Raw genomic sequence first — 144179 nt, 5'->3', positions numbered from 1 at the left:
TATTTATGTATATCACAGTTATTTACTGTATTCAAAATGAAATTGAGGATTTAAAAATATGTATTTAGCAATTCATTGTAAGAAAAAATAAGCCCATTAGGTAGTCATATAAATATGTATTTTTATTTAAACATAACTATATTTTCCAAAGTTAAAATATCAAGTGAAAAGAGTGGTAGGTACTGTTTTACATTTTTACAACTCTCTTTAATGTCTGGCTTATAACATTCAATCTGTTAGGATATGTTGTTTCGGTTGAAGTATATGAAGAAAATCTGGCCTCCATACATGTACAGTAGGAGAAGAGAAAGTATTTTAACAGCCTTCTCGGATAAGTATGAATGTTCTTTGTTATCATACCTACCCCACAAGAAGTAGTTACTCTAAGATCAGTTGCAACGTAAAATCTAAAATCACATCAATGAACTTTTCATTCTCTAGTATATTAAAATTCATTAGCCTATCTTACATGTTTGCAATGTCTTTTATCCATGCATTATTTTGTAACATGATTCATTGGTCATCTGGGAAATATTGCTTGAATGAGTTCTATAGGTCATCCAAATATTGATGTTTTTCTGTATACAACATAAATTCTATTCATTAATTTCACCACCAATCTCATCAGAAAAGTCTTTAAGTACTGGGAAACAGTCAAACTTACAGTAGTGGATACAAAGTTTTCCAAAAAAAAAAAAATGTTAATTTTTGCTTGAAAGCTCAAATTCTATCATTGGCAACAAATACTGTCGGTTGATTTCTTTGACATGACAGGCTCGCTTTGTTCATTTCAAAGAAAAATTCTGCCAAATACGTAAGTCTGAGTAACCACATTTTGTCTATCAGTGATGCCTTTAAGTAAAAACGGTATTCTATTTAAAAAACAAAACAAAACAAAACATAACAAACGGGCTTCTTCAGCTCACAGCTCAAACCCTTCCCACAGAGCTTTTCTTCAAGACACAAGACAACCACCATAGCTGGGCATGCAGCAGAACTGCCTCATGCTCACTTTCCAATTGTCACAGAGAATAATGTGGACTCCAGGGTCACGATTAATAACATCAATAATTCTTGCTGCTTCATCAAGAACATTCTCAAGTGAAACTGGCCACTGTTTTATTATATGAGGTGGACACAGTGATGGTGAATGCAGGGTGGTGCCTGAGTCGTGGTGGGAGACCTCAGTTTCCCTCACCCCTGCTTTCCACATCTGTGCAAATGGCAACACAGTGAGAAGGGTAAACAACATCTTGGTATTATTATGAAATTAGTTTTGACCTCTAGGGCCTTCTGAAAGGGCCCTGAGGACCCTTGTAGATCCATAACTTAAACTTTAAGAACCACTGTTCTAGGGCGTTTAGGTTGAAAGAAATGACACATTTCATTGTTTTCTAAACAAAACTGATTGTGGCTTGAGGAAATCAACTGTGCTTAGTTTTCTGGGATTCTCTCCTCCTCGCTTGGATCAGGCAAGTTTGGCATAGGAAACAGGTGAGGGCCTTGGTCCCTGATGGTGGTTGGTGTGGACTCTGCTCTTTGCCCAGGCCCTTGTGGTCCGTTCAAGGGCAGGCAGCTCTGCTGGGAGCTCCACCACCCCGGTGCCACGCTCAGCTGTGGGGCCTTCCCCAGATCCCCCAGGCTCTGATGCTTGGTGCCCTGTCTGCACAGACCCTTGTTCCTAGATGCCACCTCCATGGGTGCTGCCCTTGTGTTGGTTCAGATCTTCATCACTCTGAAACCTGCAACTCCTCCTCTCTTCCTAGTTTCTATGTCTGCAACCTCCCTAGATCAGGCCTTCCCCTTTTCAACACTGAAGTCCTAAGCCTTTAAAACCCTTCTCTTCCCTAGCATCCTGGTTTATTCACCCAGTGGACCTAAACTAGAAGTCCATGGTTCACATACTGTGCACGAGTGACTACACATGTTTTTGTTTTCTAAAAATTTGAATTAATTGCGGAGACTTAGAAGTCCGGATATTCACAGACAAATGTGACATCTGTCTTCTCTGGAAGCATTGGAAGGTCTGGCATCCTTAAGCCTGCATTTTCACATGGTGGCAATTGGCTGCAGGTGAGGATGCACACTCTGTTTTGTCAAAGACCCTAGCACATGCTATCATCTTGGAGCAGCCCAGTTTGCTCTCTGACTTACCTGTATGGCCTCATTAAGATTTGAATTTGTTATCCCTGTCCAGTCCTTTGAAGAACAAATCGTTTTTCAGGTTTATATTCTCCTACAGGGCAACCGTACACAAATTAGTATTTTAATTACTCTGTGATAGCCAAGAAGATAGGGATAAGCCTACCTGACAAAGCTTTATGACAGGATTGCTGTGTTGTCTCAAGGCCAGTTTAGAAGTGGAGCTTCTGTCGTTGAAGTGTGTAGGGGCTCAGAGTGCTGGCTCCTCAGTGGCTCTTGAGACACCTATATGGAACCCCTGGGGATCCACAGAGCAACGGGTAACAATCGCAGATCTAATTGACGCACAGCTCAGAAGAGGAAATCAGGAGTCCTTAATTAGCCAGGTGTGGTGGTACACACCTGTAGTCCCAGCTACTTGGAAGGCTGAGGCAGGAGGATCACTTGAGCCCAGGAGTTCGAGGATTCAGTGAGCCGTGATTGCACCACTGCACTCCAGCCGGGGCGACACAGCAAGGCCCTGTCTCTTAAAATAAATAAATAAATAAAAATTAAATTTAAAAAGGAGTTCTTGAATGACCATAGCTAAAGATAAGGGTGTTAGCTAGCTGACAAATTACTGTTGAGGAAGACCACAGCTTGATGCTTACAGGACAAGATGGGTTGAAAATAATTGCTGACTGCAGAGCTTTGCCTCACCAGCCGAGTGCCCAAGATAGATCCCCCCAATTCTCCCAAAGCATGTCCTGTTTTAAGCCTCCTCAACACCAACAGTCATTCCCAGTCTATGTTGTTCTTATTCAGGTGGGGCTGGGGAGCCACTTCGGGCCATCTCCTCTTAGAGTGGAAGCAGGCCCTGTCTAGGGGATTGTGTACTGTGTTCAAGGTCTTGAGAAAACCCTGGCTCCAACCATGGTCTGTGCCTGGGTCAGGGCAGAGCTCAGGTCTCACCAACACCATCAAGTCAAGGCAGCTTAGGGAAATGCAGGGCGGTGTGTGTGTGTGTGTGTGGGGTGTCAGGGAGTTCAAACAGCATCACTGTTCCTTTTCACCCTCCTTTTGTATAAAAAGATCAATCTCATGTCTAATTCATTTGAAAATTCTCCACTTCTCTGTGTGTGTTTTTGGTAAAAATAGAAGTCTCTGAGGATTGCAGGCTCCTGCTGAATTTTATGAGCAACTTTTCAAAGCTTGGTAACCAGGTTCTTCTAATCTTTCCTTGAGTGAATTAAGCACCAGTGGGAGGCTTGCTTTCCAGATGACTGGTTTGAATAAAAGACTTTCAGGCTTGGGGGTAGGAGGCTTTTAAGGTCATTTAATTAATCTGCAGACCACAGTAAAGCACCACTAAGAGAGTGGGCAAGTTGGCAGAAAGTTGACCTTATGACCCCCTGCTCCCATCCTGTTCCTCCCTTCCCCTCCCCTCCCCTCTCTTCCCCTCCCCTCCCCTCTTTTCCCCTCCTCTCCCCTCCCCTCCCTCCTTCCTTTCTTCCGCTTTCACTGCCTCTTTTCTGGTCCCAGCAATGACAGTCTTTGCAACAGACTCCCAGTTCGCCTCCCAGCCTCTTGTTCTCTTCCTAGACAGGAAGTGTTTTCCAAAGGACAAATATGATGATATTTCCTCCCTGCTTAAAACCTTTAGTGCTTATCTGGTTCAAACACTTCTATGATGTTAGAAGTTGGCTTTGATGGGCAGAGTGTGGTTGACAATAGGAAAGGGCACGAGGAGGGCTCCTCCACAGCTGGCAAAGTTCTGTTCCTTACATTGGGCAGTGGTTACATGGGTATTCATATTGTGATAATTTGTTGAGCTATGCCATTATGATGCATGCATTTTTTTTCTGTATGCATGCTATACTAAAATAAAAAATTTCTAAGTTGGTTCAGTGCTTAATGTCACCCTGCTGTGCTTTCCAAGGTGAGGGTGAGGAATGGCTTTGAATGCTGGGGAAGCGGACTGTTGGGACTCCTGAAGAGGGCCACTGAATCTTGTGGCAGCTTCGATGCAGAAGTATCAGAATCATGAGCCAATTTCAACGACTGCTGGTGTGGCAGATTTGTAGACTGATATATGGTGCCATGGAACTGCAGAGTGCTGAGATGATGATGATTCCAAGAAGCCTCTAGAATCCTTTCCAGAGGTTATGCTTTGGTCCTGAGCAGAAGAATTAATCTTGGCCTTGTTTCCATCCAAGAATGGCTGTGTTTCAGATGCAGGTTGGTTAGGCATGGGCTTGGAGAACCTCTTAGCAGGGTGTGATTGCTCTATAGGAAAGCTAGCCTGAAATTTGTGTTCAGGGCTACAGAGGACAGGAGGCCATAGGACCTGGGAAAGATGCCAGGCCTTCCCCAGTGGCAGGCTGGAAAAGCGTCCCTCAGAAGTGACCCTAATGGGTGGGTCAATACAGGGACCTTGCAGGAAACAGTGGAATGGGGTGGGAGGAGGGTGCTGGCTTCCCACAGCTGGTCCCACGGAAGAGCTGAGGAAGTCTCAAGCTAAAGAAAGAATTGGTGTTCAGTGAGTTGTGGGAACAGGCAGAGAGGGAATGGCTCCCCTTGCCAACTGAGTCAGCAACTTACTGAACCTTTGCCATCATTGGACTTTTTGTTCTTTACATTTTAGGGGAAAAAACCTCTCTTGACAACCTGGGTCTATCTCTACCTAGCGCTTTGCGCATCACGTTGACGTTTACCTTCTCGTGAGTTGTCCTTCCTGGAGGCCTTGCCCGCCTTGATGGCAGAAATGGCCCTTTATGACGTTGCACCCAGCCCCAGCACAGCGTCTGGCACCTTGCAGTGTCAGTGAGTGTTTACACAACAATCAGAGGGTGCAGGCCATCAGAGGCAGCGCTCACAGGCTCTACAACCACCCTGAAGAACAGGACTTGTCTTCCATAAAATTGAGGGAAGTGTACTCGAGGCACACGGCTCATCAGTGGTAGAACTGTGGGTTAAACCTTGGTCTCTCACCAAAGCCCTTTTCCTGAATCTCTATGCTCTGCAGAGCCTCAGTTACACTATCCTAGTTATTTCCTGCTCAGCAATCCTATGGGTTGCTGACTTTTTATTCAGGGCAACTTAATCCTCTCATCAATGGATCCCAAATATTCCCAAGGCCAGGTTCCCCACAAAGTATACAAATCTCTCTGAGACCTGGCCTCTGCCTGCACCTCTGGTTCCATCTCTAGCCACGTGACATCCTGAACTTCATGCATTAATCATGCTGAAACATCTGTCACTACTTGCATGGATCATGTGTCTTTGATGGGTTCCTCTGTCTAGAATTATAACTTTCCCATTATTATTGGCCTGGATAATTAAAAATAGATATTATGATGTTCTTGACTGCAAGCAGAAGAAAACCTACCCTCAAATGGCATAAAGAGTATTTATCATCTCATGTAATAAGAAATTCTGGCCGGGCATAGTGGCTCATGCCTGTAATCCCAGCACTTTGGGAGGCCGGGGCAGGTGGATCACCTGAGATCAAGAGTTCGAGACCAGCCTGGCCAACAAGGTGAAACCCCGTCTCTACTAAAAAGACAAAAATTAGCTGGGCGTGGTGGCTTGTGCCTGTAATCCCAGCTACTCTGGAGGCTGAAGCAGGAGAATTGCTTCAACCTGGGAGGCGGAAGTTGCAGTGAGCTGAGATCGAGCCATTGCACTTCAGCCTGGGCAACACAGCAAGACCCTGTCTCTTAAAAAAAAAAAAAAAAAAAAAGAAATCCCAAAGGAGGGGGAGGCTGCCAGTGCAGGGTGCCAGCTCCTGTCCGCTGTGATTCTCTCTGCTCTGCCCCTCTCTAAATTGGTTTTCTCCTCAGGCTGGATCACTGCAGTGTTTCAGGTCTCACATCCAGACACATCAACATCCTGCCCAGAAGAAAGATGGACTATTTCTTCCCAGAACCTTTAAACATATCACCTGTATGGCTCACTCGCTGGGACCTGATTACAGAGCCACACTCAACCAAAGGCAGTGGTATAACTGAGCTTAATTTAAACCAGTTGGGATGTACCCCAGGAGCGGGGAATCGGCGTATGCTGGGAAAAGGTGGGCATCTGAAACAGTGGGACTGTCTGCTGGAAGGTCACAGGGTTGGAGTGGATCTTAAATGGTCCCCAGCCCAGCCTTCCTAAGAAGGCTCCTCCAGCTACTATTTTAGCCTCCTCACTGCCGTAATTCTCATTTCTCCAGCACTTTTCCCCATTGCCCTTCCACACAGTGTCCCTGTCACCTGACTGCACCTGCTTGCTGTCCTTCCCACACACCTCGCCTATTCACTTGCTCTGGTGCACTGCTTGCCCAGAAACATTGTCTTCTCTCTGACCAGTCCCCAAGCATTTTCTCGAGGAGGCCATGCCCCGATTAACCCCATCCCATGGGAGTCCCTCCCCTCATTCCACAATCCTCTATCCTGTGGAAGTCTCTCCATGTGATGCAGCTGCTGGTGCTTTGCTTGAAAACTTTCCAAGTTCCTAAGTCACTTCTCATGCATTTCACAGGTAACTTTTTCTCCCAAACTTGTATGAGTTCCTAGACAAGGGTGATATTTTCTGGTATCTTCTCCCACATCACACACACACACACACACACACACACACACACACACACACACTCTTTATCTCTTCTGATTTCCACAATCACCCTGGGAGGGTAGGTAGCCAGTCAATGCCACTCATTAACTAATGAGCCAGGGTGTCCTCAGCCTCCCCTCCTGCTCTTGTCCTTGCTCCTCTGAATGTTCTGACGGTTGCCGAAAGGCAGAGTTCCAGCACTGAGGGCCAGAAAATCTTAGGAACAATTGCTCTTTGCGGCTAGGGTGTTACATCTCTAGGAATAATTTAAGCTCTGTCATGAACAAACCAGGCACTGTCACTCGGCCAGGATACAACAGAAGGAAACCAGAACCCACGGAGCACCTACTCTGTGCCAAGGGCTGGTTCCCTGCTTTAGTGGCTTGTCCCTTCCAAGGGTGCATTTGCCAGGGCTACCTCCTCTACTCGTCCTTTTGCACCTCTGCCTGGAGGGGTTCTGCATACCCTGCACGACTAAGCTCAAATAGCGCCCTTGGTGAAGCTTCACCTAAATCCCCCAGGAAAAGTTCATTTCCCACCTCCTCTGTTGTTACTCTTCATGCAAACCCTTTGTGCAGCCCTAGCCCAGAATAAGAGAGTTTCTTAGTTAACTGCCTGCCTCTACTGGTGTGCGGCATCCTTAAGCCCAGGCACCATTTTTTTTCCCTGAATCTTTGGGTTCCCTGAGGACAGTTCACGTCTGTCAGGTAACAGGAGCTCAATAATTTCACCCCTGTGGCATTAAATTCAATTAATTATTGCCTAGCACAGCAGAAAGCAAGATTATAAAAAAGTGAAGATGCTACTTAACAAATACAATGATTCCTAAATATGTATTTCTCCCCTTTATTATGACTTAGGGATAAAAGAATGATAAAAAGGGAAGGAGATAGAATAAGTGGGGATTGATAAGGCCTTTCTCCCTCTTGAAATGACCTGCTTGTTTAGAGCAGAAACTTTTATATCCCATGGCCTGGCCTAGTACCTAGAGAAGAGGAAGAGATCCATGAACACTTGTTGAATGAATAAATGGTACATGGGTCAAGTTGTACTTTGGGATTGAATTCTGAGCCTTGACTGGGGTAGGGCATGAGGAACCTGGAATCTAAGGTGGGCTAGGGAAGCCCCCAGTAAGGGAATAATCGCCTTTACCTATTTAACCATTTTGCTCAGGGCCTGCCTGCAACTCAGGCCTGTGGTTGATCAACCAGCCCCATCCTCCCTTTATCCCCCGCCCCCAACCCATGCTGGGCTCAGTGCCTGCACAGTCCCATTTTAGGCCCTGGGCTGAGGCCTCAGGTCAAGTGGATGAGACCTGGTCCTCATGCATGCCAGCCTCCTGGCAAAAGATAAGCAAAGGCCCAAGGACCATATATCATAAACGAAGAGAATAAATGATTTAATAAAATATATTCTAGCTTCCTACTTTGATAAACATGCCTCAGCAAAATACACAATATGTCCAAAAACTACAGTTTCTATGTGACTGAAATTCAGCCAAATATCAAAGATGACTGGATTAAATTATTCTTACACATGTCTTGGTGTTTGGTTGATGGACCAGTGATGTTGGGGTGTGTAATGAAATAAATACATACATCATTCAGAAACTATTACATATTCATCCATGGACTTTAGTTTTCATGTTTTTATTTTAGCAAAATCATAAATTATGTTGTTATATAATCAAGATATTCATGTCATATGCGTTCTATTGATGGTACTGATCTGGAGTTTAGAAAAATGTGATTGTACTCAGAATGTCCAAAGTTTTAACATATTTTTATCATAAAGTGTAAATTAAACTAAAGGTAAACCATTTGAATGTACATTTTTCATGTTTTCAAAAAATGAATTTTCTTTGATTGTATGAAAATGTACCTATTAAAATTGAGTGAAATACTTTTATAATTAATGGATGTGAAAATTTTTAATCAAAATTACTTAAATAAAACTAAGCAAAATTCTAGTGTGTGAGATCCTTGTCATTGCCAGTGTGAAGAAGCAGCATCACTTTTCATGCACTTATGTCTATGAATATGTCTATGTCTAGTGGTTCTCAGTGGGTGGTTTTGCTTCCCAAGAGCATCGTCTGGGTACGTCTTTGGTTGACATAACTTGCTACTGGTATCTAGTGGATGGGGACCAGCGATGCTGCTAAACATTCTAGGTCAGCCCCACAGCAAAGAAGGAACCGGTCTAAAATGTCAATAGTGCTAAGGTTGAGAAACCCCGGCTACACACACACACACACACACACACACACGGATTTTATAAACTGTTTAATGTTGCAAAAGGTTCCTTAACTGCTATAGAAATTGTTGTGAATTCTACACTAGTTTATGGGTAACTCCAGAATCACAAATGGGAACATGAAGAAAAGCAAGAAAATGGACATGCAATGTATACTGAATTTTGCAAGAATTGATTGCATTCTTGGCTATGGCAGAGGAAGAATTTGACATGTTAACATATTTGTCTTTTCTTTCACCCAAGTGTTTCTGCTGAGCAGTCACCTCCCCTTCCCCAGCTGACACACATTCTGAAATAATGTCCATCTCCAACACTGGAAACTCCACAACCCACAACTCTTGATGTTCAGACGCAGTCATCTTTTGTTTCAAGGACCTAAGAGATGTGGAGAAGCATTGTCCTGAGGCCGGAATGGTGTCATTTCCAAGAGGGGGTGTTTAAGGTTCTGCATCATGCTCAACCAGAGTTGAGCAGCAGATCCTGAGAGACAGAGGCGCCCAGGTTTCCCCCCATACATGGAGTTGGTGTTATGGGGGTGGGGCTGTAATGCGTGAGGCCCAGGGGCTTCTCTGGTTGGAGTAAAAGGCAGCATGCTAAGAGGCCCCATGTCCCACCGTCAACCTTGGGCTCTGAGCAGGAGCCCGGGAGAGCTGGGAGGCTGTTCATATCAGATCATTAACAGTTTCCCAGCTCCTTTGCAGAACAGCATGCTGTTTGGCTGCCAAAATATTAGGATTGAAAGCAGCTGGCAAAAGTGTTCAGTAAGGAAGTGAGCCTGCTTGGAGAAGCAAAAGGAAAAATTCCTCTTAGTCTGTGACCTGAAGGGAAACCTTGCTCTCAGACCCTCTTTGGGATGCTCTCAGTCAGACAGGTGGGCGCTCCCTTTGACCCCAAGCCGCTGGGGCTCCTTTGAAGCAGGTGGGCTCTGGGCCCAGCGCTGATTGCACATCCTTTCTGGAGCAGCAGAACCGAGGAGACTCTGTCACTGCCCTGCAGAAATTCACAGCCTAATAGTAAATTTGTTCTCAGCATATGTTTAATGAGCTTGCAAAATAAAGAGAATTAGATGGAGAAAACCCCTGCAACCTAACCTCGGTTGATATTTCTAAAGAGGTAGGCCAAAAGGGTAATTCAATGGCAGTAACTGTGCAGGTGAGCACTCAGAGGAGAGACTGAAGACAACGGGTTCACTAATGCTTCTTCCTTGCATGTGTTTATGAGCTCCTTCACACGAGTCTCAGTTGATCCTCACAGCAACCTTAGCACAGGTGGGTTTCATATTTCCATTTTACAGACAGGAAAATTACCTTTGAAGATGGAGTAACTTGCCTTAGGAGGCACAGACAGTAGGTGGTGGAACCAAGAGTGCAATTGGGTCTTTGAACTCTAAGAACAATGCACTTTCCAGTGACATCAGCGTTTCCGGGCCTGTGGACACTGACATTTTCAGTTATTGTAAGGAGTCTGTGATTCCAAATGCGCAGTAAGCACCATCTGTAGCCTCCATCACTAGATAAGTGACCATTATCATGCAAGGAGGGCCTAGAATGTTTTGACACCGATACAGAGTTCTGCAGAAGAGCTTGGGAAACTCTATATTGCCCCATGTGGCATCAAAGATCTTCTGGCAGAGATGGGGCCTGCTTTAGCATTGGGGACACTGGCCCCAAAAATTCCTCCGAGTGAGATAACTGGGACTGTGTCACCAACGCTTGGTTTATGTTTCATGGTGCGCAATAGACTTAACGATTCAAAGAGAGAACCCTACACACAGTACACAGTAGGTGCTCAAAGATTTTATCAACTGACTCTGTGCTGGCTGAATCTGAGCAGGGGAGAAGCCAAGTGCCATAGGGAAAACCAGCCTCCCGATGGTGATTAGAGTGGGGAAATCAGCCATCGAATCCCCTTACCCGTTAGGGAAAAAGGAATGGAAACAAACAGCAAAAGCATTTAGCACATTGTTAAACACTGGAAAGCTGTTGCTTTTGAAATAATAACAACCGTGCAATCTCATTAGAGGTTCTAATGGGAACAGAAAAGAAATGCTTACGGCTAATTTTCTTTCTGTGCCTATAATTAGTGGCATATTTTTAAAGCCCTGAGTAGGCTGTTGAATCTTGTTCAATCACTGCTAGTTCATTCATTCATTCATTTATTCATTCATTCATTCAGCAAATGTTCACTGAGTTCCTCTTTTAGGCGAGGCACTGATCCAGGTTTTAGGGGTATAACAGTGAACAAAGCAGACAAAAGACCCTGCCTCATGGAGTTTACACTCTAGACAGCAAATGAAAGGTACACTAAGTAGTGTATCAGATGGTGGCAAGTGTTATAGAGACAATGAGGCAAGGAAAGGGGACATGGGGCAAAAAGCAACTTTAAACAGGACGATCAGGGAAAGCCTCATTGAGGATGTGACATTTGTGCAAAAATCTGGGGATATGAGAGAGCAGCCAGACACATATCTGAGGTAGAACATACCTGGTGTGTTCTAGGTCAGCCAGGAAGTCACTATGGAAAGAGCAGAGTGAGAAGGCAGAGAGAAGTAGGATGAGGGTGGAGAAAGAAACAGAGACCCAGATTATACAGATTCTTATGGGCTTTTGGAAAGACATGGGCCTTTATTCTGAGTAAGATGGGAAGGAGTGACATTATCTGATTTGCATTTTAGCAGGTTGCCCTGGTTACTGTGTTGAGAGTAAATGTAGAGAGTCAAGGGTGGGATTAAAGAGACTAGTTTGGAGGAAAAAATCCAGGAGTGAGATGATGGTGGCCTGGACCAGGATGGTAGCAGTGGAGGTGGTGAGATGTGACTGGATTTTGGATGTATTATGAAGGTGGAAGAGACAACATTTGCTAATAGATTAGATGCAGAGTGAAAGGGACAGATTCCTCAAGGGTGATACCACGGTTTTGAACCTTAGCAATGGTAAGAATGCCATTGCCACTAACTGATATGAGGAAGGCAGTGGTGGGAACATGGGTCTGGGAAAGAGGAAGTTTAATTTTGATTCAGTTTGATTCATATGATATGTCTATCAATTTATAATTTATCTATCTATATATCTGAAATTCAAGGAAGAGATTCATATTTACAGAGGAAAAGAGAGCAGAGAATGGAACCCTGGGGATCAGAGCAGGTTTTAATCAGCAAAAGGAGGCAGCAACTGTGCGGCCTACGATGTAGCAGGAAACCAGGATTGTGTAGACTACTGAGAGTCAAGTGAAGGAAACATTTTAAGAAGTGTCAGCTATTTCAGTTGCATTGAAGGCTGCTGAGAGGTTGAGCAAGATGAGGACTGAGAATTGATCATTGGACTAGTAACATGGAGGTCAGCGATGAGCTGGATAAGAACAATTTCAATGGACCAGGGTAGGGTGACAGCTGACTACTGAGGTTTAAAGAAAACAGGAGCAAATGTAATCAATGAATATAGACAATTCTTTCGCGTTTTGTTGCAAAAGCGGGTGTAGAAAGGGGGAAGTATAGTTGGAGGGGGCTGTCACTCAAGAGAGAATTTTTTTTTTCGAGACAGAGTCTCACACTGTCGCCCAGGCTGGAGTGCATGGCATGATCTCGGCTCACTGCAACCTCGGCCTCCCAGGTTCAAGCAATTCTCCTGTCTCAGCCTCCCAAATAGCTGGGGGCACCCGCCACCAGCCCCGGCTAATTATCTTTTTGGATTTTTAGTAGACACAGCATTTCACTATGTTGGCCAGGCTGGTCTCAAACTCCTGATCTCATGATCTGCCCGCCTCAGCTTCCCAAAGTGCTGGGATTACAGGCATGAGTCACCGTGCCCTGCCGATAATTTTTCTTAATGTGGGCAATATTATAGCATTTTTATATGCTGATGGGATGATCCAATAGCAAGGGAAATTGATGACGTGAGACACAGAGGGAAGACTTGCGGAGAAACGTTGAGTAGCAAAAGGACATTGGACTTGCAGCACGAGTGCGGAGGCTGGCCTTAGAGAGGAGCACAGGTGAGTCATCTGTAATAATAGCAGGGGAAGCCAAATTTACAGACACGGACGCAGGTAGGAGGTAGAAGCAATAGTGGGAGAGTATGGAAGATGTCTTCTTATTGCTTTCATTTTCTCAATGAAATAGGAAGCAAGACCATGGGCTGAAAGTGAGGGCAGGGGAAAGGCATTGGAGCTACGAGAAGAGACATCCCTCCCAAGGCTATTGTGAGCATGAAATAATATGACACAAGTCCAAGGCCTGGCACATAGGAGGAGGTACTTAGAAATGTGAGTGCCTTGCCCTCTAACTGAAAGGAATTTTTCTGCTGTCTTTGTCATTGTTGTTCATAGGAATGTTTTATTTATTTATTTGTTTATTTTTTGAGACAGGGTCTCACTCTGTTTCCCAGGCTGAAGTGCAGTGGCACGATCACAGCTCACTGCCTCCTCAAACTCCTAGACTCAAGTGATTCTCCTGCCTCAGCTTCCTGGATAGCTAGGACTACAGGCATGCGCCACCATGCCCAGCTAATTTTAAATTTGTTTTGTAATAATGGGGTCTCAGCTGTATTGCCCAGGCTGATCTTGAATTCCTGGCCTCAAAGCAATCCGTCTGTGTTAGCCTCCCAAAGTGCTTGGATTACAGACATGAGGCACCATATGCAGCCTCAGCCTTATTTCTTAAATTATATGTGTTGTTTTTATTATCATTATAATATTTATTTCCCAGTATATGAAATTATGGAAAATGCAGAAAAGCATAAAGAAAAAAACCACTGATGTCATTTCCACAAAGGAAACAGCTATTAAGTTTGATATATATCCTTTCAACCCCTTTTTCTATAAACATACATCATATATATACTTTTAAAAATATTTCCTGTTTAATTTTACATTGTATTTGACTATTTTCCCACATCACTAGGTAGTGTCCAAAAATACGATTTTTAATGTCAACACAATATTTCATTATGTAGATGGTACATTTATTTTAGACTTTTCTACTTTGAACATCAAAGTTAATACCAATTTTTCACATTTATAACTAACACTACAATGGACATCCTTACAGAAATCTTTATACCGTGATGAGTTTTTGAAAATAAACTTGTAGAAATGGAATTACTGAGCCAAAGGGTAGAGACACTTTTAAGGCTTTAAGGCTCTTGATAAATGTTACCAAACTGCCTCTCTTCCAATGTGTGCTTCTCCCGCAGCATGAGAGTGCCCTGACATGATCATTTGAAAGAACTTCACCAAGTCAGTGTCAGTTCTTGTTTTAATTTGTATTTCCTTGATGACATGAATGTAAACTTTTTTCCGTATGTTTACTTCATTTGCATTTCTCTGGAATGCCTCCCTGCCAGGGAGCTTGGCTTGAAGAAAAGCCTCTCAGTGGAAATGTTTTTGAACCTGCTGGAGTTGTCTGGGCTGAGCCCTTCTGGGACACTCCCCTGCACAAGGACCCCAGCTCCAGAAAGCATGTGTGAAGGACTGTGACAAAATCCTCTGGCTAGATGACTCCTTTCCTTGTTCTTCAGGAGCCTCCTCCAGCCCCTGCTTGCCCCTAGATGGCACCTCCATATCAGGGTGACTTCGATTACTTCTGTTTGGAATGCCAAACCCTGGAGACCAAAACTCCTTTTCAGTATTCCACAAAGAGGATTTCATCCCATCCGCGACCTGGAAACAGGAGCTGTCAGGGGAGCAGGGACGAATCTAAAAACGGGCCGTGGGCTGTTGCCTCCTCTACCTTGCTGCATAGGGCCTGAGCCTCCACTGGTTTCAAAATAAAATATTCCTTCTCACTCAATGGAAGGGAACTGAAACCACCGCATCGTTAGCACTGGGTATGTAAAAATGCTTCTCCCCAAAGTATCTTTAACACTCATTTTATTTGGTTGAAACCCAGCTTGTCCTTTTTTATCCAGAGCATCAGAGACCTTCTGAGCAGAGGCTTTAGCCAAAAAAGGAAGATATTCTGGCAAATTTCTAGGGATAGAAAAATTCCCTTTTCAAGCAGCTTATTTTGTTAGAGATGCTTTCATTCTTGCTCTGCCTCTTTTCACACACGCACATGCACACATATACACACACACCACCATCACCACCATCACTACCACCACATTCATTCCTCCACACTCACCACACCACACTACACAACACACACTATACACACACAACACACACTACACAACATGCATATGCACACACACACTACACAACAGACACATGCTCCTCCATAGAACCCAGACCCCAATGTACATGCACACACCATACACACACAACACACTTGACCTGCACAACACATAGCACATTTGTACATCACACACCGTACCACACATACACACACCCCTCACACTCACACCACATCACACTGCACATGCACACACACACACCATACTCACACACAAAACACACTTGACCCACACAGCAACTCATACCACATCTCACATACAACCCATGTCCACACACACAGACACCATCACATACTTGACCTGCATAGCACACCCACATGACATCACACACACACCGTATTACACATAGACACACTCCCCACATCACTACCACCACATCCATAGCCCCCACCACATACACACATCCCTTTTCCCCCAGCCTCTCCCGCATCCCAGCCCTCCACCCTTGCACTTTAAAAAACCGATGTGGTTCTGTGATTTCCCTGAAAACAAGAGGGATGTACACTGCCTTGGTTATTTTTCCCGTCCCAACAGGCACCGAAGCAGCCCAGACGTCTTTCTTCCTGCTTGTGAAGGGTGAGGGGAAGAGGCAGAATATGCACAAGCCAGGGTTCTGGGATATATCAGAGCATTAATTAAAAATTAGTGAGTCGTTCGTGAGTCAATCACTTTAGGCCAGAGCAAGCCTTGGACTGAGACCTTCTCCCTGATTGCTCATTAAGATGGCTCATGGAACTGGCAATCTGGAATAAATTGAGTCCAGGGCAGATGGTCAGAGCTAGACAATAAGAAACTCGAAGCATCCACCCTTCTAATTTTCCTCCACATTCCTCATTGAAAGACAAAGAAATTTTAAAAATAAAGTCTCGGAGGGATGAAGGAGCTCCAACCATCCAGCTCTGCTAATTAGAAAGAGCAAATCTAATAAAGGTTGATCATCAACTTTACGAATTATCTGTAGTCAAATTTTTATGCCGCAGTAGTTTCTCCATTCCCACCGCTCCTTCAGAGTCACTCTCCTCTCCCACCTAGCCAGAGTAGTCTCGGAGATCATGGCTATTTTTAATACTTGCCTGGAAAAACATAACTCAGAAAGCGATTCTGCTGCAAACTTTCCTGGTTAGGCCATCCACAGCCAAGTCCAAGTGACTCCCTGAGCACCTGTACATTGGTGCTATCCATCCCACTCTGTCCTTCCATCAGCTCGGATGCTTGAAAACTATTCCCTCTTGCCTAGAGGTGTCAAGTTTGAGTTATTAGTACTCAGTTATTTCAACCATTGAAACATTTCCAAGTGGCAGTAAAGGTGGTAGATCACAGTGGTTAAGATCTTGGGCTCCGGATTCAGTCTATGTTTGGATCCTGGCTAGAACACTGGGCCATCGACCCTGAGCCTAAGGTCTCTCATGTATAAAATGGATAATAGGATTCCCTTCATAGAGAAGGTGGAGAGGAGTAAATGAGGTGATGCACAGTGCCTGGCGCATAGCAAGGCTGCAATAAATGGCAGCTACTATTATTATGAAGGCCCCCAAAATACTGATAGATGAGCTCATTGTTCTAGAATGTTTTGTTGCTCTGATAGTGCCCTGCAACCGGAAACACAGAGGGGAGATTTCAGCAGCATATTTTCAAAAAGACGAACTGCTGTTTCTTAATTGTAGTGAGAAAACAGAGGGCTAGTCGAGAGTTTTACTCCACGTGTTCTCAGCATCAGTGATGGGGTCATCATAATGAGTGACCACATTGTAATCATGTCCTTGCCCTTCCCATAGTCACCCTCATGAAACCCTCTTGTCTATTTCGCTTGTTCACCCATTTGGAAAGAGGTCTCCTTCTCCTTTGTATGAAATTGGCAAGTTATTCTTAGAGTAATAATACCTATTATTACCAGCCAATCTCTCTTTCAATAGTAAATTATTATTATATACTTGGCTAAAAAACCCTTTGCTCTTGTAATTTGTAAAGGCCAGATTAAGCAGAAAATAAAATTCGAAGTAATAATAATGACATCTTGCATTTCCACGGTACATTTATTTTTCAAGTACATAGTATGTCAGCAGGCTGCTCTCTGACCTCCCCTGGCCAAGAAATCCTGGCGTTGTGCCTTTTATTCTGTTGGGAACCCTAAGTTTTCAGGTCACATGTCCCTTTGGAAATCTCTGTGCATTGCATCCTCAGGCTCCGGTGACAGCTGTGCCAGGCAGAGCCAGACCTGGTGGGAGGAGGTGTAGGGGGAACTGTTTTTCTGCAAACAGGCACCCCTGACCCCAAAGAAGCAGCTTCTTTATTGTGGCCATTTATTATTTACAACGCACTGAAGGTGTACACTCACTTTATGAGACACAAAGACAAGGTCCCTGCCCCGTGGACTGAGAGGTTTTATCCTGCATTTCATCTGTCTGAGCTAAAGGGTGGGAATGCAAGGCAAGCAGGGCGGAAGATCCGAGAGCGATGTCTGGGACGTCAGAGTGGAAGGAAGGATTTCTGACGAGGAATTTTAAATGGGGAAAGTCAGAGCAGGTGCGTGCAACTTGCAGCATCACTCCAGGATCCAGAGGAATCTTAGTGATATCCTGTGTTCCAGCCCCGGGAAGACAAATTCTGCCCCAGTGTCTTTGCCTTTGGAATAAGGCCAAAGACAACAAATGCTCTCCCAAGAGCCTCTTAAACAGCAAAACAGCATGTACCTCCCCTTCCCCAACTTTCCTGGAAGTCATCTTGTTTTCTTTTGTGTGGGGGAGTGATGGAGGTAGGGAGGAGCATTAGTCAGTCTTTTAAAAAAGAAAAAATTATTATTAATGTACTGTGTAACTTTAAGTAGATTTGTTTTCCTTCTCAAGTAGGGTAAATTTCAGGCTTTTTCCACCACCCCCTACCACTGGGCAATTACTCTTCTTCTATCTGTATCTGTCTCAGCCAGGCCAGCCCTAATGGTGCTTCCCAACCCCTGTACATTACAATCACCTACCTGCCTCATTCTTCCACACACTGAGAGGCAGGGAACAGGCCCTGGCCTGAAAAGATGAACAAGATCCTTGTCCCTAGAAGCAATAGAGAAATGGAAATGAGGATGTGAAGGACCTCACAGGGAGGCTGGGGCCAACTCTGCCATCTCCTGCAGGAGGAGATAGATGGTTTGGTGAGATGAGCACAGATTCCTTCAGGACTTTCAATCATTCACTTGGAATGTTCCTGGTTCCCACCCTCTAGAACAAGAGCTGAAATTCTACGAAGGCTTAGAAATCCAGCCTTGCCCCCAGGATCGGCAAAAACTGATCACGTCCTTGGCATGGGATTCTTCCTGCTCAGAGCTCAGGGCTTAGTCTAATACCAGGCAACTTCTGCAGCCAGAAACAGATATAAATTTGGCTGAGCAGCACGAGTGAAAATAAAATAGATTCTGTAATGTACCAAATATGCACCAGATGGCTCTACTTCCTACCAGCCCTATAAAGCTGGTTAACAAAGCCTACTGCCCTCCTTCATCGCCATCATCATCTTCATCATCTCTTATTAAAGTCGTCTGATACATGGTGTTCTGCAGAGCCCTCCAAGTCTGGATATCAAGCTGAGAATATCTCCTGCCTCCCTCCTATTTGCTTCCCAGTTGTGTCTATGGTCTGGGTCATCGTTTCCTCCATAATCCTCTCTCCCCTTGCTTCACTCCATTTCCCACCACCACTCTCACCCCATTTTCTCTTCATCCCTTCCACTTTCCAAGCCAGTGACTCTCAAAGTCTGGCCCTCACAACCCCTGCATCAGAATCAGCTGGGGAGTGTGTTAATAGTGCAAATTTTGGGGAACATTTCCACTCCTAGGCTAATTCAGAGTGCCCCGTACCAGTCTGTGGGCATCTGCATTTTAACAAGTTCCCTGCCACAGAGTTTGAGAAATACCACCCTATATGCTTTCTTTCCAACAAGAGTCAAAGACTTAGCCTTCCAGCTTCCCAGTGTAGAGAGGTACAGACCAGAAGCCAGCCCTAGAAGGGACACCAACAGTGATGTACCAAAGCTGGCTTGTACCTCATTGCAAAAGTAAAAATTTCAGGAAATTAGAAAGCTGGTTGTTAAACCATTGGTAGCTTGAAAGTTAGCCACGGGAGGAATTTTATACCACAGAAATGATCAAACACTATTAATCAAGGCTTTCACTTTTTTTTTTCCACTGCAAACATTTTAATGATTATTGTTGAGCACACATTTTGGAAATTGTTTACTTCAAATGGCAACAAGTTAAATAAATGTTTGTACTATACAAAGAAAATAAAACCAAATTAAAACTTGCTTTAAGTGTGCTTTGCGCTTAGACCAGTGTTTTCCCCCTAATATATCTTTATTTTTGAGCTGCACAAACACACTTAAGACTTTGATCTTCACAGTATGGCATTTAGGAAATAAAAATATACTCTCACCTTAAAGAAATAAAAATGTTGTGCATGATTATATGCCAAACAAAAGAGAGAACACTAGAAAACTCTGATAGTGCAGGCATCATTAAAAAGGAAAAGTAAAGCTTGAGATGCTCATTAATTCTCTATGCTTTAAGGAAGCATATTTTTGACCAAGTAGCTTAAAAGCCAGCAAAACTTTTTTTTTTTTTTTAAATTTTTGAAGAAACAGTTTACCAGCACACCACTGGACACCAAGTATCATCCAACCCCATGCTGTGATTTGCAGATGAGAACACTGAGGCCTGGAGAGGTGAAGGGACCCATTCAAGGTCTTGTGACAAGTGAGGATAAAGTCACAGCTAGAATGATCCCTGTTCCAGGGCGCATGACAGCCCCATTCCTTTCTCATAAATGCTTTGCACCTGTTGGGAGGTTGATTTGGAGGAATTATTATACAGAGTTGACTTAAGTGCCTGTCACTCTGTGAGTTGGGGTTGCTTGATTGCAAACCGCAGATTCTGACTCCCCTAAGCAGAAAAAAATTCAATTTAAGAATCTCACTGAGTTCACAGAGTAGAAAGGAAAGCTAGAAACCAGACTGAAAGGATAATTGAGCTAGGACAGCTCAGGATTCCATGGGGCAGGAATTAAGGAGTGATCTCCTTAGGGAGATGCTGCTGGGTTGAACCAACTCCAAACTCTTCTTTCCAGCCTGGCTTCACTGAGCTCTAAGAAGTCCTTGAAGAGAATCGGAATGCTCTTGGGTCCCATGCTCACCTCTCAGCCAGGGCCAGACAGGTCACATTGATTAACACCCCCAAGACTGCCCAGAACAGGTGAGAGGGGATTCCTCAAAAAGAAATCATGCTCCGTTACAATGAGAAGAGGAAATTGAAGCAGGTAGCCAAAACACTATAATGCCGTCTACGTGCTTCAGCACAACAGTGAGCTCCAGGGAGTTTGGATCAGGATCTTCACCCTCTCACCCCTAATACCCAGTGTTACACTTTATGGCCTGGGCACATCCTGCCTTTGGTTGCTGCTGGGATTGGGAAACCTGACTTGGGCTTTCTAATGCTTAACTGTAAGGGTTCCGGTCATCTTCTGTTCACCCTCTGTGATCTCTCTTAGTGTACTGACTACCATCTAAAAGCTAATGATCCTCAACTCTGTTCCAGACCCATACTTTGGGTTTCCCAGTGGGCAGAGCCATTTCTCAGGTTCAACTTACCCTTCCCTCCTGCTGCCACTGCCTTAATTCAGGTTTGCATCATTCTCACTTGGTCTTTCACACTAGCCTCTGGACTCTGTCTCCAGCTTCATTTTCTTTCCTATCCAATCCACCCTCTACATAGCACCAGGTAATCTCTTAAAAACAAAAAGATCACATTACTCCCATCCTTCAATGACATCCAATGACCATAAAAGGCTTTTGTGATCTGATCTTGACCTGTCACTCTCAGCCTATCTGCCCCTCGCTGCTGACACTCAGCTTTTGCCTTTACCACAAGGAGCCTCTCTGCAGACCTACCAAGCCTTCCCCACTCTCATCCCTTTTCACATGCTTTTCCTCTGTGTGCAGGGCCCTTCCTCAGAAACTTTCCCCAGAAAGTTCTTAAGCATCCTTTATGACCCAGAGGATAAGACAGTAAATGTGGGCTGAATGATAACACATTAGGTGGGTGGGACAGGTGGAGACTGCCTTGGTGAAGTCTTCTCTGACCTGCTCAGTCAGGTTTTATTTCTCTGTTCTCTGTGTTTCCACAACTCTGTTCATGAAGTTCCTAAAGCCCGTATTCCATTCTAATATATGTATTTGCATGTATTTTTCACCTCATCATGGACACTTACCAATGTTTTGGCCACCCAGAACCTTTTCACGTCTTCCCTATGTTTGGGGAATTCTGTTTTACAAATCCCCACATCCTAACTTAGAAGGCAGGTACTCACTCTCCCCACCTTCCTTGCAGCTAGGGCACAGCTGCATCAGAAGGACACTGAATCAGAAGCTAGCACTGCAAAGCAGCAAGAACTGGGAGGAGTATGTTCTGGCTAAGGTGGCTTGTATCTGTCTCAGTCTCAGGAGATTCTGATGAAAGCATCTGAGGTCCCACATTGGCAGGGTCACCAGTTCAAGCTGTGTGTCTCTGCTGACAAGGGGGCCAGTATGGTCTCTTCTAGACTATTCTGCAAAGCGTTTTCAGGCATTATTCGTAGCTTCATAGCTTCCTAGAGTTTTTGTGACCTAATATTCTTTAGTAAATACACTTCCTGCTTAGAGTAGCCAGACATGGTTTCTGATATTTGCAACTAGGAATCTTTGAGTCTGAAAGACCTTCAAGAGTAGGGCCCACAGTTTGTTCATTTCTTTATTCCCCACACAGTGCATGGCACTGAGAAGCTTCTCTCTACATGTTTGTTGAATGAATAAATGAGGTTGCTTATCAGCAGTGCTCGACTTGACTTTAAGAGCTGCAGGCTGGAGTTTAAGGGCTGACCATAATGTCTATGTTACTTGGTCAGAAATCTGAGTCCTACATCTTATTTCAAGGAGCTCAGGAATGTTCAAAGAGAAATATTAAGCAATCTTTAAGATTATTTTAATTTTTTATGTAAAACTCCTTTTCTGTTTGACTTTTCCATAAAGCTCTTATACTTGGAATTTCATTTCATTTCATTTTTAAACACCACTATGTTTCTGCCTTCTTTTTGTTTCTTCCCAGCACAGATTAATGGAAGGTTTAAATGAATTTCACTGCCCCAAATGTAAAACCATTTCTCAGACAGAGTGTGGGCTGCTTGTGTGCCATCTCCTCATGATGCCCTGGAAATTATTTCCTTTCTTTGCTAGTAGCAGAGCAGAATGGTGGAGGCCTTTGATTTCGTAACGTATTTGGTAGTCACCTTACTTCCTCGAGGACAAGATAGAAAATGTGGCCTGAATGATAATGCATTAGGTGAATGGGAGAGGTGGTAATTCCTAGCTGTCCACCGAACTCTCCTCCCCTTCTTCTGTAGGAACAGCAGTGGAGCTGGTTCCTGGCAGCTAAGCTGCCCTGACTTTCCCACCTTCCCTATGGTGTGGCGCGCCTTTGTGTCTAAGTTCTCCCCCACGCGCTTGTAAGAAGTGATCCATGCCCCTGGCAGGCCAGCACATATATCTCCTCCACTTGCTCCTCCACACTCTTCTCCCACTTCCCACTGGTGGGAATGGTGAGCAGCAGAACCACTCAGAAAGCCACATGCTGAAGACAGAAGAGCTGCCATCAGCCTGGGTCCCTGGCTAATGGTGGGAGGATGGGCTACTGCCAAAGTGGGGCCTCTCCAGACTTTCATGTGAGAGAAACATAAACCTGTATACCAGTTAAGCCCCTGAGTTGTTACTGAACTTACTTACTAAACATACTTTCCTTTAATGTACGGGGTTAACTGGTGTAACAGCCAGATCCAAAGAATAGTGGCCAATGCTTAAACATCAGCCTGGAAGGGGGACACACGGGGCTCTGTCTTTGATGCTGACACAGGTTATTTAAGCAATAACTCAGACAAGGCTGTGGAAGATGTACTTCTCAGATTTAAAAATGACACAATGCTAAGAGAGATAGCTGGTCAAAATTTAAAAGATCTCAACAAGCTAAAAATAACAAGTGATATTTTCTAAGCATTTAATGTAAGCCAGGCATTAAATGCTTAGAAATGTATGGGTTAAATGCTTTCCATACATGATCTTGTTTAATACTTATGATGATCCTATGATGTAAAAATGTTATCTCCCTTTCCATGATGGGAAAACAGAAATGTCAAGAGATTAAGTAACAAACTGGTAAATGATAGCACTGGGATTTGACCCCAGACTCTGTGGTCCTAACCATTTTTTTTAGGGTGGTCCCGGGTCTGGGTTTGTTTGGACAGCCCTGGTTGTGTCTGTTGTCTCTAAGTGATTGTTAATAGTAATAATAGAACCTGTTTTCAATCTTAAAACTGTCACAATTTGTATGATAAGTTATATGATCACTTTAGTGATTCTGCCCAGTCTAAACCCTGTAAGATAATATTCAAGAGAAATCACTATGGAGCTCCATATATCAAAGATTAAAATATGGAAAACCCAATGGAAGGGGTTTATTTTCTCTAAGATTACATTGAGCTAATAGTATGATGAGGCTGTTAAAATGGCACTGGGCATTTACATATCATCATTAACAGGTGTGGTGAGCCCAGAACCAGGGATGGGATGGTTCTATTGTGCTTGGTGCTAGACAGGCTACATCTTTGAGATCCTTTCAAGGAACCATATTTTCAGAGAGGTGAACAATCACAAACAAAGCACATTCAGGGGATGACGTGCTGGTGCAATATCAGGAAACCAAATCATATGAGGACTGGGTAAGGGCACAAGGGATTCTTCTCCTGGAGCCAAGCAGACGTTAGGGACATGTGAGCTGTCCTCATATATCCCAATGGCTGCCATGTGGGGGAGGGATCAGGCTGATGCCAGGGACTCCAGATGGCAGATCCAGGACTAGGTGGAATGACAAGGAAGCAGATTCCAGCTCAATTTCAGGAAGAACTTTCTAACAATCTGAGCTGTCTGACAATGTGCCCGACTTGCAAAGGATGGAGCAGCCGGTCCCTGGTTGTATTCAAGCCAAAGCAGACTAGACCTCAGTCAGAGATGTAGTAGTGGTGGCACCTGCCCTAGGAATGGAGTTGAACTAAATGACCTCTATGTTTCTTTCTCAAATTCTGTTATTTCAATAACAGTGATAAAATAAGGTTGTGGACACAAGAGAGGGCACAGAATTTATTCAGTGTGTGAGTGGAAGAACCAATCACAGCCTAGATTTTTTAAGAAACAAGTAGACAGTGCCCTAAATCCGTGTTTTGAGTGGCCCCATAGTCCGTAACAGGCTCCGAGTTACCACGGCCTGCTGAGGCAGGTTGGGGACTTGAGGGAAGCTGGTTAGGGATGATTCTGTAAATGGGACCAGGAGGTAGGGATTGCATCTCAGCAGCCAGACAGAAGAGCTCCTGGGTCTTCAGGGCCCAGGGGAGCTGGGAGAGGGATCCCTGATGCACTGTTGTATAGGAACTGGGAGAAAGAAGTAGAACCAGCATTGTAGCACCTGCCTAGAAAGAGCCACGTGCTTATAATGCCTTCCCTGCTGGAGTTGCCAGTCCCCTGATTTCTTACCTAGAGCAAAGAAACTTACATTCACTCACAGCTAGGTGCCAGCCACTGTGCTGAGGGCTGAGGATTCAGTGGTGAATAAGGCAGAATTTAAGGTGTTTTCTTGATTGCAAGTAACAACAACAAGCAAACCCAATCTCATTTAAGTATGAAGGTAATTGATTGATCTGTGTACTTGACAAATCTAGAGGTAGCTCTAGTTTCAGGCAATGTTTGATCGAGTGCCTCAAATAATGCAACCAAGACTCCGTTTCTTTCTCTCCATTTCTTAGCTCTGCATGGCTCCATTGCAGGCCAGACTCCACCACCCCAACCTTCACCTCCATTGGTGAAGATGTTAAGCCCCTGAGTTGTTACTGAACTTACTTACTGAATACACTCTCCTTTAATGCATGGGGTTAACTGGTGTAACAGCCAGATCCAAAGAATAATGGCCACTACCTCAACATCAACCTGAAAGGAGAACACTAGCAGCATGCCACAGGGCTCTGTCTTTGATGCTGGCACAGGTTATTTAAGCATAACTGGAAGAAACCTTGGCTTGCTTCCAGTATCGCAAGAGGCTACATGTGTGGCAAGGGAGAAGAGTCCAGGGCTCATCTTTCCAGGCAGAGCCCTAAGGTGCAGCCTGATTGGCCTGGCCTGAGTCACATGTCAATCCTGAGCTGCTGTGACAGGGAGAATGGAGGTAGGGTATGCCCATTAACTTAAACTCTGCAGATGGACTTGGACATTAGCATCAGTCGCACACAAACCACGTGGCTGAAATAAAAAGGAAAGAAAATTTAGTAAACTCTTTCCAGAGGAGAGGAGGTAAATGCTGGGCTACAGATATCCAACAGGCGTGGTTCCTGATCTCAGGGAGCCTCTATGAAAGTACAGGTAATTATGAAGGCAAGCCGATGTTCTCCTGTTATACAGGAAGTCGTGGGTGCCAGTGGAGCAGGGAAGTACCTAACCCATGCAGGGGCTAGTTAGGGAAGTCTTCCCTAGGTCAGGAAGTGACATTTACAGAGACCTGAGCGTTAATAGGATTTAACTAGCTGATCAGAGGGAAAGAATGTTCTTGGTAGCGGCACAAGCATGAGCTAAGCCTGTAGGTGAGAGAGTATGACAGGTTCAGGGACTGAAGGGAATTCAGTGTGGCAGGAGCGAGGAACCCTGGGAGGCAGGTGCTCCAGACGGGTGACGTTGCTGTCAACTGCGCTGAGAAGGGAGGGGAGGCCGATTGGGAGCTGGAGCCTCATTTGTCCATCAGCCTGCAGCCAGTGGCAGCAATGGGGCTGAAAGCTCTGACTGGGGGAGAGCAGCCCTGCCTTGTCCTCTCACTGTCCCTGAGGGACAGCACAGAACTCTGAGGGAGGAGGACACAGTGTGGGTGAGCTTGGGTGAGAAGGGCAGAAACCTGGGCTGCTCAAGTCTCAGCAGGGTCTCTGGGTAGCCCTGAGCTAAATGTCACAGTTTTGCCTAAAGGTGGCTTGAGATTAAAGGTTCTGGATGGCTTTAATCTCAAGCGAGGTGGCTCACGCCTGTAATCCCAGCACTTTGGGAGGCCGAGGCGGGCAGATCACAAAGTCAGGAAATCGAGACCATCCTGGCTAACACGGTGATACCTTGTCTCTACTAAAAATACAAAAAATTAGCCAGGTGTGGTGGCAGGCACCTGTAGTCCCAGCTACTTGGGAGGCTGAGGCAGGAGAATGGCCTGAACCCTGGAGGCGGAGCTTGCAGTGAGCCAAGATCGTGCCACTGCACTCCAGCCTGGGCGACAGAGTGAGACTCCGTCTCAAAAAAAAAAAAGGGTTCTATTAAATTGTAGACTACTGTAGAGGTAGGCACTGCATTAATACTTGTCACTAGATCCTGAAGTGTGAGACAGGATCGCTATTCTAGCCTGTACCTTAGGGTTTCCTAGGGAACAGCTTTAGAAATAGTCTTATGGTGACTATGACACTATGGTGGTGAGGCCCATGCCCCGTGGGTGCTCCTGTGCACATCCTGCACAGAGAGCCACTGTCTTGGTTGCTTTATTGCTGGGGAACCAGTGTGGGCTGCAGGGTCAGACAACTGTGGGCTTAAATCTCAACTCTTCTATTTGTTGTGTGATCTCATGTGGGTTTCCTGGTCTTGCCAAGCCTTGTTTTCCTCCCCTGTAAGATGAGGATAATGAGAGTACCCACCTCATGGGATCTTTGTAAGGATTAAATGAAATTATGTTTGTAAGCTGCCTAGGATACAATAAGCCCCCCAAGTAGAAAATATTATTATTACTGTGTTAGAGATGACTTCATCTTTACATACATTCAAAGGCTGTCCAGTCACTCGCTTATTCTGGTGACATCCACTGAGACTCTTTTAAGTCCCAGGCACTGGGAATAGAGCAGTGAACAAAATAGACAAAAGTCCCTGCCCTCGTCAACCTTACCCTCTAGTCAGGGAGGAGGACAAGAAACAAACAAATGATAGACCATTTCAGATAGGGATAAGTGGTATGAGGAAAATAAAGTAGAATAAGCGGAGAGGGCTGAAGTACAGAGGAACAGAAAAAGCCCCGTGGAGGAGGTGAGAGCTGAGCAGACCTGAGTGATGGGGGAAGGAGGGCCAAGTGGGAAAAGTGCACAGGGCAGAAAGGGCTTCAGCACATTTGTGCAAGAGCAAGAAGGTTCCTGCGGCCAGAGTGGCGTGAGTCAAGTAGATGGTGGGATAAGCAGCAAGAGAGTGAGGCCGCAGCCAGCCAGGGAGCTGCAGGTGCCACTCTAAGGTGTGATAGAGGATTTGCAGAGGGAAGTGATATGCTCTAGCTTATATTTTGTGAGGACCACTCTGGTTGCTATGGGGAAAATTGACAAGGGGATGTCATCCAGGTGCATATTAAGGATGTACATGCCTTTGTTCTACTCTTGGGGAGACAGTCAACCTCCAAGTGGCCTCAATCATCCTCACCTCCTGGAAGTCACACCCTTCTGTAACCCCCTCCCCTTGAATGTGGGCTGGACCTAATGAGTTGCTTCCATCAAATTTATGGCATCATTTTTGTATGGCAAAAATGATGGATGTCGTTTCTAAGATTAGATTATTGAAAGTCTGACTTCTGCCTTGCTGGGTTTCTCTGTTGTCAGCTGCTCCATGGAGAGGTCCAAGTTGTAAGAAACTGATATCTTCAGCTAACAGCCAGTGAGAACCCGAGGTCTGTCAACAGCCACATGCATGATCTCGGAGGCAGATCCTCTTCCAGCTGAGTCTGGGGATGACTGCAGTCCTGGCCAGCGCCTTCATGACAGCCTTGTGTGAGAGACCCTGAGCCAAAGGGAAGCAGATGAGCCACACTTGGATTCCTGACTCACCGTGAGACAACATTTTGTTGTTTTAAGCCACTAAGTTTTGGGGTCATTTGTTCCATAGCAGCTGATAACTAATACACTTGATAAGAGTTAGTAAAAATATAAACCCTGTGTAGCCAGTCAGAAGCTTGAGAAGTACACAAAGATCACTGCATTTTCTCCTTAGACATGTAAAGCTCACTCACCTCCTTCAGATCTTTAACCAAAATTCATCTTTTTATCAAGGGCTTTCTTGGCCACCCGTTATGAAATGGCAAACCATTTGACAGTTTCTTTCTCAGTTTAACGTTTGTTAAGCATACACTTATGATTAGACCCAAGAATCTCAATTCCAGATATTTACTGAAGACAAATATAAACATACTTTGTATGTTTATACTTTGTAGGTTTGGACACTCCTCAGCCTCCCAAGTAGCTAGGACCACAGGGTGTTCATCACCACACCCTCCACACTCTCCTGCTTTATTTTCCTCTTTAATACTTGTCACCATCTAGTATACCATATATCTTATTTACTTTTTTTCTTTTTGAGTCAAGGTCTTGCTCTGTCGCCCAGGCTGGAGTGCAGTGGCGTGATCACAGTTCACTGCAGCCTCTACCTCCCGGGTTCAAAGCTCCAACCCCAGCATCTGGAGTAGGTGGGACTACAGGCACATGCCACCATGCTATTTTTTTTTTTTTTAGCATTTTAATTTTTTAATTTTAATTTTTATTATTTTTATTTATTTTAATAGGTCTTTGGGGAACAGGTGGTGTTTGGTTACATAATTAAGCTCTTTAGCTGTGATTTGTGAGATTTTGGTGCACCCATTATCCAAGCAGTATACACTGTACCCAATTTGTAGTCTTTTATCCCTCACCTCCTTCTCACCCTTTCCCCCAAGTCCCTAAAGTCTATTGTATCATTCTTATACCTCTGCATCCTCATAGCTTAGCTCCCACTTATGAGTGAGAACATGGGACGTTTGGTTTTCCATTCCTGAGTTACTTTACTTAGAATATTGCTCTCCAATTCCATCGCAGATTACTGCGAATTTCATTCCTTTTTATGAGTGAATAGTATTCCATGGTGTGTATGTATGTGTGTATAAATATATACACACACACACGCACACACACACCCCGCGATTTTTTTTTTTTTTTTTTTTGAGACAAAGTCTTGCCCTGTTGCCCAGGCTGGAGTGCAATGACACGATCTCGGCTCACTGCAAACTCCATCTCCCCGGTTCAAACGATTTTCCTGCCTCAGCCTCCTGAGTAGCTGAGATTACAGGCGTCTGCCACCACACCCAGGTAATTTTTGTATTTTTAGTAGAGGCGGGGTTTTGCCATGTTGGCCAGGCTGGTCTCCAACTCCTGACCTCATGATCCACCCGCCTTGGCCTCCCAAAGTGCTAGGATTACAGGTGTGAACCACCACTCTGGGCCATACCACAGTTTCTTATCCACTCATTGATTGAAGGGCATTTGGGCTGGTTTCATATTTTTGCAATTGCAAATTGTGCTGCTATAAACATGCGTGTGCAAGTATCTTTTTTGTATAATGACTTCTTTTCCACTGGATAGATACCCAGTAGTGGAATTGCTGGATCAAATAGTAGATCTACTTCTTTAAGGAATCTTCACACTGTTTTCCATAGTGGTTGTACTAGCTGACATTCCCACCAGCAGTGTAAAAGTGTTCCCTTTTCACCACATCCCCACCAACATCTATTATTTTTTGAATATGGCTATTCTCGCAGATGTAAGATGATATCTCATTGTGGTTTTGACTTGCATTTCCCTGATCATTAGTGATGATGGGCATTTTTTCATGTTTGTTGGCCATTTGTGTATCTTCTTTTGAGAATTGTCTATTCATGTCCTTAGCACATTTTTTGAAGGGATTTTTTTCTTGTTAATTTGTTTGAGCCAGCTGATTTTTATATTTTTTGTAGAGATGAAGTTTCCTCTTGTTGCCTAGGTTGGCCTCAAACCCCTGGGCTCAAGCAATCTGCCTGCCTCACCTCCCAAAGTGCTGGGATTATAGGTGTGAATCATTGCACCGGCCAATTTACTTATTTTGTTTATTGTCCATCCCTCCCTCACCTCATCCCCTCCAGCAGAGATTTTTGACTGTTTTGATCACCACTGTGTTCCCAGTGCCTAGAATCATGCATCACATAGTAGGTGCTCAAAAACATTTGTTCCCACATCGACTGCTGTGCCTGAGCAGGCAAGGTAGGAACAAAAGGAATGACAGAGTTGGCTGAAGGCTATATTATTCTGTTCAGCAGTTCTCCACTTACACAGAGAACAAAGAGCATCAATCAAAGTGAACCACAGTGTCTGGGAGGCAGTGAGAATTCCAGAACATAGAATACAAGCAGCAAGAGAGAAAGTGCAAGAGATGAGAGAATGAAAGGGAAGCCGGAAGAAGCAATATCTGAGGGCAGGTGCTGCCACAGTGAACAAAGCTGCCCTTTTGATGCCTGTTGGGCTAGTGCATTTAGCCCCCCGGCTACCCTCCCTGTGGCTGAATGTGATCAGTCCTTGGAGTTACTCCATAGGATAAGTGGGTGTTTTTGGTATTAGGGCAGCTCATGCCACTTTGAACTGGCGCCTGTGCTCTGTGCTATGCGCTGTATCATCTAAGTCCTCTTCCTCCCAATTTCACATGGAAAAATCAGCTCTTACTCTTTGAGAAATAATTCAGGGGGAGAGAAGAAAAACAAAGCATCTTCCACTGGAGTTAGGGAGTAAAGCTTTAGATTCTTAATCTTTGGTCTTTGGGGTTTATTGTTGTTTGAGACAGAGTTTCACTCTGTCACCCAGGCTGGAGTGCAGTGGCCTGATCTCAACTCACTGCAACCTCTGCCTCCTGGGTTCAAGTGATCCTCACACCTTAGCTTCCCAAGTAGCTGGGACCAGAGGCACTCAGCACCACACCTGGCTAGTTTTTTATTTTTTGTAAAGATAGGGTCTCACCATGTTGCCCAGGCTGGTCTTGAATTCCTGGACTCAAGCAATCCTTCCACCTCAGCCTCCCAAAGTGCTGGGATTACAGGCGTGAGCCACTGCGCCTAGCCTCTCTTTTTTTTTTTTTTTTTTTAAAGAGGAAGCCTCGCTCTGTCACCCAGGCTGGAGTGCTATGGTACGATCTCGGCTCCACCACCTGGGTTCAAGCGATTCTCTTGCCTCAGCCTCCCAAGTAGTTGAGATTACAGGTGCCCGTCACCATGCCTGGCAATTTTTTGTATTTTAGTAGAGACAAGGTTTCACCATGTTGGTCAGGCTAGTCTTGAACTCCTGACCTCAGATGATCCGTCTGCCTCTGCCTCCCGAAGTGCTGGGATTACAGGCGTGAGCCATCACGCCTGGCCCTCTTTGTTCTTTTGACTGATCACTGTTGGCTTCCACTTTGGGGATGATCATGCTGACTTTTCCTCCATGAAATGATCCTGGTAAATTTTTCTTTGAGGTCTTTAAAAACCCAGTTTCCCTATCCCACAGCATCTGTTTCAGGGAAGACTGCTGCCAGCCTATGGAGTGTGTAAATTCAAAAGGATACTTCTGTGTGGACACAGCTTCACCAGCACTTGGCTTGGTGGGAGCTGTTGCCTTCTTGCAAAGAAAAGGCATTCCTTCCTGCAGGACTGGAGTTCAGCCCCACTTGCCTTCTTGGCTGGGCACCTTTGCACAGCGTATAAACTCATGTCCTTACAGAGTGGCCTTCTATTCAAGTTCTTTCTTGTCACCATCTGTAAACATGAAATACCTACAGAGTAAAACCCTAAAACCAGCTGGGGCCAAAGGTGGATGTTGAATTGGGTTGTGCCAGAAGTTCTAGGATGTATTTCTAGATTTCCAAAGCGAGAAGATGAGATTCACTCCTGAAGTAATTCTTGCTACAAAAAGGAGCCAGTTCCCAGCCCAGCCCACCAGCAGAGGCAACTGAGCAGAGGCAAGCAGATGCTGATGATGGAGCAGATCAGCACATTCCAAGTAGAGAAAGGAGCCATTTTTGGGTTATAAGTAATGGACAGCAGGCATTTTGCAGAACACCTTGGACGAGGCAGCCTCCCTAGACAGCAACTGATGTGGCCTTTGTTATTTAAAAATCTGAACTTTGAGAAATTACAGATGTAGAGATTGAGAATTCTCTGCAATTAGTAACAAGATCCTTGATACAAAAAAAATCCATATGAACCCAGACCAATATGAGTCAAGAATTAGGAAGAATGGAAAATACAGGTCAGCTAGACTTGGGTAAAATCAACAGACCCATCAATTCCTTAGTTTGGAAGGTGTGGAGGTCAATATCAGAATTCAGCAGCAATTTTCCAAGTTAACAGTACAGTGGATTTTAGCCAGTCCTCATTACATAATGTGAGACTCAGTCATTCTCAATTAACCTTTGCCTTATCTTTATTAAATTCTAAATTAAAGAACAATTCTCAGTATTTTCATAAATGGAATCTGACTGGGAAAGGGGCCCCACCTAACTACTGCTGACAGGATCCCAGTGTCCAGAGTGGGCAGGGCAAATCTCACAGCCTCCCTTAGGGAATGCCACCTCTGGCAGCCTTCTCCCAGGCCAGAGGGCTGCACGTGAACGTGACACTATGCGTGGCTGCTGGCCCAGCTGGCTTTCTTGGAGCAATCTGTGTGACAGAGTTTCCACCAAGTTGTCTTTGTGTGTACCTCATGGCATCGATAATCCAGCACATCCCTTCTTGTATCTTGCAGCTTGCCTTGGGCAATCCCTGGGAGCCCCATTGCTGCTACTGAACCAGCTCCCCATGCAGGTTCATCTTTACTTTGTCTCACCCCTCTAGTGCCCATGGCAGTTGGGGTGGGAGGAAGGCAAGGACTAATAACATTTGAGTAAAAGCTATTTTAATTCTAAGAAGGGAGAAGGCAGAACAAATTGCAGCATGTTTTTTTTTTCTAGTGGTAAAATTTGTCTTTGACTGTTTTCTCACCTCTTTTCACTGCCTTACCCATACTTCCTCTAGTCCACCAGTAACAGTCTCTTTTACTTCCATCTCCGTGAACTTCCCTTTGACTACCCAAGATCCCTGGCTTTAGCCCATTTATCTTCATAAGATTCCATGCCTCCAAATTATATCTCATCTTCCTTCCATTTTCTTACGGTAGGTGTGGGGAAAGCAATCTGATTAAATCCAAAACCCTCACCATTGAGACTGGGGAGATTTTGTTTGAATAAGCCATAAGTTCTCTCTCTGTCTCTACCAGCAACATGAAGAGCTTTTGTGACTACTGTGGCACCATTTTTATACTCAGTACAATGTTGGCTATGGAATCTCTGCATTATTTTCTTTTTTGTGTATTATTGAAAATAATCATTTTTTAAGACTGTAATTTCAGCTTGCTGCTCACTCCCTCTCCTCTTCCTCTCCCCTCTTCCTACTTCTGCTCTTCCTTTTTTGAAAGAAATTACTCCAAGGAGACTTTTCTTTTGCCATTTATTCTATGAGAGAGAGGTTTTGAGTCGGGGAGAGAGACAGGTGAAAGAAAGCAGCCATTTGTCATTACACTGGGTATAACCATGGGAGATTTTTTTTCTTGCGTGTCCAACCTGGAAAAAGGCTTGATCATTACTGATTTAAAGGAGGACTTCTGCCCACAAATACCTCCTCAATTCCACTTGCAATTTCACCAAGTAACTTTTGACTTCCGGACATTCCCAGAATTAGGTTCTGGGACTAGTTACTGCCTCTCTGTTTTCTCCTTTTTTTTTTTTTTTCTTTCATCTTAAATGACAATAATTCAGCTCTAGTTTTCTGGCCCTTTCTTTTTTTTCTTTCTTTTTCTTTTACATTTTAAAAATTTGTGGTAAAAAATGCATAACATAAAATTTCCAATCTTAACCATTTTAAGTGTACTATTGCGCAGTGAATCTCTAGAGATTTTTCATCTTGCAAAACTGAAACTCTACAATCATGGAATGATGCTAATAATTCCTCTTTCCTCACCACCCTCGGTCCCACCCTCTAGCAACCACCATTCTACTGGCTGTTCCTAAGAGTTTAATTATTTGAGATACCTCATATAAGTTGAATCATATCATATTTTTCTTTCTATAGCTGGATTATTTCACTTGATATAATGTCCTCAAGGTTCATTCACATTGGAGCATGTGTCAGAATTTCCTTCCTTTTCCAGGTTGAGTAGTATTTCATTGTATACATGCACCACATTTCTTTATTCTCCCATCGATGGACATGTGGGTTGCTTCTACCTCTTGGCTATTGTAAATATGCTGCAATGAATTTGGGTGTCCAGTTAAAATATCCAGAAGGTAAAAAGAACTGAGGATAAAGCTCCACTTTGCCACACTGGAAGTAAAAAATCAGCTGCCTACTCTGTCACTCACTTAGGAAGCTACTTGCTAGTATGAAAGTTATTTTGCATAAAATTATCTATTAACTCAAAAAGCTTTCAGCTCTATTTAAAGCTTCACTTTAAAGTTTGACTTTGTTTTTAGTCCTTCAGAAGTTTTTATTGTCTGAAAGTATTTTGAAATGTCTCCATTCATCTGAGGTTTCTAGAATACCTTATTCTTGAACAAGGGTATCCTATAATTCACACTAATATGTGAGTGACTGTTGAACACGCTGCCTACCCTGCATTAGCTTTTAAAAACCAATTTATTTTTTACTTGGTGGAATTGGAAGTAGGTACTGAGGAGGTATTTGTGAGCAGAAGTCCTCCCTTAAATCAATAATACCCAGCCCTTTTTCCAGGTGGGAACATAAAAAAGAAAATCTTCCATGGCTATGCCCAGGGCAATGACAAATGCCTGCTTGCTTTAACTTTACCTCCCTCTCCCACTCAAAAAAGTACACAAAAGAATATAAGTGAACACAGTGTGTGTTGTTATAGGGATAACCTTGAATTTTCTCTTGCTTATTTTTATAACAAGATAAATCATTTGCAAACTCCAGTATTTTAACTATTAACAAAACAAATTACTTGCAACACACCTCACAGATGATTCACCATGCCACTGTGAGCACGCTGTGGTTGAGAACATTTGTCTTAAATGGTGGCATTCAGCCTATTCCACATACTGGTGTATCTAGCCTTGGAAGAGGCAATGAGAGGCGTGATTATGGTTCCCCAACTCCTTCCTTCCAACTGGGGAAGGCAGAAGAAGAGGAACAGAGCAGATCAGCAAGCTCCTTTGAGGATCCAAGGGTCTCGAATGCGTTGTCAGGCTCCCTGCAACTTCAGTTATTTTGAGAACCCTAAATGACAAGCCCAAGTATTCAGAGTTGGAGTCATGGGGCTCTTGGGGATGCTGAGACAGTGGAGCTAGCAGAGTGCTGTGGTGAAAACATGCACTTTTGTGTTGGACAAATGTGGCTTCAAGCCCAAGCTCTGTGACTTCCTAGTTTTGGAAGCCTTGGTGAGTTATTTAACCCATCTGATCCTCCATTTTCTCATCTGTATCATAGGCTTAAAGACATTCTATTTGAGGAAATCTGATGCTTCATCTTGTGGCATCCCTTCTCTACAACTTTTCCTGTAGGTAACCCATTCCTTGGGGTTCAAATGGAGCTGACCCCCACTTCATTCTCCCAGTAACGGGGGAAGCATGTGACCCAGGTACATCCAATCAGAGTATTTCATCCCACGACCACCAAGGCTGATTCAGGAAGGAGCATATGACCCCAATGGGTCAGTCAGTTCTTACTGGTGGGGTTATTGAGAAAGACAGATTCTTTTCTGATAGAGCTGCTAAAATAGGAGCATAGGAGTCAGGGGGTGCAGTTAGCTATCTACTATATGAAACAGGCTGTCCAAAGAAGGGAGCCAAGCAGAAATAAGCAGAGGTTAATACAGAAAGAAAGAGCCCTAATAAAGTCATTTGATGTCCTGGTTCTTGCCATGTCTGAAAGCAGATACATTTCTGGATTTCCCAGCTTTCTGAGCCAATAAATCCCCCCTCCCTTTTTAAAAAGAGTTTCAGTTCCTGACATTTGTCACCTAAAGTCTTGACTAGCATACTCCCTCAAGGTTGTTGGGAGAATAATGCCAGTAAAGGGATTTAAGGTTGAGTCATAGTGTTACATCTCCCTTCCCTAAGACAAGGTTGGGGCAGGCTGGGCGTCAGGCCTCCACGCTAAAGTCGGTAGAAGCCAGAAAGCTTCTCCTTCTGGGTGCTGGGCTGGGAGAGACGGAAAGGCAGAGCCACAGACTCTTTCCCCATCTCCCCTTGCTCCATCAATGTGCATTTCACCCCAGAAACACTTGTTCTGGAGGGCAAAGTACCACTAAGTATAGCTGTTTGAATATACAGGGTTAATTTACTTGCAAGTGTTACTTGATTTTTACATTAAACTCTGCTTGTGGAACTATAGAATATTAGAGCTGGGGGTACCCTACAAGAGGAAACGTCTAGATTGAATCCTTCAGTTTCACCCCCTTATGGACAAAAGGAGCATTGGGTGAATAACCTACTCCAGGTCCTACAGCCAACTCGCCAAGGTAGGTCTGTATCTAGTCTCCTGATTTCCAGTTCACTTCACCATTCAGCTTCATGGTCAGACTTTGCATTTTTAGCTTAGTCATCTGTCTCACCCTAAGAAAAACCAGAGAAAATCTGGCCAAAATACTTAATCCCCTTCCTTCCTTCCTTCCTTCCTTCTTTCTTTCCTTCCTTCCTTTCTTCCTTCCTTCCTTCCTTCCTTCCTAAGCATCTCTCCCATTGTCTAGGCACAGCCTATGAAAATCTCACAATTAGAGATTGTTTCCTTGCTCTTTTCCCACCTTCTTATACTTTGGGGGAAGGGATAAAAGATTAAGACACTTAGTAAGAATAGGTTTATTAGACATCTTCCCTGAAGATGCCTGAAAGGGAGGTGAGAGGAATGATTCCAAAGAAGGAGAAGGGCAGAGGCAGAGAGGGCTCACAGAAGGCACCCGTTGTCAACTTTGCCCCTTGGACAGGCAGAAATCCAGGCACCACCTGTCCGACATGCTCTGGGACTCAAGCACTGGTTGAACCTCTAGCTGTGGCTACTCTACTCTAGCTGGGGAGCTCCTCTGTTCTGCAGTGGAATGCCAGTCATCACACCGGAGTGCCTCTCTGAAAGGACTGCACCCTCAAAACAAGCTGGGACTCTTCTAAGCCTTGCATCCAGCCTTCTCCTCCCTCTCACAGAACACCTATATGGCACTGCAACCCCTAGATGTGCTTTACTCACAGGCCAGGCAGAGTGCTGCCCTGTCCATCTCCTGGGTGTTCTGAGCACATGGCCAAGTCCCCACCTGCTGCATGGTGGAGTCTCCCTCCCCTCCCTCTCCTCCAATCTCTCCCTCTCCTCTCTTCTCTGTCCCTTTCTCCCATGGTTCTCTGGCTCAATCTCTTTCTGCTCCTCTTACCTCCCTGGCTTTTTCCCTCTTCTTCTTGGTTTCTCCCTCACTCCTTTTCTTTCCCCTTTTCATTCTTTCTCCCTCTCCTACTCTCCCCTCCTGCTCTCTACCCCTCTTGCCTCTTGTCCTGCTTACCTGGTCTAGTTGGCCCCATTATTCCTGAGAGGTTAAGTCACAGACATGGAGGCCAATGTTCTAAAGTTAGAATTCCCAAAAGGTGATCTAATGACCAAAATTCCAATAATTGCTAATATAGGTTTCATGTGTTTAAAAAGTTAACAAATCATGAATTATCAAATGTAATGGGTAAGAATTGAAACTCAAACTTGGATGTACAAGAACTGTCATATTGCCTTATTTTCTTAAAGTCAAATTGACTGAACCTGAACCTCCAGCCTACTGGACTAATAAAAAATCCACCCTCAGCTGTCACTGAGAGTTCCTCTGATCCTGCCCTCCCCCTCCAGGGATATGACAATGTACTGAGGTATGATACAGAGTGGGACCCTCTGGGCTCAGGATAGAGTGGCGTCAACAATGGTCTCTTGGTCTAGGCCTGTGTGGCTGTGTGAAGGGGAATGGTTCTGCCGAGCTTGTGCCAGGCTTGGGTTTGGGGAACTCTGCTGAAGCCAGAGTCTCAGTACTTGGAGCCCAGCTTCTTCACGTGCCCCATCAGGTCCTGACAGCTCCACAGGGGCCCTCTCTGGTGCCAGCTTCTCCCAGAACCCCCCAACCTCTTCTCCCTTTTCATCTTGGAGAATTTCTAACTCCTCTGTCTGCTTTTGCCTTCCAACCCCACTCTCTACCAGGCAAAAGGACTTGCCTATTTACTACTCTGGGAGGTAGTAAATACAGGAACCAATTAAAGACAGGAAGAGTGTGTCAAAAAGTGACTACATAGATCTACAAAACAAATCTCTCAATCAAGAGGGTACCAAAAAAAGGCTGGAAACTTTCTCAGAGAGAAAATATTGGGGAACAAAACCTACAGTGGGAATAAAATGCAAAATATAATCTCAATAAATTGCCCAGTCATTATCAGAGCTGCTGTGCATTGTAAACCTCCAGGAGGAAGACAGAAAATAAAGTCTCTCTTGTGTGTATATGACCTGGGAAACACCTCTCTGACAAGCATCTCAAGGATTTGTTCTATAGAACATACCTTGGGAAATTCTGCATTAGAAGATGGCTGTTAATGGTTCCTAGCTCTGGCCTTTGCCTCTCAGTGTGGACCAGTGTGTGACATTATCTAGATGACACGTGAAAGGAGAGAGAGATGCTGGAGTGTAGTGATGAGGACATGGGCTGAGGGTTCAAATCTGGCTGTGCCACTTCTACACTGTGATCTCAGGCAACTTAGCTTCTCTGAAGTTGAGTTTTCCCATCTACAAAATGGGGTTAGTAATAATACCTACTTAATAGGATTGTGTGAAAGTTATACAAGATTATGTATAGGAAGCATCCAGAACAGTTTTGGAATGTAGTAGATAGTCAAAAGTTGTAGTTACCGGTGCCCTTGCAATCACTGTTATCAGTCAGCCTGAATCTGAGGGGTCTGTGAACATTGGTGTGGCCCATCAAAGTGGGCCTCAGAGACGTTTATTTGGCAGGGTCGAGGAGTGTGAATGGGGCACAGAACCTGGAAGCTGGGAGACAAGTTATTTAGAGGAAGGATGAGAGAGGAGGGGAGTGACATCTTTTCCCTGCAGAGCTCCTCAGTGTGGTGCTTTTCCACAATTTAAAGTACTCTGTTAAAATAAATAAAAAAAGTAATCCCATTTACAATAGCCACAAATAAAATTAAATAACTAGGAATTAACCAAGGAAGTGAAAGATCTCTATAATAAAAGCTATAAAACACTCATGAAAGAAATTGAAGAGAACACACAAAAAAACGAAAATATAGTGCATGTTCATGGATTGGAAGAATCAATATTGTTAAAATGTCCACAACACTCAGAGCAATCTACAAATTCAATGCAATTTCTATTAAAATCCCAATGACATTCTTCACAGAAATAGAAAAAACAATCCTAAAATTCATATTGGACCACAAAAGACCCAAATAGCTGAAGCTAGCCTGAGCAAAAAGAACAAAACTGGAGGAATCACATTACCTGACTTCAAATTATGCTACAGAGCTATAGTAACCAAAACAGCATGGTACTGGCATAAAAACAGACACATAGACCAATAGAACAGAAAAGAGAACCCAGAAACAAATCCATACACCTACAGTAAACTTATTTTCAACAAAGTTACCAGGAACATACATTGGGAGAAAAGACAGTCTCTTCAATAAATAGTGTTGGGAAAACTGGATATCCACATGCAGAAGAATGAAATTAGTTTACTATCTCTCACCATATACAAAAATAAAATCAAAATGGGCTAAAGACTTAAATCTAACACCTCAAACTCTGAAACTACTACAAGAAAACACTGGTGAAACTCTTAAGGACATTGATATGGGCAAAAATTTCTTGAGTACTACCCAACAAGGACAGGCAACCAAAGCAAAAATGGACAACTGGGATCACATCAAGTTAAAAAGCTTCTGCACAGCAAAAGAAGCACTCAACAAAGTGAAGAGACAAAAACCCACAGAATGAGAGAAAATATGTGCAAACTACCCATCTGATACGGTTTAGCTCTGTGTCCCCACACAAATCTCATCTTGAATTGTAATTCCTATGTGGTGAGGGAGGGAGGTGATTTGATCATGGGGCAGGTGTTCCCCCATGCTGTTCTCGTGATAGTGAGTGAGTTCTCACGAGATCTGATGGTTTTATAATGTGGTTTTCCCTGCTCTTGCTTGCTATCTCTCACCTGCCACCATGTAAGAGGTGCCTGCTTCCCCTTCTGCCATGATTGTAAGTTTCCTGCAGCCTCCTCAGCCATCCAGAACTGTGAGTCAATTAAACCTCTTTCCTTTACAAAATTACCCAGTCTCAGGGAAGTCCTTTATAGCAGTGTGAAAATGGGCTAATACACCATCTAATAAGGGATTAATAACCAGAATATATATGGAGCTCAAACAACTCTATAGGGAAAACTTCTAATTATCCAATTAAAAATGGGCAAAAGACTGGAATAGACATTTCTCAAAAGAAGACATACACATGGCAAACAGGCATATGAAAAGGTGCTCAACATCACTGATCATCAGAGAAATGCAAATCAAAACTACAATGGATATCATCTCATTCCGTTTACATGACTTTTATCCAAAAATCAGGCAATTACAAATGTTGGCAAGGATGTAGAGAAAAGGAAACCTTCGTACACGGTTAGTGGAAATGTAAATTAGTACAACCACCATGGAGAACAGTTTGGAGGTTACTCAGAAAAATGAAAATTGAGCTATTAGATGATTCAGCAATCCCATTCCTGAAAGCAAATCAGTATATCGAAGAGACGTCTGCACCCCTACGTTTGTTGCAGCATTGTTCACAATAGCCAAGACTTGGAAGGAACCTAAGTGTCCATCGACAGATGAATGAAGAAAATGTGATACTTATACACAATGGAGTACTAGTCAGCCATAAAAAAAAATAGAACCTGTCATTTGCAACAACATGGATGGAACTGGAGGTCATTATGTTAAGTGAAATAATCCAGGCACAGAAAAAAAAATCACATTTTCTCACTTAGTTGTGGGATCTAAAAATCAAAACAATTGAAGTCATGGAGTAGGTGGGTGGTTCTCAGAGGGTGGGAAGGGTAGTGGGGGCTGGCAAGGAGGTGAGGATGGTTAATGGGTATAAAAAATGTTAAAAATAATGAATAAGACCTAGTATTTGATAGCACAACAGGGTGACTATAGTTGATAATAATTTAATTGAAAATAACTAAAAGGATACAATTGGATTGTTTGTAACACCAAGAATAAATGCTTGGGGGGATGGATACCCAATTTCCATGACGTGATGATTATACATTGCATGCCTGTACCAAAATGCCTCATGTATCCCATAAATATATATACCTACTATGTATCCACACAAATTAAAAAAATAATAATAGTGTGTTAACAAGGCTGCTCATAAGACTGATTAAACAGAATAAAAATAGGTCTTGGAGTGAATGCAAGACCCTGAGACACCGACCCATGAACTTTTACCTTGTGTTAAAACATGGTTTCACTGCTGTGGAAGGCCACTGAGAGGTTTAGGTGACGGTTTTTAAGGATCTGAACCAGAAAAATTGGGGGAGCAGAGAGAGGTATCTCCAACATCATGGAATTAGAGCCTCGCCATCACCTTGCCCTGCCCACTGGCCTGTACTGCTCCTCTTCATCCAAGGAGGATTCAACCCAGCTTGGTTTCCTCCAGCTGGGCCATGCCGGCTGCTCCTGGTGGCAGGAATTGGACTGAGACATGGTTCAAGGCTGGCAATGGGTAGGAATGGGGATCTTATTTATTTCAGTATCCCTTACACTTATCATGGACCTTTTTCCTCCCTATGAGGACTTGGTAGGTCCATGCTGAATGGACAGGCATGAACCCCTGCTTCGTCATGTCTCTCGCTCCCCTGGCTGCAAGGCTGACAGACAAGGCTGGGGCAGATGTGGGCAGCTCTCACAGCACAGCTCCCACTGTCTCCTCCAACCCCTCCACAGTTGGCTAGGGAGCCTGAGAAAGGCAAGAACGCCGAACCAAAGTGAAATGGCTGCTCTTGTCCTCTTCCCACTCTCCCTCCACCCACACTGTCTCTGTCCTCTTGGTTTCTTTGCAGCTCAGATGAGTGGCAGTAGAAAGAGGATCTTGCTTCCTACATGAAACCATTTTCACAGACACAGCTGGTGCTGTGCTTTGCCCCCTCCTAATGTTGCACCAGGAGCAAAGTGATTTCAGCTGTGGTATTAGAAACACGCTGTTGAGTAGTAACAGCACATTATTCTTGAGCAAGTGCAGAGGTACAAGTGGCACTTGTGAGCTGAGACGTCTTATTTGTATAGAATTGAGGTTTGTGACAGCTTCCTCCCTCCATCACTCTTCATTCACCTTTGATGTGTAGAGCTATGTGGGGCTGTCTTCAACAGCTTGGCCACTGTGACAGGCTCTATAAGACATAGGGTACTGCAGGGTGGGAATGGTGTCTTGGAATCATCAAATCATGGACCCACAAGTCTATGATTTGATGAGGCTTTGGATATGGGTCTATCCTGGAGATGCCTTTTATGGCGTGGCCCTGAAACCCAAAAGCAGAGAAACTCAGGAAAGGCATGGCATGCACAGCACCAGGGCAAGGAGAATCCAGGGTTTCTGACTCCCACCTGAGTGCTTCCCTCCACCACCACCACTAGAATTTCTTCCCAGCACCTGTTGTAGTCTAGAATCTTTTCACCTGAAATCTGTCTGCGGGAGGGATAGAGCCCAGTGAGTCAGCTCTTCCTGGGGCTGGGCTGCAATGCGTTTCCAGGAATCCAGGTCCAGAGGACTGGCCTGCTCTGAAGCATCTCGTGTGCAGCTTGTCCATGGGGCCTCACTTACTGGCTGGCAGGTCCCCTTCTGTCTATTAACCCTACTCCCTCCTCACCTTTCCTCCAGCTCCCTCCCCTCCTCTCTGCCTTCAAGAAAGCACAGGGCTCCACTCCTAATGGGCAGGACCGGGGCCTTGCCTCAAAAAGCAACCACTCTTAGAGCTGGGGGAGCGAGCCCTAGAGATGATCCAGTCCAGTGATCTGGGAGGACACTGAGGCCCAGGGAGACCAGTCTCAAAGCCACACAGCTAGGGAGCATCCAGGCTGAAATCAGAACCCAGGACTACTGGCTCAAGTCTTAGAGACCTTCCCTCGCTACCCCACAGCTTCATGGAGAAGACACAGCATACTCTAGGCAGGGTTCCTCAGAGCAGGGCCTATGGACCAGTTAGCTTCAGAATCCTCTGGGAAACTGTTTAGAATTCAGGTTTCTAAGGTCAATTTCAGACCAACTCAATAGGAATTGGTGAGGTGGGGGGCCCAGGAAACCGCTTCTTATCCACCACTTTCTTAGAGAACCATTGGGGCATATGTCACAAGTAGTGGTGTGTGGTGTTGCAAATAATTGGTTACTAATAATACTTAAAGCATCCAATTTGGGGAGTGATTTACTTTTTGAATAGAACAGATATAATAGCCTGGCTGTCCTGCACTTGAATAATGATTAGCTTGTTTGACCAGCAAAGAAAGTGAAGGAGCTACAGCTAACTCTCAGAGAACAGCACATGCCCCAAAGTCTGACTTTTCAGTGCACCTGCAAATGTGTCTTACAAGTGCCCTGATGCTTTATTTGTGTTTAGGCCTCCCTTAAGCGAATGTTTAGTGAGAGAGACTTGAGTACACCAGCTTTGGAGACGGGCAAATCTGGGTTTGGATCCAAGCTCTACCATTCGCAAGCTGTTGATCAAATCTCTTAACTTCTGTCAGTTTCAGTTTCCTTACGTAAACTGGAAAGAATAGATCTTACCCCTTAGGTTTCTATGAAGGTTAAATTAAAACATCCTGTTGTATGTGTTTTGGAAAAAATTAACATGTAGACGTCCACAGCTCTCCTGTGGCCTGCAACAGGGCATTTGGGCCTTGTTTTCCCCCTTTCCTCTCTGAGGAGAAAGAACCCACATGGCCGGATTCTGGAAAGGAAGAACTGCATTCCCAGGGGTCTGTGTTAACACAGTGCTTACTCCTCAGTAAGAGCTCAATAAACGGAAGTGACAACGTTATTCCCAGCCACTGCAATCTTGACCACCTCTCACCTTCCCGCAGCAGCCTTCAGTGACATGGCTGAAGCTGGGGTCCTCTCTGCCCACCCCCGACCTTCCATCACAGAAGATTCCCCCCAGTCCTGAATCCACTTTAGTGAGAACACAGGTAGGGCAGGGTGTCAGGTGGAGGCCGGCTTCGGAATAGATGAGACACACCCCTGGCCCTTGAGAAGCTTATTCGCCAGGGGAGAAAGGCTGCTAGGCCCAAACACTCATGCATCATTACTTTAATGCAGTTCCACTTCACTCACTGGCACGTTGCCTGCTCTTCTCTGGTATGGATGGCAAAGAGATAGCAATTCCAGCAGCATGTTTGTGGATTCCAGTGGGTTGGCAAATTTGATTCCCACAAATACTTCTCTTCACATTTCTGCCCCTCCAACCTCGTCTTACTCCAGAAGTGTGGCTACCCCCCGATCTAAGCCACTTAATGGACAGCTCTTTGGCAGTTCCAAGGTATCGATATAGGCGAGTGTTCACTGATAATGACTCACAGGGAGAAACAAATTTTCCTAATCACTGCACGTGGGCCTGGTTAAGGCCTGTAGCGTCTGTGATATATCTAGAGAACACAAGCCGGGCTGGGGGCCTTTCTCAGTGTGTCAACTCCTCATAAATAATGGTGGAGGCCTAGTGGGGGCCACTGCCTTTATTAACCTGCTCCCTGATGTCACTCCTGGCACAATAAAGAAACATATTCCAAACTAAGAAATTGAAATAATGAGAGATCTAAATATGAGATCAATATTCCTCAAAGCACTTGGGAAGAGAGAGGCAATAATGGCCCCACGATTGGACCAAGAGATTGGGGAGTGCCTTAGTCATATGTGAGCCCCCAGGTTTGGTTTCTGATTGCAGACCTCAGAGAGAAGCCTTTTAAATAACAGATGCCCCTTCTACTCCCCGTATCTTGCAGACAGTGCCTTTGACTCCTATCTGCAGCCCTCCCTCCACCTGTCAGCAAAGGATCTCATTAGCACTTGCTTTCAAGACCCACATCAAAGATGACTCTAGCTGCAATTTGTAGGAATCAGGTTGCCTTTAATTATCCATGCCCTCAGGGTGGGTCCTTGGGACGTGGACAATTTTTTAAACTGCAGTTTATCTAGAAATGGCTGGATGACTACAGAAGACCTGTGAAAATATTAAAAACAGTTTTGGTGATGGAAGTAGTGTTGGGATGAGGTTAAAGAAGGGTTGGATTTCTAATCAGTCTTAGCTTATTTTTTTTAATCCCTTGGATGTACAGAGACTCATAAGTAGGGGCAACTCAGATATGCATCTGGTAACGGCAGGTAGTTGGATTTGGATTCACATCTTGCAGAACTGACTTGTGCATTTAACAGGAGAGAAGGCCACCCTACTTCCAAGCAGTAAAAAACCTTCACGCAGGGCTTAGATTAAGTTGTACTCCTTTTTTTTTTTTTTTTTTTATTGAGATGGAGTCTCATTCTATTGCCCAGGCTGGAGTGCAGTGGCGTGATCTCGGCTCACTGCAACCTCCACCTCCCGGGTTCAAGCAATGCGGTGGCTCAAGCCTGTAAGTTGTACATTTTTGTTGACATTTCCTCCTCCAAGAACTGACTACATGGCTAACCTGGCCCAGCCTGCCCCTGCTGTGTCTGGAGGAAGAGTTGGGGACACATTCCAGAGGAGCCAAAGCCCCCATCGCCTTACCCCCACACCTTTTCTAATAACATGTCACAAATGCCCCCTGGAGAACTCACCCTTCTGTCCTCACAGCCTCCACCAGATTAAAACTTCACAGACTCCAGGGAGCTTCCCTTCTGGTCCCCTAAGCCTTTGAAGTCTGGGTTAGGTACCTTTCCTTGGTGTTTCCTTAGCACACTGAGTTCACTTTTAATGGTTTTATTTAACAAACACTTGCACTGCATAACACTTGCTAAGCACTTTTAGAAATGTTTACTCATTGAATCTTCATAACAAACAATGAGGTAATTGCTATTATTATGCCTTTTATAGATGAGAAAACAAAGGCACAGAGAAGCTAGGCAACTTGTCCAAGGTCACACAGCTTGTAAGTAGCAGGGCCAGAATTCCAACCCACCAATCTTGTCATAGATTCTGAGCTCTTAACCACTATGCCATACCATATCTACCATAGCACCTAATGTTTTATGAAATACTGCATTTATAAATTTTTCTCCCTCACAACCCTATGAGTTCTGTGAGGGCTGGATTCAGTACCAAGTGCACAGTAGATGCTCCAAAGCTTCTGGGAATAACATGCCCCATGTGAAGTCCTACCCTGAGTCAGGAAGGAGCACACACCAGCCAGTCATTTTCCCTTGGCACCAAAAAGAGAGCTGTTGTGGATTGAACTGTACCTCCCCAAAATTCATGTGTTGGAATTCCAAGCCCTAATACCTTAGAATGTGTCCTTACTTGCAGACAAGGCTTTTATAAAACTAATAAAGTTAACTGAGATCATGATTGTGAGCCCTAATCAAATATGATCTGTCTTTATAAAAAGGGAAAATTTGGACACAGACAGACAAACATAGAGGAAAGTTGGTGTGAAGGCACACAGGGAGAAGATGGCCATCTACAAGCCAAACAGAGAGGTCTAAAACAGATCATTCCTCACAGGCCCCAGAAGGAATCTCCCAACACCTCAGTGTTGGACATCTAGCCTTCAGAACTATGAAACAATACATTTCAGTTGTTTAAGCCACCAAATTAGTGTAGTACTTTGTTACTGCAGCCTTAGCAAACTAATACAAGGACTTAAAATGAGGAGGGGGCGGTAGCCCCAGGTCAGGATCAGCAAGGTTACCTGGTGGTGAGGACTGTCCTCCTTGTCTCGTGCTGACTTGCCTGGCTCCTGCCTGCTGCCTCCTCCCCGCCCCCATCTGTAGACTCAGCCCCATTCCTGTCCTGGGAAGAGGGAGCACAGGGACTCCTGAGCTGGCCTCTCAACGGTGCTGCTGCTGGGCTTTCTCTATCCATGTGCCTCCGTCACAGGCACTGGACTCTTACCAGATGATGTGTTGTCCTTCAAAGAGTACCAGCTTCTGACCACCCTGGGTTCAAACCCCAGGGCCGGCACTTACTATCTATGCAAACACGGGGCAAGTTTTCAGGTCAACCCGAGCCTCAGTTTCTTTTCTGATAAATGAGCATAGCCCTACCTGCTCATAATGTTCAGGTGCTGTTTCTCAACTGCCCATTCCCATCAGCACTTTGAATTCCTCTGGGGACACCACCTCTTTCCTATTGGAAACATTTTTGACAGGGTTATAAATGAAGGTGACCTGTCCTCCCCTAGTCAAGGGGGCCATGAACCCTAAGTCAACTGGACTCCTTTTTCTTGGACTTTGAATCTGGACTAGAGTCGCACATGGATGGAGATGACCAATGGATGGTGGCCGGTGGGTGCATGCCTGCCCCTTTCGCCTGGTCTGAGCCCTGCCTGGATGTGCAGGCTCTGTAAACGCCTTTTTCTCCCTGCCCAGTCGTCACCTCTGGACTTTGACCCAAGCCTACTTGGCACTGGGCCTCTTTGGTCTGGTTAGATCTGACACCTTGACTCCCGTGAACTTGTACCACTTTTCATCCATACAACCAACCCCAAGGAGTAACCCTTACTGTGGGCCCCTCTGCTCCCTGACCTGCTCTTGCTCCAGACCTCCAACAGCTGGCATCCTGTTTTCTAGGCCTTCTCTATCCTCTCTTCCAGGAAGAGTGTCCTACTGTGTTCTCTGAGTCCGAGGACATATGCACCGAGGGGCCCAGGGATCAGGCGAGAGGCTGAACAGAGGAAAACTATTGGTGCTACTATTATCTGTCTTATACATTCAAAGAAAATATAACTTAAAAGGAAAAAAGCTCCCCTACATTAAAAAAAAGTTTGAAACTGTCATCTTGGACCTTTTTGAAGCCATCATATTGTTCCTGTAGCCCTCTAGCATTCAAGAGTTCCGGTTTGTTCAGAAATCAGTTTAATTAATATTTCCTTAGTGCCTACTCTGGAAACTCTAAGCCCTAGTACCTTGCAATGTGGCGTTACTTGAAGATAAGTCTTCTGTGCCAGGCTGTGTGGGGTGCTGGGGATTCCAGATAAGGAAACCGAGCCTCTGTCCTCAAAGTGCTCAGGAGCTAGCATATTGCTCCCCAAATTTAGTGTGCATACAAATCACCGGGGAACTTTTTAAAATGCAGATTTGTGTTGTGCAGATCTGAGTTATGGCCTGAAATTCTGCATTTCTAACAAGCTCTTAGATGATGCTATTGCAAGGTTTTATAGCATTGTTCTCAAATGGAATCAGGAGCCCCAGGCTATTTCTGCCCATGCTTTAAACAATCTCAGTGCCTAGGTCGTGATGAAATCAGAGTCTCTCCTGGAAGGATCCAAGAATCTGTAATTTTAAAATCATCCTAATGATTCCAATTAAGAACAGATTCTCAATCTGTAGCCAAGATTAAGAACCACTGACCTATAGGAAGAGACAGACTATATTAGTTTTCCAGGGATGAAGTGACAAATTGCCACATAGTGACTTAAAACACCACAAATGTATTATGTTATAGTTCTGGAGCTCAGAATGGGTCTCGCTAATTCACCCTCATTAAAATCAAGGTGTGAGCAGGCCTGCATTCCCTTCTGAAGTCTCTATGGGAGAATCCATTTCCTTGCCTTTTTCAGCTTCTAGAGGCTACTGCATTCTTGGTTCACGGCCCCTTCCATCTACTCCAAGGGAGCCTTTATCACATTGCATCACTGACTCTCCCACGTTTCTTTTTGATTTATAAGGACCCTGGTGATCACATTCGAGCCACCCACATAATACAGGATAATCTCCAATCTGAAGCTCAGCTGGCCGGTAATGTAGCATAGCATGTTTACACATTCTGGGGATCAGGACTGGGACATCTTTGGTGAGGGTGGGGGCTATTCTGCCTACCACACAGATATTGATTAAGTAGCACAATGTGGTTCTGCCTTGAAGAAGATATACACAGGTGCTGTGGCTCTTCCCCAACATTGGAAAAGGGAGAGAAGAGCGATGAGGAAGGTCTTTCTGGAGGGCACGTAGTGATGGACATACTGGCTCTAGAGAACTGGTTGTCAAATTTCCAGGAAAGCTACCTAAAATAACCATTTGTGGTTTGAAATCAGCCATGGGAGGAAGATTTATGGCATGGAAATTGACAAATGTGACAAATCAGGGGTTTGGGGTTTTTTTCTTTTCCCAGAGAGCCAGTTGTTAAAAATTTATCAGCACACCACTGATGAGGTGGCCCCGGAGCTGAGTCCTAAAAGAGTAGACATTAGCCAGGTGGATTCACCTCTGAAATATGTCTGCCAGCACCAAATATAATGTAAGCTGCCACTGGACAAATTCCAAATTTCGATATCTCTAACGCAGGGCTTTTCAGACCATAGTGGGCACATGAATTACCTGAAGATCTTGTTAAAATGCAGATCTGATTCAGGAAGTCTGGGGCAGGGCCTGGTAATCACAAACTCCAAGGTGATGCCCATGAGGCTGGTCCAAATACCACACTTGCTTGGAGCAGCAAGGCTCTAGAGCACTGGTCTCTAAAAGTGATCATAAAACAATCCATTTGGATCAAGAGGAGAAGATTCTAAAATTTTTATTTACTATATTTTATCTACCAAAAATGCCACTAATTACCATTTTTTAATGTACATTAGGAAAAATGTTTAAAAGCTCCCAATTAAACGATGGCATGCTATGGTTGTAAAATGCGTTCTAATTTCAGAGGTACGAAAACATGAAAAGAAGAATGTCTTTGAATCAATAAAATTCAATGTTTATATTTTTATAATTACAAAAAATCAGAAAGAAATTACATTTACCAATATTTAATATGTGGCCTGACACCTGAGTCCCTGCTTGCTCTGTGTGTCAGATGGTTCCAAACCATGTGTGATCTAGAGAGACACGGAGGCAAAAGTGGGAGGCCCACACCCAGAAGGGTTAACACGGTGCTCTTGTCTGTCAATGCATTTTTTCATATTCCCATAATTTTTAATTTTTATTGAGTTAGAGATTATGTAAGTTAACTCTAACTAAACTATTCTTCATAAAATGGAAAAATAACTTAAAAGGATCCCTGTGGTTTGAGCTTAACACCAATAATAATAAGCCTGAGTGAACAATAGGAAAGAGATAGAACTGACATTTCTACCCCAATACGAGCTCAGCATCTGTCACATTATGCAGTAAAAAAACGACGATCCAATCAAATCTGACAAGACACTGGCCAAAAAAAATTAGAAATTATCTGAAACACCTTTTGAAATGTGAGTTTGTTTATTTTTTTAGAGATGAATGTCACCCAAAGGACCTTGAAGAACGAGTGAATGATGGCAGTGCAGGTATGTAGTTGATAAATAAATAAACACACTTGGGGGAGCGAGTCTGCTCATCGTAGTCACCCTGGGACCCATGGTAAGATGCTCATAGAGCTGCCACCTGCTTAGTGCTCTGGAGGCTCTCACACCAGCAACTAAATGCTCCAGTCTGAAAGTGTCCCATGTTTTGTGTGTTTGTTTGTTTGTTTACAAGTTATTGGTCTAAACTAAATATATGGTCCCAAACACAAGAACAGGAGTTGCCATCTCGGCAAACAGTATTAATAACCATGACTCCTGATTCTCACCAGGTCCCCTTTCTCCACCAATCGTGCTGTCTTCTGCCCCTTTGGGGTCATGATTGTTGCAAAGCACAGACAGCCCTTGATTCTCCATGCCAGAGGAAGCTACCTGGGTAAGCCTGTTTGGCCCAGAAAAATCTTGTCCAGGCTTTGAAATGCATTAAAATATGAAGATGTCAAATATTAAGAGAAATTGCTGAGCTCTAACCAGATAATAAAGCCAAACTATGGAGAAATAATCTACAAGGGTTTAAAAAATTGCCTAACTCTCCCAGGTCAGCCCTATTCTGTGCTAGGAAATGTCAACATCCCCGCTAACCTTATGCCAAGAACCAAACTAAAGAGGTCTTTTCTCATCCTTGCCATTCTAGCTGTAGTGAGCAGGAAGAGTAAACAAAGCTGGTCATTATCGCATTGAAGGATTATGCCAAGGAGAACCTGGAAAACAAGAACCTGAAAGCAAGGCTCATTCAGAAAAAATTCCCAGTGCTGATCATGCATCTGAAGAGAATCCAGAGTTACAGAGAACATTTTCCACCTACCAAGGTTATATATACATTTTGATTTTTTAAAGGAACACCAAGTGGTATAATAAGCACAATGAGAGACATGATTTCTCCGTGACTCCATAGGAATGTGTCAGAGCTGACTTTTGCCTGATGCAAACCTCATTCACATCTAATACTGAATAAATGAGCGGAAAACAAAAGGCAGTGTTTAATTAGGGTGTAATTATTCATCCTTAGTGGGCTCCCAGCACCATGTCCTGTTTTCATTAGAGGAACATCATCTCTTCATTAGCAGCAGGAGCTGTGTCCCAATTTTACCTGCCTAGGGGCCAGTACAGTTTGGAAGGATCAGCAGCTGTGGGAAATCACCGCCATGTGTCCCAGGGAGGAGACAGCAGGATAGGCAAGGAGAGGTGAGTTCTTGGAGTATTTACAGCGAGGCTACAGGGTAGCAGCCTCTGCAGCAGACAAACAAGGAAGTCTTTGCTGTGAGGAGTTGTGCTGTGCTGAGAATGCACCCAATTTGGCCTGTTGAATTAGTACAACATCTGGTATTTTTAGATATTTTTAAAATCTAATATGAAACTTTTTCAGGGCTTAGCAGCCTCCTCTGAAAAGTCCTCCCAGAAACCCCCAAGGCTGAGTTAGGTGTCTCATTCCCGCACATGCCGTGTCCTTAACCCTATTATAGCACTGTCATGGTAAGAGTGTTTGTGTAAGCATAGTTGCTCCTGCTGTCTGCCCTAGGCCACGAGCTCCCTGAGAATGGAGGCTGTGTCTTGTTCAGTGCCATACCCTTGGTGTGTAAGCTGTATAACACATACCTTGTATATTTGATTGAAAGGATGGGTGAATTGAGTGAGTCATTTTAAGCCCTCAATTGAAAAACCCTTTGAAATACCATGGAGGACATAGTGCTGGGCTGTGTAGGCTTTGTTTATAGCAGGGATTCTTAATTTGGATCCCTTGCACTCTGTGGAAGGGGAGTGCAGCTCGTGAATGGGATTCAGAGTGGGATGTCTAAATTTGATGAAATCGAATACAATATTTTATGTGCATGTTCGTATTTCTGACGAGGGCACCCATAGCTTTTATCAGCTTTTCAAAATGATTCATGATCCCCAAAGCATAAGAAATTCATATGCGTGTGTAATGTTTGGCCTTGGCCCTGGTGAAAGAAAAGGGATGGGAGTAAATTCTCGTTTTGCAGGGCAGCATCAACCATCTGCTGGAGAGACTGGGTGGTAGACAGTCACTCCCAATCCCTTAGCCTCTGCAGATTATGTGTCACCCTGCTCAATGTTTCCTAAACACAATGAGATAAAAGTATGTCTGAATTTGAGTAACAGCCTTGAAGTACGAACATTTTGGATTTTAGAAGGCGATTTGGCTGGAAAAGAGACATTTGAATGCAACAATCCCAAAGAAGCAATCAGGGATGTTGAACCCAAGGCAGACAGGAATATTGTCTTGTGATACATTAAGAATTGTGTGCAGGAGTCTCTGGAGGGTAGAACTGGGATCAATAGATGAATGTTTCCAGGAGTTAATTTCTACTCTTACAGAGAAAGAAATTTCTTCCAGCTAGACTGCTTTAAAATGGAATTGTGTATCTTAGGAAGTAGTGAGTTCCTTGTCACTAGGGAAATTCAAGCAAAGGCTGAATGAATAGATATCAGGGATACAGTGTGGGTAACAATTCTAAGGTTTTGAGTTTTCATTTCGGTTTCTGCTTTTCAAGTAATTCAGTTCATTTTGAAAGGCAGTTCGCATTTATTAATTTGGTCCTGTAAGAGATCCCCTTTCACCAACCTCACCCATAGTTTCTACCCTTTTGTCTCCAAGCTGAAATCAAGGGCTTCTGTGGCAAGCGGACTCGAAACACACTGATGAGATTCTGAGCAAAATCCCTCTGGATAATGTAGTGAAATGTATTCTTCTAAAATATAAAACAGATACGCAAAATAGCTTTTACTCTTTGTTTTCTTGAACATCCCAGAAGCAACTGCTCTTGAAGATTGAGCCGTCGGAGTCAAAGGCTCTGAAATTAATGGAATGCAATTTTCTGCCATTTGTGATCAATTTCTGGCCCTTTTATGCATATGAAAGTCAGGCATGAACAGAAGCAAAACTACTAAACAGGAGGTTATTTTGACAAGCTTCCTCCAGCCATCCCTCTATTGTCTTTTTCTGATCACAGCTTTTTGTTTTGCACTGAATAACAATAAAATAAAAAACGAGAACAAGTGAGAGAGGAAACCAATGATGCAATTTTAATGTTCAACATTGCAAACAGAATAAAAATGTTCTTCGATTTGAGACAAAGGAAGAATAATTTGGTTAAGGGCAAAAAGTATTGTAGCACTTTATAGAAAGCAGGCATTGGGAATACTGTTACTTTTCTGAGCCACACAAAGGGGTTCATTTAGAATGTTATTTTCACTTCCCATGCCTTCTTAGGCATTGTTGACTAACAAGTCTAGTTCAGATCCTAGTTTCTTGGAGGCTTTGTTGAGCGAATTTCTCTTTCAGACTCGGAGCGCTGTCCCTTAAGCCTAGAGGAATCCTGTTCTCACTTTTGAACTTGCCTTTGTACTTCATTTTCCCTCTGCCTGGGACTTCTGACTCCCACGCCCATCTTGTTCAGATCACCTGAGCGAAAGCAGCCCACCCCCACTCTCATGGCCAGATACCATCAAGAACATCACCTTTTCATTTTCTTCATAATACTTTTCATTATCTGATACTATCTTGTGTACTTATTTATTTACTTCCTTAATTGAAATGTAATCTCCATAAAATCAGGGTCCTTGTCTGTCCAGTTCATAACTCAATCCCAGCACTAGGAATCACACACTACTTACCTCTCCCTGGACCTGGAGCTAGGGTCAGTGCCTTCATGCCTCTTTGCCACTTTCAGCCTATTTTTCTCCTCCTGCCCTGCAAGAATTGTTCAACTGCTTTGAAGCACAGGCTATCAAATTAGACACCTGGTGTCCTCCCTTTTTGCAATTATCTACAATCCTCCCAGATACTCCCCCACTCGCTGATTATTTCATCACCTGGTTTACCTGTCATGGATCTTGGTGACTTCTTTGGCCATCTAAACATCCCTGGCCTTTCAGTCCGTTGGCCTGCTCATTGTCCAGTCCTGTCCTCTCCTCCTTAGCTGTCGGCTCCTATTCAGCATTGCGTATGGTGTCATTATGCCCATAATCAGCACCTCCAAGCCACTCACTGTTACCCATTCACTCTCTATTCCTCTGCTCATGCCCACCTCCCTCTTTGCCCAGCATAGGCTCCCACATCCATCAATATAATCACTGCGCTGTATCATTATCATCAACTCTGTTGCCCCTGTCTCATTCTTGGCAAAATTCCAATCCTGATTAACTCTAACTTTCTCTGCCTGCTCTTCACCTACAATCATGGCTGGAAAAAATACACACCCACATTGATTTGTCTCATTTTAAATTCATGACCACAAACCTCAAGTGAGCCCTTGGTGCTGTCGGGCAGTGCTCCTACATTCACCCAGTTAATTCACTCTCCTGCTCTCCAAGAGGACTATTGCTTACTTTCTCCTCTCTCCTTAAACCCCCTGTACCTGTGATGCTCTCCTCACTCTCAGCTGATGGTCTAGCGTATTATTTCACTGAGAAAATAGAAACTCCCACTGCCATATCCATCAACCTGCTGATACACTGAATCCACACAGGCTGCCTTCCTCTCGTTGCAAGGAACCAAGTGCCCATGTCTCCATCAAAGGCCAAATCCTTCACCTGGGCAACGGATCTCTCCCCTCTCCTATTCAAGGCCATCAATCCTGAACTAACTCCTCTTTCTTTCACCTCATTACTTTGCCCTTCCTGTTGGATCATCCTTATCAGCATACAAACATGCTGTATCATCTGCCATATTAAAAACAAAGTTATCCCTAGACCCCATAGTTCTCTCCAGTAACTGCCTGGCAGCACTGAGAGCTGCCCCTTTATAGCAAAACTCCTTGAAAAACTTGACCTTATACTTGCTATCTCTACAACCTCACCTACCGTTCTCTCTTGCATGCTCTCTAGTCACATTTTTCTCCCAATCTCTCTGTGGATAGAGTCACCGTCAAGGTTCCCCATGATCTCTATGTTGTCATATTCAGTTGTTAGCTCTCAGGTCCCCTGTTACTAAACCTCTTAGTTGCTTTGGGTGTGGCTGGTCCTTCTTGCAACAATCATTCCACTTGGCTGCCAGGCACCACACTCTCCTGCTCCCCTACCTAATGGGCTGCTCCTTCATAGTTATTTTGTAGATCCTCTTCTCCAGCATCTAAATGGTGCCGCTGCCAGGCTCAGTTTGTAGACCTTTTCTTCTCTCTTCTCTCTCTCTCTCTCTCTCTCTGTGTGTGTGTGTGTGTGTGTGTGTGTGTGTGTGTGTGTGTATGTGTCTTAGTCTTTTTGGGCTACTATAACAGAACATCATTAACTAGATAGCTTATAATCAATAATAATTTTTTTCTCATAGTTCTAGAAGCTGGGAAGTCCAAGATCATGGGCTGGCAGATTCAGTGCTGGATGAGGGCTGATTTCTCATAGATGGCACCTTCTTGCTACATCCTAATAAGATAAAAAGGGGGACCTTTTCTATAAGGGACATTTTCTATAAAGGCACTAATTCCATTCATGAAACTGAAGCCCTTATGACCTCATCACCTCCCAAAGGCCCTACCTTCTCATCTTGGGGTTAGGATTTCAACATATGAATTTGGTGCGTGGTGGGAGGAGACATAAACATTCAGACCATAGCATCCTGGATGACCTCATTCAGTCTTACAGATTTAAAGATCACCTCCCAGATTTTTAGCTTCAGCGCTGATCTCTCCCCTGAATTCCAAACTTGAATATAACTTGTATCTCTGCATGGATGTCTAACAGACATCTCACACTTGACACACACAAACTGAATGCAAGATTTCCAGGCCATCTTCACTCCCACCAAAACCTCTCTTCCCCAGCAATCTCTAGCTCAGTGATTGGTGCCACACAATTCATCCAGTTTCTCAGATCAAAAACCTGTGAGTCATTGTTGATTCCTCTGTCTCACATACACCCCACATCTGACCTACTGGCAAATTCTTTTCAGTTCTGTCTTTAAAATATGCCCTCAAATCCACTAAATCTCACCACCTCTACCACCACCATCTGATCCTGGCCACTATCATCTGTCTTGGATTATTGTAGCAGTCTCCTAGTTGGTCTCTTCACTTCCACCCTTGACCCCCTAAAAAGTATTCTCCACACAGCCAGAATGATCCTTTAAAATGTAAATCAGACCCCTCCCAGAGTTTTCCATCATGCTTAGAATAAAATCCTAAGTCCTCACTGAGGTCTACAAGGCTGTATACCAACTCTGTCCAATAGAGCTTTCTGCAGTGGCATCCAGTATCTGTGCTGTCCAATATGGTAGCCACTGGCCATGTGTGGCTATGAGCACTTGAAATGAGGCTACACCAACTGAGAAATTAAATTTCAAATTGTATCCCATTCTAATTAATTTAAACTTAAATAGTCACATGTGGCAACTCCCACATTGGACAACACAGCCTAAATAACCTCTCTGACTTTGCCTTCTACCCCTTTCCCTTCTGTCACTTGGCTCAAGCCACATTGGTCGTTCAGAATCTCCTTGAACATTTCAAGCACATTCTCATCTCATAGCCTTTGCATTTGTTCTTCTCTCTATCTAGAATTCACTTCCTCTAGATATTCAAATATCTCGCCCCTTCACTTTATTCTGGTCAAGGGCCAAAAATTTTGCCCTGTCTCGATCTCAGGGAGTGTTACCAATGACACCAATAAAGGCATCACCTGTTACTTTCTCTTTTCTGTCTTCTGCTTATGTTTTTGTTGTTGTTGACAGTTATTGCTACCTGACTGATATGGTTTGTCTCCGTGTCCCCACCCAAATCTCATCTTGAATTGTAATCCCTACGTGTCAAGGGAGGAACCTGTAATCCCCATGTGTTGAGGGAGAGTGGTGATTGGATCATGGGGGCAATTTCTCCCGTGCTGTTCTTGTGATAGTGAGTGGTTCTCACGAGATCTGATGGTTTTACAAGTGATTGACAGTTCTTCCTTCACACACTCACACTCTCTCGCCACATTGTGGAGAAGGTGCCTGCTTCCCCTTCCGCTGTGATTGTAAGTTTGCTGAGGCCTCTAAAGCCATGTGGAACTGTGAGTCAATTAAACCTCCTTTGTTTATCAATTACCCATTCTTGGGTAATATCTTTATAGCAGTGTGAGAATGAACTAATACACTGACATCATATTATACACTTGTGTATTTGTTCATTATCCACCTCTCTCATTGGTTTATAAGCCTCATGAGGACAGGGAGTCTGTTTTTGCTCAGAACTATATCTCCTGTGCTTAGTTGGTGATTTAGTTATTAGTTGAATGAACGAATTAATGAGACAGGCTCTGGCCAAGGGTAAACACCTTTGCAAAGCGCTGTGGGGATACAAAAGAAATCCCAGGGCAGGGACAGCCATCCAGAATTTCACGAGAGATGACTTAACATTAGCAACAAGAAGTTATGTCTTGTGAAAGGGTCTGTATGAAAGGCTAGGGGCTCAATGCCAGGAGATCAAGTGTGTGGTCAGGGGGTAGACTTTGAGAGTGGTGTGGATAGCAGGTCTGCAAAGGTTGACATTGGAGAACAAGAGGTAATGAAAGAGAAGACTTCCTGAAGAAGAGCATGCGAAGGACATAATTTGGCTGAAGAGATTTGAGCAGGGTCCCCGGGCCAGGAAAACACCTTGAGCAAGGACATGGGAGGCCACAGACTGAACAGAAAGCCTTCCTCTCTACATCCATGAGGCCTCCCTGAACAGACCCACAGATTCTCCTGGCCTACTTCGCATCAATCTCCAGCGTCCACACTAGTGAAGGTTTGACCTGTTCACATCACATTTTACAAATGGTGTGGTATTTGTTTTAAAGTTTCTTGTGGACCAGGCACGTTGGCTCACACACGTAATCTCAGGACTTTGGGAGACAGAGGCAGGCAGATCACCTGAGGTCAGGAGTTTGAGACCAGCCTGGCCAACATGGTGAAACCCCATCTCTACTAAAAATATAAAAATTAGCTGGGTGTGGTGGCATGCACCTGTAATCCCAACTACTTGGGAGGCTGAAGCAGGAGAATCTGTTGAACCTGCGAGGCAGAGGTTGCAGTGAACTGAGATCGCACCACTGCACTCCACTGTGGGTGACAGAGCAAGAATCTGTCTCAAAATAAATAAATAAATGAACAAATAAAAAAAGTTTCATTGTTTTGGCTGCATCCCCATCCCTTCTCCCGTGGCTTTTAATTTAAAATCACCCCTGACTGATGAGAAGCAGGGAGCTCTTTTGGGCCTCGGATCCAAGTTGTTTTCCGCAATTCAGCAGATATTTTATCTCATTTTTATTTCTGTGTCTGTTTCTGCTTTAGATTCAGGAGATGTGACTCATTGGCCCCCTCAGCAACCTCAACACCCCCAGAATCAGTTCAAAATGTCACCTTTTCTGAAGCCTTCCTTGACTCTCAGCATATTCATGGGTTCTTCCTCCGGCTCTTGCAGCTCTTTGCACACACTTGACATGGGTTTAAAACACTGTCTCTGGACTATCATGGTACCAGACAAGAAACTTGTATCTTCTGACCTGTCTGTTCCTTGCTGGCTCCCCCAACTCTCAGCGCAGAACAGGTGCCTAATAGGCATTTAGTCAATCCGTAAGGAACAGATAGCCACAGCTACTGAGACAGGGGCAGCAGAAAGGCGTTGGCAGAGCCCCAAGCCAGTTCGGTAGTGATCATGAGAGGTCTATCCCATAGGACGGCTGTTATAATATCCCAAAGGGATATCTCTGTACCCAAGGCTCCAGGCCACATCTCCAAGAAGCCCGAGCTTAAAACAGAATTTTCTGGGGCCCAGGCCCTATCTTGGGAAAATGTAGGTTTTTCCCTCATATCCCCAACCCCTCTCTAATGACTGCCCATGCCTGGCTGCTGTCTAGGTTATCCCATTCAGTTATCAACTTTGGAGAGCGGAAGTCAGAAACTGCTATTAAAAACTAACCACTTTGGATCCTAATAAAAAATGCGCCAACTATAAAAAGACATTCTCAAATAACTGCACAACTTCAGTGTGGACAGGGTAATATCAAAGAATTATTGTTTTGTTGGTTTTGTCAGGGGTGATGAGTACTTGTATATAGGTAAGGCCATGTATATTTAGAGTCATACACATTTACAGTTTTTATCAGAAGTATGTGCAGCAGAATAGACAAGTGAAATGATATAATGTCTGGAATTTGTTTTAAAATACTTTAGGAAAATAAAGAGGTGAGAAAGACATGAAACAAGATTGGGATAATGTTGACAGTTTTTGAATCTAAGTGACAGGTATGTGGGATTTCATTTTATTATTCTCTCTGTGCATATTTGAAAATATTTTATTTAAAAAAAAGTCAACCTCTTGGTCTCGCCCATCTTGAGGCTGTAAACAAACAGCAGTCTCTCAGGCCTCAGAGGCTCACCCCCTCATGGAGCGCCCTGTGTTCTTTTAGTCTGAATGTGATTATTTCTATGTATCAGTTCAATTAGAACCCACAGATCTACTAGTGTGACAGCTTTATTAATACAGGCGGCTTCAGGTTTAAAAACAAAAAACAGAAAAAAAGCTGGATGATGTCAACAAGCTTAGAAGAATAATAAGGTGGTTCTACAAAGGTCAATGGGATGAGGGGAGCCCAAAGTGGGCCTGCCCCTAGACTAGAGCATGACCTTCATCACAGTGAGAAAATTTTCCTGCCACAGAAATAGCCACACGAACCAGGGGCGATGAAAGCAAAAGCACCAGGCCCTGGGCTTTGCTGGCTGTGAGCAGAATTTGCCCCCGACCGGTGCTAGTGCCAGAGCACAGACCACCCAGCAGTGGGAGTAATTAAACTAAGGAAAGGTCACTGATTCATAATTTATGTCCCAAGGGCTCAGTTTAACCATCAGCCCCACCTCGCCCACTAGAGCCCACCTCATCTTCAAAGAGAAGGGGACCATCTGAAGGTTTCTAGGTCACAACAACACCTGTTTACCTTACCTGGTGGCAGACTGCTCTCTGGAGCTGAGGGCAATTTCTGTTCTCTTGTGGTTAAGGCGTTCAATTGGTGACCCTTAATAGGGGATTTTATCAAGGTCATACTTTTAGATTAGAGGCCACTCAGTAAGGACTTATCAAGTTCAAATAATAATCACAGAGCTATCAGTTATTGAGCATTTACTGTATGTTAGGCCCTTTACAAGTACCATCACATTCAATTCTCCTGGCAATCCTAATAGGTGCTTGTATGATCCCCATTTTACTGTTGACGAAATGGAGGTTTGGAAATATTATATACAGAGGGAGAATAAATCACACAGCCACGATTTACGTCCACCTTTTTTTAACTTCAAGACCCATGCTTTTAACCTCCTCTGTGTCTCGCCAGTTGGAATTGTGTTGGGCTAAAAATGAGCGTCATCCAACTTTCTGAGTGACAGTTGACTGTGGCCTTCTCTTAAGTTTAAAGACTAGCTGTAGCTAGAAAGAAGGGAAGCTCTCTCTGCCTTGCCCCCAGATCCTTTACTCTTGCTCAAGCCACTCAGCCACAGAGCACACCAGAAACATCCCCCTAAAGGTAAGCTCTGAATATCCGCAAGTGTCTGCGGTGGTTGCCCTGGGACCTGACCAGCTCTGTGTTGACCCCACCACTAGCTGTCCCTGACATTCTGGGTCGGCAGGTGGAACCTCAGCTCCTTTCTCTGGTGCGGGTGGCCTTTAGCTTTTGTTTCTCTGGTATTGCACAAGTGACCTCTTGGCGGCTGCTGCAGAGCTTGTGGTAAATGTCAGGATGCCTCATTCCTGCTGCTCAGTTGGGGACCTCTGAGAACCAGCTCCAGCCCCCGCCCGACCGGGCCAGCACCCAGGCAAGATGCCTGCGATGCGGCACCTGCTCTTTCTGTCTAGAATGTGACGACTCTTGGATATTCAAAAACTATTTATACGAATGGTAATTCCTTCCTCAGTCATTCTTAAGGTTCTTTTTCAATTGCCAACCTGCCGTGGCATGCTGAGGAGAAACGAGGAAGGGGACTTTGTCTTCACTTGGGTGGGAGCAGCAAGAGAGGGAGCAATGCCCTGGAAGAACACGAAGGAGGCAGCAGGAGTCGTCAGCTGCTCCCCGGTGAAGGGGAGGGAGTGAGGCCACTGGTTCAAGGAAGAGGGTTTCCAGAGCATGGAGTCAATGAGGCAGCACCTGCCGGGAGGTTCTCTGGAGGCGCCAAGTACCAGCACCGCAGAGGTCAGAGAAAGGAGAACAAGAGGTCAGAGAAAGGAAAGCAAGGCCTCCCAGGAGGGTGGCCCCTGGTCCAGGAGATTGAGCTCTATGGGAAGATCTTGAAACTTTACCTGGTAGATCTTTTGAGCAGTTGTTCTAACCCTGCAGTTCAGGTTTTAGGAATTCCAGGTGAGAAGGGAGACATGCCCCTCTCCTCCTCTGTGGTCAGCAAATCTTCTCTTTGCTTTTGGACACTTTGTGGTTTTCCCTCCTCTCCCTGGCAAGCAGGAATTGATCTACCTAAAAATGACTCCCCGACTCCTAAACTTTGAAACTCCTATCTCAGCTAATTCACGCAGTTAAACGTTCTTGAGCACCTACTAGGTAACAGACAACATAGCAAGGGCTGGGAATACCAAAGTGAACAAAACAGAGACAGAACTTGTGGTCTAGTTCCTGACGTATCTGTCTAGGAGATGGGTAAGTAAATTAGCAATTACCATAAAGTCTGAGGGCAGTGACAACAGCAGAAATGGAGGGCTCAGGGGGCATCTAACCCAGATTAGGAAGATGGGACCCTCCTCCCAAAGGAGATGCTCAAAACAAGGCAAGGCTCAGTGTTGGTGTCTCTGGGCCTAGCCTGTGGGGGAATGAGAGGCTCTTCAGAATTGAGGGAGGCTCACCGAGGTACTTTCTTGTCTGCCTGAGGGTGACAGAGGAAAGCATTACCAAAGTTCTGCTCACAAACCCGAAGGCAGAGTGAAGCCACCGTGAGCCTCCCAGGGCATCTCACTCACCAGCTCAGTTAACAATTAGAATGGCTTTCAGAGATAACAGTGGACTTCCATTTGTTGTGCTGTTTGGCTCTAACAGTTTAATCCAATGAATAGTGAAAAGCCTTTGCCGTCCTCCCTACCGCCCCCACCCTAGGTTAGCACAGCTGTGAGGAAAGTGATTGGTTTTTGTCAATTTTCATGCGCAAGAATCATACAGAACTGGATGACAGGCAAGCCAGGCCATCCAATCCACTCCCTACTGGGGCCGAGGCATTCGTGCTCTGTGCTGTCCACAGCTTCCCTGAGCCATGGAGCTGGGACCCTGCGGTCATCCCCAAGCCTGTTCTCCTTGCAAGTATCCTCTGCATCCAAGCCTGGCTTCAGCAACTTCCTACCCCTGAACCCTCCTCCTGGAGCCACAGACTTCACTATTGCCCCTCCTTCCTTTTCCTGCTTCCCTCATGGGCCTCTTCTGCCCACCCTCTTCCCCAGGCCGGGAAGGCTGGGCTCCATCGGCCACAGCTGACTTCTGCTCACCAGGTCCGTGGGCGACTCTACAGCCTACCATGGAAATGCCTACTCAGGAACAGAGGCCTCAGTGAGTTCCCTGCCTCCCCTACAAAATCTTCCTGGCAGTTTTTAAACTCTCCATCTTACAAAGGCTGCTGAGGTTTCCCAAAAGCTCAACAGCCACCTGGGAGGAGAGCCTGTTAGAGAACCTGTCAGGTGCTTCCAGGAGCAAGGCTGAAAAATCCCCCTGGGCGTGTGTGTCTGAATACGGTCTATGTATGTGTGTCTAAGAGTGTGTGTGTAGGGAAAATAATTACTCAGAATGAAACAAAATATGTTCCCCATCAAGCTTAGCTGCTGTTCCCACCAGCAACCTAAACAAACACAGTATCACCCACCCACAGCTCTGTTACCTAGCCCTGGCACTGGGCTGTCTCCCCACTGCTGGAGAAAATTCCACTATTACCAGGGCATTAGACAAAGTCTGTAGGGTGACAGATCACTGCCGCATACCCTGAAGGGTAAGTTGCCATCCCCCACCTCCCCAGGCTACTGCTGCCACCCTTATTTAACTTTTTTCTTCTTATTTTTTTAGAGACAGGTCTTGCTCTGTCACTCAGGCTAGAGTACAGTGGTGCGATCATAGCTGATTGCAACCTTGAACTCCTGACCTCGGGTGATCCTCCTGTCTTAGCCTCTGAAAGCGCTGGGATTACAGGCAGGAGCAACTGCTCCCAGCCCCTTGTTAACTTTCTGGTGCCCAGGTCAAGGCCAGCCTCTCCGTCCTCTTCATGGGCACCCCTTGGTTCTCTGCCCTCTCCCAGCTACCTGGACACTTTGCTAATTTGGGAGCCTTGAGAGTCAAAATCCAATGTCTGACAGTCTCAGCTGGGGCCCTCCCGTCTCCCACTACCAGCTCTGTGGTTGGAAAGGAGGGGTGTGAGAAGAATGTGTGTGAATCGGGGAGAAAAGAGCAGAGAGAGGTAGAAAGGGCGGGGGAAGGAGTGGGAAGCAAACTTTGCATTCCTCATTAGCAGCACTAATTGTGCAGTAATGACTTGGTGTTATTATCAGAAATTTATCCTGGAAAACAGTCAGCTGCCCCAGCAGACACACGCGTGCTTCACAACAAAGGCTTGACATGAGAAAAATGAGCAATTTCTTTTAAAAAATTATTTATGAATTTATTTTTCTCCTCAATCAACCCTTTGGTAAGCAATTTCTTCGAAAAAAGAAAATGTTCATGACCCTAACTCTGGAGTGTTTGCAGAGGAGTATTGACTGGGTGCCTCCCAGCTTCCTGTGGCTTCACTGGAATCTCCTTGAAGGCTAGGGCTGGGCCTCCCTCTGCCTTGGCCTCTGACGCTGGAACAAGCCCAGCTCTTGATAACAACCCAGCTGAGTAAGATGAGCATCAGAGCAGTGAACTGGGATTCCTGAGGGTCCAGGGTCCTCTCTCGCCACTTATCCTTGACTCACTCCTTCCTGTGAAATGCTTATTTTTGCCTGAGCTCCCTGTGTCACAGGTGTCCTGCAGCCTGGAATGAAGGTGCTCCCCTATTCCTTCCAGTTCCAGACAAACTACTCTAATCACAACTCTACTCTTCCAAGAAGCCTTCCCTGACTTGGCCTGTGGAACTGTCCTCTGGGATTCCTCCTGCACTCACACACTCACTTCGTGTTGCATTACACTCACACATTCAGCCTTCTTCAAAGTGACAGACATTTGCTGTGTGTGGATCAGGAGTGAGGCCCTGCGGGTATAAAGATCAATGAGAGACATACGCAGCTCAGCAGCTCATGGCCTAGTAATAGTCAACAGGATAGTTTGTTAAACTCTGTGACAAAGAAAAGCATTGGGTGCCATGGGCTGTCAAGAAAGGGAATATCTGAGTCAGCTCTGGAAGTCAGAGAATGGGATATTCTGAGTGCTTCGTTCGTATCAACTCATTTAAACCTCCCAGTAAACTAATGATTTTATCATCTCCATTTTATGGACAAGAAAACAGAGGCACAGAGAGGTTTAGTAACTTGCCCAAGGTCACACAGCTACTATGTCAATCATTCAATTGGATGGCAGATCCAATATTTGTACCAAGCAATCTAGCTGCAAAGCCTATACATTTTTTTTTTCCTCCAACTTTTGTTTTAGGTTCAAGGTGTACATGTGCAGGTCTGTTGCATGGGTAAATTGAGCATCTCAAGGGTTTGGTGTACAGATGATTTTATCACCCAGTTAATCAGCATAATACCCGATGGGTTGTTTTTCAATTGTCACCCTCCTCCCACTCTTTACCCTCAAATAGACCCCAGTGTCTATTGCTCCCTTCTTTGTGTCCATGTGTACTCAATATTCAGCTTCCACTTACAAGTGAGAACACGTGGTATTTGGTTTTCTGTTCCTGTGTTAATTCCCTTAGGATTATGGCCTCCAGTTCCATCCAAGTTGCTGCAAAGGCCATGATCTAATTTTGTACAGCTGTGTAGTATTCCATGGTATGCATGTTCCATATTTTCTTTATCCAGTCCACTGTTGATGGGTATCTAGGTTGATTCCATGTCTTTGCTATTGTGGATAGTGCATACACATGCATGTGTCTTTATGGTAGAACAATTTATATTTCTTTGGGTATATACTCGGTAATGGAATTGCTGGGTCAAATGGCAGTTCTATTTTAAGTTCTTTGAGAAATCTCCTGACTGCTTTCCACAGTGGCTGAAGTAATTTAAAGTCCAACCAGCAGTGTATAAATGTTCCCCTTTTTCCGCAACCTCACCAGAACCTGTTATTTTTTGACTTTTTAATGATAGCTAGCCATTCGGACTCGCATGAGATGGTATCTCATTGTGGTTTTTATTTGCATTTCCCTAATGATTAGTAATACTGAGTACTTTTTTTTCATATGTTTGTTGGCCACCTGTATGTCTTTTGAGAAGTGTCTGTTCATATTCTTTGCCCATTTTTTAATGAGGTTGTTTTTTGCTTGTTGATTCATTTGAGTTCCTTATAAATTCTGGATACTAGACCTTTGTCAGATGCATAATTTGCGAATATTTTCTCCCGTTCTCTAGGTTGTCTGTTTATTCTATTGATAGCTTCTTTTACTGTGCAGAAGCTCTTTAGTTTAATTAGGGTCCCAGTTGCCAAGTTTTTTGTTGCGATTGCTTTTGGAGTATTTGTCATGAAATGTTTGCCAGGGCCAATGTCTAGAATGGGTATTGCCTAGACTGTCTTTTGGGTCTTTACAGTTTTAGGTTTTATATTTAACTCTTTAGTCTACCTTGAGTTAATTTTTGTATATGGTGAAAGAGAAGGATCCAGTTTCAATCTTCTGCATACAGCTAGCCAGTTATCCCAGTACCATTTATTGAATAGGGAGTCCTTTCCCCATTGCTTGTTTATCTTGGCTTTGTCAAAGATCAGATGGTTGTAGGTGTACAGCTTTATCTCTGGGTTCCCTAACCTGATCCATTGGTCTTTGGGTCTGTTTTCATACCAGTACCATGCTGTTTTAGTTACTGTGGCCTTGTAGTATAGTTTCAAGTTGGGCAGTGTGATGCCTCCAGCTTTGTATTTTTTGCTTATGATTGCTCTGGCTACTCAGGCTCTTTTTTTGGTTCCAAATGAATTATATATATTTTTTTAATTCTGTGAGAAATGTCATTAGTAGTTTGATAGGAATAGCATTGAATCTGTAAATGGCTTTAGGCAGTGTGACCATTTTAACAATATTAATTCTTCCTATCCAAGAGAATGAAATGTTTTTCCATTTATTTGTGTCAACTCTGATTTCTTTGTGCAGTATTTTGTAATTCTCCTTGTAAAGATCTTTCACCTCCCTGGTTAGCTATATTCCTAGGTATTTTACTATTTTTCTGGCTGTTGTGAACGTGATTGTATTCCTGATTTGATTCTCTGGTTAGATGTTATTGGTGTATAGAAATGCTACTAATTTTTGTACATTGATTTTATATCTTGAAACTTTGCTAAAATTGTTTATCAGATCTAGGCGCCTTTGGGCAGAGACTATGAGGTTTTCTAGGTATCGTATCATATTGTCTGTGAAGAGAGATCGTTTGACTTCCCGTCTTTTTATTTTGATGCCTTTTATTTCACTCTCTTGCCTGATTGTTCTGGCTAGGACTTCCAGTACTATGTTGAATAAGAATGATGTGTATGGGTATCCTTGTCTTGTTCTGGTTCTCAACAGGAATGCTTCCATCTTTTGCCCATTCAGTATAATGTTCAAAGTCTACAGTCTTATCCTGCATGTGCCACTGCATCCAGTAGGAACAAGCTGGGTGATGAGGAAAAGAGGGAAGGTGTTTGGGGCAGAAGGACAAGCAGTCACAAAGTTCTAGACTCTAAAATGGAAGATAAGAGGAACTGCAGGAACAAAGTGAGCAAAAGTGCAGAAGGTAGGGTGGAGAGTGAGGACAAGGGCCAGGAATTACCACTCTGTGACCACAGCATAGGTGGCCCACAGGGGATACCCAGGAGTGTCTAGAGAGAAGGCTACCTAGGTGGACAAAGGCCAGATCTGGAAGGGCTTTGTTTGCTGTACTGGAGGGTTTCAACTTCATCTCAAAGGTCCCAAGAATGCTATGAAAGATTTAATGGAGAGGGTGACATAATCATATTATCCCATAACGTAACTGCCATGATCTGGAAGAAGGATGTTGGGTGCTGGAGCTAGGGCAAGGACAGTGAATCCAAGGATGAGGGGGCAAGGGTTCAAAACACTTGAGAAATAGAAACAACAGAATTCAGTCATGGACAAATGCAGGTGAATAAGGGAGAGGGAAGCATCAAAGAAGGCTCTGAGATTTTTAGTTTGAGCCACTAATTTGGTTTGGTTATAGCCTTCTTTAAGAAGGTAGAGCAGGTTTGCGAAGGAAAATATGATTTCTGTCTTTTATGTATTGGATTCAGAAGGTCTAGGGTCAAGTTGTTCAGAACATGAATTTATAAATGCACATGGAGAAGCAAGGAAAGATAGATGAGTCAGAGATACAGAATTGGAAATCCTTAGGGTGGGCGCTGGAGTGAGACTGCATGGGTTGAAATTCTGGCTCTATCATTTGGTACCTGCAAATTGCAGGCAATAATAAGATTGTTGTGAGGATTAAATTATGTTATTGGTGTATAGAAATGCTACTAATTTTTGTACATTGATTTTATATCTTGAAACTTTGCTAAAATTGTTTATCAGATCTAGGCGCCTTTGGGCAGAGACTATGAGGTTTTCTAGGTATCGTATCATATTGTCTGTGAAGAGAGACAGTTTGACTTCCCGTCTTTTTAACTTTTAAGCAAGCAGCATGGAGCCTGGAAAAGAGTAAGTGCTCAGTAAATGTTTACCATTACTATTAATGTTGGCATTGTTTAGTATTTGAAGCCCTATAAGTGGATAAGACCATTCAGAGAGAAGGTGCTGAGATAGAAGAAAGAAAAGCTGAGAGCTGAACCCTGGAGAAAGCAGAGGGTTGACAGGAGGCAAAGGAGAGAGTGAAAGAGAGAATCATGTCAGAAGAGAATTTCACAGTTCATGTGGGTTGTGCAACTGTGTATCAAGGAGGTAGAAGAACTCATTTTCAATCAATTTCACACACAGCCTCTTTACACAACTGGTGATGTGCACTCCCTCAGGACAGAACCCATATGCTCAGGGCTCTGTATGCGGTGTGGCTGAAGGCCAGTGTATACAGGAAACAGCACAGGACTGCATCCCATGTGCCTGGCACAGACTGGGTCTTAGTAGGACCTCAATAAATGTTGAATGAGTGAACGAGTGACATGAAAAGACAAACTCGAGCTCTGGCTCGGCCACTTGCTAGCTGTGAATCCTAAGCCAGTTATTTCTAGCCTCTCTGAGACCTCACCAGTGAAATGAGAATAATAATGTCCACTCTCAGGGTTGTGTGAAAGGAGATAACATATGTAAGACTGTTGTGTAAACTGTGCCACGCTTTACAAAGGTACAGAAGTATTAATAAAGGTTGGGGGCTGACTCATTAAAACCATTTACTGTGGTTCTAGCAAACAGCAGAAATATATATAAGGGTTGGGGGCTGGGGTAGAAAAGGGTTTTTATTCTACCAATTGGATGGAAGCTGGAACTTGATAAACAGATTTGTTCTCTCCAGGGACTCCAGCATCTCAGTTCCACAGGGGGCTTCAGTCCACTGACCCAAAGTATGCTCTGTTGATTCTTCCTACCTGAATTCTGTTGAAATCAAGAATTAAGACTTCCTAGTTTTGACAGGGCCTTTTCGGGTTTGTCATTTTAATTAGTTTTGGCATTTTATCTGGTTTCCTTTCATTAGTGGAATAGCCAGAGACCTAAGATTGCAAACTCTCTCCAGGCTCCTTGGGGAGACCTCCAGTCTTTGAGGTCCTGGTCTTACAAGAATCTTGACTTGGCCCTTTCCTGGAAGCAGGACTCTGACCACAGGACACAGTCCAGGCACAAAGACACCTCCAGCTGCTCTCTGAAGAGTCCCACCTCTGTCAAGAATGAAGCAACCAAGCACGTCTGGAGCCATGAAGCTGGCTGGCCCCAGCCCCGTATTTTATCAATGACACCATCTTTCCTCTAGACCAGTAACTGGGTCCAAGAGGCAACTGAAATGGCTAGGGTCAAAGAGCCAAGAGCATTGCAAAGAGGCACAGGAAAAAAATCTTTCACTGCATTGCAATTTATTTCTAAATTTTTTATTTATTATAAAGGCAATTTTAAAATATTGTAAACTTTTGTAAGAAAATAAGAAAAAGTATTCACATCCCCACCATCTTTCTGCAGCATGGTAAAGAAGGAAGGAGGGCTGATCTGCTGTCTGAAGGCCTGAATTCCAGTTATCTGCCATCTCCTTGCTTGTGGACTAGGAACTAGGCACTTAATCTCCTCTACTAGATGGACCATTAGGATCCACCCATTCTGCCTCTTAGTGTTTTTGTAAGAATTAAATGAGATAAATTCCTTCTGGAAAATTTGCAGAGACTTGCCCCATGGAAGAATACAGGTTAACCTCCGAATAGTACACCTGCTAAATTTTCCTCTACATTCTGAAAAAAGGAAGGAAGGGGACAGGAACCGTCTTTTGTTTAACACTTGCCACAGATCAGTCACAGTACCTTCGCCATTTAACCCAACTTATGTAATCCTTTCCTTGTACACTGTGAATCAGGCCCTATATGTCCCATTTTACAAATGAGGAAGCTGAAGTTCAGAGAGCTAAAGTACAGGACCTAAAGCAAGCCAGTTGGTAAATAACAGACCCAGGATTTGAACGCAGATCTGTCCAACTCCAAAGCCCGTGCTGTTTCTTCTGTACAAGGTCAGTGAGAAGAGGACTATTTGGCTCCCTTCCTAGCCCTTCCCCTCTGACATCATCTTCACTTCTCAATAATGAAGACAGACCCCAACCCACCATGGTTAGGCCTAGCTCTAAAGTTGTTTGAAGGATGATACTGCCTTCTGACCTTCAACCTGTCTCTGTTTCCCCAAACTCCAGCCTGCTTTTGTCCACAAAGCCAGGCTGGATGCAGAAAACATTGTCCAGTCTTCCCAAGTCTGATGTGGAACATTGTGTGCTTGAACAGAGAGCACAGGACAGAGATGAGACCACTGAAATGGGGGAGGAATGGGAGAGAGGCAAATATACCCTGGTTCAGGATGTTTGAACTTCCAAGCAGATTTCTTGGAATAAAAGCAAGAATGGACTCTTTCAAAAAGCACCTAGGCATTGACCCTGAGCTCTGCAATGTCTTCTGCATCTTCTCAGGTAAGGAGGAATCCCTGAAAACTCTGATGATGGCTTGGAACGGCATGATTTGCAGAAGTCACCCAGCTTTGGCTAGATTTACTATCTTGGTATGGGGTCTTGGGGAGAGAGTGGAATCTGTAGGAAATACTAATAAAGCTGTTCTAGCTGAAACCCCATAGGGAATCCATAGTACAGTTTATTCCAAATAATGATATAAAGTTACACCCTCAAATACAGGACCTCAACTTGATTCTCCATTGGCAGTAGATTAGGTTCAACTGATGTCTGTTTTCTTGAGTAAATTAACACTTCTTCAGAAGGCAGCTACAAGCCTCAGTAAGCAGAGGACGGGGGAGGTGGGGGGGAAGAGACCAGGGGCCCTCAGGGTTGGGTCAGAGCCTCCTTGGCTTCTATCCACATGGCAAAGCTGTAGGTGTGCTTGTGTGTCTATTCCTCCGTGTCTCTCCCTGCACGTCAGACAATCCAGCTTCAATCGTCAGACTGCTCCCTTTACATTTCTGCTGGGGACTTGGAGGGAGGAGGGAATGGGGAAAGGGCTCCCTATTTAGAAATTGCATTGAGATGAAAAGACAATATGACACATCGGCTCATGTCAAAGGAGCTCATTCTTTCCGCCTACAGCATTAGCAATTTCCTACCAAGGTTCAATTTTTTGAAAGAAATTATTATTTGGTTTTAATTTATTTTATTTGCAACATAACTCAACAAGACATTCCTGCTCAGAGCAGAGTGGGAGCCTGCCCAAGGGCAGAGACTTAAGTTGGAGGGGATGGGCACATTGGCTATTTCCGAAGAGAGGAGGGCATAGGAGTGGGAGCCCTCTGATTTCTGTCTCAAACCTCCTCTTATTCTGCCTCCCATCCACCCCAACTCCTCTTCCTGCATCTGAGCAGTCTGGCCTGGGGGTACCCAAACTCGGGATGCTCCATCCATGGCTGTAGATGCAATGAGAACAATGGGGGAGGGGGAGCTGAAAGTGAGTTGGCCTCTGTAAAACCACCCTCAGCTTCAGAGCCAGGAAAGGCTGCCTCCCTCCTTCCCTCACCCCAGCCTCCTCCTTTCTCCCTCATGTAAAATCCTAGAGTGCTGTTGCCGGAAGGAGCCTCAAAGAGCTCCTAATCCAACTTCGGATAGGCACACTAAGCCCCAGATAGGGGATATGACAGCCTCATGGCTGCTTTGGTGCACCAATCCTGAATCCCAGCCATCCCAGGCCCTGTCCAATGTACTTATTTGCCACCACTCCATGCTTACTATCTCTGTTCCTGCTTCTCTCCTCCCCACCCCTAAACCCAAACTCAGAATGAACGGGGTTTCTCTGCGAGATAGAATTGAAGGGCAACAATTCTACTTCTTTCCACCTCTTTCCCTCTCTGGGTTTGAGTGGGACCCCGGATCCTCCCTCCCAGGTCTTGGTGGGACCCTGGGACTCTGAATTTGATCTCTTCATATAGGAAGAAGCAAAAGTGTGTTTTGGGGTTGGGTTTGCAGGGCAAAGGGGTTTGAGAGACAAAAAAGTTTCCATCGTTACATGAAGAATTTTTTTCTGCTTTGTGGCTGATTATGTGACCACAATGGTATCAGCAATTGACCTGGTGGCAGGCTAAAGAGGACAACTAGGGTGAGGCTTTATTTTAGTGTTAAAAATACTTTTTAAATGTCTCCTTCTGAATGTGTGTTTCTTTATCTGTACAGCTGTCTCTCTGTCTGTTTCTCTGTTCTCTATCTCTTATAACTGTTTCTCTGTATCTCTATCTCATCCTCTGTCTCTCTTATTTTTATCTGTCTCTTGCCTCTATCTCTGTCTCTGTTTCTTTCTCTTTGTCTCTCTCACACACCCTAACTCCTACTCTTCAACTTCAGTAGCTAATGACTGACCCAGGGGCCCTAACCTGTTTCTGCAGCCCTGTCAGGGCAGCAGCTCCTTCACAGTGTTAGATTGAGAAATGCCAGGTCCAGAGCTGCTGCCGGGGCGCCAGAGGCGCTGCAGAACCGCCTGCCGAGTGTGAAGGCTGAATCCGGGAACAATGAGAAATTATCTGTTAATTCTCGGCTCCTGCCACCTGCTCTGCTCCAAACGAGCTCCTTTACCTTCGGTTTAGATGCAAATTCCCCCACTCGATATGAGCAAAATATTGATTTCCCTGCATCACAGGTCTGGGCCCTTGGAACGGTCCTGTATTTTTTCATTCCCTGCAAAGGCAAAACAAGGCGCTTTGTTCTGTGAATTTCCCCAGGAACTCGCGAGGGGGAGGGAGAAATAGCAGCGGAGTGACAGAGTTGCCATAAACACGGGCAAAGAGCAGTTCTCCATTTGTATTTTACATAAACACAAACCTGCCACTTGGGAAACTGCTAATAAGCATGTAGCCAGAGGCTCTCCTGGGTGCTGAGATCTGCATCGGGTGATGGAAAATAAGTTAATGGGGCCTCTGGGCTCCTCAGGTGGGTTTTCAGAAGCACCAGGAAGGAGAATGGGGATGCCAGAGTCCCACTTGTTCTTGGAACAGCAACCAAACACCTCCAGCAGGAAGGCAGCCCGGATTGCACAGTATCGCCTGCGTCGTGTCTGCCTGGTCCCTGCCTGAGTTCCTAACCTTCTCCTATCACAGGCACAGGGGTCAAGGTGGAAGCTGCGAACCTTCCACAATTGCCTCTCCCTCGTCCCCTAAACTTAGGCCCACGCTATGGTAGCACCAACTGGGTCTTCAGCACCGTGGACAGAGCCAGGGAGCGCCTCAAGGTGGAAAAGCCGTCTGGCTGGGCCAGGGTCCTCACAGGCCTCGCCTTAGCCCTTGGTGGCCAAGGCACTAGCTGCTAGAGGATAGCAAGTCTAAGGGCCGGCTGGCACAGATGGCGAGCAGTGGAGACCGCCAGTAGCTAGGGCTCCGAATCTCCTCCCTCCGGAACGTGAGTCACTGCTCGAGTCACTTCCTACAAGCGTGTTAATGAAGAGGCAAGACCCTCTTCCCTCGCCAGCCACTCGGACATACACCAACCCAGCGGTTTCCAGGGGCTTCAGCTAAAGTTTCCTTCCCAGCTCCGGGAGAGCAAATGGACTGGAGTCTGGGGCTTCAGGCGAGCCCCTCACAGAAGGGGCCCCACCGCCGACAAGTGGAGATCAAGAGACTCCCGTGATAGGCCCCCCAGCAGGGCGCTGGTCCCCCGGCCTCCCTGACCATGGCTCATAGACTTCCAGCGCTGAGTGAGGAGCCTCGAAGCCCCTCAGCCAATCTGTTCCTGGGCCTCACTCCACAGTTTCTGAGGGGATCTCTGCTTTAAGTCTAGCCTCAATCCTCCCGTTTAGCTTTCTGTCTTTCTTGTTATGCTTGGCAGAAAGATACATGATCTCTGGTGCTGTTTCACAGAAGCAGGGAAGTGGGTCGGCGGAACTGAGCGCCCTACGCCCTCTTGAAATGGCCCCCCATTCCTATTCGCCAGAAACTTTCCCCTCCCGTTGCCATGGAGAGAGACCGCCGCTGCCTCCCGTCGCCATAGCAACATGCGGGTACCGCTGACCGCAGGATTGCGGAGCTCGGAAAGTCTTGCAGTTCGCATCGCCCGCCTGTCTTGGGGTCTTCTACCTCCGAAGCTGGGACTCGGGGACCAGTCTAACTTCTCCCTTCAGGAACCTCTGCCAAGGTCCCCCCAGACCCAGCCTGACCGTCGCTTTTTCTGTTACGGGGTTATCTATTTCCCTGTCATTCGTGCGGCATGTGGCAGTTTCCCCAGTGTTATCACAAACACGATCTTTCTGTCCCCAGGGAGCCCGTGAAGTACTTAAAATCATTACACCACCTTTACGGAGAGGAAAATTGAGGCTCAGAGACGTCCAAGGTCACACCAGGCAGTGAATGCGGAGCGGGAACCCGGACTCCTTCCTGGCCTTGCACCCTCTGAGATTCGGGACAGCCCGGCTCCCCGCCTCGAACCCCCTACTCCCCGGACTCAGACCAGTCCCTGAGTGTAGAGGGGGCGGCCGCCAGGCGCCAGACTTGCCAGCTGCCGCGGGATGCCACGTGAGGGGCGGGGACCCTGCGGGGAAGTGATTAAAAGCAGAGCGGAGCCGCAGGGGGCCGCTGCAGGGAGGGTCTTCTTGGGGCCGTCGTGCCCCGCCCCAGTCCGGCCGCGGCGCGGGTTCGAGCTGCTGCTCGGCAGGCCTGGGTGTCTGGGGCATGAGCGGGGTGTGGGGGGCCGGCGGGCCTCGGTGCCAGGAGGCGCTAGCGGTCCTCACCTCGCTGTGCCGGGCCCGGCCGCCCCCTCTCGGGTTGGACGTGGAGACTTGTCGGAGCTTCGAGCTGCAGCCCCCAGAACGGAGTCCCAGCGCGGCAGGCGCAGGTAACGGGAGACCCAGGGCCCCTTCCCTTCCTGGATATCCGTCCTGAGGTCTCCCTTCCCCAAAGTCCCGGTCCCAGGAGCCCCAGAACCTAGAGAGAACTCTCCAGCTAGGGATTCTGGATTGGGAGCCAGCCTCGTCCAGCCCCCCGACCCATCGCTTGTACAGCCAGGAGAGACCCGAAGGGGACCGGGGGTGGGGGTAGAACCCCCCTGGCCCTCCCGTATTACTACTGCCGACTGCGGGGGACCCCGCAGACAGCCAGGCTCCCAGGACCGGGCACCCTCGGAGCTTCAGTTTCCCTCGCATCTCCAAGCTCGCTCTGCGGGCAATCTGCCAGGAGAGGGGTCCATGGAGAGCGGGAGACGAGGGGCGCCCGGCTAAGGAAGAGAGCTCGCCTCCTAGCAAGTGTCGAGGTCCCGGGGTCCGTGCGTCGGTCTGTCGGTCCGTGTGCGTGTTCTCGCGGTGAACGCGGGCGGACCCCCGGTCTCTCCGGGAGAAACTTGGGTCTGCGGCTGGCACGAGGTCTTTGTGTCCGGGTGTCTCTCCAGCTGCGAGTGGTTTTCCGCGTCTCCGCTGGGGGGCGGGGGACGGGGGGCGGGGTGGGGGAGGGTATGAGGGTGTTGCGGCGTCCTTCCCCCACCCCCCCGCCCCTATAACTCGCTCCCTCCGTCCCTCTCGGACTCGGACTCGGGGCGGGTGCGCAACTGAGCGGGCGCCTCTCGCCGACTTTGCCAAGAGGGCGCCTCCTGCCCAAGCCGCGCGGACCCTGCGCCGGACGCAGCCCCAGGCGGCCGCCTAGCCGAGGCGGGAGCCCGAGCCGAGTCGAGCTCGCCGGAGCGGGTGAGTCCCGAGCCCGATCCCCGCCGGGCTGGACCCCGGCGCGCAGCTGCGGTGTCTCCGGGGAGTCGCGACAGCGGGAATGGCGTGTCGCGCCCTGGCGGCGGGAGCTGCGGGAGGGTCGGCGACGTGGCGGCCGGCCCCGGGTATTTACCTGCTGCACCAGTGCCCTGCAGTCACGCTCGCCGGCTGCCGCGGGGCTTCTTTGTCCCGACGTCTGGAGGGTCCTGGGCGGGAGGGAGTACGGGGTCGTGTCCCCTCCGTGGGGGAGGGGCTGGGGGGGTGAGAGGCCTGGAGAGAATGCCGAGTGGGGGTGGGGAGATCCTGCAGGGACCAGGGCACCGGGGTTCCAGGAGGCTCTGCGGGCTCCATTCCTCCTTGTTCCCCGACCCCGACTCCAGTAGGGCTGGGCCTAGGAGTACTCGGGAGTTGCCCAGTGGCTCCGCATAGCTGGCGCGGGAAGGGGAGAAAGGGACTGCCAGAGGCGGGAATTTGGTCCCCACGCCCTGCTCCAGGGACGAGATGCCAGGGACCGGCGGTTCCAAGAGCAGGTACAGGTGGGGTAAACTCCCCAGCGGCTGCAGGTCCCAGGGTCCTTTCACTTGAGGTTAAAGGTCGTATATAGAGGTAGATACCCGTGAGGAACAGTTCAGGGGAGGGGGCAGTAGGCCAAGGGGAGCCTTGGGTGTGTGAGGGGGCTGTATCCAGCCTTGGGGTGACTGGAGCCCACCTGAGCCCCCTGAGGGTCGTAGGAGGCGCTGCTCTCCCTAGTTGTGGCAATGTTTAGTCAATGGCTTGATCACTGCAGCAGAAAGGGACTGAGGTTAGACATAAAGAAGAACTTTTAGAGGGTAGTATGGAGATGGAGGTTGGGGAAGTTGATTCCCTGCCTTGGAGATTCACAGAACACGTTAGGCCTAACAAGTTATTATTATAAGACTCTGGTTCTCTGGTGCCATCCCCTCACACACCACCCGTTTCCCCATACCCACCAGACACAGAATTTTCCCTATCAGGGAGTCTCTTCCTGCCTCTCCCTACTCCCCAGCTCCCTTCCATCTTTTCCACCAAGGATCCATCTCCAGCGGGGCCTTAATGCTGGTCCTGACCCTCAGAGCCTACAGGGTGAGAACATACCTGTGGAGTTCCACCTGGGATGGAAGCTGCCTCTCCTGTCTGTTCAGGGCAGAAATGCCAGGTGTGAGGGTGGAAGTTGCTGGCAGTGGGGCAGGGCTGTATGTACGCAGGACATCTTGGTAGGGGGAGGCACTGGTGTTCTGACTCCAGAGGGATACCCATCATCTGCAATGACAGGTGCCTGGATGGCCAGGTTGAGGGTGAGAAAAGCCTGAGGGGTGAGAGTCAGCAGGCCCAGATGAAGTACTATGCCTTCCCTGCAGGCTGTATCAGAAGATGAGTTCGAGTTAGCTCTGGAAAACTTTAACTTTGGCTGCTGAGTCACAAGTCCCGGGAAGCCCAGGGTCCAAGTTGGGAGGCTGAAAGGGATGTGGGCAGGCAGGAGCAGACCCTTTGATCATAGCAAGAGAAAGATAGTGGTTGAGAGTGGCCTTGGGATCTTGAGAATTTAGGTGACCAGAGGGTCTGGGGAGATGCCATGGAGTTCAGGACCAGGCCCCAACTGTTCCACCTCCCAGCCTGCTCCCTGCATCCCAGAGCCACTACCTGGGTCCAGATTCTCCAGCCAGCAGAATGCTAGAGTTTTTCATTTGTTGTAGTTTTATGAAAAATGCAAGTGGCTAGAGCATGCCCAGCTCTCTTTACCATTTTATGTTTTCCCTTGACTTTCTCCTGTTATAAGTCTCTAGCTTACAGATTTCTAGTAACACCCTGGGATTCGACAATTGAGATTCAGACTCCATTGTCATTTGCTGAGACTCCTCTATAGGCCAGAGTCTGTGCTAGGAATTGCACAGGAAGTCTCAGTTAATCAGACCCTGACTTGGAAACACCTGTACACAAACTGTTCCAACTAAAAGCAATTTTCCCCTTTTTCTTTAAAAACTCTGGAGCCACAGCCCTGCTATTCTCCTTAATACATCCCAAGTGAACTAACAAGCAGTTCTCCACCTTTCATTGTGTCATTTGCCTTGTGGAAATGAATGAACTTTTTCCATAAGCCAAGTTGCAGAGGTTTAGGTATGGTCAGCATGGGTTCTGTACCTACGGTAGCAAGCAGAGGTCCAGAAGTGCTTCAGAAAATGCAGAAACCTGACAGGAGACCTCAAGCTTCCCTGCTTTTCTTAGGCTGGCAGCTGGGAGTGGTTAACTCCAGTTTTCTTGTGGCCATGAGATTTATGTGATGTTTGTCCTTCTCACTGGAAGGATGGAATTCTGCAGATTTGGCCGTTGTTGAGGAAAGGTACAATGCACAACCCTTTAGAACCCAAGGAGATGATATTCTTATTAGTGTGTTTTGAGCTTTAGAGTTCTGGAAGCAGGGTCCAGTATCTAGGAGTTGTAGAGCCCTTAGATTTACAGTTCTAGAAGTTCTCTTCTCTCTCTGACTTTGATGAGAACGTCAAGTAGGGATGGTGGTTTCAGTAGGTGTCATCCCTCTAAGCTCTGTACAAAAGACATGTTCTCTTCTAACTGTCTGAAGCTTATCTTCCCTGTCCACAGAGTTAGGGGTATAACATGTGGCTGCAAATAGTGAGGAGTGGCATTGAGGCATCTGGATCAAGCCAGGTTTCTTTACGGTCTGTATAGGGTTGTCTGGAGTAGGGAAAGCATGCTAAGACAAAGTCCTGACTAAACTAGGTGGCATCCTTTCTAGTCTTGCTTAGGAAAGGAAGCCTGTAAGGACAGAGTCACACTTAGGAACCGAAATCAGAGGAGTCTCTGAAAGTAGAAATAAATAGGGGCATCCGGATCTGGGCACTCCAAGTATAATGACACAACTTCATCCCTCCCTTCTTTCTTCTAGGAGCACTGCACTCTTTCTTGCTCCCCGAGGACCCAGGCAGACCCCTCCTCTCACTAGTTGCAGGTACAAACAGGGAGAGGAGCATAGAGGGAAAAGAATTTCTGACTGTCTGCCCCCAACCTCCATCACTCCAGCCTTGATCCCACATTCAGAAGGCCCACATGCCCTGACCCCTCAGGCAGAAAGGTACAGTTACCATCCGCCAAAATAATAATATTAGTAATTGCTAAATTAGTGCCAATGCTCTCTTAGCTATAACACTCCACATTCGTCTCCAATTTAGCTCTGAATCCCCTAATGATGGTGGAAGCGAGCGCCCAGTCATAAAGCTTGGTGCGGCCGTAATTAGCTTGGCATTGTCTCTCCTCATCACAGCTTTTTCAGGAGCATTAATTCCTTCTCTGTTTGGACTCTGCTAATTATCCCCATTGGTAGCTCAGGCTGGATCTCTGAAAGAAGGAAAGGAAGCAAAAGCCCTCTGCTCCCCTCCCCCCAGCCCTGAATTTTAATTACAACGGCTTCTCCTAATAAACTTACAAGCCCTGGCAGAGCTTATTATTAATGGGCCACATATGAGCCTCAGTACAGAATAGCTCTGTTCTCCTAACACACACACACACACACACACACACACACACACACACACTCACTCTCACTCTCTCTCTCTCTCTCTCTCTCTCTCAGATATTCCTCAGGGACACCTTCTCCAGAGGCCACTGGTTACTTGCCTGGTGGCTGGTGGGCAACCTGAAGTGTCAGCTTTCCAGGGAAGAAGTAAGATGGGGCAGGTGGTGACCAGGCTGGTCATAATCTGAGTCTCTGGGGCTCTGTCCAGGTTCATAGGGTCAGGCCAAAAAGTGGGAGTATCCCTGCCATCCTCTCCTGAGTACAACTAAGAAATGCCTGCCCCCTCCACCCCCTGCCAACTTCTCTGTCCAACCTGGGACTCTACAGCTCAATCTGTAGTCCTCCTAGATATCTGGTTCAAGAGCCCAGATTTGGGCATCAGAAAGTCCTAGGTTCAAATCCCAGCTCTTCTCCTTAATGCACTGTACCCTTGAACAAGTTACCTGGTTAACATCTCTACACTTAGTTTATTTATCTTTAAGCGTGAATATCAATTTCTTAGGGAGGGTAAAAATGTTAAATCAGATAATGTAAAGGGCATAATGCTTACTATGTAGAAATAAATAAATAATATTATTAGTATTTTATGAGTGGTTCTGCCAGAATATCTTCTATTCCCAGGCTAAACACTGTTCTTCCAAGCTCCTGGGCCTCTGCGTCACTTGCTCCCTGGCCTCTGGGCTGTGCTTTGTCCATGTCTCTATCTGTGTCTGCACGAGAGCTCCTTGGCAGAGGCAGCTCCTGCTCTTCCCAGCCTGAGCGCTGACCATTTCTGAGGGTCCACCACCAATTCCAGGCCCTGAAGCCAACCTTCTCTGGCTTTGGGATGAGCAGGGAAAATGGTTCTTTCTTTTTGCTTCCTCTTCCCAGTTTATCTCTTCAATTACAATTGGTTAGGAAGAATGCCTGTTACTGTTACAAAATGGATTTTTCTGACATGAGAGCCCATTAGAAAAATGGGAACAATAGCAAGCGATAAGAGTTGCTGATGAATTCTAACACTATGGGTGGAGAAGAGGAGAGGGGGCACTAGGGCTGTCTTTGGAGAAAGAAGTGTCAGTGGGGGAAGATAAGAAAGCCCTGAGCTGCTAATTAATAACCCAGCGTTTTCTGGAAGAGGAGGGAGACCATGGGCCATCATCCCAACAAGACAGTCTCATTTAAGGTGACAAGCAGATTCTACCCTGATGGCCTTGAAGGGGATCTCAACTTCCCAGGAGAGAAGAGGGGCCTGACACCCCTCGGATGCTTTGTCCTCTGATCTGGTGTCTCCCTTCCCTGGCTCAAAGACTTAGCTTTGTGTCTGTTCTGTATACACAGTCAATTATTATCCTCCACCAAAAAACAAAACATGAAGAATAACAGCAGCTTACATTTTGGGGACATTCACCATGTACCAGGGCCTGTGTTCAAAGTCTTAGCTTATTTAATATTCACAATGATTCTGAAAGGTAGGAATAATTCGAATCCTGACTAAATAAAAGAGAAAACTAAGATTTGGACAGATTAAATAACTTGCTCAAGTTCACGCAATTAGAAAGCAATGAGGATGGTACACGCTATGCTGTCATTCATTCTGGCACTGCCACCCACCTGAGATGTCCATCCTGTGTCTGAGCACCTGTGAGTCCAGTTTCACAGCCAGGGCTAGGAGCCATGTGCCCCTGTACTAAGGCTATGTCACTCGGGTGATCCCAAAGCCTAGTTCCATAGCTGTTTTCTCTCCCATAGGGCTGCTGGATAGCTGGCTACTATGGTTTACCAAATCAGGTGCCCATGAAATACTAGAGCTCTTCTGATGCCTGAATGAAAACATTTCACAATGAATATTGGCTTCTTTTCCCCAAATTTCAAGAAATTTTTCAAGAACATAGGATGTTCTCAATTACAGGTTTTTCTTCCATGATCTTCTTACTCCTTTGGAATTCATTCCTGTTCACCAGCTGGCTGGTGATGGTAACAACAAAGCAACTGAGGAGGCAGCAAGCAAATGAGTATTAGCAGGAAAGCCTGGAGATGTGTGATCTGAACCATGGTTTTGTTATGTCTCAAGATACAGACAGACCTGGCTACATCCGAAACTGTTATATTATTTCTGCTAGTCAGATTGTTCTTGGTTTGTGAAGACAAGGTTAAAACTATCTCTATTGATTAATGTTCATGGTTTGCAGGTGTTCTGCCCACTAAACAAATTTCAAAACTAAGGACTGTTTCAAATTGGGCTGGGCGTAACTAATTCTAATAAAAATAGGTCATATTTATTTTATTGCTTATTACATCTTAGGCACTATCCTCAACACTTTTGGTCTCATTTAAACCTTACAATGACCCTATAAGGTAGATACTATTATTACCCCCAATTTATAGATGAGGAAACTGAGGCTGAGAAATGTTACCTAGTTTGCCAAAGGCACACAGTTTAAAACTAGTGGAGGTAGACTGTGAGTGAGCCCAGTCTGACTTCAGGGCAATGCTTCCTTCTCTCTAAGCTGAAGAGGAAGTAAAGAAGAAGACAGCGAAGAAGAATCCAAATACCTAGGAAGTACTTTCTCTTTTTCAGGGCTGGGCTGAGCCCTCTCTCCCTTACTGGAGGCTTACTTCTCACTTTTCCTGAAGTGAATGCGTGGTGTAAATTGGAAGAGCACTGGATCAGGACTCAGAAACTGGTGGAGTTGCCCATCAAAGTTCTAGCTGCCTCGAGGGGTCAAAGTTCAAACAAGATGTGAATGGGGAAAGGATTTTGAAGTCTCTTTCTGCACCTGTGATTTCCTAGGGGACATGTCCCAGTGGGTTGGCCCCAGCAAACCCAGAGTGGGAAGGCACACAGCTTCGGTTATCTGGGCAGCCCTTAGGCTGTACAGAAACCTACAGCCCTTTCTAACCTCCATGTACCTTAAACTAGGAGATGAGGGCTGTCTGAGTTCAACGACACATATAGCGATTTTAAAGGGGGTAAATCCTCTACAACCACCTCCTCCCCGCTGCTTGCTTCTGGTCTTACCAGCCTTGCTCACCAACCTTGCATCTCCTGTGAAGATGAACCCACTCAGTGTTTGAGACCTAATTCTCCTTGCACTGCCTGCCAGTGAGATGTCGAAAGCCCAGGCTCCTCTAGTCCTGGAAGAAGATTCTTCAGGCACAGGACGGGCCTCCTGGTCTCATATAACCACTATTGGGTGCTGATTCCAATAACCCATGCTCTCTGCCTTCCCTAATCACAGCTCTGAGGGAAGAGCAGCTGGGGGTCATGTGGAGAAGCAATCTAAATAGCAACCACACGGAGGAAAACCTCAGTCTCCTGCCCCACCCCCTTCTCCTACCTCTCTTTTCATTTACGAATTCAATTTTTTGTCAGGCTGAACATTTAAATGCACTCTATGCTCTCTAGATTCCCCCTACCCCCTTCTCATTAAAATTCTAATTATCACCAGAACAAGTAAGATGTATGATCAAAGGAAAGCAAAGCCCTAGAAACACCTTTTGTTTTGAGGTGAGTCATATTGCAGAGAATGCATCCAGAACAGCTGTAACAAAGAACAGATGTGAAGGGCTAGAGATGGCCAGATATGTAGAATAAGGACACATATAGCTGTGGTGACTTTCCCAGTGAACCCACTAGGATAAAAGCCTGAAGAAACAGTCTCCAAATTATTTAGATCATGAATTCATAACAGGTTAAAAAAAAACAACTTAGTGCCTCCAATATATGTTTTTTTGTTCCCAAGTTACATACATGTTTCACAGAGGTGATACTTCAGAACCAGACTGGCTGGGTTGTAGCCCTGTTTCACCACTCACTAGTTGTGTGACCTGGGTAATCTATTTAACCTTCTGTGCCTCAGTTTCCACATCTGTAAAATGAGGATAATAATCATATCTTTTTCATTGGAGAGGATTAAATAAGTGAATAGATATAAAGCTCTTTGAACCTTAGACATAGGAATGTTGAATGCATTGCCTAAATCTAATAATAACATGTTATTATTCCTGTCAACCTGTATATTAAAATTTTGATTTCTTTTAAAGATTATAAATATTAAAATGGCTTGGTTTTTTGTCTCTTGTGTCCCCCCTGCCCCGAGGTTCACCCCCATTGGAGACACCACCACATTGGAGACCTTTAGTATAGAAGTTGACTTAGAATGAGCTTTCCTGGTGTCTAGCAGTCTCAGGTGAAGAACTAGCTCCAGCTCCTTTGGCCAGGAAAAGGCTCTAATGTCTCTGTGCAGGGAGCCAGGCGTTGGGAAGGCTTGGGAAGTGGGTGGTGGAAGGTGGCTCAGGACTTGAGGATTCTCTGCTATTATTCCCTATTCTCAGAGGTGACAGCTGATCTAGGCAAGTAACTTGCAGCAAAGGAGTCAAAAGGCAGTGCTGGCTTCCCAGAGAGAGTGGCTGATATCCTCACCTCCTTCTTGGCCCCTCTGATGTGGGATCTCTTTCCCTGGAGCCTATGTGCTGTAGGAGTACCTGGATCCCCTTAGGAGGGGCCTCAGCATCTTTGTATACCAAGCCTAGCCCAGAACTTGGCACATGGCAAGTACTCAGTAAATGTTGCTTGAACTTAATTGAAATGAGAGCTAATTACAGCCTCCTCATATATCATTCTTTCATTCACTCATTCATTCCATGTACCAGTTTCTATGCGAGGCTCTGAGTCAGACAAAGAGGCAAAACATGTGTCAAAGTAGCCTGCAGTTTAACCAGAGACAGACAGGCCAGGGCAGAGGAAAGAGTGCCAGGCTGAGTGGTGGACATCTGGACCCTAGTCCAGGTTCTGTGTCTGACCAACCTGTGACTCCAAGCAAGTCCCTTCTGTGGACCACTGCTCCCATCTTTAAAGGCACAGCCTGGACTCAGTACTTGTGGGGTCAATTCTCACCTTAAATAGTAATATTTTTAAGGCATTTGGACAGGCTAAGACAGAGGCTGCAAACTTACAGGCTTTCACGGGCCAGACAGGGAACAGGGAGTGGAGGGTTGAACTGGTGAGGACATATCCTTACAAAGAGAGTCACCAGTTCCCACTATGTGGGAGCCCGTGTCAATTACAAGTCATTCGTCTTTCCCAGTGAAGTCAGAAGTCTGGGGTGATGAAGATGGTGGAATTTCTTAACATTTCAATCATCAAGCAAGCCAAACAAAACTCCTCTGCTAGCTTGTCCACAGTAACGTTTTTGCAAACCCTGCAAGGTATGCCCTTGGTTCGGAGCCTTCTGACTTCTCTACTCTGAGCAAGAAGAGGCCTTGGACTCAAAGGTTCATTCCCAAATTTGGAGAGGGAAGTGGGATGGGAGGTTTTCTTAATAATTTCTCACAAAGAGGGGCATCCCTCATAGGGGCATACCCTTTTCTTGGGATAATGGGCATCCCTGGGGTTAGGGGTGGGCTGTGGGTGGGGCAGTGAGTGCCCACCTCCAAACCAATCACAACATTTAAAACACCATTTTTATAGCAAAGCTCTTGAATAGCCACAGGAAGGAAGAGGACAGCTCTAGGAATCATTTGTACATGAATACCTTGGAGATATTGTAGGTTCAGTTATAGACCGCTGCAATAAAGCATATATCAAAATAAAGCAAGTCACACAAATTTTTCGGTTTCCCAGTGCATATAAAAGTTATATATATTTACACACACACACATATACACACACATGTAAGTTATATATACTTATATGTGTATATATACATATAAGTTATATTATATATACATATAAGTATATATAACTTATACATATATACATATGTATGTATATATAGATATATATAACTTTTATACTACACTTTTATACTATATATGTATGTATATATATACACACATAACTTTTATACTATGCTACTTTTATTCTATATATACATATATGTATATAGAACTTTTATACATATAAGTATTTGTAATTTATATATATGCATATGTAAACATATATTTAACTTTGTGTAATTCTATTGTGCACTTAATAGGCTACAGTATATTTTATAAAAATATTTTCTAAAAATAAATAGAATTATTAGAATAGCATAATAGAATTAAACAAAATAAATATACAGTATAAAATATGCATATATACAATATAAAATATACTGTAGTCTATTATGTATATACAGTATATACATATATGTGAATATATATATACAGTATAAAATATACTGTAATATACTGTAAATATAATGGCATCAAGAATGGTGAATCCTATTCAGATGGTTTTCAATTTACTTTGACCAGATCCATCAGAGGAATCACTATCCATGGCAGCTAAAGCCTTACAAAACGTATACAATGTAATATATATACCTATACATATATATACATGTATACAGTGTAAAATATACTGTAGCCCCTTAAGTGTGCAATAGAATTACACCCAAAAACAATATATATCTTAATTTTAAAAACTTGATTGCTAAAAAATGCTAACAATCTGAGCCTTCAGTGAGTCTTAATCTCTTCTTGATGGTGGAGGGTCTTTCTTCGATGTTGATGACTGCTGACTGATCAGTTTGGTGGTTGCTGGTGGCTGGAGTGGCTGTGGTAATTTCTTAAAATAAAAAAACAGTGAGTTTGCTGCGTCAATGAACTTTTCCTTTCACTAAAGATCTCTCTGTAGCATGCACCGCTGTCTGAGAGCAATTTATCCACAGTAGAACTTCTTTCAAAATGGGAGTCAATCCTCTCAACCCCTGCCACTGCTTTATCAACTCACGTTATATAATATTCTAAATCCTTTGTGGTCATTTCAACAATGTTCACAGCATCTTTACCAGGAGTAGATTTTATCTCAAGAAACTACTTTATTTACTCATCCACAAGAAGCAACTCCTCATCCATTCTTCAGGCTCCACTTCTAATTCTAGTTCTCTTGCTATTTCCACCACATCTGCAGTTACTTCCTTCACTGACGTCTTGAACCCCTCAAAGCCATTGATGATGTTTGGAATCAACTTCTTTTAAATTTCTGTTAATGTTGATATTTTTACCTTTTCCCCTGAATTATGAATGTTCTTAATGGCATCAAGAATGGTGAATCCTATTCAGACGGTTTTCAATTTACTTTGCCCAGATCCATTAGAGGAATCACTCTCTATGACAGCTGAAGCCTAAGATTTGAAAGTTGAAGTTACTCCTTGATCCATGGGCTGCAGAAAGGATGTTGTGTTAGCCGGCATGAAAACAACATTAATCTCCTTGCACACCTCCATCAGAGCCCTTGGGTGACTAGGTGCATAGTCAATGAGCAGTAATATTTTGAAAGGAATCATTTCTTCTGAGCAGTAAGTCTCAACAGTGGGCTTAAAATATCCAGTAAACCATTCTTAAACAGATGTGCTATTATCCAGGTTTTGTTGTTCCATTTTTAGAGCATAGGCAGAGTAGACTGAGCATAATTCTTAAGGACTGTAGGATTTTTGGAATGATAAATAAGCATTGTTTAAGCATCTTAAAGTCATCAGCTATGTTAGCCCCTAAAAAGAGAGTTAGTCTGTCCTTTGAAACTTTGAAGCCAGGCATTGACTTCCCCCTTCTAGCTGTGCAAGTCCTAGATAGCATCTTCTTCCAATATAAGGCTATTTCTTATACACTGAAAATCTGTTTTTCAGTGTAGTCACCTTCATCAATTATCTTAGCTAGATCTTTTGAATCACTTACTGAAGTTTTTACATCAGCACTTGCTGCTGCTTCTTTGAACTTTTACATTGTGGAGAGGACCTCTTTCCTTAAACCTCAAGAACCAACCTCTGCTAGAATCAAACTTTTCTTCTGCAGCTTCCTCTCCTCTTTCAGTCTTCATAGAATGAAAGAAAGGTACTGTCTTGCTCTGGATTAGGCTTTGGCTTAAGGGAATGTTGGGGCTGGTTTGAACTTCTGTCCAGACCACTAAAGCTTTCTCCACATCAGCAATAAGAGTATTTTGCTTTCTTATCATTTGTGTGTTTGCTGGAGTAGTACTTCTGATTACCTTTGAGAACTTTTTCTTTGCATTCACAACTTGGCTATGGGGCACAAAATGCCTCACTTTTGGTCTGTCTTGGCTTTTGATATGCCATCCTTACTAAGTTTAATTATTTCTAGCTTTTGATTTAAAATGAGAGTCACGTGACACTTTCTTTGACCTGAACACTTACAAGTCAAAGTAAGGTTATTAATTGGCCTAATTTCAATATTGTTGTGTCTCAGCAAATAGAGAGGCCCAAGGAGAGGAATGGCCAGCCAGGGGAGCGGTCAGAACACACACAATATTTATCAATTAGGTTGGCCATCTTACGTGGGTGCAGCTCAGGACGTCTCAAAACAATGACAATAGGAATATCCAAGATCACTGATCACAGATCATAGATCACCATAACAACTGTAATAGTAATTTAAAAGTTTGAAATAATGTGAGAATTACCAAAACATGACACACAGACACAAAATGTGCACATGCTGTTGGAAAACAGCAAAAGACTTTTTCAAGGCAGGGTTGCCACAAAGCTTCAGTTCGTAAAAAACACAGTATCTGTGAAGCACAATAAAGTGAAGCATAGTAAAATGAACTGTGCCTGTATTTAGCTTTGACGTACTCTGTGTAGATCAGATTCCAACTTAATAGAAGTATTTATTGAGCCTACTATGCACAGACTTCTGGGAGTACGGAAGAACATAATCCTTGCCCTTAAAGAGACTATGCTGACTCTCATTCACTTGAAGTCAACTCAATGTTTATTGAGTTCCTGTCTTGGGCTCAGTGGGGATGGGACAAAGAAGAAAAGAGGATGAGTTAGCCAGTGTCTGCCCCCCAAGGTATCACAGCCTGTTAAGGAAGTAGGCTGTAGACAAAAATGACTAGGTCTGGCCATAGTAGCAGCTTTAATAGAAATTCAAACAGCGTCTGAACATGCATGCTTCACGAATTTGCACATTTGCTTAGGCTACTATTTAAATTACTTTCCTTTCCCTGTGCACATGCCAATAGGCAGTAGAGAAGACAGGCCCAGGTGCTCCCCAAGCTGGCTGGGGGGTGGGGGTGGGGGCGGGAAAGAGGATGATGCTGGAAGAATCAGATTGAGGTGAACACAAGGCTGCAGATATTCCACGAAGTGGACAATCAAGAGTCAACCCTGAAACCACCTCTCCCTCTGACCTGGCAGCTTTCTCATGACCATTCTTCTCTCTTCTTCCGTCTTTGTCCCTTCTGTGTGCCCCCTCCTCCAACACCCTCACCCGCTTCTCCCCGCCTCTGTCTGTCTGTCCCTCCCTGCCTGGCTCATGCCGAGGGCAGGCACCTCTGTCAGCCTCCTCGCAGTTGTAGTTATTGTGTGTGGCGTGGCCCTGGTGGCAGTTTTTCTCTTTCTCTTTTGGAAGCTGTGCTGGATGCCCTGGAGGAACAAGGAGGCCTCCAGTCCCTCTTCTGCTAATCCCCCCTTGGAAGCCCTCCAGAGCCCCAGCTTCAGAGGCAACATGGCGGACAAGCTGAAGGACCCCAGCACCCTGGGCTTCCTGGAGGCGGCCGTGAAGATCAGCCACACATCCCCAGATATCCCAGCTGAGGTGCAGATGTCGGTCAAGGAGCACATCATGCGTCACACGCGGCTGCAGCGGCAAACTACAGAGCCAGCCTCATCCACCAGGTGAGGAGTGGACCGCTCCCTTCCCTGATCCCACACCTCCACACTCCCTTAATATATCTGTGGGATTCCAGCCTGTGAGGATCAGAGATCGAAATAATAACACATATCCTTTGATGGAGAAATATGTCAGAAGATGTGATCCATGATGGGCGATCAATGAGGAGGAAAGACTTCACGAAAGGGAAACCTTTGAGGCTGGTTGCTGTACATGTGGTGTGCACTTGGGGTATGTGTGGATATGAGGGGAATGGAATAGTGGAATTGGGGAGTGTCCGATGTTTGGAAGGAAAGGCTTCAGGCAGAAGGAAGAGAACGGCAAAGGCCTAGAGAGGTAAGAGTTCATGGTGTGTTTAGGGATATGTCAGTAAAGCCCGATAGCTACAGTCTGCAGTGCATGGCAGATAAGGCAAGAGAGTCTTAATAGTTTGAGAATGAGGATTCCTTTAAAGCCTTTCAGAGTTCCCTGTATGACAACAATTGTAAATACATACAGCATCCTTTAACTGAAAATAGCAACAAGAAAAACGTAACTACAAAAACCTACCCCAAATTCAGAAACACTTTTAAAAGATGTGGTGCAAGCATGCGTAAGGCATTGTATTTACTCAAAACTTAGGGCTCTGATGGATTCCTAGGTCCCTGCAATGGCTCTCCAGGCCCTCAGGGGACCAACCAAAGAGAATGAGTCCTGATCTTCAGACTGGAGGCCAGGAATGAACATGCTGGGGGTCACACTGACAGTTTGTCATATGGCCTTGGGCAAGTTCCTCACCTTCCCTTAGCCTCGCTTTTTCCAACTGTAAAATAAGGCTGATGACTTTTATATGGCAGTTGTGAGGAGCCAATGGAAGAATGAATGTAATCGATAAGGAGAGCTAACACATATATTGCTTATGATTATGCTTGGCTCTGTTCTAAGCACTTCATATGTAATCAATTCATTTTACTCTCACAGCAATCCTATGTGGTCGTTACTTTTATTATCCTCGTTTTTATGGCACAGAGAGGTTAAATAACTTTCCCAAGATCTCAACTGGAAAGTGACAGAGCCAAGACTGACCTATGCAGTCTAACTCCAAAGCCCATGCTTTTACCACTCCGCTGCCTGCTGTATAGCAAATGCCCAACAAATGGAGATACTGATGATGGTGATGAAGGGGGTGCCACATTGATGATAAGAAGGGATGGTCCTTCTCTTAAGGGATCTCATGATTTAATAAGGAAACCAGAGTTTTGTCTACTAGGAAGTAAACCTAAAAAGCAGGTAACAGAAAAGCAGGAAAAAGTGATTATGATAGCAATGGCTAACATTTATTGAGCTTACTATATATCAGGCGCCATTCCAACTACTTTACATATATTAAGACATGTAATGCTCACCACAACCTTGTACACCAAATGTGTGCAGAGGAAAAGTGGGGTCAAGAAGAGGAAGGAAGAGGGGGCTCAACAAGGGATACAATGAGCCAGGGCTTCCAGGCTCGTGTCTGCCTTCATCCCCCTTCCCCTGAGCCCTGACCACACTCCCTCTGCCCCCTCCTGCCCTCTACCAGGCACACGTCCTTCAAGCGCCACCTGCCAAGGCAGATGCACGTCTCCAGTGTAGACTATGGCAACGAGCTTCCACCAGCAGCAGAGCAGCCCACCAGCATTGGCCGCATCAAGCCTGAGCTCTACAAGCAGAAGTCGGTGGATGGGGACGATGCCAAGTCTGAGGCCACCAAAAGCTGTGGGAAGATCAACTTCAGCCTACGTTATGATTACGAGACGGAGACCCTGATTGTGCGTATCCTGAAGGCTTTTGACCTCCCTGCCAAGGACTTTTGCGGAAGCTCTGACCCTTATGTCAAGATCTACCTCCTGCCTGACCGCAAATGCAAGCTGCAGACCCGGGTGCACCGCAAGACCCTGAACCCCACCTTTGATGAGAACTTCCACTTCCCTGTGCCCTATGAGGAGCTGGCTGACCGCAAGCTGCATCTCAGCGTCTTCGACTTCGACCGCTTCTCCCGCCATGACATGATTGGTGAGGTCATCATGGACAACCTCTTTGAGGCCTCTGATCTGTCTCGGGAAACCTCCATCTGGAAGGACATCCAATATGCCACAAGTGTGAGTACAGCCCTGTTCCTTGGCTTTTTGAGGATTAGTGGTTCTGGGTTGGGTTGGACATGTCCCCAACCCCTCATTTCCTAGAGACAAATGGGCCTTTTCCCTTTGGGATATGAAGAGGGACTCTGGAAACTGCCCAGTGGCCCAGCCTACCCTTGCACTCTGCCCCAGGTTGGAATGGCAGACAGCAGAGTCCCCATGTAGCTAGGAAGGGGAGGGATTTTTTATCTGTGGCTTCTGGTTGCATGTTCTGGGATGGTTCTTTCTACTGAGAGTACTGATATAGAGAGTACTGATATAGATACAGAAACCTGGCATAGGCAATCGAAACAGGCCATATCAATTAGGCTGAACCAGGCTATGCTGCAGCAGCAAACAGTCTGAGGATTTTGTGGCTTTAGACAACCAAAGTTTATGCCTTGTTCATGTTTTGTGTGCTTTGCATCTGGGCTGGGGACTCTACTCCACCTTGTTACCGGGGGACCCAAGCCAACAGACGCTGCATTTAGACACGGGCCCCCACAGTTAAACATCAGGAGGAAGAGGACGTGGCAAATCATGCACTATTTATTAAAGCTTCCACGCAGAAGTGACACATGTCACTTCCACTCCCATTAGAACAAGACACATGGTAACTCCTAATATCGAGGGAGAAGGGGCAAATTAATCCTACCGAGTGCCCAGAAGGAGAGCTGGGCATACCTAATGAATAGCACGAATGACGACACAGAGCAGAGTCCCTTCGCTTGGGCATTGTTTTCCCAGTCATGTATGGGAGATGGGGGAGGCCAGCCCAAAAGGAGACCTGACTAACCCCTACACAGGAGGTGGGTGCTGGGCTGTTTGCAATCAGCTGGAATTAACCAGGGAAGGTTTCAAGGAGCTGGGGCTCAAGTTGGCTTTTAAGAGAAGAGAGCACAGGTTTGGCACAGAGAACTGGAGAGGGCACATCTGGAGCCCTTCGGTCTGGCATAGCCCTTCGCTCCAGTCCCGAGTTGAGGAAACCGTATAGCTGCGTCCTGCAGGTATAGCTAGTGTCCTCTCTCTAAGCCACCCCCCCACCCCCAGGCAGCTAAGAGCTCAGTGGGGGCGTTCCCTCCAAGCTCCAGTGGCCTTGCATCTGCTGTCTTGAGTGCTAACAGGTTGAGCAGCAACCTGGATATTTCCTGCGCTGTATCTCTGAGGAGGGGCGACCCCACTCTGTCTGCAGACTCCCACTCAGATAGTCAATACTCAATATCTCTGTGTTGAGCCTGTGAAGAGAGGGGCTGGGAAAATCAGCCCTGCTCTGGCGTGCAAAGGGTGTAAATCTTGATTTGTTCGAAGTGAGAAAGCTTGGTGGGCTCTGCTTACACCCTAGGAAGAGTCTGGGGGACACCCCATTCTCATAACTTGTGCTGACTTTGACCAGTCCAGCCCAATGGCCCAGTGCCTCCCCCACCTTTGCTTTCCTGAAATGTCATCCCTAAGAAGAACATAAGTAGCCGGCTGGCTAGCAGGCAGACGGGGCGGCAGACGGGGTGGATCAGAACAGCAGCTGTGCGGCAGCCCCGGGCCCCAGCGCTCCACCCCATAAATCACTCTGAAGTTTACATCTGGTGCAGCTCTTCCCTGTGGTCTCCTTAGGCTGTGGTTTCATTATGGTAACTGGGCAGGTAGAGAAAAGCAGCTCAGCCCTCCTCAGAGTGAGGCTGCCACCCAGGGAAGGGTGTGAGGGCCAGGGGCCGCAGGAAGCAGAGCTCAGCTCAGCCCTTCTAGGAGCCTCCTTTGCTCCTTGCCAGAGTCCACCATCTGGTGTCTTTGGCTCTAGGCATGACTGGAAGCCTCATGCCTGGGATAAGCAGTCTGTCCCCAAGCACACTTCTCACCTGGATACACCTTTCCACATCCGAGAACCCCGTGGCTGTCCTGCCCTTGTCCCATCACCACTTCCCCAGCCTGGCTTCTGAAAAGGGCAGATCAACCAAAGAGCACGGAACAAATCACCACCATCCTCATCATCCTCAACTATTATCATTATAGCCCCCCTCCCTCTCCTCCTCCTAAGAACACTATGCCAGGCATGGGGGTGAGGGGGGCCTGGGGTAGGAAACCCTCTTTGACCCACAGAAACTTGTCATCTAATTACAGAGACAGGAAAAGTCCATGCAGTAGCTGGCAGTGCAAAGCAGCAAATACGATCCGCTGTGTACGGTTGTAGGAGCCTTAGAGTTAGGACAGCTGGTGAAGGTCTCCTGGATAAGGAGAACTAAATCAGGTGGGGAAGGACAGTCATAAATAAGTCAATAGCCCAAGAGGAAAGGACAGCATTCCAGCCAGGTGCAGAGGGAGTCCAGGTGCAGAGCGAGTCCAGCTGCAGGAGTTTCCCAAGCTGCAGAGCCCCACCCATGCTCAGCCAGTCTGTCTTACTGTCTGAGCTGGATGTTTCTTCTCAAGTGAGTCCCCTGCCACCCTCCAACCCACAGCCCCACCAGCAGATAGAATTCTCAGGAGCAGGTTCATCACCCTGCCAGGCAAGGACTCAAGCAAAAAGAGGGGGAAGAGGTGCAAGAAGGCTGGTGCTTGTACCTATTTGTGGTGCGGTCATATTTTAATTATTTGGGGGCCAGGGAGGCCCAAGTCATCATAGTCACCAGGAATGACAGAGCACTGGGTGTATATGAATTTCCACAGCCAGCACAATGGGGAGCAATACTGACGAGCTGAGCACAGCCAACAGCCAGCTCCCATCTCTCCCATGTGTCTGATTCCATTCCCAGAGCTGCCCTTTGGACCTGAGCTCAGGAATCCAGCAGCTTCAGAAAAACACCTGACATTTCTGCCTCTTGCCTTTGCCAACAAGTTCTCCATGTCAGGCAGGCCTGTTCCCACCTCTCTGCCTGGTGCAAACCAGTCCACCTTTCAGAGCCTAACTGCCGTCATCCTCCATGTGGCCTCCCGGTCTCACAGCAGCTGCCTCTCCAGTGTGTTCTCTGTATCCCCAAGTTATATCCTGAGTCATATTCTACCTTGTAAAGTCCTTCCAATGGCTCAGGAATGGCTTGTGACCCACATTTGACTTTCTCTTGTATTTTCCCTCAGGGCTGAGTGTAAGAACCCAGTACTTTCTTGTTAAATGACCAGTGGCTTACTTAATTCAATTAAAACTATATATGGGTGTCCAAGGAAAAGACTATTAAAGAAGCAGTTGGAATTGAATAGAGTTAACCTGGGAAGGCTTCTTGGAGGAGAAGCAGCTCAAGTAGTATTTAGAAAATGGCTTAGAGCCAGGCTTGGTTGGGAGAGACCCAGCCTGTGCACTTGTTCAGAGGTGAATGGGATGGTTTGTGTCTGGGGTAACCAGTCAGATCAGGTAGTCTGGACCAAAGCAGAGGGTCCGTGACCCACACGCTGAGCAGAAGGAAAGGTGCCATGAGAAAGAGGACTTGGAGGCTGCTCTGTGCTCACCAAAGTGATGTGAATGCTGCCTGTGTTGCTCCCTGAGTTTGTGCAGGAGAGTCAGATTGAGCCCTGGCAGGTGGCACCAGGCAGGTCCCTTGTTCCCGCCCCCGCCCTTGTGCTTGACTTGAAGTACCAAAGCCTGAAACATTTGCATTGTTTTCTCACAAACACAGAACCCTGAGCTCAAGGCTAGTGAAGGGGAGGTACACATCCGGGGAGTCTAGCTCTTTGTTAATTGCAAATCTTAAGCCTCAAGGGACACTCACCTCCCTACCCTAGATTGTTCCAGAGGGAAGTCTGGGCAGCACAGCAGCTCATATGCCCCACTGGCTGGAGAGCCAGAACAAACCGGGCCTGCAGGACAGTCAGAGGCCTCTTGCATTGCGTGGAATTATGAAACTCAGGCCTGGGATGGAAATTTTGGGAGTTCACCACACCCATTCGAGCCCTGGGAAGCGCTGCCCTCCTGCTTCCCCCATCTCTCCTCCTGCCTGGCTTGCCCAAGGGCCCCTGATGGTCTCTTGGGCATACCCAGAGCTTTGCCACTCTCTCTAACTAGAGCTTCAATTGGCTAAAATCACCATGCTCTTCCCTCCTAGCGTCTTCTGCCCCCAGTCTCATTATTTCTAAATAAAGCTGTAGATTTATCATTATAATAGAGCTGCTGTCACCCGGGTTTGCTAACATCTCTAATCTTGTAGTTATTGCTACAGAGGACTCAGACCCCACCGCACACAACTATTCCTGTGGCTATTCCCTCTCCTTCACTGTAGTGGGAGATGAAGGCTGTAATTGGGGCCATAAATACGTGCTGTGCTTGGTGGTGCTAATGGATTCAGCCATCTTCCTGCCTTACCAGGTCCCTACTAGTTTAGAGTGTGCGTGTGTGTGTGTGTGCATGTGTGTTGTTTTTGGACTAGGCTAGAGTGTGTGTGTGCATGCATGTGTATGTGTATGTTTGTGAGTGTGCATTTGTGTGTGTGTGTGTTTTAGGGGTGATGAAGTGTTCCATATACTTCCAGAGAACCTGGACTGAGGGTATGCAGGGAGGAAGGGAGGCCTTAAATGGTAGAATAGCCTCTGGTCGGAAATGAGCAGAGCTGTGCAGAAGGAGTGCAGGCTTTATTGTCAACCCACCCTGAGTTGCATTCTAACTTCCTCACTTTCTAGCTTTAAAACCTTGGGACATTATCTAAACTGTGCCTCAGGTTTGACATCAGCAAGACGGGGATAATAATGGCTTCTAGTCCTATTGGTATTATATGTAGTAAATGAAACAGAGTACACAGCCACCCAGGACAGCACTGTCACAGAGCAATTGCTGAGCCCTATTCCTCTGGTGCCTTCCTGCTATAACACTCCCAGGCCTGACCTTCCCCTTCAGTCCAGGTCACCTGTTCTGACTGGTTGTTGGATATTATGATTCCTTTTTTATTTCTTGTCTTGGCTATGCCGTGTGTTGTCTGTGTGACCTTGAAAAAGTGACTTTCCATCTCTGGGCTGCATTTTCCTCAGTATTAAACCATCTCTAGAGGCCTGTGATTCTCAGCTCCTCCCCCCCTAGGAAGTTCTTGGCTCTCATGCTTTCACAGAACAGAGCTACCCATTCTCTGGAGTGTGGTCTCCATAGCAGAGGCCTAAACCGCACAGTGATAAGCCACCGGGCAGAATTTCCAGACATCTTCACTCTTCCCTTAAATGTCAGTAAGAGTCAGGCCTCTCTTCAAGCCCTTGGGGAATGTCCTCTAGGAGGTTTCTGCCACAGGGGAGGCCCCATCAGCAACCCATCCTCCTCCTTTTCCCATGAGCCACCTTCCTATGCCGGCACTCAGCTCCCTCCCTCCCGTTTCCTTCCCAATCCCCATTTACTGGAATGTGCCGGTCATTACTTATTGAGCTCCTGCTGGCTACCAAGGGCACAACCTGCTTTGCCCTGTTTCATCCTCACCACAATGCTTATGGTGATCCCCTGTATGTAAATAGACAAATGAAGTTTGTTTAAGTGACTTACCCATTGTCACCCAAACAGAAATAATAAAGCCAAGATTTGAACTCATGATCCTTATACCACCAGAGGGAAGCATGGTTACATTGTTTCTTGGGACAGAAAATAAACACCGAAATTGTGCAGCTCATCAGGGGATCCAGAAGAGTGTTTTGTTCTGTTTTTTCTTTGTGGGCTGCTTAGGTTCTCTCACTCATCTCAAAATCTGGTCATTTTGGAGAGTGGGTTTGGTGCTGACATTGGATTCCTTTACCTTTTCCCCCATTTCCTTTCTGTGAGCACTAGGTTTGACGTCCTTTCTCTTTAGTTTAATAGCTATTCATTGAATGCCGACTATGTGCTGGTCAGTGCATCATTGGTCACTTGTTGAATGCAGAGCCATGGGCTGGGCTATGGAAAGGAAGGCAGAGCAAGAGCCCTCCACATCAGGGTGCCCAGGCTGATGGGAACTGTAGGAGATGCCTGTGCCCCCCAGACCCCAAACCCCTCATACACAAGGCACACACCTGGGGACAGACCAGTCCAGGATGCTTACAACACAATTATGCAAGCTGCTGCACTGCAAGCCATGTGCAGAGGTGTTAGGAGACGTGAAGAAAAGAAATCGGAGTCAGATGAGATTGCTCTAGAAAAGCTGCTTCTAGAAAAGAAAAGTTTTAGGCCAGGTTATGTTGATGACAGTGAAGGACAGAGCATGATAAAAGAGGAAGTCAGAGGAAGGCGAGTATGTTTCTTTGTTCTCTTTGGACTTAGGGAAGGATCTAGAGAGAACTTCTCTCTCATAAGATTGGGTTTCTTTTCTTTGTATAATAACTACTTGCAGAGTAATTACTATGTAGCAGGCACCAGGCTGGGAATATGACTTCAACTCCAGTCCTGCCCTGAAGACCTTGCAGTCTGATGGGGGAGGCAGGAAACCAGTTCTGTCGTCTTGGGGACATGCAGGTCCCTCACTGGCCCAGCATGTTGGGGGAAGACAGGCCTCCTGAAATGAAATTGCCTTGCTTGCCTGAAAAAATTTTCTGTTGCATCCTCTTCTCACGCCCACACACTCAAGTCAAATGAGATCCCAGAGTGGCCACAAAAGGCTTTTTCAAGTAGAGCCAAAGAATCAGCTAATTGATCCACTGTGACTCATTGAATCACCCGGGGATGAAGCCTCCCAAAGCTTCATTGACCGGCAGTTCGATACAACGCCTTCAAAGTGTCCACCTTGGATCTCAGGTTTCTAGGTCTGTCCTGGGCAGGAGATGGGCAGGAGTAAGAGGTAAGCGTATTGAATCTTCATCCACTAAACAGGTCTTCAACGAGCCCTCAAAGAACATAGTTGGGTCCTAGAACAACTAACTGGGTATTGAAGGGACGAACATAGTCCTTGCTTTCAAGGGACGAACATAGTCCTTGCTTTCAAGGAACTCACAGTTCAACAGAGGTTTCAGAGCAAGTAAAATCTAATGAAAGGAACACAATTATTTAAATTACATTAAAAGGAAAAAGGGGGAGATTGAGGTGAGTATTGAAGTGAGAAGAGTGAGTGAGTGGGATGAGGGATACAGATGGCTGAAGGAGAATTCAGGAACAAGAACTGAGCTTTGGGAACGCCCACAGCCAGGATGAAGGAGAAAGAGCGGCAGGCAGCAAAGAGCACCGAGCAGGAGGAGATCAAGAGAAAGGGAACAGAGGAAGTCAAAGGAGGAATCACTTGGGAATTATTCATTCAGCAATGACCTGTTTAAGCATCTGCTAAGTGCCAAGCATGGTCCTAGATGCTGAGGATGCAGCAGTCAACAAAGTCCCTGCTCTCGTGGAGCTAATGCTCTAGTGGAGGAAGGCAAATGACTAAGATAAATAGTATGTCTGAGAGTCATAAATGACATGGAGAAAATGAAGCAGGAAGTGTGATAGGAGAGTTGGGTTGGGAAGGGTAGGTTGCGGAGGGTGGGCAGGGGAGACCTCCCTGAGAGGGTGCCCTTTGCGTAGACCTGAAATATGGGAGAGAACCCTGCAGATATTTGCAGGAAGAGAGGTCCAGGCAGAGAGAAAAGACCCTGCAGTGGGATGGCATCTGGCATGATCAAAGAACAAGAAAGAGGCCAGGCACATTGGCTCACACCTGTATTCCTAGCACTTTGGGAGGCTGAGGCAGGAGGATCGTGTGAGGCCAGGATTTTGAGACCAGCCGCTGGCAAAACAAGGAGACCTCGTCTCTACAAAAATTTAAAAAAAAAAAAAATAGGCATGGTGGTGCATGCCTATAATCCCAGCAACTCAGAGGCTGAGGTGGGACAATCGCTTGAGCCTGGGAGATCGAGGCTGCAGTGAGCCATGATCACAGCACTGTGCTGTGATTCATCAGACTGGGCAACAGAGCAAGACTCTGTCTATAAAAAAGAGAGGGAGAGGAAGAAAGAAGGAAGGAAGGAAGGAAGGAAGGAAGGAAGGAAGGAAGGAAGGAAGGAAGGAAGGAAGGAAGAAGGAAGGAAGGAAGGAAGGAAGGAAGGAAGGAAGGAAGGAAGGAAGGAAGGAAGGAAGGAAGGAAGGAAAGAAGGAAGGAAGGGAAAAAAAGAGAAAAACAAAGAACAGCAAGAGGACCAATGTGGCAGAAGCACAAACAGGGCTGGGGAGGGGAAAGAGTGAAAGATAAAGTGGGAGAGGTAAGAGGCCCGAGAGGTTAATATGGTTCCACAACCAAAAGTTCAAAAGGATCACTGCAGCTGATGGGCTGGGACTAGACTACTGTACACAGTCAGAGCAAAGGCAGGAAAGTTAGTGGGGATGTGATTGTCCTGAAAAAGAGATGACAGTAGCTTGAACAAGGATGGTGGTAGGCTTGCGCCTCTCTTTGAGCAGTCCAAGTGAGCCCAGCAGTGGCTCTCCCAGCTGCCTGGCCCCCACCCACCTGGATCAGAAGCCACCAGGTCCTTGGTAGGGCTGCAGGGCTCCCTTGTGTGTTCACTGCTCAGCAGGAGCTGTGCAGCTCCCCTGTTGTCTTTGCTGGATGTTCATTTGCCCCCATGCTCCCCTGGGCCTGGTCTCATAATCCTTGTTATTCTCTGACACCCCCTCCCTTAGACCAATGGAAATGTCCAGTGCATCCTACTCACAGTTTATTCCTTCCACCCCTGCCAATGCAGAGATGGATGGGACCTCTCCTTTGTACCTCTCACCAAAGCAGGGGAGGCGGTGAAGAGCCTGGCTGCCTCCCTGGAAGGATTTCTTGGTCAGATGGGAACATCAAGCAAGGAGCAGCTTTTCCTGCTCCAGAATAGTAACAGCAGCCCTAACCTCAGACCTCATGTCCTGTAGTGACTAGGAGGAAATTGGAGGTTGGAGGGTGCAGGGAGGGGTCCCTCCATGCTCAAAGCTCAGATCCTGAGAATGTGCCTCACTGTGTCCGGTCCCAGGTTCTAAAGCCAACAGGACCTTGACTTTTCTGGGACTGCCCAGGGGGCCAAGGCTCCTCTAGAGAAGGATTGCTGAAAATCCACCAAGAGCCCAGAAAGGAAAGAGGAGAGGTGTGGGTTCCACACTCCATCCCACGGGCAGCCTTCACTAGGGCCTCCATGGTCAATCCGGGAGTCGGGTCACACACTCCCACAGCTGAGCAGCAGCAGGTTCCTTCCGCCACAGGTGAGGACTCCAAGTCCACAAACGGTTCCTGCTGCAGAGGTGACGGATGTGCCCCTACCCTTCCACACTCTCTCACTTGAGCCAAAATTAGGACCTGTAGCTGTTCTTGGTTCCAGGGGGCTAAAGGTTTCCCATGTGATGCCGGAAAACAAAGCTAATGGTCCAGACAGGGCTCTGACCTGCAGTAAGCAGAGCTGCTCAGCTCTGCTGGCCTTGGGTGTTCTTATTTAAGTTGTTTCTAAACTTGGCCTTTCACAATAGGTCCTTCTCCGCTGCTTCAGAAGAAATGGCCTTACAAGGCTGCCAGAGGCCCAGACAGTGGAGACAGTTCCACGTTCACTCTTGATGAGTTCCCTAGCCTCCAGACAGCCCCATTGCCCACTCAGGCCAGCTTCCTGTAGGGCACAGCTCCCACTGGCAACCAGACCACAACCCTGTCTTCCCTCCCTCCCTCTGCTCACAGCCTGCTTCAGCACAGAGCTGGTGGGCAAGCCGACCCTGCCCCCAGCCCAATGTGCCCCTCATTAGTATGCTGTGCCTCTGGATGGAATAAATATCTAATCTTTCCTTTACAAGAGGATGAATGGGAAATCATTAGGCAACGAGCTCATGCATCAACAAAAAGTGATTTCTCCAACACAGATGTACCTCTCATGCTTCCCCCGACCTTGCTCCCAGAACATATGCACTTGCTTAGTGCTTCCACCGCCTAATAACACACAATGACATTTTCTCCTGGAGAGAGACTATTTGGTCGCAAGGAAAGCAGCAGCCAAACATCCCCTCTGGGCACTGTCACAGACTTTCGAACTCCAGGATTCATCCAGGAGGAAGGGAATGCAGTTTTCTAGATCAGCAGCAATTCAGAGAGACTAGGGTCATGGGGTGTAACTATGACCAGAATCGCAACCAACTCGGGAGAATTGGAGCAGTCCCTGAGGGGCTTCACATTTTCCTGCGGACCACGGTGTTATGACTCCATATTTTCATGGACTTGGGGGTGGTCAGAGCTAGAAAGAGCCTCGGAGATGACCTGGCTCAACCTCCTCCTGCCATAGATGAGTAATCTCAGACCAGAGAAGTCTCACACCTTGCTTGGGGTGGTTGGGAGTCAATGCAAATCTGGGCTCCAAAGCAGGTCTTATGAGACCCAGCCCATGCCCTTCCTACTGCCTTCCTAGTTTCTGGATTTTTATAGGAAATTCTCTTGCCTTGTTTTTACTCTTTCCTTCCCAGGCCCCTGCCCACTCTCTGCCTTCATCCTGTGCCCATGAGCCTCTCTCTCCTGTAGGGAAGAGGTGAAAGAGAGAATTTGGAGTTAAAGGCATGAAATGTCAAAGGGCACAGAGCAAAAACCCCCTCCCCTATCCCAAAAGTTAGTCTTTTCCATGCAAGGAAGACCTAAGACCAGAAATAGGCAAACCAACAAGCAACATCAACAGGAAAATCTAGGAAAAAAGAGGCCATTTATCAAAGTGTTTTGACCCTGAGCCAATTAACTCCCACCCAAAATCTCCCCATGGTACATAAATATTTCTATCTTAGAGGAGGAAGGAGACAAGGTGAGCCATAGAGTATAGGTCAGCCTTGTCCAGTTGCTAGCATATTTTATAGTGTTTTAGTGTCAGCAGCAATACAGAAAAATGTGGTCTCTACAGCAGCCATCCTCCCCCTCCCTCCAGCCCCCACGCCCCTGCCAACCCTGAGCCCATCTGGCCCTCATTCATCCTCATCAGCCATCCACTGTAGCCACATTTTCCTCTCATGTCTGAATTGACACCTACTCATTCTCCATGAATATTTAATATCTTCCTTTCTGGACAAAGTCTGTGAGACCTTGAGGGCCTCTCTAGGGCTGCACTGAAATCTGGGTAGAAAGCTTTCCATGGAGTCCACTTGGCCTTGGGATGAGGGAATTAGGGTAGAGAGACAGCCCCCGGACAGGATGAGCCACAGCACGATGTTCACCCATGTCTGGCCAGCACAGGCTGGCACTGCCCTCTGTCTTGATGGACTGAAAAGCACCAATGATTGCCTCAAAAGACTGTCATTTAGAGCCCTACCCGGCTGATTGTCTGGATGTGACACAATGTGGAGTTCACCAACATCCTTGACCATGGGTCGGGTTTCCCTAGAAGCTAGTTTATCTTTTCTTCACAAAACCCGTGTCTGATATATTTGAAGTGGGAGGGAATGGAGGTGGGATCAGGAAGGGGTGCGAAAACAAGCCTCAGATGACAATTTATGTGCAGAATTCCAACTGCAGGTTAAGCAGGGTGTCCACCAGAGCTTCTTGGCCTCCTGTGTGCCAGGCTCTAAGTGCCATGGTTTATTCATTCCTCACCCCTGCCTTGCAGGGTCGGTACTGGTGTTATCCCCAGTCTTCAGATGAAGCAACTCAGGCAATCTGCTCAAGGTCACCAGGCCGGTGAGCAGCAGGGGTTTACCTGGCCAGCCGGCTGCATGTGCTCCAAGCCCTCCCCATCTTGCCTTCTCAGGAACTGGCTAACACAGGCTCCCTCCATGTGTCCTGCCTCTTCCTGGGGTGGGGAAAGCATATATGAGCATAGTCTCTTCTGGCACCAACGTTCCAGCTCTTCCTAAATGTCATCCTCCTCTTGGTCTCTGATGGCTCTTCCTTTATTGACCCAGTCACGGAACACGGGCCTAGCGCCAGCACACCCCAAGCAACACAAAGTGAGGAGCAGCACTTAACTGCAGTTCTGTTGTGATGGAGAGTACCACTTCCCAGCGGCACAGCAGACTGCTGATGGGCACCTGCCCCCAGCTCCCCACCGCTCCCATCATTCTATTGTCTTCCCTCTTCATTCCCCAAAAGTTCCAGGCCTCACATCCAAACAACTACACATCCCTCTTTCAATTGCCTGACTTCTCTCCAGCCCCAGCCCCAGCTGCGGCTCAGTTGCAGCCCCATCTTCTCACATTTAAAACCCAACAAGGTTGCTAATTGAATAACTGGCCATCATTTCCAGGAGCAGTGGGGACCCTAAGATTGTTATATTGCCTTTACCAGGCTCCACCCTCCATAGAAGGCTTTTATGGTTTCAAATGGCATTTGCTTTCTCTGTTTCCTAAGAATTTCTATGGCCATTGGCATTTCTGTGGGGCTTATAAAGCCATTTTCCTATATATGCCGAGAGAGGCCCCTCCTTAGGGCTTGGCTGGAGTTGCCACCTGAGATAGGAAGGCGGAAGCCACTTCCATCTCAACCCTCCCAGTTCTGCAAGTCTCCTGAGAATGAACCAGTCCTTCCGTCCAAAATGAAGCCTGAGAAGAAGGCCCCAGCCAGGTGGAAGAATTGGATGGGGTCTCAGCCAGAAAAGAGACAGAGTGTTAGAGATAAATGTCCATAAAAGAGAGGATGCCACTCCACGGGGACAGGCAGAGAGCTGCCAGGGAAAGACGTGAGGAGGGGCCTGTGCAAGTGTCCTGGCCACCTGGGGCTGGAGACCCTGAGGCAGTGTCGTTTGCTTTGTCTGTGGCTATTTCCTTTTGTTCACCTTTAGTATCTGAAGTTCTTTTTTATACTACCAGCCTCTTTCAAGGATGTGATGGGAACCAGGAGCAGGGTTTGGGGCTACACTTGGGTTGGAGCTTTAAAGAGAATTCAGGGACAGAACATGAAGGAGCACCTAGAACCAGAAAGAAAACCCAAAAGGAAAGAAGGGGAATGTCCAGGGGAAGAGACAGAGGGTCTTTCTTCAGCCACCCTGGCCCCCTGCCAGCCTTCTCCAGAGCTCCTCTCTGCTGCCCCCAAAAGGCTTTGCACCTTGTTTGAATAAAAGAGGTCACCGCTTTGTAGAAGGAGAGGGGAGAGGACAGCCTCTCACGCCACCCCTGCACCCACGGGAACGGCACTGGCGTGGGGCTCTTTCCCAGGGTGAGTCGGTCTCTCCTCGAGCCTTTGGTTGACTCACATCTCTGTAGTGACACATTGGACCATGTGCTAGGAAGAGTCCAACTTCCAGAGAGAAAAAAACAGCTCTGGCGGTGTGTCCTGACAACATGATAAGCACTTCCCTTCTTGAGAAGTTGGGGACAGGGCTAGCTTTGTGACTTGAGGCACCTGCTTGAAAATGCCTCCTCCACATTGTCAGAGTCATCTCCAGCTGAGTCACTCCTGCAGGGCCCTGTAAGAGCGACACTGCTGGGAGCCCTGCCCAGCCCCTCCCAGGATCGATACATCAGAGGAACTAGCTGAAAGTCAGCTGGAAGCAAAAAGGCAGGAAGGAGGGCACACGGAACAGCCAAGCTCAGAGTGCCTCGCAGGCCCTGGAGACAAGAAGGTGTGAGTCAGGATTCTAATGCTGACAAGCTGTGCTGGGCGGGCAGGCCCTGGACAGGCATTTTGAAAGTGGGGGATTAGGGCTCAAGGTGACTCTTATGGGGGAAATTATGAGAACCAATATTTCTTTGTGCTGCTGGGCCTTTTTGGTAAGTTTGTGGAGAACAAGAGGCCGGGGGAAAGGCTGGCAGTGAAGGCCTTTGTAACTCCGACTCCTGCTGGCAGGGTGTTTTTAGTGAATCCTATCCAAGTGCAGGCAGCCACCCAGCTCTTTTTAGGGAGTGGGCGTTCCCTAGGAAAGTATTCCCCCAACCCTATTTGGAGAATTTTTACCAGAGAAACTCTGGCTGCGCTCCTGTCTGCGTCCTGCAAGAGATAAGGAAGCAGAATCTGAGCAGAGCCCTCCGCCACCCACCCTGAGTCTTCCGCCACCCACCCTGAGTCTTCCGCCACCCACCCTGAGTCTGGCCAGACCCCAGGCAGCCCCCTGTGTGTGTGTACATAGGCTCATGTACACACACACACACACACACACACATGCACACGCTGTGTCCACCACACGCCAGGGAAGCAGCAAGGGGCCTGTTCCTGTTCCATCTTGTTTAATTGGCTTTCTGTCACTCCTCCTCCCCACAGAGGACTCCAGTCCCAGGGACATTTTTTAGTTCCCCTAAGAAATTCTGTTTGGAAAAGAATTTCAAGGAGAGCTCACAGCCTGAAGATGATGTGCCTTATGAATACCCTTAAGGGTGATTATAATAAAACCCAAACCACTTCCATGTCAGTTTGTGTCTCTCACGTGTTGAGAAAGGAGGACAAAGATTCTCTCTTCATTTCACTCACAGGGAAGCTGAGGCCCTGATAATGGTGTAGAGCCTTCAAGGCCATGGAGTCAGCTCTGGGCTCTCAGTCAGGGTCCATGAGACCCTGCAAGGGGCATGGATCCAAGGGCAGACTCGGTGCCAGGCCCCAAGAGCCTGCAGCTAAGCAAGAGTTGGAGTCAGGAGGCTGGGGCTTGAAGCTGGCCTCTGCTGTGTGGTCTGTCAAACCACTTCACCTCTCTCTTTCCTCCTTAGCCAAATGTGGACAAGAATCTCTACCACAGGGCTGTGACTAGGGTGCAATACGATTTCCATGAGAAATGGGTTTTCCATTTCCATGGGTTCTTGCCATGGTTTATGGCTCTTGAATCCAACAACAATAACTAATGTGTTTATAAATGAATTTCCAAGGATATATTCTTATTTAACCTCAATACAGGAAGGTATCAGTATTTCTATTTTACAGATGGGGAAAACTAAGGAAATTCCCTGAAGTCACACAGTTTTAAAATGATAGAGCAGAGAACCAAAACTGAGATCATTTTCTTTAAATGCTCTATAACTCATATATTTTACCGTTCTTTGCCTCAAGGTAAAGTATTACATTCTTATTTTAGATATTTTAGAAAATGCAGAAAGCCACCAAAAATACATTTCACTAGAAGCCCATTCTCCCAAGAATACTGCAACTCACATTTTGATGAGCCCCCGAGTCCCCCTGTTGCTTAGAAAATGACGTGAATGCAGTGAAGGGCGGGGACTACCCTGCAGACTGTGAGGGGTTGATGCACTGGCTGGGTTGGGCCTACAAATGTCTAGGATTAAGGAATTTTGGAGGAATGCCGGAAAGAAGGGAAGATGTGGAGTGGAGAACAAGAGGGAGGAGAGTGCGAGGTGTGCAGGGCCAAGGCTCCGAGGAGGGATAGTGAGGACAGGCCTGAAGATCTGGCAGGCTCCAAGCCAGCCTTCTCACCAAAGACCAAGGCCACTGCCCATCTCATATCAGCAAGTCCTTGAGCATTCTGAGATGTTAGGAGTAGGAGGGGCCATGGTCTTCTCAGATGATGTTGAGATCCTAGAAGACACTCTGGAGAGTCCTACAACCTCACAGGGACTGCCAACCTCCCCCTGGGGGGGCTTGGGGGTTATGCAGACATCGCCTGTCCCTCTCTGGCCAGTTAGCTGCCCAGTGGGCAGGGCAGTAGGGACAGCTTCAACTAAGGCCCTGACTCTAGGCATGGACAGCGTGCGGTTTGATGCAGCTCTGTTCTCCAGCCAGGGCAGCATCAGTAGCTCCTTCAAGCCACACAACCCTGGGTATCTTCCCCGTGACGTAGGAGTAGGTCCCAGACAGCCATGCCCTCTTTACCAATCCCTGAGTGCAGGTGCCCCAGGGGCAGGAACCCCATCTCGTAACTAATAACAACAATATTAGTAACAAGTTACCTTGCCTTTATATAGCACTATTGAATTTACGGAGCCTTTTTGCACACATTGTCTCATTTAATCCTCAGCAGGTAGGAGGAATTATCCTAATTCTGTAGATAGAGAAAATTAAGCTAAGAGAGGCTAAGTGAATTATCTGAGGTTGCACAGCATGTAATAAAAACATTTATTTATTTTGCTTGTCACTTTGTGTTGCTCCAGAAAAGATTTAACTAGCTTATAGGACATATGACAAGATTAAAAATAAGTTTAAAACATCATTAAAGAGTAGCAAAAAATAAGTGAAAGAAAGTAAAATTCTGGAGCCCAGAGAGTGCCCTACACAATGTGTACGCCCTGCCGTCCAAACCTGCCCAGAGGCAGGCCACATGAGTGACTTGAAGCATTCTGGCAGATAATACAAAAAGGGAAAGATAGTCACAGAATTCAGTGTCCATTAAGTAAAGACAAACCAGAGGCCTAGGAAACACAAAGCTATTCCTGGTTCTAGGACAGGAGAAAATTTTCTCCTGAGGGCATCACATGGTGAACAGCATCACGGGGGCGGATCATAGCGTGGTCTTTGAATTCTGAGACCTCCTGAACACCTCTATGCCTTCGGTTCTTCAACTGCAAAGTGGGGGTAATTATAAAACCTAGCTCACAAATTTGTTGTAACAAATACATGAGAATCTTTAAAAGAGTTTTGCTTTTTTGTTGTTTTGTTTTGTTTTTTAAACGGAGTTTGGCTCTGTCGCCCAGGCTGGAGTGCAGTAGTGCAATCTCAGCTCACTACAAGCTCCGCCTCCTGGGTTCATGCCATTCTCCTGCCTCAGCCTCCCGAGTAGCTGGGACTACAGGTGCCCGCCACCACGCCCGGCTAATTGTTTGTATTCTTAGTAGAGACGGGGTTTCACCATGTTAGCCAGGATGGTCTTGATCTCCTGACCTGGTGATCCGCCCGCCTCGGCCTCCCAAAGTGCTGGGATTACAGGCATAAGCCTGGCCTAAAAGAGATTTTTAAAAACAAGTTACTGAGAGAACGTGTAAAGCTCCGTCAAACCTTACTCAGTCAGAGCTCCAGAAGCATTGGGTGAATAATTCTCAGGGACAACCTTTCAGAAAATCAAACTGGCTTGGCATGGTGGCTGAGGAAGACCCTGGGGTCTGGCTGCCTTTGTTCAAGCCGTATCTCCACACTCTTTAACATAACATCTCCATGCTTGTTCTCTCATCTGTAAAATGTGGGTAAAACTTACCCTTTTCCATAAGGTTGTTGTGAGGATTAAAGAAGAGAATTCACACAAATCTCAGCCAAGTGCCCATCGGCACACAGCAGGAGCTCAAGGAACGCCAGCTATGTGTAGTACCTTTAAAGTTCTTCCTTATCATCATCCAGTGTTAGAGGTAGGCAGTCCCTGGAATTTGGGACTTTCCAAATTACTGGAGCCCTGAACCCTGGCCTTGCATCCAGTAAGTACTCAATTTATACTTGTGGGATGGAATTGGAAAGTAAGAGAAAGGGATTCCAGCTTAGTCTAGGAGCTGGAAAACTCCAAGTAGAATCACCAGGGACGCACAGCCCTTCCAAGCCTCTGTTTTCTGATATGTGAAACGAGAAGGAGCCTTTGCATTCTCTGGGGACCCTTGAGCTCTCACACTGATCCCCAGAGAGGTCTTTACACTTCAACTACTAACTGCAGAGGGGGCTTGGTTGGGAGTTCTTTAAAGAGAGGCATCAGGTCGACTTGATTCCCACCTTTATCCCTAGGAAGGACTGGGCTGGGACTGAGTTGCTGGATGCTCTGCAGAACTGTGGCGTGTGCGGAGGGCAGTGATCACAGAGACATAGGAGCCACCCCAGGTCCAGGAATCTGTGATTTCCCGCTGCTGGGCCTGGCAGAAAGGGGCTTGGGTATATGCCTGGGAATGGGCTATTTCCACTCCCGTTTAGGACCCTGCCCCCTTGAGGAAGCGTTGCCTCAGCTGACACCGACAGGAGATGGCTCTGTCTGGTGTGAGAGGAGAGGCAGATGGGGGTGGGGGAGGATGGAAGAGGTGAGAGAGGAAATGCTGACTGCTGTGTGGGAAGCCAAAGAAAGCTGGGCATCGCCTGGGGGAAGGAACCCGAGCCGTGGGGACAGCTGGGGAGCAGCAGGCCCCTCTGCAGCAGCAGCAGGAGGCCCAGGGACACCCCACCTGAGGGCCCGGCATGGCCTGTGGGCTGTGGCCTCCTCTGGAGGCCAGGCAGCGCTATTCCTGAGCAGGGAGGTCTCCAGGTTCACACAGTGCAAAGAGACAGTTTCTCTAAGCTAAAGGGAGGATCTGCAAACTTCTGTTGTGGTGCTCAGGCGACCCTTGGCATCAGGACCGTCCAGTGCCTCGGCTTCTCCCTGGGCCTCTCTCCTCCCAGCCTGAGCCTCACTCTGTTTCTGCCACTCTGCACTTGGTGCCTGGAAGGGAGGCAATAACTATTAGTGTCACCTGCTTACCAATGGGAGACGTTAGCTGGCTCTGGCAGAACATGTGGCCTATAATTTTTGGAGGAGTTACAATAATGGAGCTAATTTGGTGCTTCATCGTGGTGCTCCTGGGTGAGCAGGGGGAAGGGAGGCCTGGGGCCTGGTTTAGAGGAACCTCCCAGCAAAGAACTCTGTACTTCCTGGGGAATCTCTGGGATCCTGGCCCCATGTTCCCTCCCTCCTGTCCCCCTCTCCCACACCGCTTGCTTCTCCTTCCAGTGAGGCATTGTCAGGATGCAGTTTGGAGATGGCTGAAGCCAACCCACCAGCGGCCAGAGGCAGCTCCGCAGCGGGATGGAGCAGGAAGGGGCCTGAAAGTGTCTGAGGAGTTTGCTCTGCACTAGATCCCTGCCAGGTGTCTTCAGTGCATACACTCACTGGGCTTCACAGTTCACCCTATTTCTCTAATGAGGAGGCGAGGTCATCTGGTACAATGCTCTCATTTTACAGCTGAGGATGCACAGCTCAGGGAGGCACAGTGACTTGCCCCATATCATTCTACTGATTCGCAGCAGAACCAGGATTTGAACCCAGGCCTCCGAGAGCCAGCTTAATTTTTCCCTTAAGTTCCCTTACTGGGAACATCTGAACTGAAGCCTGAGAAGACACAGGATGCCCTCCCCAATCCTACTGATTGAAGGTGCTGCTGGGTAGGGAAGCCCAGGGCTGGGAGGGAAGACAGAGCCAGCAAATCTACTCAGCTTCCATGGGGTCCTGCAGGCAGGAGCTGGGACCTCTGAAATCCAGGCTAGAAGATGTCTCATGCCCACCCTCTACCCAGGAACAACTCCAAGGCAGCTGCCTCTTCCTCCATCTCTTGCTGGCTTAGACATCCATGGGGCATACCTGGCCCCTCAGCCCACCAGGCAGGCAGGGGGGACAGCACACCCAGTGGGCTCAGTGCCACCACCTGCCTCCATGTGGCGGGAGAATGACAGGCTTACAAACAGATTGCATTCTTGCTACATGCACGTCTTGGTTTTCCTACTAGCAGCTGGCCACACCCTCCCCATGGTTTCCTCTTATGCCTCTGAATCAGGGCAAAAGACACCTGCCTCACAGGAGCCACCTCAAGCATGACAATACTGCCCATCGTCAGAAAGAGTCAGAGACGTTCAGTGAGTTTTACAGTCACACAGCTGGAAAGCAGCAGGTCAGGGATTTGAACCCCAGGTTCTGCGCCCAACTCCATGCATCGCTCCTTGGATCTGTTTATACTAAAACTCCTGTAGCTGACTCATGGTTCTTCCCTTCTGGATCATGAGTCAGGAGTTCTTCATCGATGGTTAGTTGTGGGTCTAGATGAAAGGCCACCAAAATGCCTAAAACATTATGAGACCAAGGGAAGGTTCTCGGTCTTGGTGAAGAGAAGGTAGAGTCAAAACTCATACAGTCTTAGAAGGCATAACCTCTAAATTATGATGTAATAGTAGGTAGGAACTAGGAGGGAAGACATAGATGCCCCAGGCACTGGGTCAGCCATCTGGGAGGACTTTCTGAGTTCCAGGAGGGGATGGAACACTGGAAAAGAGGCATTGATTGTTAAGCTGAATGTGGTCTTGCTGGGGAGCTGGGACTGGATAAGCTGGCTGATCTCTTGGAGCCTCTTGCTTCCTAGTGACATATGATTGGAGTTGCTTTGCTCTGATCCTTAAATATCCCACACCAAGGGAATGAGTTTTGAGATCTGACACCTTCAACTCTCCCAAGAAGCCTGTAGGGACTACAGACCATCTCCTCACCCCTCCTCAAGACCTAAGGAAGCAAGGAAATAACAGTGAGGAATATAACTACAACTTTACAGGAGACAGGGGAAACACTTCACCAGCTCAAAACTTTTTCATATATAAACTTTTTCCTCCTCCTAGTCCTGGTGGCTGCTCCCCAGAGAACTCAGGTACAAAGATCTGTGCAGAGAGGGCCCAGGGTTCTTCCACTAAGCTGCCACGTTGGGGACAAGAGCTTTGGCCCAGGTGTTCTGTCCCTGCTGGCCTAGCTTCTCCCCCTCCCTCCTTCCCCTGAGGCAGTGTCTGCTGCAGCAGTTTGGCACTTGGTGAGACAATGACACAACAAGGACTTTCGTGAGAAATGACAGGCTGAGGCCAGGGTGCTGCACTAGCAGGTTTAAGTGAGTGAGATGGATCCTATCATAGTCTGTAATGCAGGGTGACACCATCCATTTGTCTTCTTTCAAGAGGGGCAGGTGGGGGCAGGCAGAAGGGAGGTAAATATTCTAAGTCTCCGAGCTTCCTCTCTTGTGCTTCTTGCTTCCAGAACACCAAGAAATTTCACCTTCAAAACCTACATGGTCCTCGGCAGCCCTAACCCTCAATAACCAGGGACAGAAGATGGGGTGGAGTGGGGTGGAGCATGGACAGTCCCAGAGGAGGCTGGGTGGGATGGAAGAGAAGAGCAACGCCTTCAGAGTCAACAAAGCCAAGCTTGGCACACAAGACCCTAGGCAAGTTACTTAACCTCTATGATTTTCAGTACAATGTAGAGATAATTATGTGTTCCTGCCAGGCATAGAGTATGAGTAAAATGAATTTAGTATGTGTTAAGGGCTGGGCGCGGTGGCTCATGCCTGTAATCCCAGCACTTTGGGAGGCCAAGGGGGATGATCACGAGGTCAGAAGTTTCAGACCAGCCTGGACAACATGGTGAAACCCCATCTCTACTAAAAATACAAAAATTAGCCAGGCATGGTGACATGCACCTGTAATCCCAGCCGCTCAGGAGGCTGAGGCAGGAGAATTGCTTGAACCCAGGAGGCCGAGGTTGCAGTGAGCCAAAATCGCGTGCCACTGCACTCCAGCCTGGACAACACAGCAAAACTCTCAAAAAAAAAAAAAAAAAAAAAAAAAGTGTTAAGTACCCAACATAGTCCCTACGAACTAGTAGATGATCCATGACTGTTAGTCTCCTCCCCTCTTGACTTTGGCTTTAATCACCAAAATAAGTAGATTCAAAGAAGTGGAAGACTCTTCAAAATCCTGGCCAGAGTACGTGTGTTCAATTGGTTCTTCCAACTAGATAAAAGCAATGGTTGTCAGTTCCTGAGACTTCCCTGGGGCTTGTTAAACACAGAAGTCCCTGCCTTCTGGTGAGGGTAGCATCCAAGAATTTGTGTTTCTGATTATTTCCAAGTGATGCTGACCTTATTGGTCAGGAACACATCCTTGGAGATCTATTGCAATAAGGAATATTTACAGAATGGTGTCAGATATCTTTGAAACACTGTCTTTGCTTAATACCTAATTTTCTTAAACCCTGAAAATTTGGATGAGTCAGCTTCTTGCTAAAATATAGCTACCGAGTGTGCCTTGTGGTGCACAGGAAAAAGGCAAAGGGAAGTGGTGAAGGCCAGGACCAGTCCAGCAGCCCACATGGCTTCAATCCTTCGGAACCCTTGCTTGTGCCTAATAAAAGAGAAGAGGCCCTTTCATTCCTTAACTTTTGCTTGGTAGCCCTGATATTTAATGACTTCGGTTGCATTAGGACGTGTTCCATGTCACAGAGATTCTAGTAGGGTCTGACCTGGGGCAACCTCAGAATCTCTCGCCTTATGTCACGAACTGAGGCTATGTAACATTCACCTGGGAAGCCTGTCAATAATGCAAACATCCAGGCACCCCCTCCAGAGATGACGACTCAGTAGATCTTGGGTGCAGCTCAGGAATCAAGTCCCCACCCCCCAAGCTTCTAATGCAGGGAATATTCAGCCCACCCCCTGAGGAATACCTATGAGTCTCCACCCTGAAACCATCTCAATAACCACAGCAACCCTCCTGGGGAGACCAGAGGCTGAGGTTAAGCAAAGGCCTACTCTTGTCAGCCATTCATTTTGCCACTTTAACCAGGTGAACCCCCACAAAGCTGAGTTGCTCATTAATTCAACAAATACTTGTCAGCATCTGTTATACACCAGGCACTGTGCTCAGTACCGAGAATACAGTGGTGAGTAAAATATGGGGTTGAGATTTGGGTGAGGCAAGTGAAGTACCCAGGAGGCAGAATGGAAGGGGGCACTCACTCTCGGATACACGCATGAACCTGACAGTGAGCACCTCCTTCACTTTTGTACCTGGGCACCTGCTTTGCCTCACCCTCATCCTGGCCCTGGCAAAATAGACCCAGACCTGTCCTTTGGGAACACAGTTGGCAGCAGAGGGAGGAGCTGAAGGAAGTGGCCTGAGATGAGTGGGTCTCTGCCATGTGAAGAGCTGGGGAAGGAACGGTCAATCAGAGGAAGAGAAAGTGCAAAGTCATGGGGCAGGAATAACCTAGGGCATTTAAGGAAGCCTGTGAGGAGAGCCCTGGCACAGGGGAGGCTGAAGAGTCAGCCTTGTTGTGGAGGGCCCTGTAGATCTTGGTAAGTGCTTTTGTTTTTATTCCTATTGCAAGGGGATGCCATTGGAGGTTTTAAACAAGGAGTGGTACAATCCATTTTCCATCTGGGGAAGAGCACTCTGGCTGCTGCGTGGAGAATGGGGCGGGAGAGCAAGGGAAGCAGGGAGGGCAGATAGGAGGCAGCTATATGCGGGCGGGGGTAGGCTTTGGCCTCCGTGTGGCACTGGAGATGGAGAGAGGTGGGTGGACTTGAGATGGAATTTGGAGTTAGAATTATCAGGGCTTGATGATGACCTAAATCCAAAAGAGGAAGGCAGATGTCCACAAAGATGTCTCATTTCTGGCTTGAGCAACTGGGTGGATGGAAGGGCCACTTACAGGTTGGGGAAAATTAGAGGAGAATGTAAACAGAAGATGAAAAGGGCAACTTTGAACCTCTGAGAAGTTCTAGATTTCCAGCCACATGGCCATGTCATTTTGGATATATGAGTCTGGAGTCTAGAAGAGATGTGTGCAGAAGGGCCATAAACTCAGGAACCATTAGTGTGGAGACGGATATTGACATTACGGCTGAGTGAGGAGAGGAGAGGCTTAACAAACCCCACTGTTTAGAGGCAGGGATGGGAGAAGAGGCTGGCACAGGAGACCTGAAAGAGGCAGCCAGAGAGGTGGGAGAAGAATCCGAAGGAAGTGTAGTTTTCAAGAGTAGGGCAGTCAACTCTGTGAAAGGTTGGAAAGAGCTTCTCTACGGAACACCTTGCCATGGCAAGACCCAGAGATTCTGAAGTGTGGGGAGCAGGAAGTGGGGAAAGACCTTAATCTTCAGGGTGACTGTCCCCAAAGAGATGGTGAAGCTAAAGCCACTGTCACGCAGTGTAGGCATGTGCCTTTGGCTGAGACCAAAGCCCTGCCTATTTGGCACCCCCCTCAGGGCACTTGTTTGCAAGAAACATTCCTCAGCTGCCCCAGGAGACTCCTTTGGAAACCAGGACCAAGGCATCTCCCCTCCTGCCGAGAGTCCCAGCCCCCACAGCCCTGCGAGGGGCAGATAGCAGATCTCTCACCACTGAGATGCCTGCCCTCTCCCCAGGAGAAACTGGCAGCTGTTTGACAGCCATGTGGCAGGACAACTTGTGGCAAGAAATTAAGATGGATTCTCATCATTAACTTCATTAATGTACCATTTACTACCCCCACCGCCCCTGAGGTTAATGAAGATGACAGTGGAAGGACCAGATCTGAAGTGAGGTCCTCGGCTCTGGGCTCTCATGCACAAGCACCCTACGGCACAGACTTCCTGGCTTGACCAGGCATTGCTGCCATCTCTTCTAAAACTTCTCCAAACTCCACTCCCCTCAAGCTCCTTTCCAACCTCTCATAGACCCTCTTCTTCTCCACCCACCTTTTAAAAAGTCATTAGGAAGAGATCTGCACCTCCCAGTGTGATTCTGACTCACAGATATTTGCCCAAAAGTAATGGTGCATGTGAAATACTAAGCCTCTTTTCAAGGGCAGGTTCACGAAGGAGAGGCTGAGAAAAAGTTTCCTAAATAAGACCATCTGTTTCTCCGAAGATGCTCAGATGCAGAAACATTTGCTTCCCGCTGGTGTGCTTTAGTCTCAATGGGTCCCTAGGACAAACCCAGACTCAAGGATCTCACCCACATCCTCCGTGCACTGCTGCTCCACACCAGCTTGGGGGTGCCTTCACCTCCACGGGGCAGTCCTTAGCCCTGTGTCCACACTGCAGAGTGAAGTTGGAGTATACTGAGTTCGTTTAAGGAGCTTCGATTCTGGTTGATCATTTATTCATAATGCTGCAAGGCCCTTGGGGCAGAGAAGCACTTGAGAGTAAAAGCAGTCATGGAACTCAGAACAAACAGAACCTGCCCCAGCACCCAGCAGGAAGCCCTGAGCGTCACAACAGACACATCCCGCCCTTCCACCCCAGCCACCCCCAGCATTCTTGCTGAAGCCCTAGGAGCCCAGGCCTGAGGAGGAGCAGGGAATCAGCTCACGTCACCCAGGCTGGTGTTCACAGCAGGGGCCCCCTCTCGGCACCCTGGGAAGGAGTGCCCACTCCCACAGCTCCTCTCTCCCAGGCGAGAGCTGAGCCAGCCATGGGGACATGGGGCGGGCAGAGCATCAGTCTCCACTCTCCTCCTGCAGCCCCTCACCCGGCAGTTCAGCACATCCTGCCGGGTTCCTCTCGGAAGTCCGGGCTTTGCCTTGGGGCAGTTGTGAGATTTCTCCCTTGGCCTTTACCACCCAAGAGCAATGGGAGCACAACCCCAGGCCAGACCAAGGGACTCAGAGGAGGTGACCCAAGAGGAGGTGACAGGACAGCTGGCCTGGAAGATAAGAGTTGTCCAGGATGGTCAGGGGGATGGAGAGGTTATTTCAGGCGGTAGAAAGAACAAGACGAAGGCATGAAGGGGGGAAAGATCTTGGAGCGTTTAGTGGGGAGGTGTCATCAAGAGGCAGGATGGTGTTGTGGCTGAAAGTGGGGACTCTCAAGCTTCTGTCCACATCTTGGCTGTGCCATTTAGTAGCTGTGTGCCCTTGGGCCAGTTGCATAACCTCTCCATCCTTCCGTGTCCCCAGGTAAAAAATGGGGATAACAATAGTAGCCATCTCGTAAGGCTTGTGTGAAGATTATATGGCATCATACATAGGAGCACTTAGGGCAGGACGGCGCATAGTAAACACTCAATGTTATGGTTATTATGGCTGGAGTGTAGGGCACCTGGGGCAGAACAGTGGAAGGTGAGGCTGGCTAGAAAGGCAAGGGCCACCCTGTGAAGAAGCTTGAATGCCATGTGATTCTGTGAATTAGTGGTTTTTCATGCCGACTCCTGAAAGTTCCGAGGAGGTAGCCCGAGGGGTTGAAGGTACTCTGGGTGCCCTGTCTCTGAGCCACTCTTCAGCTGCTGCATGTGATTGGGCTTTTGGAAGATACTTCATTTGAAGAAGAGGCTTTCTAATTACAAAACAAGTGTGAAATGAGAAGCCACTGCAGAATTCTGAGCAGGACAGCAACCTCCTGGTTACAGCAAGGACGGTGGATTGAAGGGGGTGGGCAGGGGGAGTTAGAAAACTGCAGGGATCTGGCAGAGGTGGTGCAGGCCAGAGCTGAGGTAGTGCAGGGGGGATGGGAGGAGAGGGCCTCAGAGTTTGGGGACACTCAGAAGCGAGAAGCTGTGCAGCTCGGGCACTGAGTAGCCGTGGAGTGCGTAGAGCATCTGAGCTCACGCTCACTTTCACCCTGCCCCTGCCACTCATTCTTTACAAGCTGCTGAAGTCCCAAACTACTGCAAGTCCTCCAAGGGCTCTGCTTTTCACAGGAAGCAAAATCCAATCACTTCCAAGTCCTCCCTTGACCTCCCTCTTACCCTTTGCTTACTCTGGTACCACAGCCACCATCTGCTTCCCCCAGCCAGACCTGCAGCACTCTTTGCTAGCCCCTCTGCTGAGAGCTCTCCTTCCACTCTTGGCTGCTCCTCCCCATCTTTCGGGACCACTCTGAGTAAAGTGGCGCCACACCCACTCACTACCCTTGGTCAGTTCCCTGGCTCCCTCGCTGCCCTTGGGTACCATCTTGCTGAGTGTACTTTTGTCTCCCTCCCTTAGATACGAGTTCCTGGAGGGCCTGGACTTTGTCTGTCTTATCATTACTGTCTCAAGATCCTCCAACATTTAGTGGTTGTGTGACAAATGAATGACACACATGAAAATGGTCTCTGGTGTGGGTGTCTGGGTTGAAGGTGACACAGTGGACTGAGTAGGAAGTAGAGAAGGAAGGGCAGGGGTAGACCCAGTCTCCCATCGTCTGCAGAATCATGGACAAACTCCCAAGTATGGGCTACTAGGCAAGCAAGGTTGGCCCTTGCCTGGGGCCCTGTTTCTAGCCTCATCTGGGAGCTCTCCGCCCCTGTCATCACCATGCTCTCAGCCCCTGTCATCACCATGCTCTCAGCCACAGGGAACCTCTCATGCGCCCTAAACACTCCCTGCCCTTTCCATGTCTTTAGGCACTGTTGATCCCTCTCCAAAGAAAAAAAGCAAAAGCCCTTGCTTGTTTTTTTCTGACAGAAATCTACTTTTACTCACCTTTCTAGATCCCACCAAATATCACCCTCTTTGGGAAGCCTAGCTTGAAATCTGGGACTGAGTTCCTTGTTCCTTGCTCTGCATGCCCCCATCTTGTCCACACCTCTATTACTGCACCGATCAAACCAAACAGTACTACCTACTGATATGCCTTTCTCTCCCCTGCCCCTGTTCCAAGACCATGAGCGCTTTATAATAGTAGTAATAATTATGATAGTAGCCAATACTTACTAAGCACCTATTCTGTGCCAGCCACTGTGCTAAGTAAGCACTTTGCACAAATTACCTCATTTAATCTCTAGGGCAACCCTAAGAGGTGAGTCCTATATTCATCCCACTGTACAGGTTAGGAAGCCAAGATTATGAAAGGTTAAGTAAGCCACGCTACTCTCTTAGGAGTACTTAACCTCTCATAGTCTTGAGAGCTGGAAGCTGGATCTGACTGACCCCAAATCCACATTCTCAACCATTGTTCATTAACCAGTATTTGCTGAGCACTTACGACACATCAGGCACTGGGCTACACATGAGAGGTATAAGGATGAATAAAACCAGACCCCATTCGTGCCTTCAGAGAGCATACAATCTGGTGAGAAACACAGGCATTCATCATGTAATCCCCAGATCAACATAAAAGTTATAGTTGTAGTGTGTGCTTCAGCGAGGAGGCCTGTGTTGCTATGGGAGGAGATATCACGGGGGCTGGCTCAGGTCCACGTATCTGGCTTCCACATCTGACTCATCTCTGTGCCCCCAGTACACAGCCCCAGGCCCATAATGCGGGGTTGCTCAGTGAATGTTTCTTTAGCCATTGGAGTCCAGTTGGCTTCCACCCTGTCTCTCTTCCAGCCCCCCTACCCTCCCACAACCCCTGGGGAACTTAACAGCACTTCCTGCCCAGTGCTTCTGAGATCTTTTTAGGTCTCCTTTGGCTTTCCTGAAAGTGTAGCGGATGCTTCTCTGCTGATGATGAGAGATTCAGACAAGCCACTTAATGACTAAGAGACTAGAAGTGTTCTGTAAGAAATGGGGAAGCATTGTTCTTGCTTTGCTTAGCCTGCATTCCCAGGATGGACTCAGAGGCACTGACGCCACTCACTGCTTATTCAGGAGGAAACATGGCTGGCCTTGGAGAAGAACAAAACGTTTGAGGGGCAATGGGGACTAAAAAAAATGGGAGCATTTGGATTTCAGAGTGAAATTGCTAGACTCCTTGAGACAGGCAATAGACACCACTTAAGCATCCTTGGGTCATCTCAGTTGGTGATGGCTGATAGATTTTCCAGTTGGAATCTTGGGTTCTCATGGCTGGCAGGGACCTTGAGGATAGAGCATCTCATCTAGAACAACCCCTACATTTTATAGCCCGAGGACCAGAGATGGGAAACGATTTGCTCAAGGTCTCACAGCTAACTGGGGGCAGAGGGTCTAAAGTCCAGGTCTCCTGATTCATGGTTCACTGCCCTTTCATGGGCAGCCCACAAATAGGATATCTTTTTCTATGCCCTGGACTAGGTGACTGCATCAAGGAGAGAGAAGTGCTTTAATCGGTTGTTGCAGAGGGGCCTCTGGGAAACCAGGGAGTGCAGTGTTGGGCTATAGGTAGGTGAGCCTTTAAGAATCTTACTGTCCAGACACCCTGAGCACTGCAGCCAAGGAGAATGCTACTGTTATGGGCAGTGACATCAAGTGTACAGGTTGCACTGAAGGACAGATTTCTCCAGAAGCCAACATCCTGGCTCCCTCCCTTCAGCAGGTCCACCTCCTGCAAGCACTAGCCAAGACTTTCAGCCAGTGCTGCTGAGCTCTGATCTACCCTATCAGCTTCTAGGTTAGCAGTCTAGAGGGCTATGCTGGTTTCTACTGCTTTCTGGATAGCAGTGACCTCTCCTGCACCAGAGAGCTCATTACCAGTTAGGGGCCCTAAGGCAGCCTCTCCTGACGGCAGGTGAAGATGAAAGCAATAATGCGCTAGCTGTTCTGAAGCCCCTGGTCACCCATGGTTTTATTGAAGTCCAAAGTCTCAAACACCTCTAATGAGGATAAAAGGCTGGTAAGCCATGTGGGATCTGACTGAAACCTCCTGAGAGAGGGTAGTTCAGAGAGAGGACCTGGTGAGGGCTGAGCTGGGGCCTGGCTTTCCAGAGAGAGACAGTGACTACCAGGAGTTGCTGACCCTCTCTGTTTGCTTAGCTCTCATCTCTTATTTACTCAGAATTAACCTGCTTATTTTCCCTTATTAAATAATCCTGTCCTCTGCTGCTTGTGTGTGCAGGAGAACAGTGAACCAAGAGCTGCTAACTTGCCACCAGGCCCCGTGAGGGCCAGCCACTCCCCGAGGAAGCCTCCAGAGCCAGGCTTTTGTCTTCTGGCCCTGGTTTCCTCCCTGCCTCCAGGTCATAGTGGGATCTTGGGCCAGTCCTTTTACCCGGCTGTGCCCATGGATGGAGAGTGCAGTTCACTTTTGGGTGCAGGGGCCACACCACACTGCAGACTCAGCACCTGCATGTCGCCAGCTGCCACAGTCCTGTGAGAAAGAGCAGGGGTCCTGCAAAAACCAGGAGGTCTGCGGTTCACTGCGCCCCTGGAGGGAGCCATCCTTGACAGCAGTTCATAGAGCCTGGGGTGATGCTGTTTACCCTGAGGGACCTCTCATGCCCCCAGGCAAGCCTCCCAGGTCCATAACGAATAAACTCAGACTCCCCCAAAGGAGACAGCCTGTGAAAGTGCAGGCAACTCCGCATCTGTAGGACATGGTGGTGGGGAAATGGGGACAGCAGCCTTTGTTCGCTCCCTCTCAGAGGGGCCACAGGAGCTTCCAGAGTTCTTCCCAGGGCCCTGACTCGATCATAACACTGCACGAAGAACCACTCCTTCCAGAGTTCTTTTACTAACATGTAAGCGCCCCTTTCTGCGAGCATTTCTGTAGCTGCTTTTGTGTCCTTCTGGGCACGCTGAAGCACAAGCAGGTGCAAGGCAAGGACCCTGTCACAAAAGGAGCTCTTGTCACTCGATGCTGGGGGACACAGCTACAGGGAAAAGGAGACTTGGTGACTCCTGTGAGCTGTTCGAGGACAGGAAGCCCTGCAGGGGTGTTGAGGAGAGATGCTCACTGTGGCCTGGACCCTGGGCGAGGGTCCATGGGGGTGTGGTGTGGGGGCGTGATGTAGGTATAGGAGTATCCAAGCCAAGAGGAGAAGGGGAGGCATTTTGGCAAAAAGGACCAAAGATATACCAGCCATGTGGAGCAGAGGGTTGGCATAGAGAAGGGAGAGAGCAGCAGGTGAGGAGGTAAGACAGGGCCCAGTTGCTGAAAGCCCCAAGTGCAAGAAGATGAGCCTTGATCCCAGAAGCCAAACAAGGGGAGCCACTGAAGGTGTTTGAGCAGTGGCACTGATATATGAAAATCTCGCACCAAAGTGCTCATTAGTCACTCAGCCTTGGGCCGGTTATTTAACTTCACCAAACATGAATTTTCTCCTGTGTGCAATAGGGATGATGAGAGAGAGAGCACCTAATTCATAGGGCTGAGGTAAGACTCACCAAGATAGTCTAGCCAAGTACTTAGCAGAGGCCTGGCACACAGTCCATGTGCAATGGGTTGGTTCCTAGTACTGTGCTCACTGAATCTAAAGGGTTTCAGTAACTTGGGGCTTGAGAGATTATTAAGGGAAATAAAGGGGCTTCTCTTTATACCTCGGTGCCTCTGTGAGACATGGAATATTTAGCCAGATGTGATGCTGATCTGCCCGCTGCCGCAGGACCCATGCCAGGGCACAGGGCACTTGCTGTGTGTGTCTCTTTTGACTAGGGGTCTAGGGAGCCAGGAGATGCACCTGAGCAAGATGGGGACTCCAGCACTTTCTTTTAACTGGTTACGCCCCACTAGACCATCTGCATTTCGAGAGTGGGGACTGCATACCCTCCACAAAGCATGGTGCCTCTGGCAGGCACTCTGTAAATATGAATGGAAACACAAATGAACAAGTGGATGGAGTGTACGCCAAGGTGCAGAAGGGTGAGGGTTCCCTTGAGCAGCTTCCTAGGTGAGCTGGAAGGGCATTGCTCAAAAGTGGAGTGCAAGGACCACTCTCCCGAGAGTCACAAGTCCAGGCAGCTGGCAAGGCTTATAAACCTGAGCAAGTTCTTCGTCTGTGAAATGGAGGGGAAAATGCCAACAAGCCTGCCTCACAGAGTTGCTGAGAGCCTCACAGCTGGAAGTGATCTTCATGGAGGCGCTCCACAGGGGCTGGTGTGGGATGGCTGGCTCTGTGGAGGCCACGGGGTTCTGTGTGCAGGAGGGGTGGCTGTCTCCACAGTGTGCCCAGCCCTGGCCCCAGCCAGGCCCTTCTTGGGAAGCTGGGGGTATTCACCTTCTGCTGTTCCTAGAATTTGGTTTGGGGGGTGACTTTATTTCAGGGGTGTGGACAAAAAGACAAATCTAGGGCTAGGAAAGAGGTGGGGTGTCAGGGCCGCCTAGAGGAGAGTGTGGTGAGCACAGGCTCTGGAGGTAGGGGAGACAGGGCCTTGGCTTATTCTCCAAGGGGACCAGGCTGTCGGAGTCTCCAGGAGAGGGTGGCTCTTTGCAAGGAGAATGGACCAAAACCCTGGTGTCACCCTCAACTCTTCTCTTTCCCGGAAGTCATTACCTCCTTAGAGAGGCCTTCTCTGGCTAAAAATTCAACAACTATAGCCTCCTGCTGGTCATTTTATATTCCCCTTCTCTGCCTTTTGTTCTCCTTGATACTTTTGACTAACTTATGTACTTACCTCTTTTATTGTCCTTTGCCCTAATAAAATGTAAGCTCCACTCGTAAAGATGACAACAATAGACACTGGGGACTACTAGAGTCGGGAGGGAGGGAGGGGGCAAGGTTTGAAAAACTAACTGTTGGGTGCTATGCTCACTACCTGGGTGGCAGGATCATCTGTACCCCAAACCTCAGCATCACGCAGTATACCCATGTTACAAACCTGTACATGTACCCTCTGAATCTGAATCTAAAATAAAAGTTGAAATTATTTTTTTAAGTTGAAATGTGTTTTATAAGTTCCAGGAAGGCAGGGGTTTTTGTCTGTTTTGTTCTCTCCTCTATCCTTAGCACTCAGATCAACACTTAGCACATAGCAGGTGACCAATAAATATTTGTTGACTGACTGAATTACTGAGTGGATGGATGGATGGATGATGGATGGATGGATGGATGGATGGATGGATGGATGGGATTGGGTGGTGGGTGGGTGGGTGGAGTGGATGGATGGATGGATGGATGGATGGATGGATGGATGGATGGATGAATGGGTAGATCGGATGGATGGATGGTGGGTGGGTGGGTGGATGGATGGATGGATGGATGGATCGATGGATCGATTCATTCGATCGATCGATGGATGGATGGATGAATGGATGGAATGGATCGATTCGGTCATTCGATTCGATGGAATGGATCGATGGTGATGGATCTGGATGGATGGAATCGATGGAATGGAATCGATGGAATTGGAATTGGAATTGGAATTGGATGGGAGAAGTGGATAAATTGGATGGATGGATGGATGGATGGATAAATTCGGATAGAACTGATGGGAGTGGAATGGAATGGGAATGGGTAAGATGGATGGATGGATGGATGGATGGATATGGATGGATACTGGACCTACAGAGTGGAGTACGTGGAATGGATGGATGGGTAAGATGGATGGATAGGAAGGTGATGGGATATAGATGGATGGATATGGATGGATGGAGTTGGTGAATGGATGGATCTGGATGGATACTCGGATGGATGGATGGAGGTCATTCGGTCATTGGAATTGGATGATTGGATGGATGATGGATCGTCTGGATGGAGGAATGGAGTGGATGGAATGGAATTCTAGGTGATGGATATGGATGGATGGAGTGGAGTGGATGGATGGGAGAATTGGAATGAGTGGGTGGATGGATGGATGGATGGATGGATGGATGGATGGATGGATGGAGTGGGGTGGGTGAGTGGATGGATGGATGGAGTGGAGTGGATGGATGGATGGATGGATGGATGGATGGATGGATACATTGGATGGATGGCCTCATCTAAATCCCTACCCCAAACCTAATCCTCTTCCTCCTCAAACTGACTCTAGAGACCCTGCTGGGGAAAAGCATCTCCGTATCTTGGAGCTCCTCCTCAAACCTGTGGGAGGAGGCTTCACCATGACAGCGCCCTCCTTCATCAAATGGAGGAAGCAACCTGGCAAGGCACTGTTTAATGCCACACATGGGTGTGCTTACTGTCTTTGAGGTTTTCCTGTTCTCTCAGAAACTTCCAGGAATCCCTGGCCATGATGATTCTGGGGGCAGGAGAGGCAGCAGAGCGTGTGCTCTGTAGCTGGGTTTATTTTTAAAGGATGACCACATTTAAGGAGAAAACAGAAAGTGGACCTGAGGCCTAGCATCAAACACTTGCCATCAGATGGGGTGCCAGGTGTTTGTCTCCTTGGTTGGCTGTGATTGACAAAGAATTACTGCACTGAGGGGCAGAAGCAGAAAAGAATCATGGACCTGCTGGGAGAGGGGACACCTGAAGACTAGAGCATGTGTCTTGTCCAGGACACTGTCATGACCACATGCCTGGATGGGCAGGAAGTCAAGGGGGTCAGTGACTGAGAAGGGTGAGCTGGAGGAGAACAGGAAGAGGCCATAAAGGGGCTGGTGGTTGGAGGCTGAAGCCAAGGGGCACACAGAGAGCAAGTCAGGCCAAAGGCAGAACGGCAAGGACCAGGGTCAGAATGTGGTTGACATTGAGAGGGAATGTTGGAAGGGGCAAATTGTACTGAAGAGGCAATATTGTTTCCATTGCCTTTTATACCCGGTTACTCGCAGCAAGGAGGCCAGTCCCTTAGTCTTAAAAACAGAGCACTGTGTCTCCAAGAGCCTCCTCCTGACCCCAGAGAGCCCCAACAGATGCTGCACAGGACATGAGGCCCGTGGTCTGCAAGCCCCTCATCTGCCCTCTTGTCTGCTTCTTTGCAGGAAAGCGTGGACTTGGGAGAGATCATGTTCTCCCTTTGCTACCTGCCCACAGCAGGCAGGCTCACCCTCACGGTGATTAAGTGTCGGAACCTCAAGGCGATGGACATCACAGGCTATTCAGGTACTTCTCTTAACCCGAGTGGCCTGCCAGCAGCCCAGACATTAGGATTTGGAAGGGTGTTCAGGGAGAAGGGGAAAGAATTATCAGCATTCTTAGAATAGAAGCACCAGCTCTGGATGCAAACTGCCTGGATTCGAACTCCAGTTCTGCCACGTCTTTGCTGTGTAAATGCTTTGGTTTTCTAGTCTGAAAAGTGGGAATAACAATATCTTATATGGGTTGCTTTCAGGAGAAATGAGTTAATTCATGTAAATGTTCAGAATGGTGTCTTACACATATAAGCACTCAGTAGATATCATCTATTGTTGTCATTCTTTCTCTTAGAAGAGGGAGATAATAAGAATTAAATATACAGGATTTAAAACTTAAGGATAAGTTTTCTTATTTATATGAGGCCCCAGGACTTCCGGAAGGGTTATGTCAAGTTTGAGCGTGTAAATGTTTGCCGGTCTGTGCAGGCTTATGGCAGCAATTCTGTGCACTGAGCCAAGGAAACAAATCCACTGAAAAGCAAAATGCATTTGTATTTGAGGCTTTACTGCAGGCCTCCTGGCCTCAGCCTCAGCACCAAGAAAGCTGCTAGGTACAGCAGGAACATAGAAATATAGTCCTATTCTAGTGACAGAGGAAATGCTTGTTTGGGGGCGGCTGCACAGCAACCTGCAGGATGGACGTAGTGTCAGAGGTTTGAGTCTTCCCCTACAATTCTGCAAGCTGTGGAAGGAGGTATTTGAGTTTGGAAACAACAGAGGAGTAACTTGAGTCTTGGGAGCCTCCTTCCCTCATCAGCTCAGACTGCTCTGAGGAGTGAAATGGGGTGAAGCCTCTCAGTCTGGGCTGCACTCAGAATTGCAAATGTGGAAAAAAGCTCAGTTTGTTCCCTAGATCCCCTGCCCTCCTGCTCAAGAGACTCTCGATGATTCAGATTACCAACATAAAACCACTCAGGAGGTGCTTCTGAACTTAGCTGGGAATATATTAAAGAGTTTTCATCATATTTGCTTTGTATTCTTTATTTATTTGCTGGAAAACCCCTAAGTTGTGGAAGAAGGTATTTGAGTTTGGAAATAACAGAGGAGTAGCTTGAGTCTTGGGTATAATCAGTTGCTGGAAAGAGGTGATGGCTGAGCCAGAAACACCTGGGCTCAGGTGTAACCTGGTGCAGCTGGAAGAAGAGGAGGTATCAGGCCTTGAAAACTGAAGTTTCAGGATAAGGTGGTCAGGAAACCCTAGAGTAACAAGTGTTTGTTGCAGCTCTGAGTCCCTCAGAGCTTCCCACACACATCAGGACGTAGGGAAGAGATTAACAGACCTCTTCTGGCCTGGGAAAAGCTTAGGCAGCAGCAAGTCAGCTTCCCCTAAAGTACAGCCAATGTAGATTTCATTTTAATACCAAAATAAGTGCATAACAGGGAAGAAAATTCACTGAAGACTCTCAAGGCTGCTGAGGGAAATAGGATTTTGCTGCCTAAGTCCCCACACTCTCTTCTCTGGCGTAATTAAATTGATGTGCTGGAGAGAAAGCCTATGGTGAAGCTGCTGAGGTCATCACAAAAGCTGCTCTGAATCAGAGAGTTTGGGGTGTGAGATTTTTTTCATGCTAATTTCTAACCTACCTTTCACAATTGCCCCTCTTTTTGACCTGGGTTTGGAACCTGTTATTAAACTTTGGCTTGATTCTGAAGATCCAGGGGTCCTCTTTTCATTACAGGTTTCTGTCTGTTTTGTTCATTGATGTAAGCAAGTATCTGGAACAGTGGATAAAACACAGTAAGCATTCAATAAATAGATATCGAAAGAATGGATGGTTGAATTTACAGCATGAGGAACCTGGTCCAAGGGTGAAGCAGTGGGGGTGTACTGGCTAGGAGCCTCTCGAACTAGATCTCCTGTTCTTGAGGATGAGTTTGAGGTTGCCCTCAGCCCAGACTTATTTGATGTTGAACTAAGCTGGGGAGTGAATGGAGCTTATTAATTGCCTATTCTTGAATTGTGTGGCATTGACGTCTAAAACCCAGGATCTTCTTGTTCTCCATGATCTAAACTAGCCCTGAATCAATTTTCAAAGCCTATCTGCTAGAACCATGACACTAAAAATAGCACAAAATAATAATAAGGACCAGTATGCTACAAAGGGGTGGTGAGTGCATTCTAAATGCTGAATTTTGATGGCTCCCATGACAATGAGGCTGAAATACACTGCTGGTCTTTGTGTCCCCTCCCTCAGCTGCATAGAGCATCATAGGCTGTTAGAGAGGAAAGGACCTCCAAGATCATCTGGGGCCAGCATTCCACTAGAAACCACAGATTTTTGCCCCAGAAAAGCCTAGGGAACGGTCATCTGTCTGCTTGGCTTCATGGATGCTGGTGAAAGTGTGGGTTCCTGCAAGGGAAATATGTACGCTGAATTTTATAAATTTCCTATCAGCCAGGCACAGTGGCTTATGCCTGTAATCTCAGCTACTCAGGAGGCTTAGGTGGAAGAATCACTTGAGCTCAGGAGTTCAAGACCAGACTGGGCAAAACAGCAAGACCCTGTCTCTTAAAAAAAATGCATATGCCTTGTAGGGGTGAACAGAGTTGGGGAAGTTTGCTAAGGCATTTGCTCAGTGGCCCATGGGACAAGTGGCTCTGCCTCTATTTTTCCAAGCCTCACGATATGGAAATCTGCTCTGATGTGGGAATGTATGGAAATAGGTAGAGCAGGGGAATGAGGCAGCACCTGAGCAACCTCAAGTCTGGAGCCACTTTGCAAGGCAAGATACATCCTTATGGATCCTGCAAGCTGCTGTGTTAAAGACAGGTCTTGGGGCTAGCTCTGCCCATCTGTCTACCTGAACCTGAATAATGTCCTGGGGCATATCCACAGAGAATGGAATCTGTGGAAAGCAGAGCCTCATGCCAGTTCTCAAAACTCTCACTTCCTTTATACTGAAAATCCCCGAGAGAGGATCCTTTCAAATGTATAGTTAGAGAAGCAGGTTGATTAAACACCTCATGGTCTCCCCATCAACCCAACCTCATGTCCCCACAGTTAAGGCATAGCTACTGCTGCCACATGGATTAGTTGGCAGCTCATTTAGGTGTCTATAGAAATGCCTTTCAGGCTTGGGGTTTCTGATCAGGTGTCATAGTTCTTCCTCATTTCCACCATGGATGTGTGCCTCATCTGCCATCTGAATGATGCCAGGGAATACAGGGCCCTAGTGGGTGCTCAGTGTCCAGAAGATAGAACCACAAGCCTATGAATCACAGAGCTGGGAAGCAGCTGCTTGGCTGGCACCTCCTGACAGATTCACAGGAGCCCTGGCTTCTGGGCAACAAGGTGTCTCAGCACATCAGCATCTCGAAAGCTATTATTACCTGTGAGCCGCCCTCCCATTTCTTGAGCTGTGCAGCATAAATAACAATTATGATGGTGACCGAGACACCTGCACTATGAGATACAATAGGTATCACTTCACTTGGGTGAGTAGAAAATTTCAGGGTAGAAAGATGGCCATGAAATACCCATTCAGAAAACTAAAGAAAACAAAAGGATGGGAGGCACATGGAAGTTCAATAAAAGCATCTCTTTGCAGGATGGAGAGAATCCAAGATCCCACTGAGAAAGGAAATGTCAACCAGCTGCCCTGAGTCTCCCCGGGCCACAGCTCCCTCCTCCTCCACTGCCCAGAAGTGGGCAGGAAACGGCTTCCAGGGAAGCAGAGAGCAGGGCCACTTCCCGCCTTCTAGATGCCAAATGGAAATGAGATTATTGAGACAATGGGACCCAAAATTATGTTCTCAGGTGGGGAGGACATGAACAGCATCGTGATTGTTGCTGTTCATTTCACTCTGACACATTGTGTCTCCTTGGCCATTGTTGAGTCCTATTTTTACCCCGCCCCAAAACCTTTATCCTTTGGTTTATAATTCTGAAAAAACAAAAAAGTCACTCAAGGAAAAGCACTCCTCATAGGTGAAAGAAATAGTGTCATTGTTCGGCCTCATCACCCTTTTGAGTCAGCCAGTGATTGACGAGCTGAGATTTAGGGCTGTGAACCGCATACCTGTCGGCAGGTGCCATGTCAGATTTGGGGCCAGCTTCCCCATTAGTAAAAGTCCATTAGGCGCTCTCCCAAGAATACTGAGGTAGCTAAAGACTCTGCATTTATTAAGCACAGAGCGTCCTCAGAGACAGGTGTGCTACATAAATACAAGGTGGTTTAATTATTTTAACAACCCACTGATACCATCTGATGAGCAGCAGTAGGTCTAGGGCTTCAGTCCCTTTGCTGCAAATGATGTTTGCAGACATCTGTTAACACACTCCATTCCCTTTCCTCTGTCCCCATTGGCACAGATCCCTATGTCAAAGTGTCCCTGCTTTGTGATGGGCGGAGGCTGAAGAAGAAGAAAACAACCATAAAGAAAAACACTCTCAATCCTGTCTACAATGAGGCCATCATCTTTGACATTCCCCCGGAAAACATGGATCAAGTCAGCCTGCTCATCTCAGTCATGGACTATGATCGGTAGGTGGGCGTCCCAGAAGGATGTGATTCCACCCCTCACTCCCACTCCAGCACCAGCACAGGGCTCAGCTTCGGGGTTCAGGCCTCAACTCTATCTGTACGCAAGAAGGGTACAGGAGTTTGAGGAAGAGCATGGATGCTCCCTTAGCAAAGGTTCAAAGTTCTTTTCCCAACTGGCCTATTTCCATCCGGGGCGGCTCTATCCATCAGTTTCCCTGAATTCACCCCTTGCTATTCCCATTCTTCCATCTGGCACCAAGTCCTGTTATCTGGCCTTCAAAATGCCCCTCTATCCTCTCTATTTCTGCTGTTGCTACTACTGTCACCCTGGGATGGCTGTGCAGCCTCCTAACTGACCCCTGCCTCCATCGATTCCTGCCCCAATTTGGTCAACATACTAGGGACACATCTTCCTAAATGACAGCTTTCTTCCTGGACCCGCCCTTCTAAAGAACCATCAGTGGCTCCTGTGATCCAGGCTTTTCCCTTGGACTCTCACGTCCTTCCCTAATCTGGAACCAGCATATCCATCCAGTCGGATCTCCCCTCTCTCAGATATTTTTCTTCTCTTCCACACCTCCTGCTTTTCCATCTAGGCTGGCTCAGAAACATTTCTCAACTGCTCCAGCCCCTATAACTCCTTCTCTCCAGTTGTCACTTTAGCTAAAGAAGAAAGAAACCATGCAATAAAGCCTCAATACAGGACTTTTAGCCCAAGTTCTCAGGCATAGTATTGACAAACATACTTAAGGGATAATTGATGTTCTTACCTAGTGAATAAATCACATTCCAGCCACGGGGGTTTTGGAGAAATGGTGCTCAGAGACGGTCGATTTATTTGCAAATACTGACGTCTCAGTGAGGTTGTAATGTGTTGGCGGGGTCAAATAAGTGAAGAGACTTAGACTCTCTCACCTCCCAAACTCAGGCTGTCTGCCCACCATTTCTTGAGATTCCAAACAGGTTTATAACCTTTGCTTATCTGCCTGTGTCCAGTGTCCACTGAAGGGGACTAGGCAAAGGCTTCACTGCCACTGACACCCAGAAGCCCTGCCAAGCATCTGTTTCCAGAGCTCAGAGTTCTGAGTTAGACCCATTGGGCAGAGTCCTACCATGCCCCTCCCCCCCGCCCACCCGCGCTGGACCTCCTTGTCTGAGGGCATGTCTGGTAGCCAATGCTGGGACTTTTGTTTCTCCCTCAGAGTGGGCCACAATGAGATCATAGGAGTCTGTCGTGTAGGGATCAATGCCGAAGGCCTGGGTAGGGACCACTGGAACGAGATGCTGGCATACCCCCGGAAGCCCATCGCACACTGGCACTCCTTGGTGGAGGTAAAGAAATCCTTCAAAGAGGTGGGTGAGGTCGCCTGGCCCTTGGCATGTTTGCTGCATGGCAGTGTGGGCTGGAGAATGGCAGTCGGCTGCAGTGACACCTTCAGCCTTTTGTGGAAAGGTGGGCATGGGGGCCACATGCTTCTTACCCAGTGTGTAATAGGCCAAAAGGAAACAGAGGAAAAAGGTGGAGGCCACCGACACAAAGCCTCTGGTGTTGGGCATTTTGAAAGCAACACTGAGTTCTTAATGGAAAGCAAGAACTTTGAAGAAGACTTCCCAGCAGACCACTGTGCCAGGCCTGAAATGCTTTCACAAAGCCCTTGGCCAAGTTGGTCCTTTAGGAGAAAGCCCCAAGCGGGTGAGATCACAGCTTGGCAAGACATTCTACCCCTGTCAGAACAGTAAGTTCCCTGAGGCTCAAGCAAGGCAGTCACTTGGCAGTTTTCACTGCTTGGATGGAGATGCCAAAGAGCAGGTTCCTCCTCTTATGAATGTTGGTTCTTGCCCTTGTTGGGGAAGGGAGCATGACCTCAAGGTGTCAGGCTTTCTGGCTAAAGCTGTGGAGCTGGGTTGCGTTGGGTTCTAACAGAAACGTAATGGAGAGAGCACTGGGCTGGGAGTCCCGAGACTTGGGCTCCAATCTTGGCCCCTCCTGACTTACTGTATAATCTTGACCCTGTCACTTCTCCCTCAACTGCAAAGAAAATATCCCTTTGAGTGATATCTGCAAACTTCTCCACCCTCCACTGAATCCCACTGACTTAGGATCCTGTATTCTATCATCCTGGTGGTCCCCAGGCCTGCTTTTTCTCAAATGGATTGGAAGTGTGGGTGACCAAACAAGGCTTAAAACTCACTCACAGTATCTCATGCCTTGGTCTGTATCCTAGAAAGCTGGGTGAATATTCTGTCATCTTACAGGCTTCAAACCTAACAAGTCTAGAGAGCTGTATAAATTGGAAATTCTACTAATACAAAATAAAGCTTTATCCTTTTCACTGCATGGCCCCTCAGCTTAAAATCGGAGTCACCTTCAAAACAGAGTCATCCCCTCCCCACACTCTATGATGCAGAGAAGTCAGGTCGGCAAACCTAGAGAACCCACCGGCTCCCTGCCCTTTCATGGAGGACAAGCCCATTTCCAGCTGTTTCTGGCAGGGTGAGGTGTCTCAGGAGAGCCTGAGAGCCAAGGGGATTGGACCTGTGGAAACACGGGTGATAGGGATCTCGGTTGGTGAGGGGGCAGGCTAATTGATTCACCTCCCCAGACAGGTGGCGTGTGCTCTGTGCAGCTCCTGCCCTGTGACCTTTGAGGCGGCATCAAGGGGTATAAAGAAGCAAAGTTTCTGGCAGTTGAGACCTCATATTTCTATCTTGTGGGTGACTTGATTTTCCCATAGCTGTGGACCTTTAATGAGTGAGGCCAGTCCCTCGGCTCTCAGCTCCCCCAGAGGAGCCCCTGCCCCTCTTTTCCAGAAAGCCCTTTCTGCAGAGTGTGGGTGAGAAACCTACAATACAGGAGGCGTTGCTGGGCAGAACGCTAGACAACCTGCAGACAGCATCCAGCACCTCACTGAAGGCTGTGCTGGTTCAACCCAGGCAGAGGTCATGACAGCCCCATCCACCACACCACTCCTCCTCCCCCGCTTATCATCCTTTGGAGATATTTAAGAATAGAACAAGTCTACTACACTGTTTAGGGTGGCTTAGGGGGAGGGCATGGAATGAGAGCTAAGAGGTCTCTGGTTGGCTGTAGGGCCTTAGAAAACTCACTGCTCCACTCTTGTCTTGGGGCTCCTTGGTAAAATGAGGGGATAAGCCCTTCCCATCTTTGCTTTTCTAGGAAACTCTGACCCTAAACTATGGCTGGGCCCATGAGCCCCCATCTTGTACTGTGACTGCCTTTCTCATCTTGAGTCTGCAATAACCCATCCCTGTTACCAGGCTGAGCCTGCCTGTGGAAAATGGAAAGTGACAGAGCAGCGGCTACAGCTGGGGGTGGGGTGTTGAGTACCACGGAGGAGCTAGGACTTGGCTCCAGAATCACTCTCCTTCATGATGAATACAACCTAATTAAGCCAAATAATTGATTCCAAGTCCCTATTTCTTTGAGAACTCCGACTCACTGGTTCAGACTACAAAAGAAAGATAAAGTAGAATCAAGCCCTTGAAAATGAATATTTGATGAGATAGTAAAGGGAAAGTAACAGTATATGGAAAACAAAAAGAGAATAAATTGATATGCTTTGGGTTTACTTTTTGCTTGACCTCGCAGGCCAAGCTCCCAGGAATGCCCCCTCCCCCATGCATGATCCCACCATTTTCTGCTCAGCTGATCATTCTCTGTATCAAGAAGCTGAAAATGACACTCGTCTCGGCAACCTGAGATTTCAATAGTTCGCATTTATTTGAAATTGTTGCCGACACATTTAGCGCCCACATTTGAAATATCTTTATTAAAATGCATGCAAACCCCCACAGGGCTGACATTAAGTAAGCACCTTGTGTCCGCTGGTGCGATGCATTGTGCTTGGAGGCAATCCTCCCGCTCATCCCCAGAGCTCACAGCCTGCCTTCTTTTCATTCCTGTTCTGGATGTTGAGCAAGAGCTTTGCTCCTGAAACTTGTATCTCCCATTTGTATAATCATAAAGAAATCTCCTCCAGCTCCCGGGAAGATAAATGGCATCATATCTGCAAAGCGCTCTGTATTTATCTTGCACCTTTCTTAAGGGATTTTCAAGTGCTGTGATCGTTTCTTTTTTATTAATGAGAACAGAGGGCATCATACTTGCTCACTTGTTTGGGGCTCAAAATAAGGCTGAGGGGAACAAGTTAACTGAAAAGGTGTCTTTCCCTGCTGGGATTCTTTCATGAATAAAAATTCATTGAGCCATCACAAGTGGCCTTTCCCAGCTGCGGCACCCGCCCCCTTCCCTCTCAGCCCAGAGCCACGTGTCATCATTGTTACCACACACAGGGCTGACCAGCACTCTTCACCAAGGCATTTTATTATGGAGGGCCAGGTTCAGATCATCTGCCAGAGATGTTAAATCTCCATTGGAACGTGACCCATTTCAGAGCAAAAAAAGACCTTACTGGAACACAGGCCTTCTGAAACAACAATCTCCCTGTGTGCTGGGGACAGGTATGCTGCTATTTCAGAGCCACTGTAAGCCTCCTGGAATCATTCGCCTTCCCATTGTCCATGAACCCCATCTCCTCCCTTTGTTTATCTTCGTAGGAAAACTCGGACTAGCAGGGGAGCCAGTGTTCCTTCTTCATTTGTTCTGGATAAACAGTTATGCTCCCTGCGACTACTCTTTGGGCTGCTACATAAAGGAAGAAAGACACTCTATGAAGCCCTTTTATGTTTTCTCCTCTGACCTGGCCTATCAGTCAGGTTGTGTAAGTGGCACGCTTACCCAGGGAAGAAGCCAGTGATTATAATGTACCTTTCACCAACAGTAAAGGTTGTAACAGAAAAGTAGAACTCCTAAAATGAAGGTCTGGTAAATGAGAGCATTAGTAATCATCTGTTGTCACCTTCTGGTTAAGAAACACTTGAGTCAGAAGCCACAGTGGGCTCAACAACCAGGCATTTATTTATCTAAAATATTTCACCAGGGAAACCCTCGGTTGTGATTTCATTCAAGTGGATGCTGCAAGCAGAGAGACTGCCACCTGGAGTTAGGAGTAAGTACCTGGTGTGGACCCAAAGACGTTAGGTTGCTTATTACCTTTTGTCTCCTTCTTCCCCTAGTGTGGCCAAATGCTGAGATAGCAGCAAGATGGAGTGGAAACAACACTTAGTTGGGTGTTAGGAGACCTGGTTTCGGGTCCTGGCTCTGCCCCTAGCCAGCTGTGTCTTGACTTCTCTGTCTTCGTTTTCTTATTTGCAAGAACAAGGTTAGACTGGATCAGCTTCCAAGCCTGCCTCCAGTGCTGACATGCTAAGATTGCTTAGGTCTAGGTCACATAATGGTAGTCATCGGTACCTGATTGTCTGGCCCTTGGTTAGTCATAAAGATCTTCAGTTGGCCTGCACAGGGAGTCCTAAGAAGCCCACGAAGAACCGAGCCCAGAGAATGGTAACAGAAGCTTTCCTTAGAACTGAAAGCATTAAGGTAGTTTAGTAGGTCTGAATCCTTCCTCAACTTCGTGGGTTTCCCATCTACTCCATAGGTGATGCTGGATAGAAAGTGATCTATTCCTCAGGTGGCTCCGCCCTTCTAGAAAAGACTGTATTGAGGGAGAATCACATCCTCCCCTGACCCCAAACCTCCATGTGTGCACAGATGCATAGTTGCAGCTTCTGCTCAGCCCCGTTACTCCACAGTGGAGACCCTCAACACTCATGAGAAGCAGAAGGGGGGGGCTGCACTTCCAGGTCAGGAAGCCATCTTGACCACCTACCTACCTCTTATCTCTGGAGCTCTGTCCTGCAGACACCCAGGAGAGTACTGGGTCTCTGCAACCCACTCCAAGGATGGGTGAGCAGTGGACACTGACTCACTTTGAAGTTATGAATATACAGCCCCCAGGCAGGTCCAGAATATTCATGGGGTCAGATCCTTGCTCAGTAAACATTGCTGCGGTTATGACTGCTGCAACAATGACTGGTTAAAGAAGGATCGAATGGCTCAAGTCCAGCCAGCCTCAGCCCTCTCCTTCACTCCATTACGCCTCATCACATGACCCCTTTCACAGAAGGGTTAGAGTCTGGCTGATAGAAGACAGTCTTTGAGCTAGGAGAGCTGGGGAGGAGAAAGGGGTTACAGAAGCCCAGAAGGGTCTGCTCATGCCTCTACCTCTCCACAAGTCAGGTGCAAATGCCCATAGGAAGAATAAAGACCAAAGGAGACAGCTCAAAGCTAAAGCAGTATCAGATTTTTAGCTGTACTATCAGCTCCCAGACAAATTGCTAATAATGCATGACCATCGGTTCTTGGCAGTAAGGACATATTCTGCACACTGCCTCTTTCGCTGCTAACATAATATGATTTTCAGTGTGAAAAATGGCTGAAGCGCACAGAAATGGTCCAGTCAGAGCACCTCATTCACAAACACACACACACACACACACACACACACACACACACACACACACACAGTTAAGAAAGCTTTAATTATCTCTGCAGTAGGTCTTTTTGAAAATCAGGTATTCCAAACCAGAAGCTCTAAGCTGTTTCCCTTATGTTTTTGCATGGCTGACAGCAAAATTCAAGAAAGCTTATAAGAAGCTGGGAAAGGTGAATTCAGTGCATTGGGCCAGTTCAGTTTTGCAAGCTGAAATGTAAATTTCTTTAGCAATTAATAACCAGACTTTTCTCCTCTTTACAGTGGCAGGGCCGAGCTGCTAGCTTCGACAGTGAGAGCTCGTGCCCATCTCCGAAGCCACCTCCGACACCATGAGTTGTGCGGCCAAATAACACAAATGGGACTCAGCAATGTTCTCTTTGCACTTGTTCAACCGTCTAAACAGTGTTGTGCAGTCGCAGTGGCGGCAGCAGTGGCAGCCGTCCATCACTCCAGAGTCTTACCTGCTCCTGTGTAGGACAAGGCTGAGACACTTGTCGTGTGGTCAGATCTGTCTTAGTCTTTTCTGTCTCCCAAGGTGATGTTTTTGTGGTTTTTCACTTTTTATGGGTCTACTGTTAAGAAAAGAAAAAAAAAAAAAGACTAGGAAAAGACAAAGGGTGGAAAGCCCAGAAGTTGGTTCTAGAAAATACAATGTACAGTTTTTTGGAAAGAGGTGGATTGAGTTTCTGAAATGCTGTGTCTCCAGCAAGCTCCACAACCCTGGAAAAGGAGGACGCTCAGTGGGACTGCGGTTGCATTTTCAGTGCCCTGCAGGAATGAGGTGAATCCCTGGAAGAGCCTTTGTGAGGCGAATTACTAGTCTTTGAAGCTCTTCGCTGGAGGGACAGAAACCACGTTGGGACCATCAGTTCCATGTTGAAATCACAAGACCTCTGAGGTGCTTGTGAGCCTTCAGCTGAAGTGCAGGATTCCTTGCTGGTTTTCCCCATGAATTGAAAACGTCTTGATTCTTCATGGGAACTTAGTCACTTTCTTTAGGAATGATTCCGCCGAAACTAAACACGCCATACGTTTTCTGATGAGCCACAGTTAATGATCATATTTGTTTGAAAACAGGATCTTTGTTCTCAGAAATAACCTTCATTGTAAAGTAAGAGAGACACATACATTCTGGAATGATTTCTGCATTATACATAGCTTTATAATTCCATGAGGTATCAAGTCGCTGTTTAAAATGCCTAAACAGATTAAACAACAACTAGATTAAATGTTCTTTTCCAGATGGGGAGTTTTGAAATCCAAGTAGCAGTTTGAGTCCATCTTTCCATGAAGAGTATCTTTTTGATTGAAACTGAGTGAGCGTAAGCCTATTTCAGCCCCTTTGGCTCTGGGACAATATTCATCTTAAACTTTAGTTCTATAAATTACTAAGTACTTCAGTGTTGTTTGTTTCAGTGGTTGTGAGGGTTTCTTGTTTCCTTTAGATCTCTACCTTAGGCCAAACTCAATTTAGGAAAAAAAAATGGTTTGAACTATTCTGTGTTGTAATAGCACATTTCTGTTGAGTTAATAGTGTTCTTCGCACCAACCCCTAAAACCAGGTTGATTTGCTCAATCTCAGTTTGTGCAACCCCAGTAAGCGCGTGGAGGTGAGTTTCTACGTTGACTTGTGGCAGCACAATGCCGGTTTCCAGAGCTGTGTGTACTACTTGCAAGAGGCAAGTCTGCTGAAGAACCCCTTCTTTTAACAGTGGAAAATCAAGAACAGAAAATCTGTTCACACATCCGTGTCTTATTCTTTATATACGTTACATGGTAGAGGAGCAGCGACCAATAAAGCATCCCTCACTTTAAACGAAGTTGTCAGATTTCTCTGCTGATAGAACTCTGCATAGTGTCTTCTAGCCCTAAAAATGACCAGGTTGGGCATGCGTTAACAGGATATTGTGGCAAAAGGAGTTTTCTGCTTAGAAAAGTAAATGTAGATAAACCTAAACTCCACCCTGTACCGAGCCTTAGGCTAGGGACTCATGTATAAAGATGACTTTTCTCCCCAGATATCTTGTGATTGACAGGCCTTCCTAGTCCGGCAGTCCTGCATTTGGGTGTTCTCTTGAGAGTGAGAAAAAAACCCAAGGTCATGACAAGATTCCTAGCAGGCGACAAACTTCATTGTGATTCTGACTCTAGACTGACCCCATCAAGATAGTCGTTTCCATCAGTGAACAGATGCTGTAGACCTTGCAATTACAAAGGGACAGCTGAGTTTCCTGGGTCATAAGGAGTCCAGAAATTAGTGTGAGAAGGCCCTTCTGGAAGTGAACTCAAAATGCATGTCCAGCTGTCATCATTAAACACTTAGGCAGGTGAGGATAACCCATTCTAACCTCTTGGAGAAGGGAGTGTGATCAATGTGAATTACAATAGAATGGCTCATCTGAGACATTCCTCTTATATCCAAGCAGCTATCTCCCATGAGTGAACATCCCAATGGTTTCAGAAAATCATCTTCTGAATAGATTCTAGCCAGACCCCACACCACCCTGGCCAACTGCAACCGCTGCTGCTCTGGCAATCTGGGTCAATTCCTACAGGCCTGGGAGCCCACCCCAGGGAGGCTTTTAGCTCCTGCAGCCTCACCCCTAGCACCCTCAAGGTAGACTAGTCTTCAGCCTGAATCATGAATGAGACCTGAACATCTGCCAACTTCATTATCTAGCCCAGTAGCTCTTCCCTCACAGAGGAGAAAAAAATGAAATACAAAGTTGATACATTTGTTGGCTTTCTCTGGCCTGAGAAACCTCCCGAGTTGTTGCTGTGAGCTTTGAAAAAGTTGTGATAACAAGGGCCATTTGCACATAGCTTTTTAAAAAAAAAAATATGGAAAGTTCCCTTCTCCTTTATTTAGCAGTGTTTCTGGGCTGAAAGATGCCCTCCTCCCCCTCTGCGCTTACCCAGGACGTTAATTAATTGCATCGTCATTTAAAATATTATGTTGTTAATTACTGCTTCGTGTCTTCCCACCCCTGTCACAGCCTGGAGTTTTTATTCAATTAAATCTCTGTCTCTTGCCCATTTCTCTTGTCATTTTATGTTCCTGGGGTTTAGCAGTCAGCACACGCACAGGACATAGCAAAGCCTTTCTTTTCCATCTTTGCTTCACATAGATAACCACTTCCCTTCTAACAGAGGTAGAGCAGAAGGGCTTGTTTGTTCTTTGTTCTGCCCGAGGAATACCTGTGTACCCCATCAGGCTGGAATCCACCTGTGTTTTGTCAGGCTTGTGGCTCGCAGATCATTTGGCACACAGGGCTCCGCTGTTCCCTCAGCTGTTCAGCTCAACAAGCAGCCCCTGCAGATGCTGAAGCTCCCCTAGGGAAGTGGGCCACACACTCACATCTGGGAAGTACGATGCTGTCACCCACCAGCAGAGGAATTCTGCTAACCATTGTAAAACACAATTTGGCAAAGCCATGGGAAAATACTGTTGCAACCTCAAAAAAAAAAAAAAAAACCATTCTAATATAATAGAATATCTCTCTGCTCGCCTGCAGCTTTTATTTAATTTAGAGAGCAGTCCATAGATTGGGGCGTGGAAGGGACCATCCATTCCTGCACGTCTGCATCTAAATGAGGGGTGCTCCACCATGAGAGGCCCAGTGAGCTGAACTGCTGAGAGCAGCACTCTCCTGCCTGAAGACACAGTCTCCCCTTGCCAGTGGCTTCCCATCAGGTCACCCAGCAGCCAGAAGGATGAGGCAATGTGCTGGTCACATCTAGAGCTGATAAACCAAAAGGGTCATTGTGTCTGTTAGTATGGGCTGGGCTATGCTGCAATTACAACCTGCAGATTGCAGTAGCTGAAAACAGCAAAGGCCTATCTCTCATCCATGATAGGTGCCCATCACAGGTCAGTTAGGAGCTTTGCTCATCTATCACAGGTCAGCTAGGAGCTTTTCTCATCATATTTATTCAGGGGGACTCAGGAGGACAGAGTAACTGAAATCTCAAACACTGCTAGTTGCCACCCATGAGGGAAAAGAGTCCTTGGAAGGGTCTTCTACTGGCCTAAATGCTCTAGTAACACATCACTTTTCTTCACAGTCCATTGCCAGAACTGCTGATAGTGTCTCACAAAACATAAGAGGCTCGAGTTCCCCAGGGAAAGAAGAACTGGAAATACTGAGTTAGCAGCACCTGGGAAGACCACAGTGAAAGTAAACAGGCCTGTGGAGGCTGACAGCTACTGAACAATGGATTCAGAAACACTAACACAGGCATCCATGTGTTCTATTCATTGTCGAACGACTTGCCCACAGAAAGCTTTTAGTCTAGTACAATGGCACTGAGTAATGATAGTTCAAGGTAGAAAATGGAAGTGCAGTTACGGAGGTGAAGTAAAAGGCTATAGAGGTCCAAGAAAGAACATCCCAGCTCAGCAGAATGAGTGGCAGCTTCAGGTGCAAAGTGGCTCTGAGCTAGGCGTTGAGGCTGAGTGGGATTTGGAAGTGTGGAAGTTGTGGGGAGGAGGCATATTGCAAACTGAGGGCCCACACAAGTGAAGGTCCAGAGCTGGAATTCCTAGGGCTGCCACTACCCTGAATCTACGGGAGACAGTGAACCCCCTGAGTTCAAGTGCTACCCTGCTTGCACTGGTCAGCCCAGGCAGAGTGCAGGACTTCTGCCCATGGAGCCCTGCTGTCCCTGGTCCTGAGCCCCACCCCATCAGACTCTAGACCTGGCCCCTGTGTAGCTCTTGCCAACTGCCTCCACTATGACCCGGACCTGCTGCCCCACCCTCCATTGGTGGCTTGGCAACTGCTCCTCTGACTTTAAGACTCAGTCTAGCAGCCTCATCCCATCCACTTAACCAGCCTTTCCTCCCTGGGCTATTATTTCTCAGCCAGAAGCCATTTGGGACTTCATGATCTGTGTCATGTCCTGCTGTCCTGCAGGGTGAGCCCTATCCAGAGGTCTGATTCCTTAGTAGAGGGAACAGGACCAGCCTCTCCCCAGCTTTCCCTCGGCTGTTCATAGCAGCAAGCCCATGTGGAGAGACTGGAGGTGAAGAGATGGGCAGGCAATTGTGGTTGTCCACTCAAGAGGGAGTGTAGGGCTGACCCAGACATAGTCAGGACACCTGTACAACATGTGGTGGTCACAGACAGACGTGGCGGCTCACACCTGTAATCCCAGCACTTTGGGAGGCTGAGGTGGGAGGATTGCTTCAGCCCAGGAGTTTCAGACCAGCCTGGGCAACAGAGCAAGACCCCATCTCTATTTTTTAAAAATTTGATAGTCACAGAGGGAAAATGTAACACCAGTGACAGCTGAGCTCATCTGGAAGACAGAGAGAGGAAAGGGGGTTTCCCAAGTGTTGTATGTTTTTATACCTTGGAAACTAAGTGTTCTATGCCTTCCACAGAAACCAGAAATTCAGCAGAGCAAGAAAAAGTGATGAGTCCAGTTTGGGCCAAACTGAGTTTGAGATGCTGGAGGGATGTCTAGCAGACAGCTGCAGTTCAAGATGCATCCTGGCAGCGAGGTCAGGTGTGAGATGTTAGTTTCTGGAAACCTTACACTACAAAGCGATGTGAAGACAGGAGGTTGACGCTGTTAAGTACAAGTAGACGAGGGAGCCTAAAAAGAGGTTCTTTGGGAACCATCAGCATTTAGACATCAAGGGAAAAGAAAGTGACGTGAATCATCACGGAGAGGTGCCCAAGCAAGGCTGACTGATGCAAATGCTGATGAACAAAAACAGATCAATCAAGGGCTTCCTAAAATGATTCCTCCTAACAAGCGAATCCAAGTTGCTTCAATATAACTCGATTCACGAAAGTCCATTTTGACCTATGTTTGCAGGGCTCCAACTCTTTTTTCGTCTCCCATCAGCTTGGCCCTTGATGTTTCAAAAAGAACTGTGTAAAATACACAGAACATAAAATTTACCATTTTTAATTGTATGGTTCAGAGGCATTAAGTACATTCACATTGTTGTGCTAACATCAACACCATCCATCCATAAAGGTCTTTTCATCTTGAAAAACTAAAACTCTACCCATTAAACACTAACACCCCATAACTTCCTTCCCCCAGCCCCCGGCCACCACCATCCTACTTTCTGTCTTTATGAATTTGACTACTCTAAGTACTTCATATGAGTAGAATACACAGGCTTTTTCTTTTGTGGCTGGCTTATTTCACTTAGCATCATGTCCTCAACAGATGTTGTAGTATATGTCAGAATTTCCTTCTGTTCTAAGGCGAAATAATATTCCATTGTATGGATATGCCACATGTTGTTTATCCATTTACTCACCAGTGGCTACTTGGGTGGGTTCTGTGTTTTAGCTATTATGAATGATGCTACTATTGTATGCTATAGGTGTACAAACATCTCTTTGAGACCCTGCTTTCAATTCTTTTACATGTATACCCAGAAACAATTGCTGGACTATACAGCAATTCTGTTTGTAATTTTTTTGAGGAACCACCATACTGTTTTCCATAGCAGCTGCACTATTTTATTACATTCCCATCAGCACTGCACAAGAATTCCAGTTCTCCACATCTTCACTAACCCTTGCTTTTATGATAGTAGCCATCCTAATGGGTGTGAAGTAGTATCTCATTGTGGTTTTGATTTGCATTTTCCTAATGGTTAGTGATGTTGACCATCTTTTCATGTGCTTAGTGGCCATTTGTGTGTTTTCTTTGGAAAAAAGTCTACTTAAGTCCTTTGCCCATTTTGAACTGGGTTGTTTTTGTTGTTATTGTTGACTTGTAGGAGTTCTCTATACATTCTGGACATTAATCTTTTATCAGATATGTGATTTGAAAACATTATCTCCTATTCCATGGGCTGCATTTTAATACTGTTGACCATGTCCTTTGATGCACAAAAGTTTTTAATTCTGATGAAGTCCAGTTCGTCTTTTTTCTTCTATTACTTGTGCCTTTGTATCCAGTAAATAATCACCAAATTCCATGTCAGGAAGATTTCCTCTGTTTTCTTCTAAGAGTTTTACAGGTTTAGATCTTTACATTTAGGACTTTGATCCATTTTGAGTTAATTTTTCCATATACTGTAAGGTAAGGGTCCAACTTTATTCTTTTGCTTGTGGGTATACAGTTTTCCCATCATCATTTGTTGAAAAGACTGTCCTTTCCCCCACTGAATGGTCCTGATACTCTTGTCAAAAATCATTTGACCATATACGCAAAGGTTTATTACTAAGATCTCTGTTCTAATTATTTGGTCTATATGTTTGTCTTTATGCCAGTTCCATTCTGTTTGGATTACTGTAGCTTCAAAGTAAGCTTTGAAAACAGGAAGGGTGAGTCCTTCAACTTTGTTCTTTTTCAAAATTGTTTTGGCTATGTAGGGTTCCCTGAGATTCCATATGAGTTTTAGGATGAATTTTTCAATTTCTTCAAAAAACATCATTGGGATTTTAATAGAAATTGCCTTGAATATGTGGGTTACTTTGGGTAATATTGGCAGGAACCCAACTCTTGAAGACACTATAATCACTCCACAAGGTGCCATTTGCTGACATTCTGTCCATAAATCCACCTCTGATCTGAGAACCCTACTGATATACACATGTTGTGATCCTTGGTAAAAAAACCAAGTACATATGGAGGTCAAAACTAGCTAACCAGACCTTTTACACCAAACTCAACTCTTACCAATTCCCTGTGAAAGTCATCTCCCACAACTGCAAATGTCCTGGCCCAATTCCCAACCGAACAACAGAACTGAATCCTGAAGCCCAGCTTCTCTCTCCTGCCCTACCTCAGCCCCAGAATGCTCAAGAACTTCAACTGGGCTTACTCACATTATGGCAGGCTCACCTCTTTTGCTACATACACATGGGTATTTACTCATCTATTCACTCAAAACACATGTGTTGAGCATCTAATGTATATCAGGTATCATGTTAGAGATGAGAACATGCAAATTTAATAATAATAATAATAACTAACATACACTAAGCAGTGACTATATGCCAGGCATTGTTCTAAGTGCTTTACATGCAAAATCTCACCTAATTCTCCCTCCAGCCCTAAGAGGGTAAAGAGCTTGCCCAAGATCATGAAACTGAACCCAGGTAATTAAATCCCAGAGTTCACACACTTAAGCATGATGCTAAGCTTCCTTCTAATAAAACATAGCTCTTTAAGGAGCTCACAATTCAGAGGAGGAGACAAACGAAGAGATAGAAAATTACTCTGTAATACAGTAAGAGCAAAGCTTGAGAAATGCCAGGGATTTAAGACATCCTAGAG

At 46.5% G+C, this 144179-nt stretch overlaps 1 protein-coding gene and 1 long non-coding RNA gene across 4 annotated transcripts; both read left to right on the top strand.

Annotated features, from left to right (window-relative positions):
- Positions 1 to 74858: 74858 nt before the first annotated feature.
- Positions 74859 to 141736, top strand: SYT6 (synaptotagmin 6). 2 transcript variants are annotated; one of them, XM_031652137.1, is made up of 8 exons: positions 74859 to 75118; positions 88867 to 89132; positions 90686 to 91244; positions 124870 to 124990; positions 129336 to 129507; positions 130710 to 130860; positions 136185 to 140840; positions 141310 to 141736. In XM_031652137.1, exons 2-7 carry the CDS (start codon positions 88876 to 88878, stop codon positions 136254 to 136256), a joined length of 1332 nt encoding a protein of 443 aa, XP_031507997.1. In that variant the 5' UTR covers positions 74859 to 75118; positions 88867 to 88875; the 3' UTR covers positions 136257 to 140840; positions 141310 to 141736. The 2 variants fall into 2 exon arrangements, with proteins under 2 accessions (XP_031507997.1, XP_021778078.2); XM_021922386.2 differs by having other exon boundaries at positions 74869 to 75118; positions 88784 to 89132.
- LOC116269426 lies at positions 76265 to 85170 on the top strand. 2 transcript variants are annotated; one of them, XR_004176930.1, is made up of 5 exons: positions 76265 to 76507; positions 77029 to 77154; positions 78901 to 78963; positions 79585 to 79674; positions 81419 to 85170. It is a non-coding gene; the product is annotated as an uncharacterized LOC116269426 (long non-coding RNA). The 2 variants fall into 2 exon arrangements; XR_004176929.1 differs by having other exon boundaries at positions 79585 to 85170.
- Positions 141737 to 144179: the final 2443 nt, after the last annotated feature.

The sequence above is a fragment of the Papio anubis genome, chromosome 1 (genome assembly GCF_008728515.1).
Source record: "Papio anubis isolate 15944 chromosome 1, Panubis1.0, whole genome shotgun sequence".
Lineage (NCBI taxonomy): Eukaryota > Metazoa > Chordata > Mammalia > Primates > Cercopithecidae > Papio > Papio anubis.
Note: the sequence above shows the minus strand (reverse complement) of the source record. Positions and strands in the feature narration are given on the sequence as shown.

Coding starts and splice junctions, on each gene's coding strand:
- SYT6 (XM_021922386.2), top strand. CDS start 74,956: ATGAGCGGGGTGTGGGGGGCCGGCGGGCCTCGGTGCCAGGAGGCGCTA. Junction 124,991..129,335: donor GGACATCACAGGCTATTCAG/GTACTTCTCTTA, acceptor CCATTGGCACAG/ATCCCTATGTCAAAGTGTCC. Junction 129,508..130,709: donor TCAGTCATGGACTATGATCG/GTAGGTGGGCGT, acceptor TTTCTCCCTCAG/AGTGGGCCACAATGAGATCA.